Here is a 111,348-nt window from a genome sequence, read left to right as displayed (position 1 = left end):
GGCAAGTGCACACAACCTAATTGAGAAGCAAATTTAAGTGAAGAAACAAAGCCAGGACACACCAGATCCTCAAGACTTGCCTTATTTTTACACGGCAGAAACAGCAGGACTCTGTACTAATTTTCATATCTTTATTCATTCAACAATGGAGAGGGGGAAAGGCAGAAGACTAAACACATAAGACATGAAGATGAACTGAAACAATTTAGAAGCACAGTTTGAGAAGTTAACAAAACAGCAATTTTTAAAAGAAAAATATTCACGGGCATCAGTAGTAAGACACGGGCATGAGGTGGGAGAAAACTGTAAACTCAATTGCAAAGAACAAAAAACCATACCTGAAACTCATAAACCTGTAGGCCTATCCTAATGACACATGGAGGTTTCAATTCAAATTATCCAAGACGTTTATCTGTCAAAATAAACTGGAAATAAAAAGTGAATAAATAACCTCCAGAACCTCTCTCCCCCACCCACATCAATAACTAGACCTTATCACAGCAACGTTTTGTTCAGAGGTGCCATCATATACTTGTGTTCAGCTATGCTTGGAGCACCACTTACCAGAAAGACCCACATGAAACAATAGGAAGAAGTAATATTCAAAATTTAGTCCTTAGATGATGCCTTTTTTGTTTTATCAGCAGTCTTCAGCAAGCTGATACAGCCTGAATAGACACGGTGTAATGAGATTTCCCAAACACTCTTTAACCCCAACAGAAGGGTTGTATTTACAGGTTTATGACCCTTATGCCTCAGAAGGGAACTTGGCCAGGAAAGCTGCTTCCAGCAGAAATGTCAAAATAATCGAGAAGGGAAATAAGGGTTAGCTGCCACCTTGTGGAATGAAAGCACATCTGCACTGATAAAACCTTGTGTATTACACTCCGGGTAGAAATGGAAGATAAACAACGGGTCCTTCAAAACAGGAGAAAATAAACGAAGGTAGAACAGCAAGATATCAAGGGGAGAAATACACGAGTTTCTTTACTGTTCTTCACAAAAGACAATGTAAAAAGATACCTAGAAAGAGTCCGGGTATCAAAGCAAGCACAACATGAGATTTAGGTTTTCTACATTTAATTCATAGCAGCAACTGACCAAACTTTTAATGACCCTACAAAAAAACCCAGTGATAGAACTCAAATGACTCCCTCTGCCAGGAAAACTGCCCTAACCCAGGCATTCAGCACCACCATGGTTCAGTGCAGGGTGAAGAGGTGACTGTGTCATAAGGAGGCATTTTGCAGTTGTGTTTAATTCCAGACTGCCATCAAAGGGACTGAGCAGTATCAGAGGCAGGAGCCTGGACTGGCTGAACAATTCAGTCTGGGCTGGCCCCTTCTCTGCTTTCCCATTTCTGGGATAATAGACTTTGAGTGCTACAATGGCTCCATGCAGCAGGTGTTCCTGTGGTAAATACAGAATGGGCACAACAGCTGGCTTTTACAAAAATGAAGCTATTAAATGCAGTTTAGATTCTATTTAATTCGATATATTCGTTGCCCCAGCATAAGCAAGTGATAGCAGCAATGTTGCAATTTCTATTCAGTTCCCAGATTCCCCCAGTGGAGACTTGGAAAAAGAGAAAGCTTGGAAAATTCTGTGGTTTGGCTTTGGCTAAACTTATATCTGCACATTTCCCTATCAAACAGACGTTGTGTGCTGGGAGTAGAGAGCCTTTACATTACAGCTCTGTGCTGGCCCAACCAGCCATTCACTAAATACAAGGCTTAGTCATGAGAGCCCATTCCTACCCCTCAATACAATATGAATTTCTTACAACTCTCTAAATCATTTCTAAGTTTTTTATATAATGCAATACATGCTTTGGAGATGGAGCACGGCAGGACAATTCCACAACCTGAAGTTGAAATTTAGCTCCTGCCTGAAAGCACCGTGTTGGTTTGTCTAACTCCAATCACATGATGGAAAAATAGAAAAATATTGATTTCCTACCTGCTCCCCCCTGAAGTCTGACACTGAAGAATCCCCAGCCCTATTTCAAATTCCGTTTCTCTTCCCTACAGTAACTTCTTGACACATCCTGGATCCTTCTTCAGTCTGCAAGCCCCCATCTATGATGTTGCAAACACAAGATCTCCTCTTTCTCAGCACTGGGAAGGATCTCACGCTGTCTCATCGAGTTCCACATATTTTGAGAGCAAAGGTAAGATAACCCACATACCTCCTGCTGCTTCCTGCACGACCTTCTGGCCTATCAGCCATTCCTCCCAGTTTTGCATTGCCTGGGAACTCGCTGAGGGCACATTCTGCCCCATCCTCCAGGTCATTAATGAAGAAAAAAAGGCCTGGGATGTGGTGCTGGTCCCCAGTCAGACTTCCTGGGACTGATCTGACCCCCTGGACCTGCCCATTCAGCCAAGGTTTTTTTTCTCCACCACACTGTCTGCTCATTCAGCCCATTCTTCATCGACTTTTCTATGTAAGACAATGCCAAAGTCGCTGGACCCACACGATCTTGTACTATTAACAAAAAAAGTCAGGCTCTCTTCCTGAAATGCTTGCACCATTAATTAGGTCGACAACTGGAAAACAAAAACCCCCCACAAAACAACAACAAAAACAAACAACCCCCAAAACAAACAAACCACACTCCCCCAAACCAAACAAATCCCCAAAACAAAACAAAATGAAACAACCTCACCAACCAACCAACCAACCAAACCTGTCTGTTTTTCAGGATGCTAACACTCTGTTGCCATGGCCACAAATTGCCATAGTGACATTAGATACATCTGTATTTCTAGATTAAAATTGCTTCTATTTTCACAGAAAATAAATCCAACTGAAAGAAACTACTCATCCATCCTTACCAGGAAATACTACTAAAATTAGGGCAACACACAGCAATTGGTTGATTGCAAAAAGGGAGGAATAAATCACAAACATTTTTCCATTTACAGAGCTGCTTCCTGCAGCTAGAAAATGGTTCAAAAGTACAACAAAAGAATCTGAGGACAGTTATTCTCTAATGCTGTTGTCTCAGCAAGACTCATTGGATAAGGGCTCAATTAGAAAGCCCAGAAAGCTTAAATAGCCTTTTTAGTCAGAGGTTAACTGCAGTATTATTTTAAATTTCTCTGTTAGAGCCCCAGATTGTTCTCCCCCCACCCCCAAGGAGGACCTTCACTCTCATAGAGGGGAAATACTGCTGTTCAACCTGTCTTAACGGAACTAACTGGTATCAGACAAGTCTTTGCTCTCCCATTTCCAGTGATTTTATGTTATGCTTATACCCTCTAGTGGACAAAAGGAAATTCACAACCCTCCTCGTGCCAAAGTGCCTTTAGATCAGCACTGTGCTAACAGGAGCTCTGACATGAAAACGCTGGATCAAAACAACTCTCTAATTTCTGCACTTCCAGGAACATCCTTGAGTCACCTTTACCTGCCTACATCTGCCTTGGCTCCCCCATTTTCTTACTGGGCTGTACAAAGCTCACCATGCCCGAATTTAGACATGAATTCAATGTCAAAATAAAAAACTCATTTATCTCTACGTGACATTCACAACATTTGAGAAATGATCTAACAGGGGAGTCAAAAGTGAGGGGTGAACACAGAAGGTTTGTATTCAATATCAGGTTTGACAACTGGGATAATTTCTCTACGTATTTTAGTCACCAAAGATTTTCAACTTCCTTTCTTCTTGGTAAGTTACTAAGCATTACTTGTGATAAAAACATAGTTCCCTCATATGCATAATTTTATATGCTTGCCATCCAGACTGATTTTCCTCCCAAACCTGCTGCAAAGAACACGAATGAATTCCCCATCTATGTAAGCCACTAAAAAATTTATGGCAGCAGAGGAAATGCATTGCTGTACTGACTTACAAAGATAGGGAAGTTATATATTACAGAAGACTTCAGCTTTTGCTCCTTTGGTGTTCACTGATTTCTACAGCATTCCCACAAATGTTATTTCTAACCTTATTTGTCTAAATATGCAGACAGAATCCTCTTGTCAAAGGGTCTGCATCAGACTCGTTTCAGCCAGAATCCACTGCAAGAAAAGGGAAATACATCAAACTCTGCTACTGGCAATCATGCTGATTCCACCTGGGAATCCAGTCTTAGGCCTTCCTGTACATGTATGAATCTAGGTCACAGGATTAAATAATGGAAAAAGGCTAAATTTCAGCTCTAATACACTATATTTCATGTCTCCACAGCCAGCAGAGTGGAAACAGCCCTTTGCCTAATAAGAGTAAAGATAAGAAATACAACCGGTTCACAGAACAGTTGGAGCTCAGAAACAGAGCAAGAAAGTAACAGTTTTCTTGCAAGGGGTTTAGGCAAAGAATTTAGGTATCCAAACAGCAGTGACCTCAATTTACGTGCAAAGTTGCAGAAAAAAACCCCTCACTGTTTCTTTTCGCTTCATATTATTTTCATTCCAGCTCTCATCACAAATAGAGCACTGGAAATTCGGACACTGAATTTCGGGATTCTACATACAGCTGTGAGCATGAGCATAGCAAAGTCCAGCATTTGGTTCACCAAAAACGCAGCCTTTGGCAGGGGGAAGGTATAATTTCCCAGATGAATGTATCCTCTGGAGCTCCCTGCTGGTGCTTCTCCAGCACAACACATCTATCACAAAGCGATGAGAGATACTTGATACTCATCTGGTCCTCCCTGCAGATCAGCTGCCTGCTGAGGTAAAAGTCAAACTTCATTGTTCTGAAGTGGTGAAGGGCTCAAGAATCTCAATCCATGTAGCTCAAGCCCAGTTTAGAAAGGTACAACACAGAGAGAGAGAAGTGTTCTAAGAGAGAAATCAGCCTCTAATCTGTAGAATGCAGTTTAGTGTTGCTTGGGGCTCTGGAAGTCAGCAGCATTTACAGGACAACTGTACTGCACACAGCTCATTTCCCACTCTAATTCTACCTCTCAGGACATTGTCTCCACTTACTGATGAAACCAACTGTTCACACCTCTGAAGGCCTCTCCTGGAGCCTCCAGGCTTTTTAACAACACTTATAAAGAACATAACACTGACTTTCACTTACAGTGTCTTGCAGTAACACCAAATTCCAGACAAAAGGTGATCAGGAAACCTTTCTCTTCAGTAACACTCAAGCACATTCCCATCCAGCATATGCATTTCTGCACTTGTCAGCTCTTAAACACTAAATTCAGTAGGCTCCAGACCACAGACAGCACACAGGAACTCCTGGGCAACTGGCTCTAGGTGGCTTTGATTGAGCAGGGAGGTTGAACCAGATGACCTCCAGAGGTGCCCTCCAACAGGGATAGCTCTCTGATTCTATGAGCTCGTGCAGCTTCAGAATACTCTGCGGGTTTTTCACATATCTGACTTTGCAGGACAAAACTCAGAAAGCAGCACCACGAGATGCCTCAGCCAGGTGGACACTACAAATTCCAAGTGGGTAAAGCAGGAAAAGCTGTGGTACAGAGCAGTTCCACAGAGATGGGATTTGGCATCTCCCCAGGAAGCAGTAACGTGACAATGCAGTGTCCCAGTTAGAATGAAGGATAAGAATACAATTTTTTTCCTCTACATTTCTCCCTTAGCGAATAAGCCACACTTTCCAGCATTATATGGAACTTTGGAAGACAGACAGGAAAACTCAGCTCAATCCAACAGCTGCTCCCAAGCACACAATGACACTTCACAGTTAACCTGTGAGACTCCTTAATACAATGCTATGTGTAGATCAGAGAACCAGCAGAATTCTCCACAGCTATCCTACTTTCCTCCTAAGGCACTGTGTTTCCTGCTGATTAAGATGGCACAGAATAAATAACAATTGGTTCTCTAGAAATCTTGCTTTTCAAGGCTGTGTATTGTGAGGGAGCAACACTTCCAAGAGGGATGCATAAGGGAAAGCCCAGCATTGCAAAAACACAACGAATGGAACTCAATTCACTAAGATGAGGGAAGGTGAAGCTTCCCCAGAACAAACTTTGCAATTTTAAGAATACCAGCATCCCTCTCTCTATTACACCCTCTACCTACCAAGGAAGTTAATCTTGTCTAAAAGAAATCAGTCTCAGAGACGTGAAAGTGGAGAATCAGAAACTCAAGGAAGAATAGCAAGTAATAAAGATGTTTAGCTGAAGTGCAAAGGTTTAAAACCTGACAGTAGTCTCCCCTATATTTTCATATCTCTTACCCACCATGGAGGGTACTGCCAAGCAAGAAAACATTTTTCCCTTTTATGCCACAAATCATTTAAGTTTCTCACATGAGAAACCACATTTCACTATTTTCTTTACCAACATCAGAACACTGACTCGTAGTACTATAAAGCAAGAAGGTAAAAACATTTTTCAAAAGGCAGTCATGGCTTCAACTTTGAATCTCATGGTACAGGTATTTTAGGATAATTTTTAGGCACACAAAGTTCGACACACACACACCACCCCCTCCCCACCCCCTCCCTTCAGGTATCATTTTCTCTCACTGCATTTCTCTCTGTGCCCAGGCATATTGGGAAAAGGTTATAAACACTTAGTGAACACAACAGGTTCTACTGCTAGGTGAAGATTTAACCATTTGCTTAATTGCACAATGAAGCCCACAGATGATACTGAAGAGAAACTACATTCCAGCATTTCCTGCTGAAAACACTGAACAGCAGCTGATAAAAGCATTTTATCAAAGCAGCACATTCAGCGTTCCCATTAACAAGAGAATTTCTATGCAAGACAGTGCCATCCAATGCAGGACAATATCTAGAAACTCACTAAGAGGTCACGTGGGTGGTGGTAGATCTGCAGAGGCTTTGATCAAGCAAAGCACAGTCTAGCAGTCAGATTTGTACTAGAATAAAATAGTATCCATGCTAAGACATTGTTCTTGCTCTGGGTAAGTTCTGCTGCTTGGCATCATCAGCTTCGTTTCACACACACTAGATAACAGTCCCTGACTCTACTCCTGACTCACTCCTGCAACCAAAAGTCATTTAAATCCCCTGTATAAACAAAAGCCAGAGTAAAACTAACCCATACTTACCCACGAGCTAATGACATCAAGCACCAACGCTAAGTAAAAGCTACTTAGCACAGGACCAAGCTCAGGAAGACAAAAATAAATCCAAATGCCAAAACAATCTTCAGAAAATTCTTCCTGTGCTTCAAAGCAGAAGAGCCACTACCAATGAACTGATTCTGGAGAACATTCTGGAAAGTCACTCTATGGAAACCTGGTAATCATAGACTGTCACAACACAGGCACAAGGAAAGGGCATGAAGATCAACATAAGGGGAGACTCGGCTTCCAAATCAAGTCCCTCACAAGGGCTTACATAAATACTTTGCTATGGAAAATTTTTGCTAAAGAAAAAGAAATAAATCAAGAAACAAGGTCATAGAGATACTTGGTATATAGAGAATAATGGTTCTCTCTTGCTCAGTATAGTAAAGTGTAGGACAGCATTTCCTCACAACTGAATCTTCCACATAATCATGGAAGATTTTTATCCCTTGGCTGGAGAGAGGAATTTCCTTTGGAAACAGAAAGTATTCCTGCTTCAGGACATGCATTTGCACATGCTAGTGAGACAAGAATACAAAGTTTGCTAATAAACTAAAAAAAAATAAAATAAGTGTTGGGGTTTTTTTGTGAAACTCAAAGCCAAATCAAAGATTTTCTACTGGCTTCTGGATAAGGCCTTGTGGATAACTTGGGACAAATATTTCTGACAAGATGCAAGTTTCTGACATGGTCTGTCAAAATCTCAACTTTTAAAAGCTATAAATAAAAGTAATAATGACTTCATTGGTTTCCTAAAATTACTGGTCAATTCAACAGCAAACAATTTGCCACCAAGACAATGGGAAACAAGAAAAAAAATTCAGTCCTAATCTTCAACTTTGTAAACTTTTGAAGGGTTATTCTCTAGGACAGAAATACTTGTGGAACTTCAGTTGCAGAAGTGCTTCTACACCTTGTCAACAGCAAAACACTGGGCTCTGTGAATTCACTGTAATTTCAGAAAAGGGACAGCAAGAGATGTGGGCAGACAAACACCTGCACCTAGAGCTGGGAATGGTCTTCAGTGGGGAATTAGGAGACAGGTTCCTTGGATAACTAGTTTCAGTAAAAATTAAGACCGTCAAGCATTCATTCAGACAACCATATCTGTAATTACCGATCTCAGCAACAGAAACCCGACTCATCTCATAAATTCCGACTGACTCAGTTGGCAAGTGTGCAGGGGATCTCCCCTCAACAATGTTCGAGGGATTAGTATGGCTTGGCATGATGTGAATTTTCTCTGCAGCACTGCAATTTCACTCCCACAATACATATTCTACATTCAGTGTAGTTTTCTGTCCCAAGTGTTACATATTGCTCAGGTCTCAGGACATTTGATAAACATGGCACGTGGTCTGACAGAAAACGTGTGCAAGGGCTGCAGTAGGATCAAGCAAGAGGACTGATTAATCGCAGCATTGTGCCCTACTCCCTGCTTTTTATCCCCCATAAATGAAATCCTGGAGTTAGCAAAATTCATCCATCAACTGTTTATCAGTTCTCATGCCCTGAGGATTGAATCTCCTACAGCTGAGAGAGGTAAGGGCTTCTGAAATTCTCAAGTATGCCCACAGACTATTTTGAGACAGACTTTCCCCAGTCATCTGCTAGAATAAAAGAACTTGTCTGCAGTAACAAAATCAGGATGCCATGGAGTTCAACCTCTAAATGGCAAAGCAAGTACCCTTGCCACGGAACTGCATGGGACTTGCCTCATTCTGATGCTCCCACAGGAGTCAAAGTGGGCACCAGAACCCGAAATAAAATTTAAGCAGCTTCAAAAAGAGCCAAAAATCTTACAGATGCCAAACTTTCCTTCTCAACAGTTAACTCTTACAGATACCTGCACCGACTCCATCATATAATGTGCGTGGTAACAGCACATTTTCTTCATTACTCAGTTTTTCAATTATTTCCCTTCGCCTTCCAGAAAAAAATAAAATAAAACCCAATCTCTTCATCTTCCAGTACGAGTAACGGGAATCTAGCATATTCCTCCCATGAGCTAGTCCTTTGTGTTCAAAAGCACCCAGAATACATCATTTCAGTCAGCTTCTCAGAGGGGATGGACATGTCAGGTATGGTCCATTCTTAAGGAATATGACTCATGGTGGGCACTTCTTAACAACACACAGCTGCAGAAGGATACCCAGAGCAAGATAAGACATTTTTGGGAGCCACCCACCCCTGTGGAACTCCAGTGTCTAGTATTTTTCCAGTTTCTGTGCAATGGATGTCTCTAACCCTAGTCAGTTCTTCCAGCAAAGATTCTCAACTAGGGTTATACAGTGGGAATTCCAAAGCAACTGGCTATGTACAGACATATCAGCATTCCCTCCAACAGAGGGATGAAAAGGAGAAAATTCCTGAGGATGTGTATCCTCTACTCCGTTTTCTGAATCCCAGCCTCCCCCTTGCCTTGGAATGAGCTCTACAAAGCAGTATCTGTTATGTACAAGAATCTCAGCTCCCTTCCTTTGGAGAGTTTCCCCTCAAAAGCGAAAATCCCGGGACAGAGACAGGTGCTGGGGAGGGGGAGGTCGCCTTAGGATGACTCGCCAGAGGCAAGAGAGCCAGCAGCTTTCTTCTTGGGTCGGGCTTTTGCACTCCTTACTGGAAGCTGGGGAGAAAGAAGAAGAGGCATCTTAGACCAGTTTACTTTAACATCTAGATGTCTGACAGAAAGGTGAAAGAATGAGGAATGAAAACAGGACAAAACAGCTACAACACGACGACCCTGTTCATGTCTTCTGTTGTCTCAGAAGGCTACTTAAACATTCTTTTTTTTTTTTTTCTTGGTTATTAAACAAATCACTCAACACATCCATCAAATAGCAACCAGGTGAAAACATTCTAAAACAGGATAAGTACAGGAATTAAAGTTGTCCCAACAGAAGGTTGGACACAGCGATATTTCTAACTGGCAACATTCACGTAACACTTCACTGCTACAACTTTTCTGCTTCTTGACTTCCATCACCACCAATGCAGGTCTCTGAAAGCTGCAGAAACATCTTGAGCTACCTTGCATGCTTTACTCCTGCGTCTGTCATTCTGGATATTGGCTAGGAGAGCACGTTTTTTTCATCTGTGATGCATTCAGCCCTGACAGACAAGATCAGAGGTCTCAGTCAAAGGCCTCCTACAAATGCTGCATCTGAACCAAAGATCCAACAGTCTGAGCATAAAAACCCACATGCCTGGAAAGGGCTTTATCAGTATTTCTGTATTCACAATAAACAGCATAAAAGACATGGTTTTGTCTTCTCATAGTATCACTTTAAAAATTCCTCACTAGGAAGCTTGGAATTGAATTCTGATTCTCGTTTCCCTGCTCCTGACTAATATGCTAGAGAAGAAAGCAGAGGGGTCACCTCAGAAATAAGCCATAGGAACCTGAAAAAGATCCAGGCTAATTTAAAATGCATCTTTAGACAAAGATGTCCATCCTGGGAGATAATCAAAAGCCAAATGGACCTGATCCTGGGAACTGGCTCTAGATGGCCTTGCCTGAGCAGTGGGGTTGGACCAGATGAATTCAGAGATCCCCTCCAACCTCAATTATGCTGTGATTCTGTTACAAGGAGTACTTAAGCACATGCAAAGCTGTCCTGTACACTGCAAAATCAGGTTAATAGCATGACCTAAAATGATGCTCTAAGCAATTACCTTCCTCCAAATTATTTAATATTTAGCCCAAATAGCTCAACAATGTGAGGCAGTTATATAGCACTCTTTATCTTAGATAAAAATAATAAAAGTAGAAGACCAAGTTGAATCAAGCAACTCCACAAAAAGGGAGAGGCATTTTTATCAAGTGCAAATCAAACCATAAGAAATGTTTGAGTCAAAGCCTGGAAAGCAGCACCTCAAAAAGCATACCCTAAAAAACACACCAACAGCTTGGAAAAAAAGATTCTTAAGTTGAAATGACTCTTGGACACAACTGTGGGGGGACAGGAGGAGTGGGGCAGGTGGGGAGTGATGTGATTTCCCCAGATCTAATATGTGAAATCAAAGGAGGCCTTAGAGGGCACGACTGCTGCATTTCAGGTTAAGGGAAAGTGGCTGCCCCAGGGATAAATGCCACAGTACCATTACACCATCAGACTGTAACAGATAGCAGGGAGGATACAGTCAACAAAACATGTTAAAAATGTTTCATGCTCCACCCTTCAACACAAAACCCCAATGAAAGAGAAGCTGGGTCCTGGCTTATGACGGAGGCCTCCAGGCATGATAAAAATGCAAAAGCTAAAGACAGTATGGCAAGTAGACAACGAGTCCTCTGATTCAACTAGCAAAGACAGTCCAACAAAATTCATATATACAGCTTTTAAATGTGCTGAGACTATCAAGCTAGAGTCCTCCAACAAAGCTCACAAATCAATGTCTGTGCTGGAAATAATCTATACATCAGCTCACCTCAGTTTTCGTCACCTTTTTAGGAGCTTTGAGACTCTGGGTACGTTTAGGAAGTTTGTCTCCTGCATCTTCATCTGATGGGTCTGTTCTGGGATCTGATGGGGTTCCATTAGACCTGTGTGTCACACTGCTCTCCTCTCCTGAGGAGTAACAGGAAGCTAAGGAACAAGAGAGAAACTTTTAGCAAAGCCTAAAATGGTCCACCCTGAAGGACAAAATGGAAGTGCCAACAATCTTGAAGGATAATCCAAATGTACGGAGATGCACAGTAAAGAGAAGGCTCTAGGGAAGAAAATGCATCTTCTCTCAGACAGCAGCTATCCTGTATTCCTTCTGAGACCCAAGGCATGGCAAGTGCAGGGAACCCCTCCTGGCTCATGATATGAGGCCAGCAGGGCTCTGTACCTGAGTCCTCGATGGTTTCCAGCAGACTCCCACCAGAGGAGTGCAGCTGTGGGTCGCGGCTCCGCATGTGCACGGTGTCCTCGTCCCGGATCAGAGTGAGGTCCTGCATGCTGAAACTTCGAAGCTTCTCAGACAAAACTCCCTGGCCCTAAGGGGACATAAAAATCAGGGTGAAGGGCTCTTCCCCAGGGTCATCTCACATGGGATCATTCATTCAGAAGAGGAGGAAAGGCGCCCTATTCCCCACTAGGGTACTCTGAAGAAAACAGAGAAGGAAAAAGAAAAGCATCCTCCCAACCCCAACAACAAAGAGGTTAAAGCAAAACCCATTCCACTCCCCCTCCTCTTTTCATAAGTCAAAGGGTGGGATTAACTGCAAGGCAAACTGGAGGAAAGGAAAAGTAGACTGGTGCCAAACAAGTAGGAGTATCCCTAACACAGCAGACAAAACTAAATCATTCAGGAATTCCAGAATGCCACAGAAGGTGCTGGATTACCTTTGCAGCTGCTGTAACTGCTGCATTGGCAGCAAGGTTTAACCCTCTCTTGCCAACTCGCATCATGGTTTCATAGCTCTTGTCACAAGCCTGAGTAATGTATTCATCGATTTCCTAGGAAGGCAATGTGGAACATGGCATTTAGTTCCTCATTATAAACATGATCAAAGTCTCCCCATCAACACCCTTAAAAAATGCAAAGCTCAGCTGGACACTTTTTTCCCAGGCTACCACCATCAGCTGTCATTGATCACATAACAGGAGTTTCTCTGCTACTTACAGAAAGCTTGTAAATGCAACTTTTAATTACATGTGTTATTTCCAAATTGTCACAACCAAAACTAAGCAGTCGCTTACACTGACAATGAAAAAACAGATGGGCTACAGAACATGCTGCTCCTATCACGATTCAAAAAAGCTTAACTACTGACAGTGACTGTGAGAGCTCATGACACTGGGTTAGCCAAACATGCTTGCTAAGCTTTAGGCAAACTACTGGCTACGTTACAATCTCCAGTAAGCTACAGTGTGACACTGTTGCCAGAGACAGAATCATTCTACATCCACTAGTGTCAGCACAAGCATGATTCACACATTTCAGTTCTTATTGTGGCATAACTGAATCAGAAGCCACTCAGCTCCCAGACAGGTCAGCATCTTCTAACAACAAGCAAGTACCTTCTCCTTATTGGAGAGCGTTGGGTGCACAAACTTCCTGTAGAGGACACTGGAGCCCTTGGTGTAAGGGGAGAGCAGCCAAATCACAAATGCGATTTTCAGCTCGAAATAAAAGGGAAACCTGAGAGAGAGAGGAAAGAAAAAAAAAAAAAAAAAAGAAGGAGAGAGAGAAAGATGGAGAACTGGAATCAAGATCAGCACAGAGACAGATGGAGATAACTGGTAGAGAGCAGCGCAGGCAGAAAGAGTGCAGGCAAGATAAAGGCTCAGAAACAAGAGAACTGATTAATCAGGTCAGAAAAGCAGAGCCCTCTTTAGAATCCTAGGACATACCTTCTTCGAGTCTCATTTAGTCTTTCATCCATAGCCATGAAAACTCCATAAACAGGGCATCTCTCAGCCCTGCAAACACACCAAATTACAATCTGATAGCTACTCTCATCATTCTGAAGTTTGTTCAGAGAACATCCAGTGGATGTTAATATCACATTAGTTTCCCTTCTCATTTTCCAAAAATTTTCAACTACATATCTTAATAATGTCACGTTCCTGCTAAGGCTGATGGCTGTTTCTGAAAATTCCTGTAGGTACTCCTCAGATAAGACACAAGGGACAGTGTAAATGAAAAAGGGCAGGCAGGTTGTAAGTCTTCTATCTCTAACCCTTACCCAAAAAACACTCTGGGAAGATACAATAGCAGAGATTGAAACAAGTGAATGCAAACCCTCTACTGACTCTACCAGTTCAAGAAACTTCTGCTTTCAGAGGTTCATTTTAAGTATGTGAACAAGATAAAGCTCTTGTACTTTTTAGATCTGTGTCTGCTTTTCAAAGTTTATGCAGGAAGAAGCAAAACCGCTGAGCACTTCTGAAAGGCAAGTGTAGGCATTTCACAATTCTTTAAAAGATGAAACTCTTGACTAATATTGTTTCAGAGATGTATGCAAAGCCCAAGCAATGAAGAAACTGAAGGCATCCTGTTCCAAAGGTTCAGCTGAAGCCCTGTAACAATTACTTGTCATTTTTGGAGGCCTCCATACTGCCAAGCATGACACAGAGGCACTGGAAGAAGCAGGAACCTCCTTCACGCAATCCACTCATGCATGTGATCTGCTCCTCCACACAACAGGCTGTCAGAGCAAAATAGGTCCCTTCCTTCTAACAAACATCTTGTTGGATTTCTTTTAAAGTGTCTTTCAGACCACCATTTTTCAAACTTCACCAGTTCACATTAACAGCTTCTCAAAAATATTTCATGTCATGAATGCGTAAAGATCCTCTTACAGATATTGTGCATTTACCCAACTGTGCAAGGATAGGAGATGAAACAGCTAAGGCAGCAGCTACTATCCACAATATCTACACACCTGCTGACTCTTCATAGGGATTGAAAACTCCTAAAGGAGAGACAGCTTATGCATAGCATCCTAGCACTTCTCTCTCCTTAGAAAAAGCCAACAAAACAAAACAAAACCACCACCACAACAACAGAAAAAGATCCCAACAAGGAACTCACCAAGAAAGAACAATGTCTGTGAGTGTTTCTGCAGTGGTGAAAAAGGCAAACACAATCCAGTACATCATCCACTTCACCTGCAAAAGAGCAGTCACTCAATAGACATCCATCAGACCCAGAAAAAAAGTGACATGCCTTCTCAGCATAAATGACTCATCAACTCCACACATTAAGATGAATTCAATAAGAAGGAGGATATACAATCAATAATGGAGAGGGTCATATCCTAAATGGTACTTTATAGTCTGGGAAAACATGTAGGATTAATGTGCTTTAAAAAGATAAATGCATACAGATATAATGTTGTTCATCAGTGTGATGCAACAGTGTCAAGGTCCCAAATGAGCCAGAAAGACTAATCAGTTCACTTTAAGAAGTTACACTCTTTTATATATCATGAATATTGTAATAAATATATATATATACACATACATATATGCAAAAGTTTAAGTTTCAGCTGTAGCCCCATATTTTCCTGATGTAAAGTTTTTCCTTGGGAAAAAGAAGAAAAACTACAAACCAAACAAATATATTATTTTGCTCTAATCCATCAGAGCAATTCTTTGCCTTAATCATTACTCCCAGAAACTATACAAGCAATCCTTTCTTTGTAAATAAAGACTCACTGAGACAGGCAAAAGGGCAAAGAACATGCCCCATCAACCTCCTCTTCTTGTTTAAAGTTTTGAGTATCTATACATAATAAAAAGTACTTTGTGCTATTATGGCACATCTGCACATTCCTATTGTCTGTCTCCCTCTTTCCTCACACTTTTATCTGGAGCAGTATTTGTTTCAAAGCATAAAATAATTTCCTGCTAACAAACACCTGTTCTAGTAACAGGTTTCTCTGTTACAGGCCAATTATTCCTAAGGAAGAATCAGCTGAATTATAAAAACTGCCCTCTTGTAAGAGAAATTGCCAGTTTTCTATGCTGTTGAGAATTAGAAATGAATGTAAGTAGGGGATAAATGCAAAGGGCACCTTTACTAAAAGCAATTTAACACTCTTAATGTCATCAAGAATGGGAAAGAAAAACTAAACTGAATCAGGGAAATTCCTCATATTAAAACCACACATTAATCCATATATTAAAATTACATGAACAGTCACGTTCATGTAATAATGACACGTTGAGAATCTTTGTTACAGCAAACGATATAAAAGCAGGTATTTCCCCAAACTTGCATGTGTTGGAAAATTCGGTGATTTGATCTTGAAAGACCCCCCCCCAAAACTTTCACAAAAAAATAAAATCAATCTGCCTCCAGCCCCTCTAACATAGCGGACAACTCAGAAGATAGTGGTTAGTAATCCAAATTATTTCAACTTTATTGTGATCTTTTTTTCACAACAGAAGGTAACAAAACTTGTATTGTATGGTTCTCTCCTGCCTTTTTTTTTTCCCTTATATCATCAGAAGGACCAGGTGTCATTCAGTTGATCTAAAGCAACTCTATGAAATGAATGGTTAATTCTTCAGCACAGCAACATAAATCAGCTCTTGTATGAAAAAGTGTGTGATTAATGATAAACCAAAGTTTGCAAAAAGGGATCCCAAAGGGTGAGAGATTTCAGTGAAGCTACATACCAGTAAATTTTACTTCAGCATTAGGCAAAATGAAGGCAATATTAATAATAATAAAAGCAATTAGCAGATATAATATATATACACATAAAAAAATAAGGAATATGTTTGGGGTTTTTTTAAATAAATTCACAACTGTGTAGCAGAATTCTTAGGTTTCTATAAACTCTTGCTGTAGTGCCTCCCTTACAGGCAGGGTGTATGGAGTTTCCAATTAGTTTCTAACAGGTCTAAATAAACACTTAAAGAAACAAAACTGTCAAGGATAAAAAGGAAGGGACTCTTGAGGATTAACAGTTGGTTAAAAGAGAGGAAACAAAGGATAAAAATAAATGGCCACTTTTCACAATGAGGAGAGTTACCAGTGGAATCCCACAGGAATCAGTGTTGAGATCTGTGGTGCTCATCTTCATGAAAGATCTGGAAAAGGTTGCGAACAATAAGATGATAAACTGAGCAGGAGATACTTTTCTACCCAAGAGATTAAGGTATCAATTGATTAAAGAATTCAGAAAAGGATCTTGACTGATCTCCAGTTGATATTTTGTCTCTAAATGTGTTTAAATACAAAGCAATGAACTTCCAGCATCTGCTTTTTCTTAGTGAAAACTACTGCAGTTACATAAATTAGCTGATGTCACTCAGGAGGGGTCACTGTAGGCAGCCAGATGAAACCAAAAGCTCAGTGCTCATTAGACTTTTTCACTCTGCTAACAGAATACTCTGGAGTATTAGATGATGAACTGAGAACAGAAAACATTGCTTTGTACTGCTTAAATAAACTGCATGTTTGCATCTTTGATACTGGACACAGGTCTCTTGCCTTCTGTTCCCTCCTCTTCACCCTATGCTCTACAGCCAAAGACAAAAAGAAATACAGCCCTTGAATAAACTAGAAGGATATAACTTCTAGTTCTAGAAGTCCCTGAAGTGCAGATGACCAGAAACTAGAAGAGCAGAAAGCAGAGGGAAAGAATCAGTTATTTTTTCTTATGACAAACACCTTCCAAAACTGAAGCTTAAACCAGGCTATTTTTTTTTAAGTCACTAAAAAGAGTCAGATCTCTGCTGCTCAAGCTGATGGTCACTAACTTCAGCTAACTGCACATACACTGTCTCCCCAGCTTGCACCAAGAACCTAAATAAATTCAGCAAATGCAAAAGCACAATCCCAGTGTAGATCTGACCAAAGCTGAAGACGACATGACAGAAATCTGAGCTACAAGAAACAGTTTGCCACAGCTGCTTAAGGGCTTAGCATAAATTTGTATCACGGTGGTGGAGAACACTAAGTTTGCACTGTACTCTGATGCCACTGAAGGACTGCTGGTGGTAGCCTGGTCTGTGCCAACTCAAGTTTCAGTGCCCCACTACAGCACAGATCCCCCTGGGAGACCTTTCTCCACCACCAAACCCCCGGCCAATGATGGTTCTCAAGCACTAAGAGCAAGCAGCTGTACATGGGAACAGCTGGCTTTGAAAATGGGCTGCACAGCATTCAAGTTTTTGGCTGACTTTTCCCATGAAGAACAGCTTGAATAGACAGTGACCCCTTTTCCCATGTTTAACATAAATGTTTTTCCCCCATCTTTCTGCTTATGTGGAGAAGGAAGAAGCCCTTCAAAGGTAAGTAAATTAAGCAGATGGCAACAACATCTAAATGCCTACTTCTGATGTAGTCCTCTCAAGGAGAAATAACTCATATACAAAATAAGTTTCAGCAGTTTAAATACATGTTCTTGAACCAACTCCAGTATCTCCACTGAAACTAGAAAAATAAGAAAATTTTCTGCTGCAGGAATCCGGAACTATCTACTTCAGGAAAGCTATACCAATGAATCACCAAACAAAATCCAAAAATGAATGCCATGCTCTTCCACATCTGCCCTAGAGGGGCTTACAACCAAGTGATCAGTTGATATTATTGTTAAGACAACCTCATGATGCTCGAGTACTTCCTCTCATTTCTGTTTGTGGATGCTTCATCCCTCTAAGTGCTCAAGGCCAGGTTGGACAGGCTTTGGAACAACTGGTCTGATGGAAGGTGTCCCTGCCATGGCAGGGGGTTGGAATAGATGAGCTTTAAGGTCCCTTCCAACCCAAACCATTCTGTGATGCCGTGACTTTTCACTATCAGATTAAGGCAGTCTTGCGGCTGCTCAGGTAACACCAAAAGAAAATGGGATCAATACAACATTCACATTCTGCAAAGAATCAGAGCATTTATGTACCTCAACAGCACCTACCCACAGAAAATAATCAGGGTTTTGCTGTAAAGAATGCCAGTTGCTTAAAAAAAAATTAGGGTTTTAGGGTTTTTTCCCATCAAGTTCTCAATAAGATGATTTAAAACTCTCAAATCTGAGTGTGTGTTCAGATTCTGTAAATGGAATACAATCATTCCGTTACAGACATTCATGAGTCAGAATAAAACTCCAGGTAAAAAATACACATTTCATGCAACAAATGAAGGTCACTGGCAACTGGAAGGAAGGAGGCGAGGAGTGCCAGAGAAGACAATAGTAATATGATACTACTTAATATGTAACCTCAAAGGTAACTATGAAGTCACAGGATCACACCATTATTCACTGAGTTTCTCTGTTTCCCATTTCTAATGCTACTACTACTAAACTTTGAAGTTTAGTAAGCTCATCATATTACTGACTGTATCTCTGATACTGTGTCTCTAATACTCTAAACACAATTTATCAGTTATCAGTGCCTCCCGAACATTCACATTTCAACTCTTCTGCTGAGATCAGTATTAAAACAAAAAACCAAGGCCAAACACCTCAGCCAGCTGTAGTTTGTAAAGCTGCCCACTGTGAGTGAGATTCTCAGCTCAGTCGGTATCTACTTAAAAACCTCTGGGCTGAATTTTAAGCCAATGCCCAGGAAAGGTCTAGTCAGTTCCAGAGGGCTGGAGCAGCATGAGCCAAAACAGGGCTACATCCTGCAATATTTATTGCTGACATCTCATTCTGTAAGGAGCAAACAGAGACTGCTGGATGAAGTCTCAGACTGTACCACAAAGCAATACTGACAAATTATATCCTATTCACTCATGTTACTTCTTCTTCACATTATTCCTTGGACTAGATGAACGGAAACTCATCCCACCCATGAGACAAATAGCTCGTCTCTGGTGACCAACTTAAAACCCCCCTTCTGTAAGAGGATGACATACCACATCACAAAAAAACTCTTAGTGTTTAAAATCTGGTAATTGTAATGATGCTAGACAGAGAGAGGGAAGCAACTCCAGAAGGGAAAGAGGATGAAATCTTGACCAACAGAAAACACCGATCACAACCAGAGTTCATAGGAAGACACAAACCAAGCAAGATTACTCAGCCCTTTGGAAGAAAACTAAAGTAGCACTTAAGTGTTGAAAAAAAAAAAAAAAAAAGCTGAAAAGGAGACAGAGTAAGGATAAAGTTACAGGAAAAAACTCGTCCTGGACTTTCATATGCTTCCAGACTGCAGTGTTTGCCCCGCTTTCCCTTCCTCACTCAGCATCTCCTGAGAAAAAGCATCCCAGGTATATGGTTTGGAGCCTCCCATTTTAGTGAGCGACCTTTCCTCGGCAGCATCTGCAGAGCCGGCCGGGGCCGGGGCTGAGCCGAGCCGAGCCGAGCCCAGCGCGGCCGGGGCTGAGCCGAGCCCAGCAGGGTCAGCCCGGGGGGGGCTTTGCGGGGCGGCCGCGGGGGACGGGGCGGGCGCTGCGCCGGCACGGCCAGCCCGTACTCACATATTCCTTCACATTTTTCGTCTTCACGGCCTTGTAGGACGAGTACGCGGGGTAGAGGGTGCCGAAGATGAGCCTGCGGGCAGAACACACCGCTCAGCGCCCCGCCCCGCCCGCCCCCCCCGGGCCGGCGCTGCCCGCGGGATGAGCCGCTCCCGGCGGGATGAGCCGCTCCCGGAGCGGGGCCGTGGCTGGAGCCGGCCTCAGCCCCCTCCCGGCCGCAGCTGCCCCCCACCCATCCCCGGCCCCGCGGGGGGCACCGGCGGCCCCGCTCCGGGCCGGGCCCTTCCCGGCCGCACTCACACCACGAGGCGGGAGATGATCCAGGAGACCATGGCGGCGGCGCCGGGCGCGGCTCGGGATCGGCAGCGGCGGCAGGAGGAGGAGGAGGAGGAGGAGGCTCTTCCAGGGCAGGTTCCTGCAGCAAGCGCAGCCCCGCCCCGAGTGCTCGGAGGGAGGAGCCGAGCGGCGCAGGGAGAGGCCGCAGCGCCCCGAGCATCCCTCGCTGCGGGGCGCGGAGCGGGCAGGGCGGGCGGGACCCAGAGCAGGACACACCCGCAGCTCCCGGCAGGGACGGGGCGTGCTGGAACGGTGGTGGCAGGGGAGAATTACAGAGGAAGATCGCTGACGTGAGATCACGGGCACTTGGGAAGGCAGAAGAGGCAGAAGGAGCCATTTTCCGTGCAGTGGCCTCCCCCAGGGAGGTCGAGGCAGCAGCTGTTAAGTGCTGCGAACAGCGAGTTAAGGGTAAAAGCCTTTTTAGAGCCCCACGGCTCCCCGTGTCACCCAGAACCGGATGCAAACCAAAACCTGACTGGCCGATACTGAGGTTTGAGTTATCAAACCAGAAGGATGAAGGCTGTTACTTGTAGTTTCCAAGGTAATTCAGTGTTGCCATTCAATGTCTCCATGAAATTTCAATTGAGATGCCGAGGATTACTTAGCTGAGTACACAAACAAGGCTGAACAGTGTGTGTGTGGGGCGAATATCCATGGTGCAGGGTGGGAATGTGTATGGTTAAGCATACTGGAATCCCAGGAATTGTTGTATTTTAACAGCTCACCAAGGAATACTGTTAGGAGAATCCTCCTCAGTCAGTGCCAGAGTTCATTACTGGGCCCCCGGGGAGCCTGTATGAACATTACAGTCAAGGATTGATTAGTACATAGATCTGTGAATTACACTGAAATGACCATTACATAAGCGGCGTTTTAATTTAAAAAGGAAAAAAAAATGCTAGAAATCCACTGTGTTTCCTCAGCTAACCAAAAAAAAAAACCAAGCCTGAAGCAAGGCACTGTGGCAAAGTCTCATTACTTGCCCAAATAGCCTTTATGAAAATGAATGAAACCAAAGAGAGCAAAAACAAAGAGCTCCCAGGGAAGAATTTTCTCACGAATGCATGAACTTTAGTATAATGAGCAATGATGACAAACACAAAACAGTAGCAACTTTCCATTACATGCAAGTGTTGTGAACACAAGTATCTTTACAGGCAGTCACAAAGAACATTTTGTCAGTTCCTGCTTTTGGATATGAATGGGCCACAAAACGATTGCATAAGTGACTGCACAATTCACACCACTCATGGGATAACTGACCTACTAACAGGATAAAAGGAATCTGCTTTCAGACATCCAAGTAACACCAACACGCAAAACCTTCAACAAAATAATTATGTTCTTAAATGCAGCAATTTCATCTCAGTGACCAGCATGGCAACAGCTCTGGTACTTGAATAACATGTACATTGAGTGAGTGAAAGATGCAAACAGAAGAGAGAAAATGCAGAGATCTGGTGAGTACAACGTGTGAACAGTGTGGGAGCACTGAATAACTGCAGCACGGGTAAGTGGCACCTAAATAAAATGTGCCTTAGTGTTTAATGTGCCGAGGAGCCACATGAAAATTTACAGTGCATTAGACATAAATGGTGATAAGAACAACCATCTCAACATCAGCAGAGCAGGTGGCCTTGCAAATGTTGTAGGTGGTAGCTCACTGTTAAGTAGCTTTAGAACAAGTTCAGCAAAAGTATTTTAAGCTAGCAATTTACATTTAGAAAAAAGTAGCTCAATTTCTTTCCACATCACAGAGAAGAACGAAAAATTAATTCTTTAACTTACCTTTTCACAAGGAGAAACTACTGGTTTTTAAAGGCTACTTTTGGAACTAAAGTCAGCTGCAAGTCCCATGAAAATAGAATGATTTATTAGTAGTAGTTTTAATAATTTATTAGTAATATTGTATAATGCTGTGTAGTTAAGCTCTTAAGAGCTACGCAGGAAAGCAATTTATCAGTTGTTTTCAAATCAAGGCTGTTATGTTTTTTTAGCAGATATGCTACTGCCAGAATAACTCACGATGAATTTGTGTCCTACACATGATCCAAACAGGTGACCAAATATCTATCAATCTGTTATGGCTAAACAATAAGGCCAAAACCCCCTACTGATTATACATCGTAAGTCAATCTTATAATCACTTTGGCTGGGTACTTGTGGTATAAGCTGTATATGAAATATGTCAGAAGTGGTTTGTGGTGGGTACTGGAGGGAGAGTGCTCGTACTGACCCTTCATGCAAACCCTGGTAAGAGAAAATTGTAACACATGCCTGTGAATGGGTGTGTGAGAGGCCCCAGATTAGCTGTCACTACTCAGGAAAGACAGTAAAGTCATGACTACTGGAAATCTTAATGCTTAGCATTATTAACAAATGCAGCAACTGTATTGGAAATTGCTGATCCTTCTGCATTACACATTGCCAAGGCTCTGCCTTTTTGGTCTTTATCCAATTTTAATGCTGATACACACACACACACACACACACACACACAAATGAGGGAAACAGCTATAATTACTCTGCACGCACAGAGTACAACAGAATTTCACAAGAAATTCTACACAACAGAATATGGTGGGGTTGAATGGTTCATGGGTCTGGAATAACCCATTTTATCTCTAGCAGACTGAATTAGCCCACAGTCACAGGAGAGCTGCAAGGGTATGAGGCAGCAAAAGCCTGTGAGTGGACTTTGCAGCCAGTAACCAACCTGAGAAGCTGCCAGCAATGCCACATGTCAGTGACCAGAACTGCTGCTGCCATCACAACCTCCTAGGTCAGAAACCAGGGGACCTTTACCACCCCATCCGTATCTCCAGTGGAGAGGGCAGCTCTGGACCCCAACCTGTTAGGAAGGTACTGAGAGGTGGGGAGCACAGCACAAGAGATGTTTTTATGACCAGACAGATCCTCTACCCAAACCACCTCCGAGAACCAAGGATCTGCAAGGCAGCTGGGTGTGCTCCCAGCAGGTACTTGGGATGCCAGGCTAAACCACCCGAGCCCTCTGGTCAGACACAGGGCACGGAATTAGCAGGCAGCCCACACTGCCAGGGGCTGAGAAGACCTCAAAGCAGGAAGATCAGTGCACAAGTATGAAAGAAACTGCCCAGGCTGTTACAGTAAATGACTTTTATTTTTTAAAAAATGAAATAACCGTGAACATATTAACAGGCCTGCAAGTGGCACTACAGTACAGCTGGAGATAAGGTCGATACATTTCCCCATGTACCCAGACAATGAAATCCATTGCATCAATGCTGACATTAGTAAATTCTGAATACAGTTCTATCAAGCAGGAACATTTTTACTTAAAATAGTTCTGGACAAAGTTGACACTGAAAGTTAACTTTTCCTTCACTTTGGAAAGGATAGATATTTTCAGCTAGCACTGGTATTGGGTGAACTATTGCCTGCAGTCACCAGTGCAGGGAGAGATGTACAACATCTCCACATGAGAACAGAGTTTATACTCCTTTTTACTTCTCATTCTGAGGAAGCAGGGTGGCAGAGAGAGAAGGGGGAAGATAGGTGAGGTAATATGGGCAAGGGAGGTGGGATGTCAATTTCTATTTGATTCTCCTTTGGCTGTTTTTGTGCTATTTGGGACTGCTTTCTAAAAATCACTTCTTGATTTTATTGAAAGGAAGACTAAATGTAATGCGCCTTTCCTTGAAAATCCAGGAACAATTGTGGTACTTCAAAAATACTAAAAATATCTACTTTCATGAAATATTAACTGTTTCACTACAAACCTATTTTTTCACTAAATACACAATTCTCTTATCTCTGGAGTCTCCCGGGGGAAAAAAAAGTGGGTTCTCCCTTTAGTTCTGCAACTCTACAGTGTATAGAGAAACGGCTACAAGAAGGGGAGTGCAGAGAATAGCTTTATCCTTTTCCTTGGCCTGTATCTCACATGGGAAGTTTGCTTGAATTTCTGCAGTTGGGCTGCTGTTGGTCACACTCTTTCAGCAGCTAAACTAAGTTTGCAGCAGGACAACCCACCTCCAGCACGTTCCGTCTAACTTTGTGGAGACTAACTAGGCATGAGGGAAAAAACATCCACACTCTTTATACCATTTCTAATCATAATATGCAGGAACACCCAAGTGGTTTCCACGTTCTTCCAATTTGCAAAAGGCCACAGGAAAGGGACATGGCACCTTTTAGAATCCGGAATTCTGCATGTTAACAGTGCGACCTTCCATTAGACCTTCAGTGTTGAGGCAGCGTAGGAAACAGTGGCTGAAGAGTGTGTGTAATACTGACCACTCCAGCTCCCAGTGAGAAGCCCCTGCTCCTGCAGAGGCAGTCGTGTGCAGTCCCTGTAGATACCGTGAGCAAAAGGCTTACTTTGACAGGGCATTTGGAATTAGCAATTCCTACGATCTAGCTAGTTTGGATTCATGAGCTTTCAGTGTGCCAACAGCATCTTTCACTGCATGGTAGATAATGTTCTTCACCTGCAACAGGAAAAAAGAAAACAAATCAGCTTCTCCAGACTTAACAAGGAGAGGCTTACACACCTATGCAATCAACTTTGACAGCTGAATTTGTAATAGTTGGCAACTATACACAAAGTATATGCTCTTCCTGCTTCAGGATATCAGCAGCACAAATTTTAACTGTCACAGATGACAAGTATTTTCTGATTTATTACCTCATTTTCTGGTCACCCATCAACATATATTTACTCATGTTATTTTAAGGTAAATTCTCTCTTTTGTGAGAGCGAGGAGAAAGTGCACTATGAAGTGATGTACATGAGTTTATTTTGAAAAAGTCTGTGTGATCCAAGTCACTTACAGATTCTCATGAATCAAACCTAAAAGGTGAAAGAAAATCATTTGGTTTAATCCTATGAAAATTAAGATGATGCAACGAATCATCCTGTTGTCTTTGTATGGAGGTTAGAAATTCTTCTAATCTGTGAATCTTCCAGAAAGGCAAGTGAGATCAGAGATGAGAAATCCACCAGTACTCACAGCAATCCGTTTCACAGGTAGCTATTTAACAATCAAAGCTCAGTCTTATTTCTGATTTTTTTTCTATTTGAATTTTGCTTCTAGGTATTGAACAGAAGTTTCACCTCTAAGTGAGCAGCTCAGTTGCACTTGCAAATTTACAGCAATGTTTCACTGAACTGGTTGGAGAGAATTAACATGGTAAGTTCTGACATCCCTGGAGTGCTCACTTTTACAAGGACAGCCATCCTGCAGATCTCTGCCCTGCTTCATTTTACATGAGTGTGATTCCCGATACACAAAAACTGCTGACAACAAAATCTGCCAACTGAGCAGATACTAATGCTTCAGAAGCAGCAGGAAAAATCCAAAAAGGCCTCCTACAGTCTTCTCTCTGCAGAACTTACTGTCTTATACACAATGTTCTGTGCATAGTTATTAGTTTAAGCAGTCACACTTTTTCAAACCAAAACACATTTAATTTTAGGACTACCTTAGGTTAGATAGGACTTTTAAGATCATTGAATCCAATCACAAATTTAACACTGCCAGCTCTACCACTGAACCTATCCCTGATTTAAATAAGCAAGCCTTCACTTTCAGAGCAATTTTTCTTTAGGCAATAAAGAAACAAATACAAGTGTACTTGAGCAAATAAACATCTCTCTTCAAAACAAAGCACTGCTCTTTCCTTTGTAATAGTGGGGTTTTTTTCTTCTGCTATGCTTTGCTGTCATTAGGATTCAGTCATTAAAAAACTTATTAATACCAACACATTCATTAGTCCAATGGGGGGGGAAGTTCTCTGGAAATCCAGATGTCTAATACTAATTTTTACTTGCATAATACTGTAGATGTAAGTATTTAAAAATTAATTGATGTACCTATCAAATAAGAACCTCCACATCTGCGGAAAGTTATTACTCTTTCCTTAAATCACAAGCCACACGTTTTTAATACTGAACAAAGCTGGCAAAATGCAGGATATATTTAGTGACCACTGACATAAAATGGTTACCTGCAGTTTATCCTCATGGTTTGTATGAGTATTAGACAGGTGCCTGAACTCCTGGGTCAGACGGAAGCAGTGCTTCACGTGTTCCGGAGATACAAAATCTTCTGCCACTTTAATGCAGCTGTACAAATTATGGACCTAAAAACCCATAGGAAAGGACTGACACATCAAGACTGAATGAACCACACAAAACCACAAAAACCCCAACATCCCTCCATATATTTAGGTTCTTTCACATTTACTTATCAGAAACAGGAACTGACAGAATGGTGTCTAAACAGTAAACCCATAACAAAATACATGACCTCTAACAGGTTCCCTGTTCTCCCACACACATTAGTGTTCCCTAAAGTAAGATCTTTCTCCAGGCTTTTATTGAATTTTGTTTCCCTGGCTGAGTTTGACTACAAAGAAATGTTTTCCCACCACTCACCCCAGCTTCCCCCTACCCTCCTTAATTTCATCACAGTAACGTGCACATAATTCAGATATTCACATAATTTTTCCTAATACAATTATCAAGTTCCAATCCAAATAGTTCCTGTAAGAACTGCGTATTTAGAAAAAGGAATTTAAGTGAGCAATTTTGATTAACAGTTATTTTGAAGCTGCAGTTCTGTTGTGCCTCTAATTCAATCCTGTTGGTCCCTACGGCCCAGAGGTGCCATCCTTACCTGGTGGGGAGCACCTGCAGGAATGAACACGGCATCGCCAAGGAACTGCACGATCGCCCAGCCTTGCACTCCATACTCATCGTACAGTCGCTTCCGTAAGGTCTGGTCCAAGTACCAACTTTGGTCATGAATGGGGTCATGATCTGGAGGATTTTCTTGGCCTTGTTCTTCTCCAACCTAGGGCCAAGATATGGGGTGGGGGGAAACCATGACACAGCACCTTGACATTGCTGGCTCACAAAATGGTCTGTACCAAAAAACATAACAGACAAACTATTTCAAGGTAGAACATTATTTTCATTATGGTCATTTAGGTCTTAAATAGTGACATGCACATTAGTATGAAGATTCCAGACCAGGCCGAAAACCTGGGAACGTAGCAACTACAAAGACAGCACTGGAATGTCTATGCATTTGATGTTGATAGCAACTTGTATCACTCAGCTGCTATAAGCAAGCCTTGTCAAGTCACCCTGCAGGCTCAAAAGCCTTCTCTGTAACCAACATACCTTCCGGAGAAGTTCCCGTATCTTTTCAGCATCCTTGGCAGCGTAGATGTGCCACAATGCTCCGGGTTTCTCTCTTCCTTCATGGATTCGCTGCTTTGTTACATCGTCAGCGTCTCCCTCGTCGATTGTTTTCAGAACCTCTGGAAGAGGAATCCAGGTGAAAGCACTATGGTTACAAAGCTGCTCATTTTTGACACACAGAAGACTAAAGAGTGTTTTGAGCTCCTAAATCCAGTCATCCAGTCACACTGCAACTGCTCCATCACACAGTGCCCCTTCTGAGCACATCAAGCTTCATCTTATAAAAACTCAGGGAATGTGTCAACTGACAGTGAATCAGAAAGCTCAGTCATGAATTCAAACTGATCTACAATTATTCAAATACAAGGAAAAGAAAGAGTAACTTATTACCCTTTCTCCTCCTTTCTTCAGGAACGCACCTAATTTCTAGCAAAACTCTGCTGCTTCCACAGTTGGACTAATGAAGCATTACTGTCCTTTTAAATTTGTGCTGCAAATGTAGCAAACTGCATTGTATATTTGCATTATATATCATGACAAGCTTAAACAACCAAAGAGAGTCTTCTTTCTCACACAGGCAATTGATTTTTAATGTACAGAAAACAGCTCTCCTTAAGCATTACCATCATCATGGGTTCCTTCCCCAATGGGAATCCCAACATACACCATGACGTTAACAGCATCAGACACATCCAAGTGCAGGTTTGTGGTACCAACTCGTCTGTCTTCTGCAGTAATTAAACCTGTAATAGAGTGTAAAATAAATTTGATGATTAACCTCTTACAGAAATAACCTTTGGTGTACAGACTCCTTAACTCAACTTGCATGTCTAGTAATACATAAACCAAAGCACTGAATACCATTAAATACTGAATAAGCTCAAGTTGTCTAAGCTGCAACCCCCTTTTTTAAACTTTTATTTCTGATGTCATACTGCTAAAAAAAATCCTAGAAAACCCCCCACATCTCTTTCACAGAACTGCAATATGTTGGTTTACAGCTTAAGTCTAATCCACATTTGGTTACTGAGTTAAAACATTTTTTAAATGATGAAACAATGAAAAAATCTTTCATGTCCTTGGGTGAGTTGTTACTGTAGGTGCATCAGTGTTTGGAATGCACAACCTAACAAAACACTGCACCCCTGTCTCACCAATATCCAAAGAAACTACATTAGATAGGTTTGCTTCCACACACTTGCTTTGAAAGATGACTGCAACTTTTTACTTATCAGCATTGCTTGACATTTTTCAGTATATAAAAAAACCTAACTACTTTAAATGTCATTTATCTTACACCAAACCTGCAAAAGTATGTATTTTCAAATCAATCAGTTACATTTGTTTTAAATTTGGAGTCTATAAAGCCTGCTTTTGACCTCAAAGTCAGTACATTCGGAACTAAAATAATCCAAGTTGCTATGATATGCATTAATTGTTCAAGTATCCTCCACAGTGCTATATTACAATCATTTAAAAGTTTAATGCTTCACAGTCCCATGCAGGGTATGTATTCAGATAAAAGTTTCCTCTATTTGTATGCTATTTATCTGCTATACAATTAATCTTAAGAGGACAAAACTATCCAATTCAGGTGGCTGAGCGTGGGGACAGTTTTGCTTGGCATGTTGTCTGTGGTCTGTGCTATGAGACATGGATTAAGAACATTACAACCTCGACTGGAGACATGAATGCACAGGTCAAAGTGCCCATGAGAGGGGTAATTTTCCTCTTAAACAAATCAGCTGGTCTCAAAAAGATACTAACTATTCCTTGAACCCTCTGTTGGTGTTATGCTTGTTATATGTATTCATATTTGTTCGCAAACTTAACTTACCACATGTACATCTCTTGGATGTGCAAGGCAGAATGGGGCACATCTGACAGACAGAGGACTAACATAAGAACAGATTGCACGACTAAACGAAAAGGACAGCAGGCTCTAGGATAAGCACTGAGGTTTGACTAATGCCACAGCCTTGTATTTGCCCTAAGTAAAATAAAGTATCACAAAACCCAATATCTGCAGAACTGTACTCACATACCGTAGGCATTGTACATTTTGGGACCCAAGTCGGGACGGACAAAGTAGCTTGGCAGCCTAGAAGCCAAATTCAGTCTGCCATCTCTCTTGGTATATTCAGGAAGAGGAAGATTTTCCATCAAGTCCTCAAACCTGGAGAGCAAAGGGAGACAACGGCAGGTTTTCCCCTGTAGCACCTACAGCAGAGTCCTGTCAGTGATCTTAAGGGCAACTTACCTCGTAGGCATCATATCTCTGAAGTCCTCCCCTGGAGGCCAATCCTTTAACTTTAGTACCATTGGCTGCCCATCCTCTGACCTGAGCCGTTCTGCAAGAAACAAATCAGGATTTCTTCATGTAATATCTTTTTACCACAGCCCATTACCTTGTTTAAGCTGTCAGGCTTTTTGTACCCCCTACAATGCACAGCAAAATGAATCCTGGTTTTATTTTGGGCTTCCAAGCATTATCATAGCATGACCAAACAACAGTTTAACAATTATGTATATATTTATACATCTCGTTACCTACAACAGAAGTTTGACAGATCTGGCACAGCTGCTAAGTTCTAGAATACTTTTTTATTCAACTTCAAAAATAAGCCTTTCCAAAGCATTCTTCCTTACTTCTTTTACCAAAGTCTAAGGGAGTGTTATCTTTAATTTCAAGAGGAGTAGTACTTCTATAAAATTAAAGTTCTTAGTTCACGCTCTGAAATTATCCCTAACCTCAGTGTAAGGCAAGAAACAATGGTACAGCACACTCAAGAAAGCTAAAGGGCAAGTGGTCACAGAGGAAGGCAGACTTTAGGTTTTTTTAATTCTTCTTTGCTGGAGGCACTCAAATTAGCAGGGTGCCAAAACCAAACATTTGTTCTTCACTTTGAGAGTTTTACCCTGCCTGGTAAAAGAGAAAGCTGGCAGCACAGAAAGACGGCCTTACACGTGCAAGTGATGTGTGCTAGGACAGCACTGACCATATCAACTGCTGCTTTGCCTCAGATCCTGCAAGGGCTAAGAGAGTCTGGAAGTGGTAAAGGAGCAGCCAGAATCAGTGCAACATTCAGAGAGAAACAAAGGTGTTTCTGACAAATCTTCTACCGGATTTGTCACAACTCCACACAAAGCCATCAGCTGGGACACAGGGTGTGCAGCAGTGTAACACCTTCACATCCCCCTTTCCTCAGAAAGTAACATCCTTCAGTGCTTCCTGCCTTCCCAAGGACTGCCAGCCAAACAAAAAGCAACTGCTCTTACCCAGATCTAGCAGATCTCTGCTGACAGCAGAGAAAGCATACCTAAGAGATTAGGACCTGGAGACCTGGGAATCACATCTGTGTTACACATCAACAGCCTACAGAAGACAGCCTTAGTTTGCAATATAAACATTTTTATTGAAATTAAAAGGAATTAAGAACCGTAGATATGTAAACCAAAGTGACTGATTTAAAGATAAATTCTGACGAGCTACAGAGAGGCAAGCAAAATGAAAAGATCAAGGACCTGATTTTAATGTTTTACAACTTCTCATATTCAAGATTTTGAACTCATCAAGGATATTTGTTCTAAAACAGAAGCAGCTTGTAGGAAGGCTATTCAGAAAGGACATACGTGGATGAAAACATACAGATCTGACAAATTACACTAAACTGGACAAATCCCAGAAAACATCTAATCAGCAAAGAAAAGCAGGTCTAAGAAGGATCAAAACAAAAAAGTTAGATCTTCCAAAAATCCACTTTGAACTCAAAAGTATTAAAAGAAACAGCACAAGATTAAAATTAAGAATAAAGTGTCATATAGAATAATCTCAATAACACCTCCAAAGTCAATGGCTGTTCTACAGTAACTTAAAGCGAGGGTGGGGCAGCCACATATTTTGCAAATCTAAGATTCATGTAATGCAGAGAAGTCAGAGTCATTATATAATCTGCAAACAATTTTCATATGAGATACTGTGTGAAATCTCTGGACTAATAGCAAATAATACTCCTCTATATTAGGGATCCCATGGCTGAAAAACACTAAATAAAATGCATGTAAAAGAAACTAGTAAGAGTGATAAGGTTTTCCAACCTAGATCACTGATATTTCTCACATAAAGTGTAGTAAAGGTCTAAAAGAAAGGCAGAAGCTGATTTTGCTAGAAGGAGTGTATCTGTCTGGAGACAAACTACAAATAACATTTCTCAAAAACTCAATCCATACAAATTTACTATTTTCATGAGTGACCCCATCAGAAAAGTGAAGAGTTGTGAAATTTCTCAATTACCACCAATACACAAAAGACCACACCATTTTATCCTTCTAGACCATTTATTTCTGATTAAGAACAGAAATGGTACGAAATTTAATGGTACAAAATACAATACTCTGTACCTGGAACCATATAAAAAACAAGTCAAAAGCTGGAAGTTCTTTGAATGGAAAATGGCTAGGGAAGGGAATATTTTGTCTGCAAATCTCTCATTTCATTGACTGTTGAACAAACATTCCTTTAAGTCATCCAACAGTTAACCATTTCTGCTCTCTGCACATAGCAATAAATACAGAAAACATTTTATACACAACATTAAATAAGCAACATTGCAATGTACTGTTACAGCTTCAGCATCTGTAAGATTACTCTGATCTAGGTATATACAACCTAAAATGGAGCACTCTGCTTTTCAGAAGCTTTTTAATCTGCCCAGTTATATCCCCCAAAATTTTAAGTGGTTAGCTTCCCCATCCAAACTTGACAGGTTTTCTTAAAGAACTCAATAATTAAGTAAAGTGTTACCACGTGAGACATTCATACAGCGTTGCTATTCATAACAAATAGAAACTTGTATTTGTACTCACAGATGACCTACTATAAAAATAATTGGCAATGTCAAGTTTATTTAGCTGATGTATTCCCCCAAGTCCAAGTTTTAGTACCAAAAGCCTCAGTCTGTTTTGGCTCTGCAGGTTCCCTCTGGTTTGACAATAAAAGTTGAGGTTGGAAGGACAGTAAGAGCAGACAAATTACTTACTGTCTTAATAACGGTAACTGATGATTAATTTCACTCAGAAAAGTTTTTTAAAAAGTAGTTTTCCGTGAAATGGATCATTTTTTGACACATGAAAGTAACAAAACCATAGTACAGACAGTTCTCTCGGGCAGTCCTGTCCTGTCTTCACCAAAAAGTATTTTCTAGAGTGTGCTACGTCTAAGGAACAATGGCTTCTTTGGATGAGACTGATAGGTATTTGGATTTGTTTTAGTTATTATTTTTTTATTTTTAAAGAAAGTAAGTGGAAAAGGAGGAGTTGAAATGGCAAGACAGACTGCTCAGTTAAACTAGTCAGCCATAAATATTACTTACTAGATATTATCTCAAAGCCATCCCAGAAGTCACGCACTTTCACGTCTGAAATTATGGCACAGTTCCTGCAGTTCACCAAATCTACATCTTGATCTCCAAATTCCAGGCTGAAAGCTTCTGGTTTCCAAAGCTCTGACTTCAACTTCTTATGGACACCAGATACCAGCACGGGCTGAGAATACAAAGATGAATGCTTACTCCACCATAACCAAATTTCTTACACATGCAGCCAAAACTTTCCTAACAGCAGAGACTCCTGGCTACCACCATTCAAGACACCACAAACCTACTTTCATCCTGCACAGTGGTCCAGCACAGTGCCCTTCCACTAGCTGGCTCCTCGGTCAGCTGTCCACCCCTCTGCCCCTCACTGCCAGGATTAAGAAAACCACCAGGGTTCCATGGCCTTGCCCACTGTCCCAGAGCCACAGAGTCACTCTTGATACTGTCGCGATAATTTGTGTTCCAATACGGAAGAGCAGCAGAGGGCAAATGTCTGAGGGACAAACAAGCTTGGGCAGTCTTTCCACTTGTCCCAATTGTGAGGCCCTGACAAGCAGCAAAACTCTCTAAAATGACAGAGTAAATACACTGATCTCAAGTTTAAATGTACTCCCTGATCCCAGCAGAAACTGCAACATTAAGGCAATGAAAAGGTTTCAAGCATATTCTGCAAATAAACCTAGGGATCATGTACAAGGAGTAAAATAAAAGTACCTTTCATAGGATGGGTGGAAAGCATTGCCAGGGAGTCTTTAAGCTGATGGATAAGACAATTGTCCTCAGCACAGGAAAATAACGATAGATTTTGATCTCTGCTGTATTGAGTTGACCACTTGTAAACAGCAATTATAAAAGATAACCAAACTACTAACTTAGTAGAACCCTTCCAGCTATTAAGCAGTGAATTTCTCATGGAAGAAAGAAAATATTCTCTCTAGTGAAGAACACAGCTAGGGTTGCAAGGTAAAATGATAGCAGGCTTGCCTGGTAGACATTTCCTGCCAAATGTGCTCTCAGACTACAGGGAGAGAACAAACAAAAAGAAAGCTCTAGTACCCTCACAAATTTTCAGTGTCTCGGAAAAGAGAAAGCCTAGCATGAAAATTCAGAAAAGAACAGGCTGCTATGGGATGAGAATCTTGACAGTTTCCCCAGATAAGCAACAACCACTTTCAGGGGAGTAAAATGCTCTTGAAGAACAGGTTCATAAAAAATTAGTCTTATGGTCTCTCAGTGAATTCTGGGATAAGACATACTTATTTCTGACAATTTCTGAGAAAAAGGAGTCAAAAAGTGTTGCTCTTTCTGCACAACACTGAAAGACTACCACTTATTACCCAAACATTAAGGGAAAAGAAATTTTCTCTTTTAACAATTTGGTATGTCATCATAACCAAGACCTTCATATGGCTCAGATCTAGTGCCCAGTGCATTTATTGTGATGGGGAGGGTAGCTAAGAAGTTGTGGGGGTTTTTTTCAAAGTAACAAAATAGGAAGATGATTTAGGAATGGTGATGGAATTAATGTTCTTTCACTTCACTTTTAAAGGTACAGCTGGGATGTATAGGAGTATGTAAGTCAAGGGAGAACTGTGACTGAGCAGTTTCTTGAGAGAGTCTCTGCTTGAAGAAATTCTGTTTAAAGTAGCCTAATTGACACTGATGCCAGCCTGAGTCACATCTCTCTCTTGTGCAGGAACGAGGGAGGTTCACTTAGGTTCCTTTCCACATTTCAACAGGAAACTCAAGTGAGTGCAACACCACTAGAGGATCCCTGAATGAGCCCGTCTATTCTCATTCAAGGGGTTCTCTGAATGATAAAATTCACTCAAAAGAATCAATTGCACACCTTGGGGCAAAGCCTAAAATACATGGACACAAAGAGTCCATGAGCATGACACTTGTAGCCAGAGCCTCAGAGTGTGCACTGCCTTGGAAGGTGATGCACCCTGCAAGCTACACATGGGAGAGAAGATCTGCCATCACATCTCGAGACTCCATAAGGAGTCTCTCAGGATTCCTTAACAGCCAAGAACCCCAGGGCCACAAGCAACATCTTGCACCTGGTGATAAACAAGTCTCACTGGCAGACAAACCGACATGTACATTTTTTGTAAGCATTCCCAAAACAGTCAGGATCCTCCTAAGAGAGACAGCAGTATTTGCTGACAGACAGTGCTGACAAAATTATCAGAGTATACTAACCAGGAACTGAGGAGCTCTTTATAAAGTTAGGCAGATGATGGACACCACAGCACTGCCAAAGTCTGAATAGACCTGTCAATGACCACGGTACAGACTAAAATCACAGCAAGGGTTGGATACCTGTCATCACCCACCTGGCCTTGTTTCCAGCATTCCCTGAAGATCTTCCAGTTGTTTTTGTTGCTGGGGTCATGAAGGCAAAGGAGTCTACCGTCGCACAGCCAGGAGTGGGAAGTGTGTGGATCCAGCACATTTAACCCCATTACCATTTCCTTCACCTCTCTCTGGGTGTCAACGAGATTACTGGCTCGCTTTGCAGCATCAGATGTCTTCTTATTTTCCACCACAGAAGCAATGATATGGTCTAAGAAGTTAGGCAGGCTGGCTTTACCTTTGGCCCCCTAGAAGATGTGAACCCAGAGGTAAGTTTAGTCTTACAACACTAAAAGTATTAATGAATATCTGCTCTCCTTCAGATTTTAGTCACGGACACCTTGCTACCAGAAGAGCATGAATCAGTGAACAAACTGGCTCAGAGGCATTCAGGTATCCAGGAACAGAAACTTTTGCACTGAAATTTAAAGTGAGTCTGTACAGGGATGCTGATTATCAGTTCAACAATTTAAAGGCTGTACTTAACTCACTTTCTTGGTCCCTTGAAAACAAAGGCCTCTCCATGGCAGCAGTAAACTAAAACTAAAAATTGGCATGAAAATTCTCTACAACTTTGTAACATAGTGAGTTTTGGTGAGATATTACATTTGTTTCAACATTCAAGAGTGAAATACTACAAAAACATTTAGAGAAAAATTGTTAGATCATCATGAAATTCTTCCCTAGAACAGTTATCACTGAGGAATACAAAATTGTTTACCGTAGAAGCTGCAGAAAAGACTGGAGGAAAGGGGATTCCTGTGTCTGATGGGACCTGAGGAAGCTTTCCTGGCCCTGTGTGGAGCAGATCTCTGAGGCTGGAGCCTTCAGTTTTGTTGCTAGATGTCACTGGGCCCAACAAGAGGCTATTAAACAGCTTTGGGGTTAGAGGGGAAACCTTTGTACTGGAGTTGAAGGAATCCAATCCAAAGGGTGAATGGGATTCTTTACTAAGCACTGATCTCAGTGATCCTGATTCTGCAAGATAAATATAAACACTGGTTGGGGGGGAAGAAAAAACAAGAGGCAAAGTCCAAATGATCACAAAGTTTTCTGAAATTATTTGCTCTTGCATTAAATAGGACATTGACAGAATCTTGTGGTAAAGGTAAATTATCACTGTAATAGTGAATGAGGCACCTCAGTGAGAATCAAAGACATCAGATCCTTCAGACAGATTTTACCCTTCATATGTTGTTAAGGTTTTGAACAGCACAATACATCTGATCTGCAAGGGTCTGACACACACAAACCCACAACCTTGTAATAGATTCAATTAAAAAATATTTCCCTGAAATTCTGAATTGATGTTTTGATATTAAATATTTCAAATTTTAATGGTAGTCAAAATATTACAGTGACTGAGCCCAGCAAAACTAGTGAATGATTCATGAGCATTTAACATCAACATTTAAAGTACTTTCTGCCAGAAATATGGATAGGAATAAATCCTGTGCTAGTCATGCTACCTCTGACATCCAGGAAGTGTAGTCACTCAAACTACCAAGTATTCAAGATGCTCTAAGCTTTCATCTGATCCTCCAACTCGATTCTACTCTCTCAGTTCTCTGGAAGTGCACTCTTCCCATAGCACACAGAAGAGCTTCAACAGTTACAAAGTGACAAAGCTGCATCTGAAATTAATTACTATCATTTTACATCAGCATACCAGCTTCTGAGAAAACAAATACACAAATTGGTACTGAAATAAACTATGAGTGACAAGACAGTATTATCTTCAGCTGTATCATCTTTCCAGCTTTGCATATTCCTAAGCCTCTAAATCAAAACTGGTTCTAAGAGGCAAAGGAAGAAAAATGACCTTGTTCTTTCCAGTTTAGGGCTAGGCACTGTCACAAAGTACAGCAACCAAGCAGTACATTATCATATATCTTTTAATTTCAACCCCACAGGACATGTCTTCTGCTCACCTTTTGTTTCCTCTTTTGCTTTTTGTGTTGCTAAATCTGCAAGCCAGTGTAAAGCTGACGATGGAGCTGTTTCTGGGCAAAGTGGTCTGTTAGTCTTTATTTCACCAGTGTTATTGGTTGGTAATGTCTCTGTTTTTGTAGATTCTTCTATCCTACTATCAATTGCTTCAGATTTTGGTACAGTGTCCATTTCTAGCTGCCCCACTCCTGCTGTCCCTGCTCCAGTGGAAAAGGTGCTTTCGTTTCCAGAGGCTGATGCACTAGGATTTACAGTCGGAAGCTAAAACAAAAACAATAAACAATTGCTAAATGTTGAATAAAGGGAAGAGTTCAACTTGAGACACAGTTATCCAATGCATTTGGGTTTGTCTGTTTTCTTTCTCCATTTGCTTTAAGCGCACAGTGAAGCTCATTTATGCTTAGCAGCAGAGTACTGGAGCTTCCTATCTGTGTGTGTTAGACCTTGCACTGTGGTGTGAATTCTTCCCCTGTCATCTGTTAACACAAGCACAGGATTTTTGATTTCTTTTCTTTCTTTTTTCTTTCTTTTATTCTCCAATTACAGGAGGATTTTTTTGTATCAACAGTAACAGAACTGCTCTTGATTCCTTCAGGAATCATAACGAAATAAAAGCACTTGTTGCAAGCTACTAATAGTGGCTTGTTTTAAAATACAGCATCAGTATGAATGGCTTCCTACTCAACTTCTACATAAGAGTATTAGCTCAAATACCCACTTGGTAAGTAACAGATGCAGTTCACATCCCCAAAAAGTGTCCCAAAAGACTTCTGCTAAGCTAAAACACTCAAAGAGTACATATGGAGAAAATAAAGCTTCTGTTTCACAACAGATTATCCTAAAGGATCTAACATCTTAATAGATCTCAGAGATGTAAATGCCAAAGAAGGTAGTTTCAGCCTCAAACGACGTACCTGTGATATTCCATTGGTGACAGCTGGTCTCAGCACCGATTTGTTCTGCCGGTTAATACACGGACAGTTGGCTTTAATGCCCCACTTGCCTCGTGCTGCGTGGACCATGTCTCCAATGTTGTAAAGCGCTGTGAAGAAAGTCGAGTCTTTAACATCACATGTAAAGAAATCTAAAAGAAAGGCCTTAACTATAATGTATCTTCAGAGGGGTGGGGAGTTTTTAGCATTACTGCCAAGTATCTTTAAGATCACACGTTATCACAAGACACTCGTCTCTGAACGGTGTGGCCAATGGTGCTGACACTACTTTCACAGTGGCACTGCGAGGCTGTCAAACCTGGCAAACGCTACAGATCATCATCTGCTCCTACTATTCCCTACATCACTAAGAGCATCATCCCAACACTCTTTGAACTCTGACAGGTTTAGTGCCCTGACCACTTCCCTGGGGAGTGGTTCCAGTGCCCAACCACCCTCTCAGAGAAGCAGCTTTTCCTGCTCTCCAATGTGAACCTCCCCTCATGCAGCTTCATTCCATTTTCTTGTGTCCTATTGCTGGTCACTGGAGAGAGGAGATCAGCAAGTGAAAGTCTCTTCTAAATCCATGTACCAGCTAGAACATCATTCATCTTTATATTTTTTCCACTTCCTTGCTCAGAACTGAGACAAAATTTGCTATTTTTCTTTTCATGTTTCAATCATTACCTGTACCAGGGATGATCTGTGTTGGCATAAGATTCTCTGGTTCATGAGACTGACCCTTTGCACACTTCAGCCACGAGAAAACTTCCTCATCACCAATCTCCTCTGTCTCTGGAATAAAGAAGAAAAATTAGATTTTGTACTAAAACTTTAAATACAGAATACTTCTGCATTAATATTGTTTCTTTAGATTCTTTACAGTGCAGGAGATTAACCTGGTGATCTCAAAAATCAGCTATAAATACAGACCATTAGAACAGGATCTACAGCAACTTTTGCCTCTTCAGATCATAAAACTACCACAGTCATTTTCCCTTCATCTATAGCAGTTTGCTGTTTTCAATCACCTAAAACTCTAGGTTTCTAGCCTAAGCTTTTTTAAATATGATACTTTTGTTCTCGTTATGCTTTCTTAAGTTATCCTTATTAACATCCAGTGTTTTATACATGTGCTCCATATAATAATGTAACTGTCACTTATACCTTTACTCTTACTGACTGCCAATTGACAGCTCCCACACTAACAAAGTGGGTTCAATACAGTAAAGTACACAAAAAACCCCAACCAGATATCTACTTTTGTAAATGTGTTGTGCCTCTATTTGTCAAAATTGAACTTACTGAACTTTTTGCTGAATTACAAGCCTGGTATGTCAAGGAATCAAAAAAAGAAGAAAACTTTACAATCTCCCTCCTGTTAGAGACAGCAGTTCTCTGCAGTGTCTGCTTACTAGTTCACCTTGTGACAGTTCTGGACTGTTAAGATATTACTTATATTTCTCTTTTATACTTTCGGAGGAAAAGACAGAACTATCCAGTCATCTGTCTCAGCACACAGTCTATGCCTGCTGATGCTGTAATTTTAGTAATCACATCCTAAGCAAACAGATAAAACACATGTTCATAAGGAAATGAAGGAAGGACCAGCAGCACAAAGTCAGTAGTGCCCAAGTTCCAAACATGCAGCCTTCCAAGCTGACGCTCACTAAGTCTCCCACAAAACCTTCAGCAACTTCCCAGAAACTATCCCCACTGAAAGCCAGTCAGCTCAAAGGTTACAGTGGGGTAGAACAGCCCAGTACTCACCGCTGCGTGGACGGTTCTTCCTCAGCCGGTAACAGTCGAGACAGACCCCGAACCCACACTTGCGACATACCCAGTGGATGTTGAAGAGGGTTGTCTCACACACGTCACACATCTCCCTCACACCTCGCACCGCTCGCTTCCATGCCACCTTCTCTATAAAGAGAAGGAACACTGCGAATTATTGCCTTGACATTTTGCATTTCTCCCGCCTAATTTGAGGGTATCACAGTAACACTGATAAAGAAACAGTTCACAGAAACATGACCTGAAGGCAGAGCACAGAAACATGAACTTTTTACATTCAGAGACACATTCTTTGACTTGCTAGTCTTGTGACACTATTAAAATTCCCCTTTGTAAGAGTGGGGAGGGTCAGGTCCCAAAATGGGCATTACAGGGTAACACACCACCTTACAGTGTTCTGTAATAACTGAATTTCTAGGAGCACTTATGGAATTTATAGTAAAATTATAAAAATTCTGCTAGTTTTACGAACAATAATGTCACTTTCTAAAACAAAAAAATTGCATTTTTAGTTTTACTAATCAGATGCCAGTCAACCATTCAGATTCTGTACATATTGGCTGAGGAAGGGGAAGTCCTCTCCAAAAGGATGCCCTTGTACATTCCAGAAACTAAAGGGAAAAAATCAGATAGTCAGTTACCCATGTGATAGGCTAAGCTGGCCACCTTCTTATTTTTTATTAAAACTATTCCTTTTGAAGTGGAAAGCTGGCAACTACTTGTTCAATTGAGTCCTTGCAGGCTGAATGCACGTACTGCTCCTTTCCTAGAAAACCCTGAGCTTTTACGTGATGTCCCTGGAGCATAAAAGGATAGGAATATATGAGGAAAGCTGATTAAAGCATAGCTGGTCAGTGTGTAAGTGTTCTCAATTTATTTCTGTTTTCTTAGGTCACGAGTCAGCTGATTTCTGCATTTATTTCACATCTGGGAAAGTTACCATCAGCTTCCTTGGCAGTAATGTTGCACTGATCCAAAAGAAAAGTCCCAAATGCTGATCCCACAATTACACACACCCCAAAGAAGTGAATACAGCCCTCAGTGAATACAGGGGAAGCATTTTAACAAGATATTACACGACATTTTCAACTCTATTCCACTGCATTGTACACACATTACACAGAGAGGATGGACAAAAAACATGTCAAAAGCCCAGCTTACGATGTGGCTCCACCATCATCATTGCCTCCTTCTCTGACATAACAAGTTGGCAGAACTGGTCCCCAACATTGGCCAGGATATATTTGGAAGTTTCCAGATCAATGCCTTCTGCAGGGGAGGAGGAAGGAATCCACAGGCTCATGGCATCAGGGTCACTTTGCTGTGGGTTCAAGAAACCCTCGACTCTTAGGATACCTTTCCGGGTAAATACCAGCCTGCAGGAAAGAGAAAATGATCAACCACCTTTAATAAACTTATAATGCCATCTATGTCAAAACATAAACCCATGAAAAGGGGGAAAAAAAGGCTTCAGCTAAGAGTGCTATATTCTACAGACAGTACATTTATATTGCAAATCCCAGTAACAAGAGAGTAAAATATACAAAGCTACGGCTGCGAAACCCACTGGAACGAATCCACAGATCCTGGTAAGCATTGCTGGGAAATTCCACATACAAGAAATTTCTACAGCTTGCTAATTCTCACATGTCTATACTATTAATACAAAGAGACGACAACATTCAGTTTATTTGGGTTGTTGCATGATGCTGCTTGCAAAATTCTGAATGGTTCTCGTTTTCAGTTTTAACTCCTGAGAAAGCTTTTCCCAACTTTTCAGTTCTGGCCAGGGCTGCCACCACTTGTTCTAAGGGCTCACATTACAAGACATGCAAAAATCCTCCTTGTACTGCTCTCCACAGAGACGAATCACAACTGTTTTTACCAATACCTTTGACCCTCCTTGTCTTTGTGTGGGTTAAAGGTGTAGCAACATATTACAGAACCCTAAATGTCTCCTGCCAGTATTAAAAGGCAACTGCATTTTTGAGCAGAAACCATCTTGTCTTTAACCTCAAAGCTAGATTAATTTTTAACAAGCTTAGGAAGAGAAGCAGCATGATTACTGGGTGGGTGGCGCATACTAAAAATTCATTTCATCCTTTATATGCTAGAAAGTCAACAAATGTTTTTGGAAGAAGATGCAGAGCACTTGCTAGAACAGGCAGTTAAGGAAGATGAAGAGAAGCATAACAGGTCTGTAAGAACTGTTAAAAGCATGTACAGAGAGAACACAGATGCAGCGTTTTCCTAAAAATCAGTCCTGTACTCAACAGAACCTAGTCAAACATTAGCCCCACACTGGCAATGTTTACTTACCTATTGAGCAGATTAAAATTTTATCTTTGTTCTGAATGCCTTATGAAGGAGGGAGAGAACAGTTATTGTATATAAATTGCTACCCAGCAGTAAAAGTCTACCCAGTAACGCAAATTCAATCTCCTGAGCTGGACCTTGAGACTGACTCAGTATCATACAGCTTTATCTTTGAACAGCAGCTCTTCCCAGTCTAGTGAGGGAATTCCAGTCAAGTGATGCAGAGAAATGCAAGACACTCAAAACCTTCATCATTGTACCCAAGCATATTAAATAAGTAAAACATAATTACTTTGTGCTTGGACATGGTCCAAGCTCTGCACACAGACTACACATGAAGGAAGGAAGAATTTGGGCACCTCCGGAAATGGAAGAAGCGACAGGCCACAGTTGAGTCATCCTGCTCTTGCTCCTTAAATTTGCGGTACCGCTCCAGACGGCACTCCCGACACTTGTGCAGATGTGGAGCTACATTGATGCAAGAGCCATCCTGGAGAAAAGGCTCCCCTGACTGCTTCAGCTTCCTCACCTTACTCATATCTTTCAGCACAGACTGGCCAACTGGGTGAGGCAAAGTAAAAGTAAAAATCTATTAGTTAACTGCAACAGCAAAAGGACACTGGCTCCAGTAATCATCTTTTCAGAGATCTGTATGTTCATACTCATGTAAAACCAGTAAGACTCTTTAAATCTGCAGCACACCACACCTCTGTCCTGACAAATACATGTTTAAACATTTCTCAAAGTGAACATCTAATTCACATACAAGAAGCATTAAACCTTAACCTTGCAAGCATCCCATTTGCTGCCTACTGAGCATAAATGAGGTTTACAATCGTGGTTAGTTCACGGAGTTCACACAGGAGATAACCCAGTATCCCACCTCCTTGTGCTTCCAAGACATCACCTGCATTCAAGTCATCACCTTTTAGGGGAGCTGTGCGGGGTCGGCCCTTTGGGGCTTGTTTCCCCTTTCCTTTACACAGCAGCAGTTCTGCATTGTGCTCCGCATGGGGGCCCAGCTTTGCCATCAAGTGGTCTGGGATACCCTTCATACAAGCTTTGACCTGCAACTGGTCTTCAGAGTCACTCAAATCTGACAGGTCGCTATTTGTACTGGAGTCAGAGTCCTGTTTGGATGTTAAGCTCCGCTCATCTAGCGAGAACCTTTTCACAGCCTCAAAAGGAGCTTTGTTCTCCTGTGGAAACTCTGCCTGTGAAGAGAAAAAGCTAGATGGATGTCTGCCAAACACATTAGAAAAAGTTTTCAGAAGAGGATTGTCCTGCTGCCCAGGTCCAATGGCTGGTTTTTCTTCCGTTGGGCTGGAGGAAAGTGTGGGCATCTCGATGGGCTGTGTCAGGTTGCTGGTCGGTGAGCTGGAACGGCCATTCCCTACAGTGGAAGGGCTCTGAACACCAGCAGCTACTGTTGAACCAGGAGCACTGGAGAGCATCTTTGAGGAGTCAGTTGTTATAAACAAGTTTTTCTTCTTAGCTAAAGAGTCTGTAGAGGCGAGCGATTCCGGCCAGCCAGAAGTGGCCTTGTGACCCACGGGTGTCGAGGGAGTAGAAACTCCCGTCTGAGATGAAGATGCAAAGCTACTGAAAGGACTGAGTTCTGCTTTCTCAGCAAATGCCAGGAAAGGGTTTGAGGGTTCCTCTCGTGACAGCTTTGGGGGCTGTAAAAATAGGTTCTCGTGACTATCTGGGGGACGAGTATTCAACAGACTTCGTGAAAAGGCTGGAGTAAGGGTAGGCATGGATTCCATAGGCAGCTTCCGCTCCGCAGAACCACCAGACTGGGCTCCTGGTTTAGTGTCCACTGAGAGAACTTTACCTTTACAGATCCCAGAACCCACACTGTCTGTACACTGCTTGAATGAGTCCCGACTAGACACATCTTCAGTCAAGCTCTCTGAAATGACCGTGAAATAGTTACTGGAAGGAAGATTTTGGGACATGCACTGAAAAAACAAGTTCTTGGATGGATCAGAATCTTTCTGAGCCTCTTGTCCAGTACTACAACCAAAAGGAAATCCAGAAGATTTGCTTTCTGGAGTCATCACTCCATTTGATTGGCTCCTTCCAGCCCCAAATACCAAGGACTGGGAAGAACTTGGAAGAGACACTCCAAATCCAGAAGCCAAAAGTGAATTTCGGGAACTCTGAAACAAAATTAATAAGCATTAGCCTATTAAAGGATTGTTGATTCAAGAATACTGTTAATTCAAGAATTTAACTCATCTATTCGTACAATTAGCATTCTACATATATGGAATAGAAACTTCCAGCAGACTTATTTACAATGAAGAAACTTCTTTAAAGATTCCTATCCACTACTGAAACTAAAGACACAGGGAAAAAAAAATAACACTTTATATCTTATCATGCTTTAGAACAAGGGTGAGACACAAGACAAGGTGAGCTAATTCACCAAAAAGCAAATTATTAAAGCTGCCGCTCATTTAAATTCAAATCAACAAGAGGGCAATCCCAGTTGAAACTGCTTTTGAATAACCTCCCATCTTTCATCCTCCCCCAAGATCATCCTGATAAGCTTCTCCTACTTAAGTAGCACTCTTGAAATAAGTAACTAAGTTTGAAAGTTAATTAAACAAAGCAAGCCCTCTAGCAGTTAGAACAAACTATTCCTGGTCCCAGCGAGCCTCATCTGCTGACAGGTAGATAAAGGCCTTTGCCATGATGCTCTCAGGGGATTACTCAGCAGGGGTTAACCACAAAGGTCTTTATTTCTGTGATCACTAAATACTGGAAAGTTTCCTGACTGGCAGATTTCTACTAAAACCTTAACTGTGATATGGAATATTCACTTCCTCTCTTCTCAACTGATACTTGTTCAGATTTTCCAATTCTGATAGTCCTACTGTAACTGATTACATGCTGTGACTAACTCCTCATAGAATCATTTCAATCAGTTCTACTCCTTTTCTTTGAGTTTCCACTTAGAAATCTGCTCATGATTAACACACTTTTATTGCAAGGTCACGTTAAATACAACCACAGACTCTATGCAACACATCCTACTGGTCAATGAACACCTACCACACTGCACACACTGGTTTAGCTCGTTCCTCGTTACCAACTTCCAGCTGTAGTTTAATAACATTAACAGTTCTTCCACATATTAGAATTTCAGCAATTTCTTTTTAGAGACAAAAGTAATTTTAAAAAAACTGAGTTCTAAGAGTTTTAAAAAGAGTATGAATGCAAACCAAGCTTGTTAAGTAATCTCAAGGATCAAATGACACTACGATAAAGTGGACAGTCTGAAGCAATAACATGTGAACTATATAACACTCTTGATGGTTTATGTCATGTTCCCTCCCTCAAGAAAAACACAGTTTAAAATGGACTAGTGGTCTGCCTGCAAACTCTGAAGCCAGGTTATTAATGTTTTAAAACAAGTGATTTGAGGTTGGAGAGAGGGAAAGAAGGAGAGGTGATACCAAAATTTCTCAGTACAATTAAAGTTGCTCCTTAATACCACTGACAATAGAACAATTTCTTATCATTAACCTATACAATGTGTAGTTGCTCCCAACTCTGAATTTTTTTCTTTTTTTTGGGGGGATGGGGGATAGAAGAGACAGGAGGTTATGTTATATTATGCTCATTATGTTACACCCCTGCCTTCAGCAATACTGTTTCTCCTTTATACCTTACAATTTAGGAATCCCAATGTAAACATCTAACCTTTACAACCATTCCATTAGCTAATACACAAGACAGGGATGACAATAATCCATTTATCCTCCTGGCAATCACATTGGACTCTTTAACGTATCTCCCATTTTCTTCACTTTTTTTTTATACAGTAGACTGCAAGATTCCCAATTTTTGTTGTACTTACTGAGTGGGGTTTTGGTTTGGTTTTGGTTTTATAACCCTTCCTTTGATTCTTAAAAAGCCTTCTGTTTTGTTTCTAACAGGGTTTCCCTTCTCTTTTTCCACTCCTTCCCTTGAAAACAAAGACACAACTAAAAGGTTTTCAAGCTGCTTCCAGACTAAGCTCTTCATTATAATTTATTCTAAAGGTACTAATCTCAAATATTCTAATTATTTGTTTGGGTTTAGTCCTAGATAGCATATAATGCAACTGGTTCATTTTTCTCCTATATAGATAACACAGCTGTAACAAAAAAGCTGGGCATCTACAAAGAGGTCCTCTAAATGTATCCTCATAATTTTTCTGGTTCTAAGGCTTCTTTTTGTAAGTAACTTGAATGTTCAACTCAGTGCACATTATCATGCAGATTTGTTAGCATAAAGGTAAGAGGTTTTAAGTAGGTTATCTTCCATATGACACAACAAAATCAAGTGCAGTGCTTAATGTGACTTTAAAACTGCATTTCTCGGGTAAAGGTTGAATAAACACACATATACAGAGTTGTCTCTTACTACTGTCCTTCACCAAATAATTTTCTTCTGAGTCATTTCTTAGGTCAGATAACAGGTTTTCTTTGTGAGGAGAGGGACTAATCAGGGAAAAAGTAGTTTTCTCAATTCCATGGCCACCCATTGTAACAGGAGTGTGTTGCTGAACATCTGTTGAAAATATGCAAATTCTTCTGGGACACGCTGGATCAGGAGTTACTCACCTCTCCCTGGGCTTGTGATCGGACTGTTTTCAGTTTGTCCTGCCCAGTAACAGCTGGCAAACTGGTGTCAGAGATTCTCACCGTTGTCGGTGTCAAAGCAGTTGTAGTAACGGTGGCTGCAGAAGTCACCGTGCCTTGGCCAACCTGCTCCAGTGATTTTCCTGCCTCTTTACATCCAGATCCAACGAGCAATGTTTGTCCAGCCACAGAGGAAAACGGAGTGAAGGGCAATGGTGTGTCACCACCAACCGGCTCATCCTGCACTACCAGCGTTCGGCCGTTCTCTTTGGTGTAAGTAGCAAAGCGAATATTGCGATTAATCTGAGGAATGAACGAAGGCAACTGCTTGGCCCTGGGATCCAGTCCTGTTTCGCTACTGGAGACTCCTTTCCAAGGACCTCTGCTTGCCTCACCTCCATCACTACCATTGCTATCCACCTCACCCCTCTCCTTTAGCTTCTTTGTTGCAGAATCGCATCCAGAATCTGATGCATTTTTCCTCCTCCTTCCATCCTTTCCCTCCAGGCTTTCTTTCTTCTTTTTCCCTTTAGATGATGATTTAGCTGCTTTTAGGCCCCCTCCCTATAACAGACAAAGCCATGCAATCACTAAACAGAACAATCAGGATACCCATTCAAAAACCATTTTTCTGTTAGAACACAACACATTACACTGCTCTGAAGCTTAGGAACATTTTACCACAAATTGAGGCATCTAAAGAGAGATGCCACGTGAGCACAGAACACAAGCACGAGTGCAGTCTTGTCTTTTTTGTACTAGAATAGGATCTGCACAAGAAAACTTTTAGCTGAGCTACTTTGCTGTAGTATGTACCAAATCATGGCAAATTTTGAGAAACATCCAATACTACAACACAATTCTTCACAATGCATGAACACTGTTTGCACATTCATTTTTGCTCCAAGTGTAATCCCTACAGGTCTTCTGAAGGGCACACCTCCTGGGCACTACACAAAGCCTACAATATTTAACTACAGGAGACAGCTTGCCCTTTAGCCTAGGGTAAAACTACAGGTTCAAATGTTATCGTGAAATCTCTCCACTGAAGCAGTGGAATGCTTACAAGGCATACAAGACAGATGGCAATTTCTAGAAATGCCCAAAAAGGTCTGCGATGCAGCACAGTGAGCCCATTAGAAAAAGGCAGCAAGTACAGACAATCTTTATACACCTTAAAATGGAGCACACCCACCATGGTTGCTGACCCCCTTCCAAGACCCATACTAAACTTAGTAAAACAGGCCTAACAAAAGGAGAAGATTGTTTAAAGAAAGCTATGACCATCCTCAAAGTAGCAAACAAAATTTTCCCATTCCAACTTTTAAGCGGAAAATTATTAAAATTATCAAAAATCCACAGTGAAAACTGCATCATGTTTTAGTTGTTTCCATGTTCTAGATGTTTCACATCTAAATTTTTATGAAGTTTTACACTGTATATACAAGACCTGAACTGCTGGACTACCTCGCTTGGAGAAGTGTTGTCCATCACCACATGAATCAGTCGAGGATCCACCGACTTTATCTCACCACTCTAATTTTTTATGCAGATGGATAATGAGGAGGTAGGAGAAAGAAAAGAGGAGGTTAATTATTAATTCAGAGTATATAGTACATAAAAGACCTAAACACACAGTTACTGTGCAGCCCCTCTCCCACTACCTTTCCTATCCCACTTCCTTAGGAGCACTACAGGCTTCCAGTTTACCTTCATCCTTCTGCTCCTCGATTTCAAAAACCTGCAGATTTGATTCCTACTGCTGTTGCCTTGTATATTCATTCTGTTGAGCATTTCTAGAGGCATTCATTGCATTAAACACAGCTCTTCTTAAATATGATTTAGTATTGTGCTAGCCTTCTACACTTCACTCTGCCAGATGCAGAAAAGACAACTCCAAGAGGAACATCAATTCATCCAAACTATCCTCAGCAGTGGGCTCCCCAGAAGGAGCAATGAATACCCAGTCTCTAATTGTGCTCGGAGGCTACCATTTATTTCACAGTAAATACACAAGAAGTTGGGTGCTTCTGAGCAGGTATCAGCTGAAAGCACAGGAGCAGGCCACGGGTAATACTGAACTACCTGTCAGATCACACAGAAGCATTGGAATAAACACCAGGTAACTCTAGCAGTGCACTGATCCTCTGTGCTGTTCACAGGTTTACTGACAGGAACAGGGCAAAAGCAAATAATCTAGGCTAAATTGCATAAATCAAATTTATTTAGGCTAAGACTTCATCTGCTATGCCTGTACTTGTTTCAAACTACTTGTACAGGGTGTCAGATGGAAATCAAGAGAAGGCACAGGAAGACCACAACATAAGAGATCCAGAGGGCAGCTTTCTGTGCATCAGCACACTCTCCCATCCAGAGAATCACTTCCAATATTTTTTCATACAGCACTCATTCTCAAAGAAATTCTTACAGCTTTTTTTTTTATAGAAATGGCCTGTGTAACATCATTTATTCTGGAAAGTCATCATAACAGGAAAAAAATATTAGAAAAATTCTATGAATCACAACATGAGTAATGACTCATCTTTTAAAACAAGTAACAAAGAACCAGAAGAACAACTTTTGGTGAAGCTGTCATTCTCCACATACAGATATTGAAGAGTGGTATTTTAGGAACACCAAAAGTGCTTCATATTTTTACCTCAGTTACAGACACCTCCATGAGACGAGTTATTGGGTCTTGATGGCTCACAACACCACAGAGCCAGCTATTTTCATCCTCTGGTTGGTAAACCTTAACTCTTTGGCCTTGGACACTGTAAGGACCTGCAAAAGGAGGACTCTGAGTATATTTTCCAGACATGCTTTATGTCATACTAGTTAAGTCATGCAATAAAATAGTTCTGTACACTTAATTAGGGCTTGAAGTATCATCTTTCAGATGGAAAGAAATTAAAGCACTAGGGCTAATGCTGAAAATGCTGTGTAAGCAGGTATTCTGTCCTAGAAAGTCAATAGGCCCTCAATGCTGTAACTCAAAGCTATTGTAAAGACAAAACAAACACAGTTTACAAGAAAAAAAAAAAAAGTGAAAGATCAAAACAAACTCAATCCTTTGACAAAAATCAAGCTAGACGGAGGCTCCTTGCTAACTAAACTCTTTGGCTTTTCTAACCTATGGGTTAATAATTATGTAGCATCAATCCAGTGGACAGTCCTGGCATTCTGACTCGGTCCAGATCCCAGCAGAAATGCTGTGCAGTTTGGAGTAGAAACAGGTATTTGCATATCCAACATCTCCAAAGTAGCTGGTCTCAGTTCTCTCACAGGAGTGATGGATCATCTACAGAAAGGTTTCCTCTGACCCTGCCCTTACTCTCCACATCAGCATGCAGAGCTTTCCTCCTACCCCAAGTACAAAAAAAACCCACAAAAAACCACACTGCTAATATTAGATCATCAAAATCCACATGATCCAACAACCTGTATGTGATACAGCCAGAATTAGGCAGAAGAGGGCTCCAAACCGAACAATTTTAAAGCTACTTGCTCATGTAAGAAGTCTTGTCCTCAGAAATTCTAGGAATACACCAAATTCCTGTAAGGAAGTACATCTCCCTTCAAATGTAAAACAGGGGCCTATCTCTAGGGTGGCCCCTGGCACATGAACTCGGGATAGAACATTGTTTTAGCACTTGACCAAGACTACCCAGATCTACAACAAAAGCCACCATCAGGCTTAACCCTAGTACAGGATCCAGATAACAGATAAGGTATTAACTCTGTGCTGACCAGCTGTGTCCACACCACATATTCAACTTGAACAATTCCTATATTAATTAGCAAAATGCTAAGACTTGAACTCACACTGCAAAAGACAGTTTCTGAGGATCAACAACTTCAAACTTAAATTTCTAAAACCACAGATCAGAATCACAAAAAGGACCAAAACTTTAAAAATTCAAAACAAAAACTTAAAGCAAGGGAAGCTGTAAATGCAAGGAAATTGTCCTACTTTAACTAGCGAGCATTCCCAGCAGGTATTTCTGGTTGTATCTCAGCAATTGCTTACCTGTATCTATGACAAAATAATGCTTCTTTGTAAAGAAACTGCAAAATACAGAAAATTTACCTTCCAAATCAAACAGTAACAGATACAATTACTATCCTCCTTCACAAATCCCACATAGTCTAACTGTTCCACAACAAAGTAGGTCAGATAGAAAACACATTTCTCACCTCTACTAAAAATCTCCTGGAGCTTCTGGTCGCTGATCAGCGCATTGACAGATTCTCTTAGTGAAGGCTGTTCCTGAAGAATCTGATTTTGACTCTCTGTTCCCATCTACCAACAACAAACAGTTTTAACACAAAAGTATAGTCTTTTAAAGTAACAGAATCGTTAGTTCTTAAGGGACAGCTCTTCTTGGACTGCTGTCAGAGGCTGACAAACCAAAAAAGAAAGTAAAATCAAGGACAACATTACTGAGCATGTCAGGAGGAATAAAAGGATTAGCTATGCAAAAGCTGTTGCAAAACTTGCATTGCAATTATCAGCTACACAATGTTTGACAACTAGCTCTCCACATGAACAATGAAGAGAGTAATTGGGACTTTTCGGATGCAAATGGAGGGTAGTGTAATAACTTGGAAGTGCGGGGAAAGAAACACAAACACATGACAGGACAGCAAAAGGAAAAAGACAAGAATATGTTGGTGGAACAGTAAGGAAAAAATTAAATTAATCTGACAAGCACTGGACAAAGTTAAAACATAAATTTAACTGAACACACTTCAAATACCTGAAATAAACGTAATCCGCTGGCATCCGACAGGAAACGTAAATGTCTGTCCAGAAGAAACTCTACTGGGACCACAGTGCCCAAGCCCAGCTTATCTACCAGAGGAGTGAAAGTCTGTGAGGAACAAGCAAAAAAAAATGTTATCAAAATGGCTGAGCACACGTACAGTGGATTTTACATGCTATTTACATTCAGAAATAATAAAAAGTTTAATTTCTCAACTTGTACTGCCCAGTGCCTGAGTTTTAATGCAAAATATCAGTCCTTATGTCTAAGCTACTAATTCTTAAATATTACAAGCAGGAATTACAGACAATTGCCTCCACTTCATTAGATCTTAAAGCAGAAATGAAAACATCTGCCATGGTATTCGATTTTTCATAGGTAAGCACCTTCTGATGCTCAGGTTAAAAAAAAAAAGCTTTGGTTAATAGTTCAAACTATTTTATATTTTCAGATATAGCCTCTTGAAAGGAGTGTTTTTATTCCTGTACAGAAGTCAACTGTAAGTAATTTATAGGCCTATTTTTAAAGGGGGACTTTTTTGCTAGTGTTTTGTGCCAAACTGAAGTTCATAGTTAAGTGTAGTATTGATGTTCAAGATGCAGAACAAATTACTAAAAATACTGAGCAGATTCACAATGACCTTATAACATAACTTGCTGATAGCAGAGGAATTTGCCAACCATTGGAGTCTCTGAAAAGCATTTTTAACACGATTTTAACACACAAGTATTTTTCCCTTAACAAGACATTTTTCCCTTAACAGCTCTCATCAAGTTTCTTTACACTCCATCCTCCTGTACACAGCAGCATAAATATAAACTTTTTTTTTTCAGTTTATGTAAAACTATTTCCCAGAAGTGAACAGAACTACAAGAAAGAGACAATGAACCATGAATACACATTCTTAAGTGATGTATCTAAAAAACAAACAAACAAACAAAAGAACCCCTAAACAAATCAACATACCATCCCCTTTGTAATGCTAAGTAGCTGACTTCCCACTGCATATGTGTACCCTGATGCTTTGGTTAACTCCAGTCTGCATTCCCAGGCAGTTATCTAGGTCGGCCTTTGCTTAGAGAAAGCTTCAGTGCTCCCGTGGCTGTCCAGAGCACTGAGGATAGAAACACTTTTGTAACTATCCTACAGATAAAGCTTGAGTTGTAGTGGAAATGCTCTGGGATCGTCACACAGTCAGTGTGCAGACTGTGGCAACATCCCCAGACTCGGGAATCATCTGAAAGAAACCCATCCTGCATAAAAACAAGTTTCCCAGATGAAACCAACTGGAGTTCACTTGGAGACAAGCTGGAAATATAATGACAGGAAAACTCTGCCTGTGGAAAAAGCACTATCTACAGAAACTCGGCTGTAAAAGCCTGGTTTTCTTCTGCCTTAAGCCAAATGCAATAAAGGAATTTTCAGAGAAAGATGCAGTGCTGAACTTGCTGCTTTGAGCCCAACTGTCCATTTAAAACACTACATTCAAATTCTATCAAGGCACAAGATCCTTGACTGGAAAAAACATTTCAATGTATCCATGCACAAAATGTATTAAAAAGCAGACAGTAGGATCCCAAGCAGTTCAAGGACTGCAAGAGAAGAAAAGCAACAAAAGAAGGGCCAAATAATAACAGTTAAACAGAATGAAAATGAGGGAAGGATTCTCACATATTTTGGTCAAATACTCACCAGTGCAGGCCACTGTGCCAGCGAGACTCGAGTCCCCTGAAGCATAACTGGGTCATTTCGAGGTGCCCAAACCAATGATCCCTCCAGCAGCAACACTATAACTTCTTCAGCATGGACTTTCACCCAGGCGTGTTGGTTCCAGTTACAGCCATCGAATTCCACAAAGATCTGATTTAAAAAAAAAAAAATTTAGAAGGCATTTCATCTCTTTTCAGACATTGAATAGAAAATAATATTCCCACAATCCCTATGGAAAAGGAGACAGCAGCTTTAGTCAGAAAAATCAGGATAAGTATTGTAATCTTAACTGAGAACACCACATCTACATAGCTATCAAATGTTACAAAAGAAATGAGAATCAAATTCATAGCAATTGCCATCCTATGAAACATTATTTATCCTGGCTCCAAACACTGCGTTTTCCCGTACAAAATTAAACATATGAAAATTGTTCATCCCAAAATACAGCTGATGACCCAATGGAAGCCTCTTTCACAGTAGGATTTTTTAGAGAATTTCTACACTCTTACATAGCACTTCCAAGAGCCCTTCAATCAGCATGGTTAACTGACATTCATAGAATTAAATGCTTCAGTATGGAAAGTTTGTGTTTATGGAATCCACTCTACATTACATTTTTGTGTTGTCTTGTACATTATTAAACTCCCTGAACAAATGCAAATATTTTGGTTGGCACGAGATTACCCAGAATTAACTACTCACTAGATTTTTCATGACCTTATTTACAAGTGTAACAATATAAACCACGCTACACACACTACAATTCTAAATCCTTATTCCGTCATCCTTTTTTTTCCCTATAACAAAGGACAAATGTTAAAACCATATGAAATTACATGGCAAGAGTGCTAAGAACACAGGTTTCAAATCCTATTCCATGTGCTTACAACTGGAGCTATTAAATGATAAAACACAGTTGCATTCCAGTCTTTCATCTCCAGAACTCACATACTCAACAAATACAATCAAATATGTCAGATGGACAGCAACACATTCCTAATCAGCTAAGAAACACGTTAAGCTGGACAGTCAAAACGGTTTTGCAACCATCACAAGATCACTGAGGGGTAACAGGGCACTAACCAGAGACAGCTCTCTGCTTTACCAATAAACCTTATCAAAAGAAATATTACACTTACACATTCCTCTTCCCCACTCCTCCCCTCAAACCCAAAAGCTCAAACTCCAGGGGGAGTGGGAACGAAGATGAAACAACTCTCCTGATGAATTCCTGAACTCCATTATTGCTTAAGCTGCCCTGCAGGTAAACAGTACTGGACCTTTCAAGATATCCTTCCTCCAATTCAACAAATTTCAGCAATATAGTGGAAACAGAACTTTTTTTTAGGACACTGAAACCTTTCCAGTTGCAGTGAGCCTATAGATTTGATTTTTAATTTTAATTTAGTATTACAGTTGTGCTGCTTTGGCAGTAGCATGTGATGTAATGAGAGGAATATCACGTAAGGGTAACAAAGTGGAATCATTTGTTTACAACATATACAGTACTTGTGAGGGAATCATCTTGTTATGATTCACTTATCATAAAGGTTATATGAAAAAAGGTTGCCATAAAGAACTATCAGAATAATGCTGACTTTGGAATATATGGTTTTTTTGCAAGATATTTAAGAATTTTGATTAAAAGAGGGGGAGATTTTATAAGTAACTACAAAGAGAGGATCTCTCAATAGCATGTCCCCCTCAACTACATGGCAAGGATCACTAAAAGCAGACAAATCCAAACAAGCAATGAAGTGCAGCTTACCACCCTGCCCCAAATAAATAAGGATACCTTTCTGAAACCTCAGACCAACAAACTGTGTTAAATGGAGAGAAAATACAACATTATCAACGTTATCATATTCAGATCATTTCTCTCCCCTGCAAAACAGAGAAGTCAGGGCAAGTTTGTTTTACACAATTTACATTCAATATTCACTTCTCTTTCCTCTTGGTGTAATCAAATAAGCGATGCAGTCCCACAAACTTTGCCTTACAACCACTACAAGAGTTGTTACTAATTCTGAGTCAATACCCAGCAGAGTATTTTCCTACACATGGATATGCAGGGCAGCTGTTCCAGATCCACCCAACACCACACAGGATATTGTCAGTAGTTTCAAACCGATCACACAGCAACAAAAAGGATGAAAACTTCAATATGTACACTCAGTTTCTGCTTCCAGAATCTGCAACAGAAATCACTTTGCGTAATGGGTATGCAGGAGACACAAGGTGACTTGCAGGGCACACCCAGCGTTTGTGCAAATACCACTCTGTATTGCTACAGAAAACAGCTACAGCACATTCATGAACCGATGCCAAATGTGCTTAGATTCTTTAAGAAAAACACTATGGGAATCCTGAAAGAGATGCCTACAGAAGGAAAGTAAGAAGCGATGAGACAAATGTGAGAGTGAATGAACACATTGCCTCTTGATATATAAAGTGGTAAAGAGGAATATTCTACCTTTGCTTGAGGCTTCCAGGTTTTACAGCAAAGCAACTTCATTATAACTGAGAATTTCTCATCTTAATTTGAAAATTGCGTCCTTCTCAGTCAAGAGGGAATCATTTCTGTGCTAAAGTCTTGGCTACATCAGAATAAATTACCTCTCCCATGTATCAATGGACCAACAATTCACAGGGTCACATCTACTGACAATAAATATCTTCTGCTGACCTTCCTGACTCTGCACACAATCATTTAAGACAAGTCACAGATAATAATACTAATGTTTTAAACAGTGGCATAGATTGCAACTATATATTTTTTTATATATTTTATATTTTATAAAATATATATTTTATATATATATTTTATATTTTATTTTATTACTGCAGATATTTTATATTTTATTACTGCAGATATGTCGGTATCACATTAAAAAAATGATGCTGCTTAGACAAAAATACATCTGCAGGATTTCCCAAGTTCTCCTATAGGGAAGAACCCTTTCCCCAAGCAATATCTAATTGCAAACAACAAAGATTTTGGTTCTGGTCGTTTGCCTTTTTTTTTTTTTAATCTACAAAACCGGGCTTTTTTTCCAACACAAAAAAAACAAGAGAGCACATACACACCTGTAATTTTCCCCCTTCCCTTTCTTTTTTTTTTTTTTTTTTTCCTGGCCCACTAAAAAGTGACACTGGAAAGCTGAGCTGTTGCTCTGTTTTTCTTCATATACAAAGACAGCCTGAAGCATTTTTTTCCAGAAGACACATTCTTGTCTAGCTGCTACCCTAAAATTCAGACCTTAACTGTAGTGAGAGAGCTACAGTCTGACTCAAATGGAATTTCTCCTCGAGTTTTCCAGCATCAGTTCTGCTATAAAAGCAGCAATGACAGGAAGACCATAGTGTAGATAAGACAGATATTTTGGTCTTTTTCATCACGTGACACACAAGCTCTAAACATGATTTACAACAGAAAAAATACTGCAGCTTACTGCATTAGAAATTGCAGTAGATGTCATCTATAAAAAAACCATAAAATCTTTACATTTTAGGGGGTTATACATCATAAAAAGCAGAAGATGGCCAAAAAAAAAAAAAAAACCAACCAAAACCTTCAAGAGCAAAAACATCCCTTAAAATGGTCTTAAATTTTACCTAGTTTTGAAAGGAAGGATGGTCCATCAGTTGCTAGAGAGTAGCCAGAGACCCAGGTTCAATTCCCTGCTTCATCAGAGGCTTCCTGCATGACCTTGGTCAAGCCATTTAGTCTCACTGGCTGAGTTTCCCCATCTGTAAATTGGAATAATAGTACTTATGCCCAGAAAGGAGGCACTGGTGGGAATCTGTTGCAGACTAACCAAGTAAAACTAGATAACAAGTTGGTCCATGACCTCTTACTTGTGATGTAGAAAGACCTACATTGTCAACATCTGGAAAAGGAAGGAAGGGAAGGCAGAAACTGAGATTTCAATGTGGCAAACACATCCAAGGCCTCATGCAGCTGGTATGAGATAAGATTAAAACAACTGAACTACAATAGTTTTCTACTACTTTTCTGATGCAAAAAGTATTATTTTGGAATCCATTATGTGAGACAGGCGATGTATACACCAATACTTAAAAAGCTTTCAGCTTCCAATTCAGTAAGCATGTTTCAAACTATTTCTTACAAGCAAAGGCAAAAAAATCTGATCTGAAATATTTATCTACAGACACAGTGTTTTACTGCAGCTAATTCACAAACATGCAAGGCAACAAGCCTCAGCTTTGGAATACCTACCCCTTGCTGTACCAACCTCAGTTCAGAGTCACTTTAGAGCACATTGCACTTGACACACTCCTGTTGTAACAGGGCAGCTCTCAGAGCCCTGCAGGTGCCTCTGTGACCAAGCAAGAGGCTGAAACTTTAATTGTCACTGGTAGGAATGCCAGAGCAATCCAGCTGGCCTCCAGCCATGCTACCTCTGTAACAAGACACTACTCAAAACTGATGTACCATTTTGTTTACAAAACAAGGCGGAGTACAAGCAGATTTACATTGTGCCTGCAAGTCCAAAGACTCCACTTAATCCAATCCAAATACCAAAGGCAGACTGCAGGTAGTATCAACATTTCTGCCCCCTCCCTGCGAGATTTGGCCACCATGCAAACCAGATCAGCAGTTGTCCAAAATTCAGAATTGGAAAGGAAGAAATTTATCATTCTGTATGCCAAGTTCTTTATAAGTTACTCGTAAAACAGCACATTGAGAAAATTATGGAGGTTCTTTGCAGTCACTTTAAGTAGTTAATATGTTTAGGAATTTAGATGGGTAAAACCCCTTAGATGGGCTGGGATGAAGATCAGCAGCTTGCTGTTACTGCAAGCACCAGGACATTTCCTCTCCACTGTCACTGCAGGGCCCCATTGCTTCCCCTCGAACACTCCCCCCAGATGACCCCACTGTGGCTACAGTGAGGGAACAGTGGCAATGAGCACACACAAGGAATTGCTAATTTCCTGCAATCTTCCTCTGTTCTGTTTATTTAAGGGTCCAGTGAAGCATCAGGCACAGGAGATAGGAAGGGCAATTACTTTCCTTTTTTTATAGCAGCTAGCTACTATATTGACTTAATCATAACAACATCAGGCCAAACTCTTCCGCTCTAGTCTTCATCAACAAGCTCCTTCTTAAACACTAAGAGCAGGAACATGAAGTACTGGTCTATTGTCTCTCCTGCACTGCAGAATCCCTCTGCTGTGGTACTTTTTCCACTTTAGCAGCTGAACACTTGAGAGGGATGAGCTGCTTCAGATGAGTTTGGTTTATGTGAAAGAGGAAAATGATTGTGCTCGGTATCTCTCTCTCAGATAACAAACATTTCCCAAGTCAAATTTGGGATCTAACAGTAATCTGTGCCTGCAGAGCCAACATGGGTGTACCAAAGGAACCAGACCCAAATCAGCATCAGGCACCAGAGGCACTTCATGCAAGCCCCACCTCGAGGCAGTCGTGTAACACCCCTCGCACTTTGAAACAAATCCAGTCACTGCAGTGTATTTTACACCAGGCAGAGCCAAATATGTTAATCATCACGCTTTGCTTCTTAAGAGGAACTTTATTTCAGAAAATGTTTGCATTCCTACGGAAACTTCCTGGCATATGACACCTCCTTGCTCACAGCCAGAGACAGACTGCCTTTTGAGGCAGCACCAGCCTATTCTGTACACTGAGAACTCATTCACCACTCCCCAGGCCTATCCTTAAAAAGTGACCCCTTTTTTCTTTAATTTATACTAAAATTAACATTTCTGAATTTTCCCTGCTATTAGTAATGTGAAATACTTGGCTATTGGAGCTATTGGAAAGTGTGAGTTTCACAGAACAAATTTGTTTTGGAAACACATATATACACTTCTGCTAAATACTGTGCTTTCTGGTGCCACTCCTAAAATGCACCTTTGCCGAGGGTCTCTCTGCATCCCAAAGTATCAAAAACGACCTCAGGAAAGTAACAGCAAGGCAATCTTTTTTGACTATTGTTTCATTCTGCAGCTATTTGGACTGCAGAGATAATGTTCTTAACCCCAAGTATTCTGCCACTCAATTAGCAGCAAAAAAATGCATGAGGATCTCCAGAACTCTGAAGGAAAAGAAACATCTCAGATCATGGTTTTGGATACCCAGACTTTGAAAACAATTTAAAATTGGTGCCTTATAACTGGTAAGTGGCAAATACAACACTGGTATTTAAATAAGGAAGAAGGAACCTGATAACCATTAGTGCGTTATGACAATACCAGCTGTTTACCAAACCTTAGAATAAGTTTCAGGTGAGGGATGGGTTAGAGGGCTGCAAAGAAAAAAGAATGGCAATAAATGGAAGGAGTTAAAAGAAAGTTTTAACTACATATTTTACACATGACACAAAGAACTTCCTCTAACTCCTTCTAAAATGAACTTGAGTATTCAAAGCATTAAATGGTGCTGCACTAAAATGAAGAAGGCTGGGATTTACAAAAGTCTAAAGGGAATGGTGAAAGCAGGATGAAAATTACAATGGCAAATACTGGAGCAGCAGAATTATTACTGCAACAGAATTAATAATGTCAGTGATAAAGCTGGCATAAAAAGTACCAAATTTCTTTATACTCATTCCTGGTCTCAAGCCTGGCAGCACCTTATGCAGATCAGAGAAGAACCTGAGGAGCTTTTTTAAGTTCTTACAATCACAGCCACTGAAAATTTGCTATTCCAATTGCTAATTCTGGTTTGACTCACTCTTTTTCCTTTGCTTTCCAAGTCTGGCATGTTCCTTGAAAAACATTACTGGTAAAGTAATAATACATCTCTTTTTGGCCAAGTTTTACAGATTAAATCAGATAAACTGAAGAATTTATTTTAGGTTACTGGATGATAGACCACAGGACTATAGTTAAAAGAATTCCAGTCTCAAAGAAAAGCTTTAACCTGGAGCTTAATGCCACATTCTCAAAAATCCAAAAATAAGAAACCAAAGATGTTCTTTGCAAGCAGTAAATTATGCTGTTCTTTAGAAGAATGTCTCAAAAACTGTCAGTCTCTCTCCAGACTCACCCACTTCCATGTCATTTATCAAATTAAGCAACTCTACCAAATGGAATTCATATCTGAAATACAATCATTAATGTCAAAATGAACAAGGTGGACACCCAACACGAGCATGACTTTTTGGAAGAAATTCGGAAGGACAGTATTGTGGTCTGCTAAGCAAAAACTGCAAGGCAAACTTGACAAGAAAACCTCCCATTTCCCTTGTGTTTTGCAAATGGAACATCAGCATCCAGTGCAGGTGAGATACTCCAAAGGGCCAGTGCTGGCAGCAAGGCAGCAGCGCTACCTCAGAACAGCATGATCAACAGTGTCCCTAAATAAAACATACCTAAAAACTACAGAAGAAAATAAATCTGCCACTGATTGAAAAGTTGGGTTTGATCTTGATTAGATAGAGCATCTAACCAAAAGGGGGTGGCACAGATTATTAGATGCAGATACCAATGGCTTCCCAGGGAAAGCATGAGGCACCACCCAAGTAACCAGGGTCACCAATAGAGCAACCTCAGGACAATAACTACGTGGGGATAAAACTGAGTTTTGTTGTTGTTCTGCAGTCAGCAACTGAAACTGGAAACGACTTTAAGAGCACTCTAACACTACTGAGAGAAGTTACCATATGAGCACATGTATTTTATGACCACATTAAAAAGCTATTCAGCGACCAAAGGCGAACGTGATAAAACTTCCTGCAAGCAGACTTTGCCAGGACACAGTAACTTTGCAGCCTTCACTTCCAAGAGCTGGATCTGAATACTCCCCTTAATTTAACATACAAGAACATGATTTGTCATGTCAGTATAAATAGACCTTGATGTAATTACCACTAAATATAAAGAACATGGGTAACTCTAGTAAGAGATTCCTCGAAAATACTTTTTAAGCAGTAAGCCTATACGAGCTGCGCTTTTCCAAAGTCAAATAACCATGGTTCACTGTCTGAAATGGGGAATCTGAAATCTTTGCTTCTGCTGCAACAAACACCACAGAGAAGGAGAGAAAAAGGGAGAGACAAAGCCAATCCAACACTTACAAGCCAATGAGCTTTACAGATCATCCACTACCAGACAAGCAAAGACTTATTTTACAGCCCTTCACTGATGCAAACAGACCAGCAGCCATGCTGTGTGTGATTTTACAGCTAAGCATCATTTCACAAAACTCTCACCTGGCAGCATACTGACAGAAGGCTCAACAATTTTCACCCTTCCACAGTTGCCTAAAGACATCCACATCTGACCAGTGCAAGGCTGGACAGGGCAGAGGTGGGGAGTAGGTGGATCTCTGACCTTGCCCAGTGCACCTGCTCTTTCATTGACATAAATGTAGAACACCGTGGTTTGACACTCACTGGACACCAGGTACCCAAAGGTGCTCTATCACTCCCCTCCTCAAGTGGACGGAGAAGGGGAAATGTACCGAAAGGCTGCTGAGTTAAGGGCAGGACGAGATTCTCACCGATTACCATCAGGGGCAAAGCAGACTCAACTTGGGGAAATTAACTGAATGTATTACCAATCAAAACCAGAGCAGGATAATGACAAGTAAACCCAAATCTTAAAAATACCTTTCTCTCACCCTTCCAGCAGCACAGGGAGATGGGAGGTGGAGTGTCTCAGAGGTTAACAGAAACACGGACAACAGCAGGGTCCAGTGCTGCACACGGACAACTCTGCAAGGGGTTTAGCCAAATATGTCAGGCTAATAAGCCTCTTTCAACCACTTCCACACAAATTTTGTTACCCCTCCATTACCTGCATTTTGGAGGAACAGCCCTTCACCTCCCAGTCCTACTGCCAGCCTTGGTAACACCACTGCTGAGTTGTCCCACCAGTCCCTCCCACAGTCACCATCTGCCCTCCCTCACTATTCAGTGAGCACAACACTGGACACCTGAGATGGCACAGGGCTGGGAAGGCTCCTTAGTTTGAGCCTCCACCCCCCTCCTATACCTTGATAACCACATCAAATCTGCTAAGATCCTTCTGAGCATGTTGCAAGTCACAGTGAGTTTCCTCTGCTGCAGTTATACTGCCAAAGAAGTGAAGACCTTTTTTTTTTTTTTTTGTAAATCACGTAAACTTACACAAGTTACAAATGCAGAGGTATTCCATTCCCCTCATATCATCCCTGCTCCTTCCATTTCAGTACCACAGCTGGTCAGAGAATATCTCATGACCCTATCAAGCTCTGAGAGAAGTTATCAGTGGAATTACAGAAGACATTCCTTACCAATTGAATGCATATTTTTCAGTGTGGATGTCTATCTTGCACACATGGGAAGACAGAAAGGTCTTCAGAAAAGAAAAAAACAAACCCTGTGGCATAACAAGGATTCAGAGTACTGTGTATTTAGGCCACCAATAAAGTATCACAGAGTGAGCAGAGAAAATGTACAGCCACTACTTTGGCAGTCAGTTCCCTTCACAGAATTGTATTTTAATTGCAAAGCGAGTAAAGATGTATTCGAAAAAACATTCAACATTCTGTTTGTTCTTAAAATCTCTTTTACAACAAGAAGCATTAAATATATTCCTACTGGTCTTACCAACACCCACCCAGCCCAGTGTTCTGCTTTCAACAGCAGCAATATGAGACATTACTTAGGGAGTGAGACAAAGCCTACACCACTGCCTGGGGTCCCTTCTCATGTACTCTTTCAGTACCCAAAGACATGCAAGTGGAGGGAGAATGATCCAGGAACATGATCACCTCTGCAGAATGGAAGGAAATTAGGAGGAGAGTGGCACAGAAAACAATCTGAATATCCCAGACTCACAACCCCAGCTTGCTGTGAACCTTCCCACCACTTCCACAGAGTCCCAGCCTAAAAACTCCTCTTTCCATACAGTTTGAAGGCCTCTACAAGTTCCCCATTCAGTCTCAGAAAGAACTGAAACTCTTCAGCAGACACATAGGCACAAGAGGCAAGAACCTCCACACACCTGCCCAACAGACAGGACAGGCACATTTCTCCCACGCGCTTCCCTACCGTCAGATGACTGTCAGATAGCATTCAAAACCTGCTCAAGGGCACATAAACCTAAATCCAGTCTTGCAGGGTTCCACTATCCCTCATCTACTCCATATAGCCTCTAGACAGGAAGATATTCTTTCTCAACGTGATCTAGTTAGAAAAACTAGTTGAAATACCCTGATATTTACAATTAACTACGAGTTCTGATATTTCAGAAATAAATTAAGCTTATTCCACAATCCAGGTAATTTCTAAAATTTCCAGATAAATCTAAATTTCTAAATAAAATTTCTAAACTTCATTCTATTAAATCCCTTACGAATAAAACACTTTAGATTACATGTTTTTGTTAGACTGTATAATCTACATATCATGTACAAGGAAAAATGTCTTTAGAATACATTCAATTATGTGCAGATTACTGTAAGAAATAGATAAAAACTCAAGACATAAAAAAACCTTGGATAAAAAATTTAAAACCCTTGGATAAGACATAAAAGAACCTTGGATAAAACATAAAAACAACCTTGGATAAGACATAAAAAAAACCTTGGATAAGACATAAAAAACCCTTGTTTACTCCTGAATTTTCTGCCTTAGAAATGTGCAAATATTCAGATGCAGTTTTGTATTTCTAAAAGCCCTACATCAGATTACAGGTAAGTGAAACCATCCTTTCAGGATACTATGAGAAAGTGCAGACTTAAGTATGTCAAAGAGTAGCAAAGACGTTTTTCCTAGCCTTTTTCTCACCTAATCCACATTATTACTTTTCCTTAAGCAAGTATTTCCTAAGCAGTGGTTGACTGCTTGGTGCCAACTCATCACTTCTGACAGAATGAGTTTAAAAAGGACTTTTTTTCTGATGGTGCATCATTACCATTGTCACAGCAGCGTTCATTGCGCACGGAAGGGTCCATGAAAACACTAACTGTTCCATGTTACTGTGAATTCTGCCTCAAGTATTTTACACGGTTCACATTTTAGAGTTCTTGCACAGATTTCGAGACTATAGAGACAACTGCACCACTGGAACTGTGCTAAGTGGGAGGTTACTGATGAAAGGAGCTGAAGAGAGAACTGCAGTTCTCAATGAAGGTAATGCATTCACACACCAAAAAAATCCTATTCTTCCCATGCTACCTATCAAACACACAAGTTCATTTTTGCTTTGTGAGGGTAGTCTAACAGGTGTCACATGGCTGGACAGCAACGACTAACCAGGAAACAGGTGCCTACCTTTTACAAAACCAAACCAAACAAATAAATAAACAAAAAAAAAAGGCAACACTTCACCAGTCCTTCCACCAAAATAGTAGTTAAGATCAGGCACATGGAAAATTCATTCCATCACAGTCATATTTGCAGTGGATGACCCCATAATGCAAGAGCACTGATGGCACACATGTCCAATGCAGTCTGCTACAAGAGCAGCTCTCCAGCTGGGTCTTAGCCCCAGTACATTTTCACAGTTCAGACAGTCTCAAACACTTGTCACATTTTCAAGAACCACCTTCTGCACGGGTTTTCTTTTTCTCCTCCATAAACAGGTACAGCAGCAGCTGGAGCACATCACCCCCTTTGCAAAGCCAAACCCAGCACTGCTTCCTGCTGACAGCCCCGGGTGCAGCTCTGGAGCAAGGCCAAACAAAACAGCATCAAGACTGTAGGATGTCAAGGAAACTTCTCAAAGTTGGAAGTCTGCAAAGAAGCCCAGAGAACTTGTCCTGGCAACTAATTTCTGATTTTTCAGAAAAGCTAATCATAAAGAGAACTAAAGCTCTTCATAAACACAGAACCTCGTTTTCCCTACCAGGGGTCATAGCAACAGACATAGCTCTCCAAAGGACACCATCACTCACAGAACTCACACGTGCAAAAGGAAACAGTACATTTCAAAATACCAATACCTTTTAAGAGTTCTTTTTAGGATCTCCACCCAAGCCTTTCACTGAGCCATACTAGAGATACACCAAAGAAATGCTAAAGAGTGTTTAAACACACTATACAAAGCCCAAATTCCCACAGCCGAAAACAAAACCTGAGACAGAATTAAGGTGGTGATCCTCAACCAAAATTACGCCCTCAATGTATATTTTCATACACCATTTAGCCTTATCAAGAATATTTAACATCTTCCCGGGGCAGGGGGGAGAAAAAAACAAACCAAGCCAAGCAAACCCAAACCCCAACACTTGGGAGGTGACGCACAGCTCAGCATTCCTGTCCCGGACGCGCCTGTCTCCCGTGTAAGTTTCACCTCCCGGCCCGGCGCTGCCGGACCCCTCGCACACCTGCCGGGCCGCTCTCGCCGCAGGCCCTGCCCGGCGCTGCACGGAGGGTTCGGGCCGCCGGCACCGCCCGCCCCCGGCCCGGCCCGGCCCCCGCGGGAGCCCCGACCCGCGCCCTCCCCCGCCCCGCCCGGGCCTCACCGCCAGGTCCTGCGGCACCGCTCCGCTCATGGCCCGCACGGTGCCGCTCCGCCAGGCCCGCGCGGGCAGCGCAGGCCCCGGCTCCGGTCCCGCCGCCTCGCCCTCGCCCGGCCCCGCCGCCAGCAGCAGCAGGAGCCGCTTCCCCACGGGGGAGGCCGCCGCGTCCGCCATCCCCGCCGGGCAGAGCCGCCGCCGCCCGAGCGCTCCGGCCGCCGCCGCCCGACACACCGAGAGGCTCCTGCCCCGCGCTGGGCCCGAGCGCCGCCCGCCGCCGTCCCGGCGTGCACCGCGCCGGCCGCCCGGCCCCACAGCGCCCCGCGAGGGACGGGCGGGACCGGCGGCGGCAGAGGAGCGGGGCAGGGACCGGGACCGGCAGTGTGAGGGGAGCGGGACAGGGAACGGGACAAGGACCGGGACCGGCGGTGTGAGGGGAACGGGCGGGGGAACGGGAGAGGGGCCGGGGCGGTGTGAGGTGGCACGGGGACGGGGAACCGGGACAGAGAACCGGAACGGTCTGAGGGGACACCGGGACGGGAACCCGGGCGGTGTGAGGGGCTGCTGGGACGGGGAACCCCAGAGGGCCGGACATCGGGCAGGAGCCTTCCCGCGGCAGGGCCTCTCACGAACGCCAAGTTCAAAACCTGGACTTCTCACAGAAATTAAGGAGCTTCAGTGCCCGCGTCTGAGGCTGGATCCCACGGCTGGCATGAGGAACCGCACGGCGCCAGCTGCGTTGCTTTCCCGTGAGGCAGATTTTGGAAAGGCATGTATTTAGGGAGTGACTGAGATACAAAGTCTTTATGTTAATGAATTCAGCTGTCACGAGGAACTGGTAAATTTGAACAGTTCTCATGCAGCATAGTGCAGTGCCCTAAACCTGCCCCTTTTCAACATGAACCACCACAAAATACCTCAGAATCCCACCGTTGTAAAAATGACGTGATTTTACATCTGTTTCTGCTTGTGCAGAAACCGTACCATCCTGTGAAAGATTCCAAGTGGTCCTATGTCCCCTTCCCGTTCCACCAACTCAGACCCACATTGCCATGATTAAGCAGGCCAGCATTTCCCATCTCTGGAGCATGGTGGTGGGTATTCCAAAGGCACACAGTGTCAGTTAGACCAACAGTGACAAAATCCACCAAACCAGGGGGTTCTTAACTGTCATTAATGATCGACCCAGGGAGCGTAGGCCATAAACATGGATTAAACTTAAACTTCAACTTATAAAATACTTAACAACTTTTCTATGCTAATTGTTAATTCTGTTGCACCAACTTCTATTACAGTTAGAAAACTGAAGTTTCACGGGTTAATTCTGTGTGTTAATTTCAAATACTGTTTTACTGTAAAAGGGTGAAGATAGCTACTGCTGTTAAACTGCACACTTCAATGGCTGCTAAACTAGATACAATTCCAACTCGTAGGAAGTCAGGTAAGTAACCATCAGGTGCCATCCAAAGGTGTCCCTTAAGCACTGGACATGGCTGCTTCTCCAGTCTGCCACCTTCATGGCCTTGACTGATGGTCAGTGCTCCAGAATCCAAAGAAAGGAATTAGCCCGAGTGGCTGATCCAGGGACCGACTGAGCGGTTTGCCTAATTCGGGAAAAGCAGGACTGATGCAGACACTCACCTGTACAGGTTTTCCACCCTCCCCTTCAATAATGTACCTAAGGCCACCCCCTCCATAGACAGCAGCCGTGTTCTTTGGAGAATTTTATTAAAATATATCCAAGAAGTAATCAAACATTTTCTTATGAGTCAGGAGAGAACTGAAGTGAGAAAAACATCTGTACAGAGGACAGTGCTGTAAGTTTTTCTTTACATGCTTTATTTCAATGTTTCACAGTTTAGTCATTGTCTACAAAAATATATTTCTGAAACTCTGAGTCCTCTATAAAAAAAGCTGGTCAGCAGCAGTGACCCTGACAAACAGAATGTACCTTGGGACAGTGTGAGCACCTCCTGTAAGCAGATTAGTGCAGCTAGGGCACTCCTGCCTCACCCTGGGAGACTTCTGTTCTTTGGGATTAAAGCTCTGCACTAGTTCTGAAGGAAGGCATTAAAAAAAAAAAAAATCATTCCACTTCTGTATACTGCACTAAGCTTGGGAGGGGGAGCTGCAAGTCAGTGTATCACACAGCAGAAAGTGCTAACAAAGCACTTGGCATTCAGGGAAAGGAGAAGACCTCGGGGTGCTTTAGTACTGGTAAATTTTTCTTTGAGCTCTCCGTTCAGAACAGCCTTTGTCTGGTGATAATAGGTTCAGGCTGTCAGCAGAGGTACAAATGGCAAACAGGCAGAGTAATCCTATAAGCGCAAAGAGAGTCCTTTTTTGAGGACAGGATAAGAGTTCTGTTCATTTTTACCTCAATGTTTTCTGCTGTGGCTTTAATCAAGGGGAAAATTGCCTTCACAACCAATCACAAGTTGTTGGATAGAACAGAGCCACTATCAGTGCTGTCAGCTTCAACTCCTTAGTACCCACAACTGGAAATATTCCTTATAACATCAATTATTTAATTCCTACGCTTACTAGTCACCAGTGTATCTAGCCACCACAAATAAGAACTGAGAAACTCAAGCGTCCCCCAAATGAGATCTTTCTACTCTTCCTCTGCTCAGTTATTTGACTGGTCTACAGAGATACCTGCAGTTAAGAAAAAAAAATAAATTGCCTCTTTTAAAAAAATAAATCTATCTTGCATTGTGCTCTAGAAAAGACAAGGTCAACGTACTCTGATCATCAAAGCTCATCATTAGAAGCCCCTTACCACAAAATAATCTCAGACCTGAACCCCTAAGCAGGGCAGGAATTTTCAGCAGCAAGTAGGAGTACTTATTGACAGACTGCTTCCCTAATGTGGTAATAGACAGAAGATGAGCTCTCTGAAAACTCTTCCACACCAGCCTGTCAGTTTCCTGAGCCAGCAGCTTGTGAAACCTAGATTTCCTTGAGATTAGAGAATTCAGGAAAGTGCTGCTGGTTATTTTAGGTACATCTGCAATCAATGGGCTTCTGAGCTTTAGGCTTTTGTTCAGAAAAAGTTCTCCTGTAACTCATGCCTACCACCAGTCCCAGTCTGATCTGCTAAACCTGAGCAGCCAAGGAGGTATATGAATTTTAAGTAGAATCAGCATCATCCACGAAAACACAGAAGCCATGAACCTTCACTGAGACAAATACCTTATCAAAAAAAGACACTCAGCACTAGAAAACTATTATCATTTCACTAATGCTAAACAGTTAAAGTGTAAAATCTGTAAGAAAACACCTGAAGTTTACTTCTTGACTATTTTCCTTTCTTGAATTGGTGGAGGGGGGTGGAGGAGAAAGGAAAGAATCACTTCACTGTATTAGTAGTAAGCCATTATGTAGAAGGCAGTGTTGGAGAAAAATTTAAAACCAGGAAAAAAAATCTGAAAACTTACTGATTCCGAAAGCTTTCCTCAGCTTCCCAAACTCAACAGCCTAAACAGAGGATTTTGTCCATACTTCAAGTTGTTTTTCCAGTCTGTTCCCATCTGTTCAGCTTCCAGTCATAGACACACAACATAGAGAAGAATCAAGGGAAGCTGAGAAACCCACACATAGGGTTTTACCTCCCATATAGCACCTACTTTATATATCAACATGAACAAATCAATCAGAAATTGTTACGTCTTGTGCACAGAAAGGCTGTAACTAAAATGTAACAAGATGAAATTAAAGGAAGACTTGGAATTACAGAAAAAATTTGTCCTGTGGAACCTCTTTTTCTGAGGACTCCACACCCCACAAAGAAGCAGTTCATATTCAATCATTTGTGAACTGGAAAGGACTTGTCAGCAACAATCCTGCCTTGGCTTCAGGTGAAAAGCTGAGCGTTCGTTCTCCTTTAGTATCACAAAGCCTATTCATGTAAAACAAACCGCTGTCTGGCCTTGCCCTGCCCTGCCATAGAGGTGCAGGATATCAGAGAATCATAGAATACACTGAGTTGGAGGGGACCCATCAGGATCAGAGTCCAACTCCTGGTGGTGTGCAGGAGACCACAAGAATCCCACCAAGTGCCTGCAGCACTGTCCGAACGCTTCTTGAACTCAGACAGGCTTGGTGCTGCAACCACTTTCCCGGGGAACCTTTTCCAGTGCTCAATCACCTTCTGGGTGAAAAATCTTTTCCTGACTGTCCAAAGCCTTCTCCATCAGCACAGACAAGTGCGATGTCACTTCTAGCTGATGCAGTTACGCAAAAAGAAAAAAAAAAATCTGTAGCATAAAGTTTAGAATCTCAGCATGATGGATACCTTGTGGATAAACACTGCCACAGACTGAGGTACTTGTATGTGAGGAACCAGCAACTGCAGCTGCACGTTATTGCTACTTGCTGTCTCTCAGGGCAAGCTTTTCCCATTTCTGCATTCTCTTACCTTCTCCAAGTTACAGACTCCAGGGTGAGCTATTCTGAAGCCTCACTAACACGGTGGCCACCAGAACACATTTGATGACATTTTAATCCCTTCCAAATTATTTACAAGGCTGGCTTTGAGACTGTTACTTTTAACTTCAGGCCTAGAACTGCATAGAGAAAATTCTGTATGGTCAAGAACTAGCAGTGCCTGCGCTACGTCTCTTCTCACAGGAAGCATTAATTAAAACAAGCAAAGTAACACACAGAGCTTAGCCTAGGCTGCATTCTATCAAGGGCATAATGAAGACAATAGTCACAATTTCTCCAATTCACTAGTATTTTTTCTAATATTCCAATGGCTACACTTAAGAGAGGGTCAGCCAAATTAAATTTAAGCTACAAGTCACAACTGAAAAGTGTGCACTGAAGTCTGGTGTTAGGAACACTGAGGACCATCCCTGATCAGGCGGCTTCACTTCTATTTTTGAGTGCACAAGGACAGCTCCCTGTCACGGACAACTGAAGCAGATACATGGGAAAACTCATTCATTAAGCCAAGGGGAGGCAAGGTCACTGCTGCCATGCCCCAGAGAAGGAGAAAGATTCATTGAGAGATTATAACTAAAGGGTTACAAAACAAAGGCAAGAACTAAAGTTTGTCGGTAATGAAATGCATTCTCCCGTCCCACATGAACAGGAAACAGTCTCTGTAGGGTGTTAAAGAAAGTCCTAGGAGGAGATATCCTCCTACTTTTTTCTGCTGCCAAAGGAGAGGAGAAAAAGACGCTGCTATTGGTCAGCAGGAATCTCTCTGTCTGCATCCAGTTTGCTCGTCTCTCCTGGGGAAGGGGTACGTGGTGCAGAGTGAGAAACTGGAGGAATCCCATGAGCTACAATCCCTTCCACTACTGGTGGTTCTGGTAGCCCAGGGGTGGCTACTCCCACTACTCCTGGAGGAAACCTAAAACCAATAGAAACATAGAAGTTACAAGCTTGTCCAACAGTTATTCAAGGAGAAAGGAGCTGTGCCCTCAGACAACTGCTGAATACAGATCCCTCTTTCTAACAGAAATGCTCTGAGATAGAACACAGGAAAAGTGTCCAGAGCTGAAGAGTAGCAGTGATATCCTAATGCCAAATGACACCTGTTCACAGACAGAGATAGTCTAAGGTCACACACTAAGCATTTGGATAAAGGTACAAAGTTTATCTCCAGTGGCAAACAGCATAAGGCACTGTATGAAAGCACCTGGAATTCCCTCCCCATCAGCAGGAGGAATATAAACTGCAGTTCTCCTTCACTGGGCTCCAAGACAGAAAAAGTAAGGAGCTGAACTAATAAAACAGGTAGATGCAAGATGAAAAACAAGAGAGCAACACTCATGAATTGCTAATGAACTATTTTTCCATTACATCCATTCTGCCTCCCTGTGCTGCCTTCATAAATATATCTGAACCTCTGTAGATCTCTCATAGAAGGGAAGTATATATTACCTACTTTGCAGACGGGAGAAAAACAGGGGAAGCAGCCTGCCCACAACCACTTGGCAGGTCTCTAACACGTAAATAAACTGAAATACACTATTTAGACCACTGAACAAAATCCACTGGACAGTATCTCAATAATAGGCCACATTTGGGCTACGGGCAAGAACTGTCCCTTGTTTATATAGCCCTAATGATATCACAACTTCTAAATGTTAAGTTCCACACCCTTTTTGGGGGCATCCAGCAGGCTTTCTTATATTAAGATATCTCTTGGGCAGGTATTGCAAGGATTTGCAAAAACTGAACTCGTATTCTAGCAGCTGGAACTAAATATGACCAAGTATGTGTTAAATCCTAGAACAGCTTTAGAAGAGCTGCTGTTAAGTTTTGTGGAAGAGCTCATGCAGAGAGTATACAGGAACACAGACATACCTGCTTGCAGGTACAAGTACTTCTCAAACCGACAGAGGGATGTTGGCCTACTTCAGCAGGAAGGTATGCCTGGCCAACCTACAGATCTCACCTGTAAGCTGCAGCTCCGTTGAGTTCTGGGTGGACAGTTGCAGGATCAATACTGGACCACTGAGCTGCTAACAGCAAGTACTCCTTATTAACACAGTTCCTCAAAGCATCAGGTATGTGACCTGCAAGAGCACCAAGAATGACAAAGAAAACCAGGACACAGGTAGGGGGGGAGCTTGTTCCCTGCAGCATTTACAAAGGAAATGTGCAACATCTTTTTCATCTACCTCCACAGGATAAGACTGGGCAGGGGAGACTCTCCTTTGAGCACCTGGTCTCTGGAGAAGACAAGAAATTGATCCTTCCTTCCCACTGATGTGATCTTGGGAAAGTTATTGACCACAACCTGCAATTGCTAAGCCTCGACCTTTTCAAGAGACAACACATAACTACTTCAGGAAAAACACACCAGGTAACTGTCAAAGGAATTACTGCAAAGGATTTGGAAGATGTAGGTAAAAGGCTTCCCCAGGGATAGAAAAAGCCACTCCAGCATTAGGTGCAAGATTCTCAGAAGGCAAAGATACAATTATGAACTTACACTCCAGTTCCAGAAACCAGTTACTGAGTCCAAGTTTTCAGAACAAGCAGCATAATCCTTGCAGGGAACTAAAAGAACACTAATTCAGCAGCAGCTGCAGAGCACACAATCTCCTTCATTACCTGTAATAGCTCTGCGGATCTCTTTAGCTGCATCTTCTCTGGATTCAATGGAAGCCTGTTCACTGTACCAGGCAGTGTGAGGGGTGCAGATAACATTGGGTGCATCTTTTAAGGGCCCCTGAGCAAAACTGAGGGAGGAAACAAACAAAAAAAAGTGTTTTCTCTCCAGAAGTGATAACCCCATCCCCAAAGAATCATCCAGCTTAGGTGATGTGAGTCACCAGACAGCAGCAGGCATGCAGGTACAGTGTTACCTGAAAGGCTCAGACTCATGCACATCCAGTGCTGTTCCTCTGATTCTCCCTTCTTTCAAGGCTTGTGCTAAGGCTTTCTCATCTACAAGCCCTCCCCGGGCCGTGTTCACTAAGAAGCAGCCCTGACGCATCTGGAAGAAGAAAAATATTAAGTGCATTGAGAATGAGACTTTTCATGGAAGCTAAGTGAATCTTGGGAAGTCTACTGGAAATGAGCAGGAGTCTGCAGTGATTAGATGAGGCCTGCAGGAATTAGGAGTGCTCTCACTGCAAAGCTAACCACAGGGGAAATGCCTGCAAGCAATGCTCGAGAAATTTGCTTTAAAAATGAACAAACAAAACCACAAGACACCAAGGGCAAAAGTGGAACTCTCAAATTCTGCACTCCATATTCATCCTACTACATTAAAAAAGAAAGAGGACATGAATCAATTATCCAGCTATACAAAACTGGACTACAACATCCAGATGTCTCTCATAAAAGCACTGGAAAGCATTCATATACTAGTGGAGTATAGCCCGAGACTGACTTTGCAGTGGGCTTGGGCAGAGAAGCTTTGGCAGAGTTGTGTAAAAAAAGGTACACGGTCCCAGCCACACCACTTCTGGCTCTAACCAGCACAGTAAATTACACATTTTAAAGATAGTCTGAAATTACTGAATCACCCAAAATATTCTTTATAAATGATATTACTTGGCAAGAAGAGCCAGTCCTATTCCTCTCTTAACATGGAATTCTACACAGCACAAAGCACAGGCACCCGGATCCACACGCTCCCAGCCTCCCAAGGCAGCAGGAGGCACACAACAGAGGCAGCAGGATTCACACGCTCTCAGCCTCTGTGAAAGCAGCAGTTTCTGTTTGCATTCATTTCCACAGCGCTCTGTGGGGGAAATCAAGCTCCTGCTGCACCTGTTTAATAGTGAAGTCATTGATGAGGTGATGGTTATGTTCATTCAGGCTGCAGTGCAATGTGATGCAATCGCTGTGCATTAGTAGATCCTGCAGGGTTCCTACTCGTTGTAAACCCAAGGATCGCTCCACTCCATCCGGCAGATAGGGATCATAGAAAATCACGTTGAAGCCAAAGGACTTGGCTCGCAGAGCCACTGCCTGTCCAACTCGGCCTTCACAAAAGAAAACCCACAATCATCAAGGAAAGGTAAAACAAACTTTAAAGACAAGATACTAAGGTAGACTGGGAGCCTACACTGGAGTTAACTGCCAGGGCCCAAGCTACTGCAGCCCTGGAAACCCCCAGGATTGCCACAGGGATCCAGAGGAGGCTATTCAGTCCTGATCCTATGTGGCTAATTCCAGTCTTTCCCCATGCAATAGCCAGAGCTTAGTCTAGAAGGAGCTCTGTTTCCAAACCAAATCTGGACCCTGAGTAGTAGTAGTAATAATCTGACTACAAGAACTTGGAGAAGGAATTGGTAGCTTTCAGAAGGCATTGTACTGATACAAAGCCCAACACACGGGGAAATAGTCATCAAGAAGAGCTGTATGAATGTTCCAGTTCTAACCACTTGAAATCAAAAAAAGAATCCCCAATCCCATGCCATACACCCAACTCTTGAAGATATTCCAGCATGACAGAATAGGGCACTAGCATTCCTTAGGAGTCAGCGTGTTTCACAAAGCTGAAAATTATGGCTTTTTTCAGTATGTGACTCTTAGGTTCCCAAAAACTTCCAGAGTTCTCTTTTCAGTGTAACAATGGCTGTCACTTACCCAGTCCAATGATGCCCAAAGTCTCCCCACGGATACGCACAGCGCCTCCAGCCACCTCTCGAATCTGTTCCACACTCGTGGCTCGGTTCCCTTCCCGCAGAGCCTGGTGGAGCCAAGTGACTCGGCGATAGAGGTTCAAGATGTGGCAGAGGGTGGAGTCAGCAGTCTCCTCGACTGAGGAGGAAGGGATGTTGCAAACTGCAATGCCTACAAAGCCACAGAGGTCATATAAGATTTTTAGCCTCGCAATACTAAACCAACATAAAGCTCTTTAGGCACAAATCCTGAAAGATAATTCAGTTCTCCGGAACTACTGCTGAGAAGCACGGATTCATTTCAGAAGCTCATTTTACAACAACACAGATGTGACCAACCAGCTCTTCAATCCCCCAGGAAACACCATTCCTTCCTTATAAATATCCACTTGATTTACACACTCACCAGAAAAAAAAGACCAAACAGGCCAAAATGAGAAAACTGGGTCATACAAGTGATGCAAGAAACTGACTTTTAGGAGATCTGCATTCAAAAAGATGCACTCCTTCCACAGATACCCCTGACAGATTAACTGGCAGACTGAAGAATTAAGACAGATGGCTGAGCTCCTTCATGCATCACAGTCCAGATGCTCACTGCAAGCATCAGCCACCCCAGGAGCAACAATAAGTAACTAACTCATTAAATGCAGAGAGAAGCCACAGGAGCCTCTCTATTCACTTGAAGTTATGCTTAAAAATAACAATACAATACTACTCTAGAATAACATACAACCACAAGGACCATAAAACCCATGGCTAGAACTATCAGGGAAATTAGTAATGCAAATGAGCTGAAGTCCTAGAAGCATAAATCAGTGTTAGAAAAGGGAAAGATGGAACACTGTATCAAAATCTGGTCATTCCTGAGCAGTCTGTTTACTTAAAAAAAAAAAAAAAAAAAAAAAAAAGAGGGAAGGGGGAGGGCTGGCAAAATATCAGGCATCTCTTCTGCCTCAAAAGACCACCGCCCAGCTAAAAACTAGGAGTAAAAACAAGGCAGGAGTTGAAGGCATCACTGTTTAGTAAGCCTGTTCAGAGGAGACATTTCACTTAACCCAGACCATGCTTTCCCATAAGAACTGCAAGAGCAATGGCCACAGACAGTCTCAGATATCTGACTCCTCTATCAAATCATTTCCAATTGTGCCATAATGCCACACAGACAACTTGGAGAACGTGGGGAGGGGTGATAGGAACCCCCAAGTTCTCTTAATCTCACTGGTTACCATCTCAGTCAATTCTAGACAAGCCTCATGCATCCATCTGTCACACTGCTAGACACAAATTTGTCTTAACGTGCAATATTATGCTTAAATGTAAGAAAACGCAAACAACAGCCCTTTGGTCTGAAGATTCAGAACACACAAGGAACAGTATCTTACCTCAGAATGAATTAAAGGGCCTGGCTAAGCTTGAAAATAACCGTTAATTGTCCATGAAAGGCAAATCTGGCCATGCACAAGGGTCATCATACTATTGCTCCAAAGCAAAAGTGGCAAGGAATGGCCTGATGGTGAAAGAACTTTGACTAATTTCAGCTTGGGTTAATGAGCGTTAGAAAGCTCTGAATCTGAACGAATCCAAGATATGGATGGTGACTTTATAAGCAGAGAAACCTGAGACTAGATCAGGTTCCAAACTCAGCCCAAATATGTAAAGGCTGGATGAAAGCCAGGGACCTTGCCAGGAACTCTTGACACTATTCCCTCGAATCATCCAGATGAGAAGGCTCTTTAGACTCAATTCAAGCACTGGCCAAAAACACACTTTTCATTTATTTGCAATTCATCTGTTCTTACAGATCTGAACACTGTAATGTCTATCTCCATTTTATATACAAACACCTATACTTGATTTAAGCTTAACCTGATCTGCATTACATTAAGGAACTTTGAAAAAACATTGACAAAAGGGGCAGGGTAGTTCAGTGATCCATCTCACCTTGGAGACTACAAGGTCCAGAAGTCTCACTACCATGTGTTTAAGATATAGCAGCTTTTTGTCACCTGGTCTGGAGGTTCTTCACATGCCTAGGGCTCTCCAGGGATCACTAATAAAGTTGTGAATCAGAACCTATCTGTGTATACAAAATTAACAGGAAAACTCATCAAGCATTTACAGTGAGTTTATCCTGTATCAGGATTTGCAAGCAGCTTTCAGACAGCAGTTTGCTAAATGCTCACAAAAAACCCAGGGTTGCCTCACCAAAAGTTACTTAGACCACATATTCAGGTTTCTGAATCCCTCACAACAACAAAGACACCAACATCTATAGTAGAGCAAGCTGAGAATCTTTCTTCCAAGGCCCAGTATTGATCAGCTTCCTCAAGACGCCTGATACTGAGCAACACCAAATATTCACAGAGAACTTTTTAATGCACTCAGCTATAAAGCACAAAACCACATGCAGTGATCCACCCCACGTTCAGTTCTGATTGCAACACAGCTAGTGGTGCCATCATACCTAATTCTGCAGCAGATTTGATGTCAACATTGTCATAGCCACTGCCAATACGCACAATGACCCTGAGGGCTTTGAATTTCTCCAGATCCTGACGAGAAAGGGTAATGGTGTGATACATCAGAGCTCCTACTGCCTCATTCAGCACCTATAACAAAAACCAGTCCAAATCAATATCTGCTTTGGTTACCCAGGAGGCAGAGCTCTGCTTCTGAATGCTTGCACACTTTGTTGCCCACCTTTTCATGGATTTCCTGAGTTGACTGAGCATCACAAAATGCCACTGTAGCTACATCCTTCAAGATGGGCATCTCCACAGTGCAGTCTCGTCCATCGAGGAGTGCAACCAGTGGCCGTGCTGGCATTGGACCATTCACAATAGGAGGCCGTATGCCTATTCGGAAAGTCAGCAGGAGTGATTACATGAAAGACAAGAATTCAGGAACCCTCCTTTGCTAGTCCATAAAGTCACTAACAGTATTTAGAAACACATTAGGCAAAGCAAAAGACATATAGGAAACAAACACAGGGAAAAGAAGCTGGAAAAAAATACAACCACCCCTGCCACCACTAAATAAAAGAAAATAAAGTATGTTTTATCAATAATGAGATAATAGAGGTGCTCTACTCAGAAAAGCATCATCTTACTCCAGGCTCCTGAAACGAGTTACAGAGTCGGTTCAGGCCTCTCCATTACCGTGCCCAACCCTCCATCGCAGCCCAGACACTGCTTCCTACTTGAAGGAGAAAAACTTGTATATTCTCGGACCCTCCGACGCTCACTGGCAGCCACCCCTTTCTCCCAGGCCGCAGCTGCCCCCGCAGGCGGCGGGGCCCGGGCAGGGCCGGTGCCGCCCCCGCCGCTGCCCGGGCCCGCCCGCCCCGCCTCACCTTCGCAGATCCGGTCCAGCCGCTGCCGCTTCACTTTGTGCCGGTCCATGGGCCGGGCGGGACGCGCCGCCCTGGGCGCCGCAGGGACCGGGACCGGGACCCGTCACCGCCGCCCGCGCCGCGCCGGGGGGAAGCGGAAAGGCCGAGCCGGCCCCGCCGGCAGCGCCGCAGCCGCTTCCGCTTCCGCACCGCGGGGCGGGACCGGCCGATGGGTGCCCGGCATTCGGGGGGCACGGCCGGGCCGGGGCTGTGCGGAGCGAGCGGGCCGGGGAGGGCGGTTCGAGAGCCTGGGAGGATCCTGGGATCAGCCTCAGGGGTTCCCGGGAAGCTCCCTACGGGGAGCCGTTCCAAGCAGCCCTGCCGCTGTGCGGCCGCGTCAGCCGTGTGTCCTGCTCCTGCCGCGCCCCCGGGGCTGGGGCTGGGCCAGGCCGCGGTACCCGCTCAGGGAACCCGCTGCACGAATCGGCACAAGGACAGGGGGAGGGACAGCGCCAAGCAGGTGCTGAGCAGTTTATTGAAAAACAAATTGAAGCTGTTTATTACACAAGCACTCCTGGTACGTGATTTGATGTCCATACAATCGATCTACTCTCACGCAGCCCTTATTTCCATACGCCCCACATGCCGTTCAGATATGCCATAGCATGTTTTAGCAAACCTGTGTGCCTTCCTCCCGCTCTACCCCGGGGTTTGGTGGGCACAAGGCAACACGGTGAAAATGGGAACTGCCCACTGGTGACGAGGTGTTGGGAGGAATGGGTTAAAAGTGGAAGACTCTGGAGGAAGATTATAAACTTGCAGCTGTGAATCGCCCTTCATAACCCGTGTGAACAGCAGCCCGTGATTCCCCTGGCACGGGCAAAGAACATTTCAGTGTAATGCAGCAACTATTACTTGCTTGTGACAATTAAAAAAAAAAAAAAAAAAGGCATGAAGTGGGGGTGATGAGTAGAGCTTAAAAAGAAAATACTGCTTTTCTGTTCGAATCCTGCTAGGTGCCAGAGGAAAATGAATTGCAGTCTACATTTGTGTATGTTTTACGCTTCTCCCGCCCTACGGAGCAATTCTGTAGGCTGCGATTCTAGGAGGCGTCCGTAGTCATTTATCAGCTGGGAAAAGTGTCACCGTATCTGCTCGTCCTCTGGGGATGGCAGAGCCCAACCCGTGTGTTTCCAACCCCGCGTGTGCGGGGACCGCGCCCGGTCTGCGGGGATCGGCCCCGGCCGGACCGACAGAGAGCGCTCTGCGGCAACGCGGCCCGAGGGCGGCGGGACCCCATGGGACAGGGGGGAGAGATCCCCGGGACAGGGAGGAGAGATCCCCGGGACAGGGGGGAGAGGTGCCCGGGACAGGGAGGAGAGATCCCCGGGACAGAGGGGAGAGTCCCCCGGGACAGGGGTGAGAGATCCTTGGGAGAGTGGTCAGAGCTTTCCTGGGACACGGTCAGAGTCCCCTCGGGACAGGGGGCAGAGCCCTCCCAGGAGAGGCATCGGAGCCCTCTATGGGACAGACGTCAGAGCCCACAGAGGACAATGGTCAGAGATCCCTGGGACAGGGGCTGAAGTCCTCCCAGGAATATCGAATATTCTTGAGCCTCCCCAGACCTGCACAGGCGGTTGTTCACCCCGGGGCAGCCGCTGTGCCACAGACTGCAGCACAGCAGCCCCTGTGTGTGTTTGCTCCAGAACAGATGGTGCTGTACAGCTCTGTGTCACTCCCAGCTCTCCTGCCTCTCTGGCCGTGCCACTGACCAGGGCCCCGGGGATCTGACTAGGACATCTTCCATTTTATTGCAAATTATCTAGATCATTGGTGTAAAAGAGGTGCATGAGCATAGCTGTGATGGTGCCTCATCTATTGGCACAGCTTCCCTTCAGCGTGAGTTAGTAAAAAATAAAACAGACCAAAACCACCACAACAGTGTCTATAAATAGCTACTAAAAAAATTGGGCAGCTTTACCCTTTTGGTTTGCACGCAAAACCTTAGAGACAGGCCTTCTCACACATTAGCCAAAGAGCCTCAGTGTTCTGGAGCACAATTGCCTACAGCCCACGGAGTCTCCCTTTACATTTGTTCTGGCTGACCTTTGTGTCAGTATAAAAACCTCAGTTAAAATCTGAGTGCAGTGAGGTATCCTCCTCGACTGTCAACACTCTTGCTGATAGCTCTTAAGGCAAGTACTTTGTTGGCTGCTTAAAGAGAACAGAAGGGGTAAGAAAGGATTTTTCTAAGGACAGACAAAGAAATTGGAAATCCTAGAAACCTTGTTGCTGGGGCAGAACTAGTAAAGAAAGCCTCGTCCATCTGGACAGAGCAGCTCTGTGCTGTGGTCCAAAGTTCTGCCATGTATCATAGAATCACAGAAGCAGAGAGTGAGCTGAGTTGGAAGGGACCCATCAGGATCATCAAGTCCAGCTCCTGGCCCTGCACAGGACACCCCAACAAGCTCGCCCTGTGCCTGAGAGTTGTCCAAAGGTTTCTTGAACTCAGACAGGCTTGGTGCCATGACCACTTCCCTGGGGAGCCTGTTCCAGTGCTCAGCCACCTTCTAGGTGAAAATTCTTCTCCTGATACCCAACCTAAACCTCCCCCGACTCAGCTCCAGCCATTTCCTCCAATCCTGTCACTGGTCACAAGAGTGAAGAGATCAGTACCTGCCCCTCCACTGCCCCTCAGGAGGATGTTGAAGACCCCAATGAGGTCTCCCCTCAGTCTCCTCCAGGCTGAACAAACCAAGTGTCTTCAGCTGCTCCTCATAGGGCTTCCCCTCCAGACCCTTCACCTTCCTCATGGCCCTTCGTTGGACACCCTCTAATACCTAATGTCTTTTTTACATTGTGGGGTCACAAACTCCTCCAAAAACTTGAGCTGAGGCCACCCCAGTGCAGAGCAGAGTGGGACAATCCCCTCCCTTGCCCAGCTGGTGATGCTGCCCCTGATGCCTCCAAGGACAGGGCTGGCTCTCCTGGCTGCCAGGGAACACTGTTGACTTAGTAGGAGCGGCTCAGTACCTGCGTCTTTCCTGGTAGCCTCTAAAGCACCTAATGTGGCTGATAAGATGTAAAGTAAACAGCCCCCTGGCTGCTGCTCTGCCATGTGCCCATCTCTTTTACAAGCAAAGAGGAGAAAATTGTCCTGCAAGCCAATTCAGCTTCACTTGAGACAAGGAGAATATACATCATGGACATACCAGGATCAGAACACGATCACAGTGCATCACTTAAGTGTCTTTGAATCAAAATACAGTGTAATGCATTATTAAAGCTACTTACTTTTTCTATGTTCTCACCTCTGAAAAGGCTCAGACTTAAAGTAGTAGGGCAGCACTGTTCTAAGGTGCTCCTCCTTTTTCTCTTGAAGAAATATTTTTGCTTTTCTTTTACAGATCATTTTTCTTCTGAGCTGCTCACACCTTGGACTGGTTCTGTCATCCAAGCATGTTCACACTAAACACTGCTTTAACTAGTTGGTGGGAGGGGACTTACAGAGTCTCTAATTCAACACCTCTGTGCTAGGCAGTACTACCACCAGCACAAGAGCAAATCAGCTCTGGCTTTTTCTACCAGTTTGGATACAGACTCCAATATATCTCTACATAACCTACCCTTGCACTGCACCAAATTCTTAGTGAAAAAATTTCTCGCACCATCCAGCCTGAACAACCCAAGCTAGAACCTGTGGCCATCATCACTTCTTATATCACCTGCCATCTGGATTTGCTGGCTTTGCAGCTCATCTTCAAGTAGCTATAGGCTGGTAGTAGATCATCTGTGAAATTCCCTTTTGCCAAGCAAACAAGCCCAGCTCTGTTAATCTCTTTGTAGGTCCCATACTACCACATTTGTAGCCCTCCACTGGACCATCTTTAGTTCCTTCACATCCCCCTTGAACTTCAGGGGCAGGAAACTGTGCACGGCAGTCCAGGTGTGGCCACACGAATAACTTCCTTCAGTCTCTGGCCATGTTCTTCCTAACACAGCGTGGTGTGTGGGTTTGCAATCAGAGCTTGCTGGTATCCATGGCAACTGCCAGGTCCTTCCAGTGGGGCTGCTCCTCAGCGACTCAGTACTCAGCCAGCAAAGATCTATGGGGTCACTCTGCCCTGCTACAGAACTCTACTCTCCTTCCTAAACATCAGAAGGCACCTGTTGACCCAGTCCTTTCATTTCTCAAAGTCCCTCTGGAGTGAAGCTCTTGTTCAGCATGTCAATTTCTTACCCTGAATTTTTATCATCATAAATTTCCTAGTTCCTTTTTCCTGTAGGATGACTTACAGTTATTCTCCACCAAAGACAGACTACCCATTGAGCTGTATGATTGTAGCTATCCAGACAGACACTTAAATGTCTTGACCTTCCTACTGTGAACCACACTGAGGCTAAAATATAAGAGCAGCTTTGAATGCTTTATTCACAGGAACAAAAGAATGAAATTATCTGAGCCAGAAGTGGCCAAGTACCCCAGGTACCGAAGCAGAAAACTATGGCTAGCTGCTATGGATGTGAAACTGCTGAACTTTCTTTGGCAATGAGCAGCCAAGGCTGTTTGGGGCACTAGCACTCATACTAGGAAATGGAGGAGGTTTTTATTTGGTTTTCTATAAATATAGACATGAACTTCTGCCAGTTTGTTTGCATTAGGTTAATATTTCTGTAGTGTACAGGTGTTGCTATAAGCTGTGAATGTCTGCTGCCTGTCTCTAGCCCTGCAAAGAACGGAGTGTGGTGCTGTAAATATTAGCCCAGGCAGAGAGTGTTTGCTCAGCCCTCCTCTGTGCTGCCTCCCCCAGCAGTACTCTGATAGTGCTCCTGACAAACGGCCCAGGCTCAGCATCTCCTGCACAGCAACGTGCTCTGGTCTTGACTCAAGGAGGGTTATAGTGATCAAAGCCTGGCAAAAGCAGCAGAAGCACCAGTGTGCTACAGTCTTCATCAGATTAGTGCTACATAGAATAAGGTATGACTGAGTAACCCAGCACAGACTGCAAACAAAATACTTCTGTGGTAAAACCCCTTCTTTACTGGCTGTGGCAGTTGTGGATGTGGAGAAGAAATGTCTCACACATCACCGGGACTGCTGCCTGCTTTAATGCAGTGATATACAGTGATTTCAGAGGAAAACTCATGATTTTTGCTCTCAAAAGGGCAATAATGGAAAGGACTGCCCTTTCCATTAATGGAAAGTCCTCCCCAATAATGGAAAGGACTGTCCATTGCTGTTGATTTGAACAGAAGAAGGAACTATCCTGCAGATACTGCAGGGCTCTTCCTGCTGCCAAAGACAGGAACAACAAATGAGCAAACAGCACCAGCATGGTGAGTGGGTTTCCTGTTTCACAGAGGACCCCTTTATGCACCTTAGACAGAGTATTTTTTTCATAAAACAAAATACCGGCAAAGACCTGACAAAAATTTACTTACTATGAGCCTTAGTCACATATCTGTTTCATAGAATTATAGAATCATGTAATTGTTGAGGTCAGAAAAGACCTTTATAAGATCATGGAGCCCAGTCATTAACTCCAAGCCACTGCCAAGACCACCAAGTGCCCCATTTACATGTCTTTTAAATCCCTCCAGGGGTGGGGACTCCACCACTGCCCTGGGCAGCTATGCAAGGGCTGGACAGTCCTTTCTGTGAAAAAATTCTTCCTGATGTCCAGCCTGAATCTCCCCTGGCACAGCTTGAGGTCATTTCCTTTTGTCCCATCCCTCATTCCCTGAGAGAGTGAGAAGGTCCCCCCTGAGCCTCCTTTTCTCCAGGCTGAGCCCTCCCAGCTCCCTCAGCTGTTCCTGGAGCATTCCCTGGGGTTGTTGTGACCTAAGGGCAGGATCCAGCACTTGGCCTTTTTGAACCTCATGCAATTGGCCTCAGCCCACAGACCCAGCCTGTCCAGACCCCTCTGTAGAACCTTCCTACCCTACTACTGCCATCCAGCTTGGCGTCATCTGTCATCACAGGACCTTACATGAACCTGCAAAGAGCAACAAATACAACATAAAGCACAGAACTGGGGCTAAAAGCAAAGGAAATCAGATCAGAGTTGATCACTGTTTATGTAGCTGTTTGAGAAGGTCATAGGCCTGGACCTTGCATGGAATTAGAGAAACTGATTCCTGACATATTTTACATTACACTGGTAGGTGACCCTCACAGGTCAGAGCTGGCCTATACAATTTCAGATGGAAAGAATGATGAAAGCCTCAGTCGTGAGAGACTGGTAATTATCCAACTCTCTGAGATGTGTAATGAGGTTACAGTGCTGGTAACCTCAGTGTGGGGAGGGAGGAGTAACCAAATAACCCTGTATGTCATGGGTCCTAGGCAGAGATACATAGAGGTCTGCAAAATCAAGAAAGGGACCCTTCCAATGCAGTCATAGGCTGTGCTGGCTATTGAAGAGTAGTGAATTGGCCAACCTTTTGCCAGACATCAAGTTAGAGCTCCTCTACTTGGCCATTTGCCAAGGCACCATGAAAACACAGTTACACATTCAGTGGGGAAAGGAGAATTTTTCCTTTCCTTTTATATCTGCTGCAGAGCATAATTCAAAGGTAAGTTAGTGAATCATTTCAGAGGGCTTTGGGTGAAGATTTATAATCACAGAATCAGAAAAACAATCTGGAAAGGAACTTGAAAGATCCTCTACGCTGTTCTCTTATACCAAGCTGGACTTACCTGTCTACAACTGTTCTTAAAGGTCCTGAGCACATACAATCTCTTATTTTATTTCCCTCTCTTATTCTTCCCTCCCCACGAAAGTTGTTATCCTATTGTAGAAAAAAATGTATTAGTCCTTGACAAATCCATCTGGGAGACAAATAGCAAGTCTGTTATTTTCCTAGAGCTTGAAAATTAATCGTTTGTATCCTTGCCTTTATTGAGGTACACACACTGTTTTCTCTTCCCCAGGCTTTTCTCCTGTGAAATGCTGGCTACCAATTCACTGAGTTTACTGAAATCTACCTTTGCTTAGGAGAAGCATAAAAAGAGCAAAATAGAAACAACATACAAAGGATCACAGACTGACAATCACTACCCTCCCAATTGCCCTTTACAGTAATATTCCTGAAAGGCTACACCTGTCACCTACATCAGGTCTAGCAGAGCTTCCTCTCCTGAGGTTGTCATCATCTTCTATATCCAGAAAGTTGGTAACATGTTTCACAAAATCCCTGTACCACTGGTACTCCCGTAATGAGGGATGTCTGGGGAGCTCTTATCTCTCTCTGCTGTGCAATGGATGATTCTGCATGGTTTTGCTGCCAAGCAGCCTGGAACACAAATGGCAGTGCCCAATTTTCTTTCCTTTTAGCCATCATTCAAATCGTGTAGGAAAGACGCTGCTAAGGTGTCAAAGTACACAAATCCATGACGTAGAATGCACAATCTCTTCTTTTTCTCCTGCCTGTTACTCCTCACAAGTTGCACACTAGTCTACTAATCTTCCAGCCATATTAGTAATCCAAACAGCTCTCCACTGTGTGATTAAAAGCTTTCAGATCTACTTGTTTATTCTTACCACGTCTCACAACAACATAAAGTTCACATCAAGCCAGTTCTTGTTTTTTAATACTGCCATTACAAATAAATCTCTTTGCTCCTAGTTTTTCTTCAGTCTAACTCCTCTGTTTCCTCCTCCTGAATGGTAACTTCAAACAATTCATTTGAAAGTTACAAAGGCTCTGTCCCATGCACCATTTTCCTTAAGCTCCTCCAACTATTAAACTTTGATTGAACTTCAAGCCATGGTGAGAGTGGTTTTCCTCTCCTCCTTAAGCTTGAAGTACAGCCTCCAGCGTTTGTGGACGGAGTGACTTTTTTGCACTGGTTAATGCGATCTTGGGGTGCAAACTAAAAGGAAGGATCTGTTCAAAAGAAGTACAGCTGCCTAAATGCCAGGTGGGCTCTCGGAAATGCCTAGGTGCACACAGGCAGCTCCACCAAGGCGGAGCCAGCAACAGGTGAGAAACTTAACACAACACCCTTCACAACAAAGCCAAGAAGCACCAGGGGAATCTAGTCAAAAGCCAGTCAGCATCTCTCCTCTGCAAGAACACTCCCTCTGGCTGAGACTTAACCATCCTTTACCCAGGTACGCCCCCGAAGGTGCGCAGTCACAGCTCTGCCCTCGGCACCGGGATGCGCTGAAAATCAACAAACAAACGCCCCTTTCGGAGCAACCCCGGGGTGGGCAGGGCCGGACCGGGCCGGGGGCGGTGCTCGCCGCCCGCACCTCGACGGGGCGGGCCGGGCCCGGCAGAGCCGAGGCGGGGCCGTGGGCTGCGGGGGGAGCGGCGGCCCCGGCGCTCGGAGACACCGACGGCGGGCATGGGGCTGGCGCTGCTGCTGGGGCTGCTCCTCTCCAGAGCCGGTAACGGGGCGCGGGCGGGCAGGGCAGGGCAGGGCAGGGCAGGGCAGGCAGCGCGTCCCCGTCCCTCTCCCGGCGGGCGGACGGCGAGACCGCCCGCACCCCGGTCCCGCTGCGGGGCGGCTGCAGGCGGCGCCGGGATCGCGGCCGTTCGGGTGACCGATGCTCCCCACGGTGGTCCCCACGGTGGTCCCCGCGGTGTTCTGCACGGCGCTCCCCACGGTGCTCCCCGGCGGCGGGTCGGAATTCGTGTTTCCAACCGGGAAAGGCGGCTGCTGCTCTGCCCGGAGCGGGGAGTCGCCAGTGTGGCTGTGGCCAAACTGGAGGGACGCTCTGGGGAGGGGAAGGTCTGCCCTGGCGGCGAGGGGTGAGGAGCGAGGGCCGATGCCGGAGCCGATCCCTGAGGAGCGAGGGCCGATGCCGGAGCCGATCCCTGAGGAGCGAGGGGAGATGCCGGAGCCGATCCCAGACCGCAGCCGGACGGGTACAACGCGAGGATGTGCCTGAGGGGGTCCCGGCTGTGCCGCACTCTCGCTGGCTTCGCCCAGAGCAGTTTCTGATACCTACCCCCCACCCATTCTCCCTCGAGAGTGCTCCGGACCCATAGTTTTTCGAGGAGAGGCTCAGTCTGCCGAGACAAATCCAAGGAGCTCCTGCAGAGATGCAGCTGATGCCTTTTATTACTGCCAAATCATAAGAGCCGAGGGTTGAAATTATTCCTCTTTTTCCAGTTAATCTCTTGTGCAGCCTTCGTGGCTGATGTGACTGGGAACACAGAACCTCCAAACGGCTCTGAAGCATTCCTAGACCCTGGCTTATGGGATGTCAGTGCTTTACACTCAGGAAAAGCTGCAGCTGCTGAATATCACAATGACTGTTGAAAAATGGGCTGTTGCACCTAAATCTCAGTAGTGCTGTCAGCCACAGGGTTACGATAGATTTCTCACACTTTTCCATGTTCAAATGCCAGTTCTTCTTTGTAACTGTTTACAGAAAGGTTTCCCTTCTGTAATCGTCCTCTCTGTCAATACCATGGTGCACCATAGGCAACTGGATATACATATCTATATTGAGGGAAAAGGGAGAAAAAAGATACATTGTACTACCTACCCATTTTTTCTAAGGTATAGATAATAGTAGTCTCTTAACTGGTTATCACCTTTTACCTTTTTTTTAGCTATGGAAGGGATTCCCATACCCATGTGTCTGTAGAGGAGGACTGTTTTAGGTTTGAGGTTTACAGCAGCTTTACTTGAACCCACTGTGCTAGGTACAAAGCATTTCTAACAAGAGGCTTTTTGGGGAGCTTAGAAAATCATCGAGTTTCTATGTAAGAGCCAGATGAACTACAAAGTGCAGCAAACTGATAGAAAAATAAAGAAATTTGTACAGATGAGACAAAGGTACCTGTATACAGTCTTACTGCGCTGTAGGAAAAGTAGAAAGTCTGAGAAGCAGACTGGCGTAGAATTATGCAGACTACTGCCTACAGCAAATAAACTGATGAAGCCAGCAAAAGGGAAGGGAGTGAGAAAACAAATTAGGTGGTGAAGATGATATGTCAGGCAATATGAGCTTACCAAGATTTTTTCCTAATCTGTAGTGAAGGCAGACTGAAATAGTACTACTGCACCTGCTGAACAAAGAGTGATAGGTAAGATGATGTACCCAAAGAACATTAAAGGGGTGTATATATATATATATATATATATATATATATATGTTTTTAGCAAACTGTCTTGTTCCAAGACTTCATTGTACTTGTACTGTAAACACAGGTTCATAAACTGCAGACATGAAGAACGATTCAGACTGAATTCACCTACCTGTGACAACATAATAATAGAATCATAGAAAGACTTGGATTGGAAGGGACCTTAAAGCTCATCTTTCCACTCCCTGCCAGGGGCAGGGACACATTTCACTAGACCAGGTTGCTCCAAGCCCTGTCCAACCTGGTCTGGAACACTTCCAGGGATGGGGCAACCACAGCTTCTCTGGGCAACCTGAGCCAGGGCCTCACCACCTTCTGAGTAAAGAACTTTTTCCTAATGTCTAATTTAAATCTCATCTCTATTTTAAAGTTGTTTTCCCTTGTTCTATCACTATCTGCCTGTATAAAAAGTTGCTTTCCCTCTTTTTTTTAGAAGTACCCTTCAGGCACTGGAAGGGGCTTTAAGGTCTCCCCAGAGCCTTCTCTTCTCTGGGCTAAAAACCTCCTGCTCTCTGAGCCTGTCTTTAAAGCAGAGGGGCTACTGCCCTTGAAGCATCTGTGTGGCCTTCTCTGGACCTGCTCTAACAGGTCCACAACTTTCTTGTGCTGAGGGCCCCAGAGCTGGATGCAGCACTGCAGGTGGGGTCTCACAAGGGCAGAGCAGAGAGACAGAATCTCCTCCCACAGTCTGCTGGCCAGTCTGATTTTGATGCAGCCCAGGACATGTTTGGCTTTCTGGGCTGCAAGTGCATGTGGCTAGCTCATCCACAAGAATCTCCAAGTCTTTCTCTGCAGGGCTGCTCTCAGTGTGTTCATCTTCCAGTCCAGATTCATGTCTGGGATTGCCCTGATCATGTGCAGCACCTGCGCTTGGACTTGTTGAACTTCATGAGGTTTTTGTGGGCCCACTTGTCAAGTTTTTCCAGGTCCCTGTGTTAGGTGTCACTCCTTAGGAGACAACAGTCCATATAAAAAAATAAAAACTGAGAAAAAAACCTGGTTTTAAAGATTCTATTGTTTAATCCAAGATTATTTAATACTTCCACATAAGGTAGCACGTGTGTATATATGTATAATCAGTGCGTGTGTCACAGAAACATATGTACACACAGAGATATAGGCAAGGGTTTACAATCAGTCAACAGGTGAAAGCTGGCAGGCTAAGCCTTCATCTGCATTTTTGGCAGGGATTTCAGGGACTGGGTTTTATATACTTAAAATGACTGCATATCAGCACTTCTAGATGAAGCTCCTTGCATCTTATGTTAAGGATTTGTTTTATTATGCAAAAAAATACACGTCCTTATGTTTTCAAGCTCAGTAAAGTGGTTGTTTTTACACCCTATAAATGGCTTTCTCAGTACATCTCTTAATGACCAGCATATACTTTAGTAATTGCAGCAGCACTGACTCACAGCACACAGTATGGTGTTACTATGTGCTTATTGCACTGCGGTTTTCACTGCTCAGATAGAAGAGCTTCTTCAAAGCAGGCCTCAGCAATCTCGAGGTTTCACGAGGATCTACTGCTCCATAAAATACAGAGCCGAGTTGAAAGAGTTAAGGGTGATTAAAAAAAGGTTGTATTAAACAAAATTTATTTTGAGAATTTTATTTGACCTTTTGTTCCCTCTTTCATAAATACTCATCCTTTTGTGTCTGACTGGAGACAGCTCTTGTTCCTTCCTACTCCATGTGATAGACCCCAACGGGTTCTGCCTCTCACGTGGAGTCCTTGCTGCAGACAGGATGCCTGCAGAACAATGACAAGGTGCTTGTGTGGCATTCATCCTGACTGGGGTCCTAACAATCTTTTCTCCTCTCGACCAGGAGACCTCCTGGCTCTGCCCAGGAGTGACTGTGTCGTGGCAGAGCAGCTGTGCCTCTCGGACTCCACCTGCAATGCCACGTACAGGATCCTGGAAAACTGTGCCCTGGCCAAGACTCGCCTCCTTCCACTGGATCACGATAGCAGGGTCAGATGTCTGAATGCAGAGCTGGACCTTGGGAACAGCTCTTTGCTGCACTGCAAGTGTCACCGGCGCATGAAGAGACAGGAGCACTGCTTACGTGTCTACTGGACCGTTCACTCCAGCGTGACAGATGGTGAGATGAAATAATAGGAATTTACAGGGTAGTAGTAAGGCTTACCCCTGCCCCCCATCTGAAAACAACTGTGAAAGGCCACTTTCCCACGCTGCAGGTATTGCTTTTGGAACCACATCTCTTGGTTAAGAGAATTCATTACTGCTGTGTTTGATAAGCCGAGAAAACTGGTCTGGTCTGGGACCAGCCCTTCAAATGCACCAGGGACTCCAAGATACAAAGACAGCTACTCTGAGGCAGTTAAATTTAGCGCTGTAAAAAATACCTCAAAATGGTCCTATCTGTCCAGCACTGAAAAGGCACTGGTGATTATGACACACATGGTCAGGGCATCCCTGAACGTGCTGCTGCCTTTTTTAGTGGGATGCTCCTACCTGACCTCTCACTAAAGCCTGTCTGTGGTGCTCAGCTTCTCACTTGTACTGAGGCTGGAAATGCCAGATGACTTAGACCAAATTCCAGCCAGACAAAATGTAATGCTGGGTTTACACACTAGCACCTTTGCATTTCCAGCAGAATCATTCTTGGCATTTGGATTTGAGCAAGACAGAGGACCTCTGAACTCCAGCCTGAGGAAAGAGCCAGGCATAAATAAGAAAAATACCCATTTAAGAATAAGCAAACAAACAAATAAGCAAGTTGGTCACAAAGCATTTCCTCCACTGAATGAAATATCTTGTATCTTGCCTAGGTTATTTCAATTTGGAGACCTCTCCCTATGAGAACCCAGCAAATGAAGAACACTGGAAGACAGATTACAATAAACTGGCAGCTCTGGTATCAGGTAAGAATTGTAATGGTTACATGATATAGTGCTACCCTCTTACCTTTTTAGGGGCTGAAGATTATTAGGAGTAATTTGGGATAATGGCCCCTTTAATCAGAGGAATACCTGCTCTGTCAAGTGCAGGTATCAAGTGTAAATACAGCCACAGATCCAGGCTTATAAAACCGGGAATAATCCACAATGATTAATTTTAGGAAACAAGCACCCTGACATGAACTAATTAAAAAAATCCTCTTTTGTAACTAATATAACTACAGTGTCACACTGCAGGCACATGCAAGGACTGAATTGCTTTGTTCTCTGATGTTCCAAATCTGGCCATCAAGAAAGGGCTATTCCTTCTTCCACACAGGATCTCTTCTTGGGGCTTGGTTCATGGTTCATGGTTTCTGTCTTTCTTTTGGCTTTATAGGCTCGCAGTTAGCGGGAGATGCAACAAATCCGTGCCTGAAAGAAACTCATGTCTGCAATCTGAGCAAGAAGTGTGTTCGTCTGCGCACAGACTACGCCTCCATCTGCACCAGGACAGCGGGGAGCGAGGACGTGTGTGACCGGCGCAAGTGCCTCAGGGGGCTGAGGAACTTCTTTGAGAAAGTCCCTGAGGATTTCACCAAAAGGATCCTGTTCTGCCCATGTCAAGATGAATTTTGTGGAGAAAGACGCCGGAAAACTATTGTTCCTGATTGTTCCTTCCAATCTAACACCAAACCCAGTTGCCTCTGGCTGCTGGACTTGTGCTTGGAGGACCCTTTCTGCAAGTAGGTCTGGCAGCAGCAGATGTTGGCCAAGAGAGGAAAACAACATAGACACTGATGGTCTCGTTTTCCTTCCTACAGATCCCGACTGGCTGACTTCCAACAAAACTGTCAACCTGCAGACACGTCTCCAGATGGCTGCTCTCTGCACAACCACGCTGCATGCCTGCAGGCATACATGGGGATGATTGGTAAGTGATATCCACAGGAGCATACAGGGTGGATGCTTTCAGGCCACAAACTTGCAGGCACACTCTGATGCTGTAAAGGACCATCCTGCTCTCCTGCAGGAGGTGGTGCTCAGTGTACCAGTGAATATGCCTTACTAATTGATGCCAGTGCTACCCCTTGCCTCTGAGGCAGAAGCAGCCCAAAGAGAGCTCTTCCATGGCATTTATTCTGTACCTTGTCCCATCCTCTGTTGTCAAATCAGCAGCACTTGTCTGAGATTTCTCAACAGCTGTTTGCATCACCAACTGGTGCAAAGTGCTCTAAGGGCCTCATCAACAGGGCTCTTTGGGCTTATGTGAACTAAGTCATTCCTGATGCAGGAGTTACATCCCATCACAGCAGGGATTAAACACTGCATTCCATCACTGCCCAACTTCTATATGCCTGATGGTTTGTTAGTGTTGTTCACACTGTGTTCTCAGGGCCAGCCAGAACATGGCACTACCAGCTGTATGAAGGCAGGTCGTTTTTGGTTTCAGTTATTTACTGCCAACCAAACTGCCAGCACTTTCTCAGAGTGGCTCAAAAGAGGAGCTGTGAAGAGCAGCAGTATCTCAGAAGCTATAAATCTAGACTATACCTTCCATTTTTCCAGATATCCCTGCTGGTTTTGTGCTAAATGAACATGGCTGACTGGCACACTATGGGTGTGCAGTATTTGCCTGGCAAAGGCATCTGGCCACACAGTGTTATCAGCTGCTCAAAGAGCAGGAGCACCTTTTGCTGCCATATGGCAGTACTGGCTTCAGTACCCAGTACATCTCACCATCAGAGTGCCTGAGTCAGGGGTACCAATCTCCACACCCTCTCGCAGCCCAGCAGACTCCAGGTTGGTCCATCAGGCCTGGGTCACCTGGCTGGGAGTCCTGACCTGGCCTGGGTAACAACACACTTATCACAGTGCAAGGCTTCTGCCTCCAGGGCAGCATTCCCTTTAGTATAAAATGATTCATGATGCTTCTTTCATCCCGGGGTTTGGGACAGGCACACCCATGACACCCAACTATGTCAGTAACTCCAGTGTGGAGGTCTCCCTGTGGTGCACCTGCGAGAGCAGCGGCAACCAGAAGGAGAAGTGTGACCAGATACTCGGCATGTTTGAGAGCAACAAATGCCTTGGTAAGCATCAATCGCATCACAGACAAACAGCTCAGCATGGGAGAATTCAAGTCCTGTGGTTTCAAGATCCCACTTTGCACTGCTCTTGTGTATAGTTCTGTCTTTTTCTGCAATGTCTCCATAATCTCCTCTGCAACATATGGGACCAGCCTGGGTCTGCTCTCAGAAGTGTTTCTGTATCTTTTGGAAACACTTCTGTTCATCTCAAACACTATGAAGCTGTTTCCAAACACCATTCAAATGAAGGGCACTGCAGAAACTTCACTAAGGGAGGTCAGATGTGCTGTATCCATAGGTTGCTGAGTAAGGACATTTGTGAGGATTATGGGTTGGGATTCCCCTCCTGTCCTGGTTCCTCTACTCTCCTTTGGCCCTCACTTACTTGATCAAGATAAGCAGCTCCTGAGGCAGCCTCTTATTAGATTCAGCAGCATAGCAGATACAAAAAATCCTGTTACATGCAACTGTGTAATCCTAAGTCTGTATTTTTTTTATCTCCCTAACATTTTAGCAACATACCTTAATGAGATTTAAATATTTAATGTTTGTAAAAGCTTCCAAAGGTTATAAAAGAAACCAGCATCATTATGCAAAGGATTAATATTTAAACCTGCCTCCTGCAGTATAGAAGATCCTTACACCCAGCACTATAGATAAATTACAACCTAAACGTCCCCTCTGAGGTACTACAAATCAGCCCCTTACAAAGTACACAGTTGGGAAAGTCACAGAAGGACCCAAAAGTCCTCAAGTACAGTGCAAACACTTCTGCAGTCTGCTCAACCTCACAAGCAAACCCACAAACTGACAGGCCATTCACTGAACAGAGAATACGTATTTTCTAAATCAAGGCACACAGCCTGTGAGTGCATTTCCTAAAATAGCTTCCCTAGATTTCTGTTCACTAGACTCCAAGACTGCGCAAGAAAAGCACAATAAGACTCCTACTTTCCTTCTGTTTGCAGAAAATGCCATTTGGTCTCAAATGCACCTGAAGCAGACAGCTCTAGAAAGACAGGAAGACTTGCCTTTCTCATCTTCCTTAAGCTTCCAAGGAGACAGTGCCAGCACATCTCTTGCTTCAGAAATGTCCCAGGTACGTGTTGCTTTGAGTGAGTCAAGTAGCTTAGAGACAGTGGTTGAAAAACCTTGGACCTGGATGTGTGTGAGTGGACATCAAAGCGAGGGATGTCACGTGCATGTGGAACACTGGACCACTCTACCTAAAGCTACTTCTTTCACAGACAAGCAGAAATAGGAGGCCACGTGCCTGGCCACGGGAGTTTCAATAGCCTCACGTTAGTGCTCAGAACTGGAGGCTCCACAGCCAGAAGTTTGAGCACAAATGTGTCAAACTGGGACTCATCCCTCCTTTTCATTTCCTAGGTGGCTGAAAGGAAGATGCAGCGAGACAGCTCTGAACACAGCAGTATGCCTTTGGCCTCCTCTGAGCATTCTGGAGCTGCTGCTTCTTGGCCTTCTCTGGCTCTGTTCCTCCTGCCCCTGTTGCTGAGCATTAACTTGGCATAAATGGAATCTTCCCTTCCCATATTATTAATCTTATTCCATATCCAGGCACGTCCCACTACAGATTTACCTTTGGGAAACAGAAGGCTTTGAGACAAGAGGAATGGAACAGCCTTAACCCAGAATGGCAGTCTCTGGAAACCCCCCACCTACTTGCACCCCACTTTCCCCCCCGCCAGTTTGCACTGAGCTCTGCAGATGTGGCTCTCACCATTGCTTCTGCCATGTATGCATTGTGAGTAACAGTCAGGCTCATGTTCCAGTTTGAAACAAAGGTCTGAGCTCTGTCAGAACTTGTGCAGGGTTTGGTTTCTGACTGCGGGGATGACCTGACACAGGATGTCTGCCCACTCCACCTGCTGGAGCTCCTCCTCAGGCCTGCAATCACTGAATGGTTTCTGTTGGAAGGGACCTTAAAGATTATCTTGTTCCACCCCCCTGCATGGGTAAGGACACCTTCTACTAGACCAGGTTTCTCTAAGCCCCATCCAACCTGTCCTTGAACACGGCCAGGGATGGGGCAGCCACAGCTTCTCTGGGCAACCTGTGCCAGGGCCTCACGACCCTCACAGGGAAGTTTTTCCTAACATCTGATTGAAACATATGTTCTTACATATGTTTAAAGTCATTGCCCCATGTCCTGTCACCACAGGCCCTGGTGTATCTGCCCTTATCACCCTCCTTTATGTATTGAAAGAAGATCTACAACAGGGTCTCTACAGAGCCTTCTTCTCTCCAGGCCAAACCAACTCAACTATCTCAGCCTTCCCTCGTAGGAGAGGTGTTCCAGCCCCCTCCTTTTCATGGCCTCTTCTGGGACTGCTTGAGCAGGTCTATGCCTGTCACATAGTGGGTACCCAGAGCTGGATGCTGAACTCCAGGTGGGGGGGTGGGGTGGGGTGGAATGGAGGAGAAGAATCACCTCTCAGCCTGCTGGCCATGCTGCTTTTTATGCAGCCCTGGCTGCAAGATGGTTTTCTGGGCTGCAAGTGCCCGCTACCGACTCACATCCAATTTTCCATCTACCCATATCCCCAAGTCCTTTTCTTCAGGGCTGCTCTCAATCCATTCACCCCCCACTCTGTTGATCTTGAAGGCTGTCCCAAACCAGGTGTGGGATCTTGCACTTGAACTTGTTGAACTTAATGAGGTTTGTGTGGATCTACTTCCCAAGTCTGTGAAGGGTAAGCATATCGTCATAAAGACTGGCAGTCTGTGCTCCAGGGTGGGTTGCAAATAAAGCTCAATAAACAGACACATTAAGTCCTTGGTAAACACCATTTCTGGATTACTTTCAGTTCCCTTTTCAAATCCATTTTTTAAGTATATGAAAAATAGCATTGCAGATCAATGACACTATACTAGAGTTTATATTCTTGCTCCATTCTGTTTTACCCCTTGCAACATATATATAATCCATTATCACAGCTTGCAACACACTTGGGTTTTGTTGTTCAAGATAAACTTCTGTGCTCAGCTCCAGAAAATTTAGTTTTACCTAGCAAAAGATGATCTTGCCTGGCTTCAGGACAAACCTCCTCAGTAATCCCCAGGGAATGCATATAGCTCATTGAAGATGTATTGTCCACAAAACCCCTGGGACACTCAGTTGCAAAAATCTCCTTGTACCTGTGCACATACTCGAGTTGCCGTTGCCCCTTCCAGCTGCCTGCCCCATCTCCTGCTCCTCTGCCAAGTGCTGCTTCATGACCTGTTTATTCCGAGTGTAAATGTGTGCACTGTGTAACTGCTGTTAGTTTGTACTGCATTTGCCTGTTAAAATGTGGTGTTAAGTGAATATTGATTTCTAAGCATAGGTTAACAGTCTGCAATCAATTGTGTTCAAGAGTTGCCTCATCAGCCAGCCTACACTTTCGAATAGCCAGAAACTCGGCTCTAAACAGCTCCTCCACGCACACACACAGTGCCCACTGCTCTTCCTGAGAGGCAGCAGATCTGAACAGCACTATACACACCCAAACAAGATTACAGTCCTGAACAGAGGCAGAACAGGTGAGTATTCTTTTTATCCCGTGCTTTGTCTGTTGCCAGGGAAGCACCAGCTAGGTAATATGCTGTGGTTCCCAGTCACTGTCAGACGCCTTATTACAGAATCTTACATCGTCACATGTATCAGAGTAATTATCCTGCTGCAGGGGTAACATTTCCATTTCCACTTCCACTCTTCTGTTTACTTCCTGGGCAGGGAGAACAAGGAAACCACTGCATGGAGCAGAATGATCTCCTCTGCTACACAGAGAAGCAGTATCTTATTTCCGTGCAGTAGAACAAATACCATATCTTTTTAATAAATAGGAGTACTAATGCTGGTATTTCCCAATACCTACTGAAATATGGCTATTTGGAGCAAGAGACAGCACTAGAATGTTTGCTAGCATTCTTTAATAAAATCAGAATCCATATAACCATAATATAATACCTACATTAGACCATCCTCTATGTGGTGGGACTAGAAATGTGTCAACTCTTGACTGTAATGTAATAGCATCTGTCATCTCCAGAATTTAATGGAGAGTGACACTGAGGAAGAAAATGTTGTTCTTTGCACTATTCCACACATCAGAGAGAATATTTGTGAGTATAATGGAGTAGATTTCCCTGAGCTGTCTGTACCACACACACTGCTACACAATGTACTGCATTGATCATCTCCTCATCTGCACTGTGATCTTTCCTCTTTCCCAGCTTTGGTATTCTAAGACAGGCTGATGGTGAAGAAGGAATGAGCATTTTGTTCATGTTTAGGGCACTGTGGACCTTTAGCTCTTTACCCCTACTAAGAAGGTTATTGATGGCAATTGCAGTCTCCTGTCATGTCCTGGATTACACCACAGGAAAATAACTTGACACTGAGGCAAATCCTGCTCTGGACTGAAATTAAAGCAAAAAGTGTCAGTTTGGGGTTTTTTTCTGAGTGTCCTGCATCCCTTTCACATGCATGTTTATAAACCCAGCTGCCTCGAGAGGCTTGTTCATCAATAACTGCAAGCAAAATTCACCACTAACTACACCTGCATTCACAGGTACTCACACTGCGGGGAGTACAACCCCATTTTCACTTAGACTTTTCTAACACCTGATCTCCAGATATCACAGTTTTTCAACTACACAACATATATGCATGCACAAGTATAACTGCTGCTAGAAATGTCATGCCAGTATCAGTATCAAGAACAGTTCTGTCAGCACCACCAATGTTCCAAGGCTGGCAGAGTTACCCAAACCCATTCAGAACAGTTCTTACTGACCATACTACAGGGCAGTTTACAACCCCCTCTCAGCTTCTGTTCCCAGAAATTGGAATACAGCATCCTGTGAGCACATGTGGTCTCACAAAATATAATCCACAAAATACAAAAATAATCCAATAAAGATTCTCTATCCAGACAGTCTTAATATTGAGCTCTCAGCAACCATATATGAAGAGGGAACCTTCTAATTGTTGTAATGTAGATTATTTTTTAAAGAGTAAAATAATGCGAAGTCTCACTAATAAAATTTATCTTGCAACTCTAGAAGTCTCCTGCCTTCCTTTGCATTTAATAGAAGCTACACTCATTGTCTCCACTGCTGGAGGCATTATGGGAAAGAAATTCAAAGAACAGAGTTAGAATCTCTTACACAAAGCAATCTTAACAACTTTTACAGAGGGTACCCTGTCAGGTACTTCAGATGTGGCTTCTAGAACTCTAGCAGAGCTTTAGATCCCTCAACACGGTCTAATGTAGCATTTACAAAGGGCATTCAAACAGTCCTCCAGCAGGGAGCTCAGGCAACTGTTAGGTGAGTGGTTTCTTGTGACAAGTGGGAGAAGCAATGCACATTTCTTGCCCGAGGTCATAAGCAAGGTGATGACAGAGATAAGCCTTGAATTTGGAAGTCCAAAGTTATGGTGTCCTTCCCCCACTAAAATTATTCCCAGTGCCTTCAAGAAGTGCCTATGTTTCAATAAGAACCAAGTGCCTGCAGTTTTCCTTTTAGAAGGGGGAGCAATATGTTGTTGCAGATGAGGAAAAGCTAAGCCTTGCTTCAAACTGATTCCCTGGCACACCTCTCCATATCTGTTGACAATAAAAGGTAACTTTAATTTGACAGGAAGAAGCTACAAGTTCAGCATCTTTAAAGAATAAAGTGTCTTTTTCAATATATCCTAAAACCCACATCACTATTTGCCAAAATGGCAGGCAGTTTTACACAAGAATAAAAAGGAGAGTTGTCAAAATAATCTTTGAGGTGTCCATGAACCAGACAAAGCTTTTGGGAACAACACTGGAGAAAGAGGAAGCCAACCAGCACTGCTGAGCTCCACAGGATCGCTCAGCACTGCTATGGAATCACAATCCACAGCTATTCCACAGCTGCTTCCCCCATCGAGACAGGTCCTGGTAAATACGATCAGAGGCTAATCACTTCTACCCCGGGGACTTCGTGGCTGAACCTTTCTTCATTTGAGGGAGGGTGGGTTGAGGCTGAGCTTGGTTAGTCTCTAATGGAAGCTCTTCTGATAGGTGATTAGCTCTCCTCCAGGAAGTGACTTGGTGTTTGGGTTTCTTGCAAACCCCAGGGTTAGCAGAGGTCAGGGGATGCTGCACTTTCTCCAAGTGCCTTCATGAAAATAGCCCCACATACTTTCCATTTACAGCTGATCACCTCCATTATCCCCAAGCTAGGAGGAGATGATCAGCAATTGTTAAGTGCTTGAATCAGACTAATAGCTCACTGCTAATTCCCCCAGTAATGGGAATCTAAATTCCTGGTAAACAAACTGACTGCTTTTCACACACAGGGACGAATGCCAAAAGCCTAATATTAGAGCTCTGGAACTAAAGCTTTTAGAGCAATCCTGTCCACTCAAAGATGTTTAATGACATTATGTACTAAATAATTAGAAAATGAAGGCCCGCTTGGAATCAATGGGTTACTGTCTAATTAAGATGACAAAAGGGCTCTACCCTTTTTTAAACAAGTTTATACTAAAATGGTGTACCTGATAAATGGTGCTGATAACTATGTCTTTACCTTTGGGCAGAACAAGCAGACATTAAGCTAGCACAAAATAATTGTGTGATTTTTGGCTCATCTTTCTTCCCCTTGGTCTCTCCTGTTTTCCTGTAAGGCATGTGATTCAGCTGTTCCTCCCCCCATCAAATGACAGAATTTATTAAGCAACATTCAAATCACTTATCCTGATGGAGATAAAACCATCTTTGCCTTTGCAACAGAGTTCACACCCACAAGATGCTTGAAGAGCTGAGAGGTGTGGACTGGAGCTTCTAGAAGCACTTTGCAAGAAGAACTGCTAGTGAGCTTCTGAACACAGGAGAAGATTATCTACGCACAGAGAGAACTGTAAGAAGACTGAGAAATGTTCTACTGATAATATGGCTGAATTAAAATTAATTAGCAAATCACGTGGCATCCTTATCTCCAAACTGGAGAGACATGGGTTTGAAGGGTGGACTAATCAGTGGATAAGGAATTGGCAGCCAGAGAGTTGTGGTCAATGGCTCTGTGTCCGGGCAGGGCGAACAAAGTGCCACTGTACTCTCCTCCCATTCACTTTTCCCCCCCACCAGTCTAGCACTTAAATTGCCTTTTCTTCTATTTAAGTTTGCCCATTAGATACTGTCATTATAGGTCACTGAGCCCCACTGCAAGAAGCTGGAATTTCTTTAACCATCTGCACGCAGTTACTTGTTCTCCAGCTTTCCAAACCATCAGCTTTTTCTTTTTTTTCCCTCTCCCTGAAGAATCTTTTGATTAACTGAAGTCAATTTTGCTAAGTGCTAGTGGCTCTAAGAAGCTTGTTTTGTCAGTGATCCCCAGGGCTCCATTATGTTTTCAGGGCTGCAAAACAGGAATTGCTCTGTCTTTCTGTAGAAATGTGAGATTAGCAGCTAATTCTTCCAACCCCAAGTTCTTTGGATTTCACACCCATAATTCCAAATCAGGGTATGTGCATTTGTTATGACAGTTCTAGCAGAAATTAGCTAAGAGATTTCCCATCTTTTTCTCAATTTCCATCCGTTCTTGTGCAAAATTTTTAAGGCACAAGGAATCCAGATCTACAAATACATTACACAGCTGATTGCTATTCTAGTCCCAACTGGGAGCTGCAGTGGTATCACAACAGAAGGACTGGTGTGCACTGAACATTCTGAATATGCAAACACAAATCACAGTGTAAAGGGAATAATACAGAACTACAGATCACGGAGCAAATGCCAGTTTTATGGACATTTTCAACACAGGAAGGCCCTTAGACAGAGAAAGATCATGACTTGTCATGAAACAAGTTACTAAAACGCTGGGAATAATATCTGAGCAATTTTATTCATACTATGTAGGACGTAACATCCCCCCCATGGGGTTGAAATGCTAACATTAGGAGCTCAAGGCTGGCCTGTCTTCTCAAGCATCATCAAGTAACATCTTCCAGCTGGTAAATCAGATACAATAAAATGGTAACGACATGGAAAGATGATGAGCTGATCAATTTACTAAATTGTTTTTCATTTGTTTTTGACTGACCTCAGTTAGAAGATGTCACCCTGAGCCCTACTATTACTCATGATAGCATAGTATTGCTCAGGTATCCACCTGAGTCTGTATTTTAATTTAGGTTTTCAAGCACAAAATTTTTCAATTCAGATTCCAGTTGACTGTGTTAAGGTATTTCCAGTACTGAGTCTAATACACTTTTATTTTTTCTTCTTGAGATATCTTCTGTGGTTTAGTTCTGACTATATCTTCAATCAGCAATGCCACATAGACACAAGTAAAAATGATCTGCACACTTGCTAACCTAATAATTCACTTCTGCTTTTGGGTTAAAAGTTCACATAATCTCTCTGACAGGAGACTGAAGAAATTCTCCACGAGATTTTTTTTCCCTCCCAACTGCTCAGTGCCAACCACTGCAATTCAGGACTCAGAGAATCACAAAATTGATCAGGTTGGAAGGGACTGCAGTGGGTCATCTGGTCCCACCTCCCTGCTCAAGCAGGGTCATCCCAGAGCACACAGCACAGCGTTGTGTCCAGATGGAATATTTCCAGCGAGGGAAACTCAAATAGTACTCAGTGAAAAAACCCAACAACATTTTAAACACAGAGCAAGAGAAAGCAGCTTCCTCCACCACCTGTCACTGAAGCTTCCACAGAGGTAAAACCAGAACAGAATCCTGACTTCCCGTAGTTTTCCCTGAGACTCACAATCTTCTCCCAAAGAAAATGGGCAAACACATAGCTGGCAACAGCCCCATAATGAACCCAAACAGCTGCTCATGATGAGCTTCTGCAAACTAGTGTCTTTAACTTGTTACATGATGTAAAAAAAAACCATTTTATTTTGCAGATGTTGAAATCAGTATTTCCCTGTCTGAGAATTGGTGTTTGTAATTCTGGCAAATTGGAAAGGGCAACAAGCAGATTGTCTCTTCAGAATCTAGCAATAGTTTTGGTTTGATTTAAGTCCTTTATATGTGATGACCTAAAATTTCTGATTTCATGACCTAAAACATACAAAATGACCCATTTGTCCTCAGGTCTTCATAGCCCATCTTTATCTCCATTTACACTTTTTTTTGACAGCCACAAATCAGTCAAAAGAACTAATAATCCATGGGGAAGGAATGCACAGAAAAGCATCCAGTCAGTGAACCAGCTCTGGACAGGCTTCCCAGCAACATAACTCCTGGACACACAGGCAGAAATGTAGACAGTGGGAAGATGAACCTGCTTTGCAAGGTATTTGAAAGCAAAGTCGATCCTTTACATGGTCTGTTTTGCACAGACTGAGCTAATCCGGACAAAATCTGAAATAAAAGGACACATTTCATAACACAAACAAGTGGATGGCTTCAAGCAGGGGGCTCTTTTTCAGCCTAATGCAGATGTCAGTTAATTAGAGTAGAAGGTTATATCATTAGCAGCCAAATCGATATAAAAGGAATTAAGAGCTTGAATAGCAAGCTCCCCTGCTTTCCAGCACAGCACCCGGGGCTGTATTTAGCCAAGATTCAATACACATTAGCGGACAATCACTGTAGTCTTGTATGGGGATGTCTTCTTGAAATACTTTAATTGGACTCTCTAGTGTTATCAGTGCTAAACAAGATGTCAGATTAACGTAGAAGCCCTTCCCAAATGGGACCAGCAGCCCACAGGCTGGAGAAGCCACATTTACTTCTATTAAAACCTCACTGGTTTTCCAACATGTATTAATAATATTATTTTCACAGTTACCTTAAGAAAGAGTGACTGAAAAGCATCTTTACATACAGCTGCTCCATCCTGTAAAACTCACCCACCCCCATACTGGCAACGCCAAGATCCCCTTTTGCCATTTCAGTCCCAGGTTTCATTACTCAAGAGCCCATCAGTCACACCAGACCCACAGTTTTGACCCTGAATTTAACACCTCTGCAGAGAATACAAATGTATATTGAATTAGGCAAATATAAAATACTCAACTGACAACTCCTGTAGCTGGTGAGATTTGATATGACAGCATTTCACAAAGCACACCCTTGTTGTGACAAAAATTTAACCCCCCTCCTGTTCTGTGTGTTCCCTAAATAAAACTGCAACACTGCCTTGGTCCCCTGACCAGGGAGTTGAACTTCACCTTTAAAGGTAGCACACAGCAGCTGCACTACAAATTTCCTGCACAGCAGAGTGGATGTTGCAAAACAAAACCAAATCTTTCCACTGAAATGTTTTATCTTACAAGATCAGGAACAGGTAGATCTACAGGAGGACAGTACTGAAAGAAATAAGGCTCGTGTTCACATTACAGAGATGTGTACAACCTAGGACTTTGACATTTCAAGCAGAATAGGGGGTAAAATTAGCTCTATCTAAAATGCCACAGAATATTTAGTTTAAATATTCTCTGAGAGAAATTTAAATTCCATAACTGACTTGGAACAGACAGCACTGCAGCTAGTACTGACTGGCACTATAATCTGATAAGAGTGGTTACAACATCCATGTGCTAAGGGAGACTGGAATCTGTAAGACAAACAACCGCAGTGACAGGGAATTTTCATTATTCCTGTTTAGATGGACAAGCAGGACACCATGGAACATTACAGCAGACTGAGAAACACATTAACTTTTTATTGTTTAAAGGCTGTTTCAAGACTTATATTCTTAAAATGCATGCATCTCTACCTCTCCTATAACCCCCCATTCCCAGGAGTTAATTGTAGGACCTTATTATATAATTTATTTTCCCACATTTCACTTTAGCACAAAAAGGAGAGTGATAATTGACAGCTCTTCCCTCCCCTTTTCTCATACCAAATCTCCATTCTTTCATGCTTAAAACAGGACACCAAGTTTATCTCTAGATTTCAGTGTCTTCAACTAAAAACCTTTTCAAAACTGATAACTGCTTATGCAAAAGTATTCACACTACAGCACAACTTATAATTTTGGATTACAACTACCACTGCTACTACACACTTTCAGTTGGTTTAATATCCTGTACACAAAATTTTTGGATACTGCAGACTATCTAGACTTTTAAAAAATCTGTTCCATTGTCCCACCTTGTACAATTCTTAATGACTTTATTTCTAATAGACTGTCATCTCAAAATACATGCTCTTTCACAAAGTATCTTTCACCAGCCTTAACTTTATCTGTGGGGTTAACAGAGTAAATGAAAAGAGTGACTTCATGGTCAAAACTATCAGAAAGATTTCACAAGGAAAGCTGGGAAACAAAAACCATGAAGAGTCATTCGAGGTCTGGGGAGAATATATGAATTACTATGTAATATAAAGCAGAAAGAGCTGTTTACCACTGGACTTTTTGAAGTCAGTGTACAGAACTCTGAATAAGCAAAATGTTCCAAAATTAAAGGATCAGCAGTGCTCACTGCACAATGTGACTGTCAGGAAAAAAATTACAGCGTAGTCTAGGAAGAAAACTGACATTCACTCACTGCATGGCACCTTCTTGCTGAAGGTATTGCTCAATTAACCCCCAGCTACTACTGGTTTTTAAAACTATGCCCCTGAAAAATGCATTGCAAAGATCAGCTGCCCCTTATGCAACTTCTACAGAACACAAAGTGCACAATTGCCCAACAACATAAACATGTAGCACTGTCAATCTCCCGCTGACAAGCAGCATGTTCACCCAAATTTTCTCCATTCAAAAAACCCCCAAACCCAAACCCAAACCAAACAAACAAACAAACAAGCAAAAACCCAAACCAAACCAAACAAAATCACAAAGGGGAAAAAAGAAAAGAAGAAAAAATGACAAGTCCTTCTAGGGAATCATAGAAGCATTTTAATAGAGATGATACAATAAATTACATCAAGGAAGTGTCATGACTATCAATAACTGCCTATCAATTCACAAAATACATGGACACAAGGAATCAAATTACAGACTATGGCTCCATTACTGACTTCTGTAGAGTTTGTTAAAAGAGCTTTTTAAATAACAGTACCTTCAGATTCTTCACACAGACCACCAGAATTTATTGCTTTTGAATGTACAGTCCAAAAAAACAACTCAACTCAGTAAAAATTCTGAAGGTTATATCAGTGCAATCTGTGTAGCTTTCAAATGTTATATCACTTTCATACCATGTCCTGGAAAAAACATGAAGCCGTTATTTCTCCCCAGTAATAAATCATCTAAGCAACGTAGTACTTTCTGTAATGGAAGAGCTACACACTGTATCTTCCATTACCTTCTGGTTTAATTAAATGTTCCTTGAATAAATCTTGTGCTTACACTCTCGTGACATTCTACCAGGGCCGACTTCTCCATTTATAAACTGGCTGGATTCAGTCCAATCACCCCTGCTTATTGTACCTGTCACTCACAGAAAACTCCAGGCTCTCAGGCTCAGTCCTCCTTGAAGCCTTCCTTGCTAGTTATTAATTCTATATGTCTGGAGAAGTGAATTAATCATGTGAGCTACGTACCAACAAACCTCTTTTAGCTTGCTCCTTTGGAGTGGCCAAGAGGTTGAAGGAGGAGAGGACACCCAAACTTCTTGAAGTGAAACGACTAGAATAAATTCAGTTTATTAAGCAGGAACACAGGCACTTGATTTAGGTTCAGTTTTCAATTAGGCAGAAAGCACGAAAAGCCTCCTCTTTGCCTTTGAATGCATGGGAAGATGACTTCAGACAGGCTAGAGCCATTTTAAACCCCGAGAATCCTTCAAATGACTATACATTTCCAGCCCACTGAAACACCACGGTGATTTAAGCTTTGCTTTTACTGTTAACAGACAAGGGCAGAATGTATGTTCAGCTGCCCTCCTTCAGGAGATGAAGGGATATCTTTCCGAGAGGATGCTGTAGCAGTTTAAATCACTATTAATGATTTCAGTCATCTGACCAAATGCCACTATGCAGCCTTGCAAGAGAAGGCATCAAGTGCCACAAGAGCTCTTCCAGATCATGTCAGCACAGAGTGAGAATAAGCAGTAAAGCCAATGCCACTGGCAGCAAACTTAAAGTGGTATTTTTCTTTCCTGAAGCAACGCAGTTACCAGGAATTTCTGTAATGCTGTATTTTAATATGCACTCCACAATGATGGGGAATCATCTTAACTTTTCATGATGATAAGAAAACTAAAGGAATCCACTTTTATTGAAAACATCCCTACAAATTCCCTTATATTGCATATCCATTATATTAATCCAGTGGGGTTTGTGGGGATTTTATATTTCCTGCTCTTAAAAGGGAGGAAAAGAGGCATAATCCATGCACATGTTTAAAATACTTTCACAAATCAGGCACCAAGGCAAAATTCACAAAACTCTCTCAGAAACAGTTTAAAAGCATGGATTATGGAAATTAGGTACTTCAATGGCTAGAAATAACACTCAACATATCAGTGTTGGAGTTAAACTGAAGGTTCTTATTACCTCAATTTCTGTTGACCTGTGGAAAATTCCCAGGAAACAAGCTGTCACAGATTGGGGTTTTTGGACTTTCTAATCCATCATAATGCAGCTAGCACCAGACAATTTAGATACACTAAATTCTATTTCAGGACAGCATCACTCTCAAATAAAGAAAATAAAGTCAATTATGTGCAGAACATACTTTAGTAATATTTAACTTAATTTTCCTCGGGATGTCTAATAGGATACACTGATACATCAAGGAAATAAATTTTGCATTTGTAACAGATCCAGTGACAGCAGAAAACACTTTTGCAGCAATTCATCAACTCCTGTAGGAGTAAAAGACAACACACAACCCAAGAGTTCTGCTTTACATCCTCCTTATATCCTCCATTGTCTTACCTGCTGAACTTTTACTTATTCTGGCTATTAAAAACAAACAAACAAACCCAAACCAACCAAAAATAACCAAACCAACCAAAGGAAAAACAAAATCAAACCCAAATCCAATCCAAACCTAGATGACTCTCTTCATTCTATCGTCTTGCTCAGACATTACAGTTAGGATTTCTGCTCTTGAGCACTGATGATGATGCTCTTCAACTCTCACAAACTGTCCACAACTGCCAAGATAAGCTGCTTTTCAAGGTAAATTCTACACGGGAATCCAGAATACCAGCATCTTTAGCATGTTCAGAAGATGCTGATCACACCATTTTGACTACTACCCACCTCTGTTTCGTCTTGTTCTCCAGTACATACAATTCTACTTTGCACTATGCCTCGACAGGAACTGTTATGCAGAAAACATTCTTTTGCTGGAGAGACAGTGGTTTTTAGCAGCTATTTAAAGAACTGTCTTTTCCTTGATGCAGTTTAATCAACAGTAAGGTTCGAAAGAACATTAAAGAAATACAAAAGAACATTAAAGAAATATTGTGTTTTATTTGAAAAGGTCAAGTTGATGGTGACATCCTTCCAATGAAATACATCCTCTCAGTAACATGGATGCAAAACGGAAATGCTACCAAGCATTCTGATTTTGAGAAACACTGAGCAACCATAAGTCTCTCTTACAGTCAGGAGGAGCTGTGGATACCGGTCATTTAGTTATTTTGTAAGGTGAAAATTACTGCTCCAATTTGTATAAAATGCTGCTGCCTTAAAACATAATAATGGATTGTTGGCCACTGTAAAACATCCTCCTTTGTTCTCAAATGGAGAATACGTATAATGGAAAAGGAGAAAGAAGTGTCTGGACAGACCAAATATAAATAAGGATTTGCAGAAAGAATTTTTAGGTTTCCTGACATTAGAAATCTGTTCTGACTTGCTTAGTAACAAAGCTCACACATAAGGAAACTGCCAGCAGCTTCGACCACTATTTAACTTCCATGCTCAGTTCTTAGAGGGAGAGGAGAAAAAAAGTCCTTGCATATCAATAACTTCTACTTATTCCATCATAAAGTTTCACCAATAACGAAAGGGGCAGTTCTGCCTTCCCAAATTCAGTTCTCTTGCTCCCAACTCCAGTGGCCCCGGGAAAAAACAGCAACAGATTTGCAGCCCAATTAGTTTTTCATTATTGCCTTGGTATACAATCATCAGCACTGAAGGGAGGATGAAAGGTGTAGGACTGACATTCTCGGCACATATCACACATCTGGGCTGTCAGACAGTGGGACCTCTGCACTGCTGGGGCCTCCAGCCAGCCCAGATTCCTGCTGCCACCGGGAGACAAGGAGCACCAGTGCCTGTGTTGTCTCCAGACCCTTCTCTCCTCCACGACTCCCAGGACAGACAGCACCACATAAATGTGACCCAGTCGAACTAGTCTAATTCCTACAATTCAGTCTAACCATAATTTTTGCCCACTGGATAAAACAGTTGTCTTGGTCTCTTGAAAGGGGAGCAAGTCCATTCTCCATTAAGTCGGGAACTGCAGTTTAGCAGCAATCTGAGGGCTCTTCAATAACAGAATCCTAAGCATCTGCATGGTTCTTTACAATCTCACTGTGATATCAAGGGGTCTTAGTGGGCATTATGCTTGCTGGTTTCCTCAGAGCACATGGGCTGGGTATGCATGCATTACTGCTACTACTTTACAGCTCATCAGAAGCTGCAATTAAATAAAATCTCTCAAAATCAGAAAATACACAGCATGAGTCAATGAATTTCTCAGATATAAAGAAGTGATTTAGGCACAGTAAACACTTTTGCTGCATTACTCCAGCCTCCTAAGAGGCATTTTATGTCACTTCATCTCAATTAACCTCCCAAGAAAACAATTCACCTCTAAACAAGAGAGAGGCGAAAAAGACATTACTGACAATACACAAAAGCCTACTCTGATGTCATAATGCTGCATTAATTGAGTCATAGGCAGATTTCCTGGAATTCAGGTTTGAAGCAGGAAAGCAGGAGATATAGACAGAAGAAGAGCTATGTGCTGAATCACAGGAGAAGTTATTTCTTATGTCAGTGAAGTTTATTACTGCTAAAAGTTAAGATTTCCCAACTGCACTGTAACACATTATTCAGCTTCAAAATGTTCCCCATCTCTCAATTTTGCACATAATGTAAATGTAAATGAATACTACAGTAATTCTAACTGTCTCATAGTATCTTTTGTCACAATATGCTTTTCTATCTCCTTACTTCCAGACAACTTAGTGTATACTCCTACCTGCAACTACCTGTTCTGACATTGTTGTTCCGGCACCACCTTTTCATAGCAGCACAGCCAGAAATAACCATCAGTATTTGCTACATTAATTTAAGACACTCTTTTCATTATGCTACACTGTATTCCACACAAGAAATGTATATCAAACCCTACCTCCTACCCCTCTCCCCAGGCTGCAGTCCCCATCAGAGCTGTGTGGGTCCCTCTAGTCCCATTGTCTAATGCTATCTGTAAACCTGGAGTTGTTTAAACGTTTCTATACCCTCTGTGCTTTTCACTCCTCTTCTGAATTTTAACATTCATTCTGAAGAAAAGATTGGTGTGGTGAGGAGAATTGTGAAGAGGTTATTGAAACCACAAATGCTCTGGAAGTATCCAACCAGGACAAGTGTACTGGTAGCCTTGGCACACCCTTTCCCCTACAGCTCTAGTGTTCCTCTCTGTGCTCTCCCTCCTTTACAGGGACCATCTACTGGGATCCAAACAATCCCACTCCTATTTCCTGGTGCTGCTCTATCAGCCTTCTCATATATTCTCCCAATTCCCTATCAGCTTTCCTCCTGTTGCCAGTCTTCTCTCTCCCATTCCAAGAATGGCTCTTCCCCTTCTCTCCAGTACTGGACTCTCTCTAAGCACCACACCGGGAGTTCAAGGATTGGCAGTACCAACCAGGGGGACTAGACATGGGCTAATGTTTCCACTGTCTACACGGACTATTGATGACTTCCAGCCTACACCAGGTCACTTAGAGAGCTCTAACATAGCATACAATACAGCCTAGGTACAAATATAACTCTATTTTTATTAGAAATAACTCATTAACTCCTAGAAAGAAGAAATATAAACTATATTGGAAAGAAAAACTTGTCTGCGTGGCATTTGACAAGAATCCCCTTAAACAAATAAAAGGAAGTCCACATGACCTGTGTCACAGAGCTGATGCAAATCTCAGGGGAACCTTTTGCACTTCTGACAACCAATCTCCTACCTTTTGAAACTATCCACAGTTGGTGACAATTTATTCTTTGGTCTCGATGTAAATCAAGTATAAATGGTTTTCCTCACACCCAAGGGTCACATGGTTTCCAAGTTTTAATGTTAATGATGTCTCAGCAGACTACAAAAGCAGGAGTGGGAGTTGCATTAACTCGTAAGAGAATACCACCAGCAGTAGAAAAGATGTTCTTACTACATCAAATTTTTCAGTGTAAAATTATACAGCAAAGTTTAACCATAGCTGATTTTAAAACAAGTTAAAAAGCACAGTTTTATAACATCATAATAAAAAGTTGAATTCAGATAATGCAGAATTTTCTCTAATTGTCAACAGATGAAATTCACTGTATTGGCAAGAACACCTCACTTGGCAAAGGCCACTTACATTGGATTTCATTGAGCATCAGTTGTACCCTTGAAGATTTTAATCTTGGAAAAAAAAATTCCTTTTAAAGCACTTGCACAACTCACTGGTATGATGGACACAATTCCCGCCCTCCCATTACCAACCTTCACTGGTTTTGTCACTGGGCTTCTGTGAGGGACTAGAGACAGTCTCATCCAGGTGGCTGTGCAATAACATGAGGAACAAATTCCTGCTCCTCCAAGAGCACCCAGTTAATACTGCTCAGTTAATCTGTATCTCCCCAAGATTTTATCTGTTTTCATGCACAGAGGATTTAATTAGTCTCCCGCTCTAAAAGCTATCCCCGTGTGTCACTTCAAAGACCCATCTATTACAGAACGGAATGACAAGAAGAATTACGAGTTCTCGTTATGAAGCACTTCGTGAGCAATTGAATTATCGAACTCTTAGCCCACATGAACTCTCCTTTCACCTGCTTCTTGTTGCTTCGAGAGCCCAAAGCGCCATCTCCTGCTGAGCGTCTGGAACCACAAATACCGATTTCGGCAGCCCGTGAACTGCTGCAGGGACAGCGATTCGCACAGTCAAACCCCTCTGGTTGGGTACCAGCAAACAAACAGGTT

The 111,348-nt window shown here is 42.7% G+C and overlaps 4 protein-coding genes and 2 long non-coding RNA genes across 9 annotated transcripts; 3 read left to right on the top strand and 3 right to left on the bottom strand.

Moving 5' to 3' along the window:
• Positions 1-7,619: 7,619 nt before the first annotated feature.
• On the bottom strand, positions 7,620-20,263 carry REEP2 (receptor accessory protein 2). Of its 2 annotated transcripts, XM_027902499.1 has the most exons (9): positions 20,197-20,263; positions 19,897-19,969; positions 14,554-14,630; positions 13,371-13,439; positions 13,038-13,158; positions 12,360-12,473; positions 11,863-12,010; positions 11,458-11,615; positions 7,620-9,652 (listed from the first exon to the last, which is right to left on the bottom strand). In XM_027902499.1, the coding sequence occupies exons 1-9, from the start codon at positions 20,226-20,228 to the stop codon at positions 9,578-9,580; spliced, it is 867 nt and encodes a 288-aa protein (XP_027758300.1). In that variant the 5' UTR covers positions 20,229-20,263; the 3' UTR covers positions 7,620-9,577. The 2 variants fall into 2 exon arrangements, with proteins under 2 accessions (XP_027758300.1, XP_027758308.1); XM_027902507.1 differs by lacking the exon at positions 13,371-13,439.
• Positions 20,264-23,353: 3,090 nt separating this feature from the next.
• Positions 23,354-65,882, bottom strand: KDM3B (lysine demethylase 3B). Of its 2 annotated transcripts, XM_027902473.1 has the most exons (24): positions 65,708-65,882; positions 53,245-53,412; positions 51,547-51,660; positions 50,984-51,089; positions 49,446-49,570; positions 48,254-48,322; positions 46,769-47,350; positions 43,075-44,314; positions 42,509-42,710; positions 40,995-41,209; positions 39,810-39,962; positions 38,727-38,834; positions 38,022-38,149; positions 37,089-37,368; positions 35,879-36,135; positions 35,139-35,405; positions 32,797-32,968; positions 29,685-29,775; positions 29,470-29,600; positions 28,048-28,167; positions 27,404-27,543; positions 26,895-27,071; positions 26,224-26,358; positions 23,354-24,704 (listed from the first exon to the last, which is right to left on the bottom strand). In XM_027902473.1, exons 1-24 carry the CDS (start codon positions 65,876-65,878, stop codon positions 24,624-24,626), a joined length of 5,232 nt encoding a protein of 1,743 aa, XP_027758274.1. In that variant the 5' UTR covers positions 65,879-65,882; the 3' UTR covers positions 23,354-24,623. The 2 variants fall into 2 exon arrangements, with proteins under 2 accessions (XP_027758274.1, XP_027758281.1); XM_027902480.1 differs by lacking the exons at positions 49,446-49,570; positions 50,984-51,089; positions 51,547-51,660; positions 53,245-53,412; positions 65,708-65,882 and adding an exon at positions 48,451-48,644.
• On the top strand, positions 46,962-52,520 carry LOC114067201. Its single transcript, XR_003573344.1, has 3 exons — positions 46,962-47,059; positions 52,004-52,051; positions 52,386-52,520. It is a non-coding gene; the product is annotated as an uncharacterized LOC114067201 (long non-coding RNA).
• Positions 65,883-66,377: 495 nt separating the features above from the next.
• Positions 66,378-67,598, top strand: LOC114067184. Its single transcript, XR_003573341.1, has 2 exons — positions 66,378-66,439; positions 67,063-67,598. It is a non-coding gene; the product is annotated as an uncharacterized LOC114067184 (long non-coding RNA).
• Positions 67,599-67,759: 161 nt separating this feature from the next.
• LOC114067175 (C-terminal-binding protein 2) lies at positions 67,760-78,268 on the bottom strand. Its single transcript, XM_027902456.1, has 9 exons — positions 78,155-78,268; positions 77,503-77,657; positions 77,267-77,411; positions 74,765-74,971; positions 73,943-74,157; positions 73,030-73,160; positions 72,776-72,903; positions 72,114-72,234; positions 67,760-71,063 (listed from the first exon to the last, which is right to left on the bottom strand). Exons 1-9 carry the CDS (start codon positions 78,201-78,203, stop codon positions 70,892-70,894), a joined length of 1,323 nt encoding a protein of 440 aa, XP_027758257.1. The 5' UTR covers positions 78,204-78,268; the 3' UTR covers positions 67,760-70,891.
• An 8,142-nt stretch (positions 78,269-86,410) lies between these two features.
• Positions 86,411-98,301, top strand: GFRA3 (GDNF family receptor alpha 3). 2 transcript variants are annotated; one of them, XM_027902443.1, is made up of 8 exons: positions 86,411-86,529; positions 90,071-90,346; positions 91,038-91,130; positions 91,546-91,891; positions 91,970-92,079; positions 93,104-93,238; positions 94,204-94,334; positions 94,625-98,301. In XM_027902443.1, exons 1-8 carry the CDS (start codon positions 86,487-86,489, stop codon positions 94,766-94,768), a joined length of 1,278 nt encoding a protein of 425 aa, XP_027758244.1. In that variant the 5' UTR covers positions 86,411-86,486; the 3' UTR covers positions 94,769-98,301. The 2 variants fall into 2 exon arrangements, with proteins under 2 accessions (XP_027758244.1, XP_027758235.1); XM_027902434.1 differs by lacking the exon at positions 86,411-86,529 and having other exon boundaries at positions 89,966-90,346.
• Positions 98,302-111,348: the final 13,047 nt, after the last annotated feature.

Source organism: Empidonax traillii, unplaced genomic scaffold (genome assembly GCF_003031625.1).
Source record: "Empidonax traillii isolate 1590-97213 ecotype Southwest subspecies unplaced genomic scaffold, ASM303162v1 scaffold22:size5013007, whole genome shotgun sequence".
Classification (NCBI taxonomy): Eukaryota; Metazoa; Chordata; class Aves; order Passeriformes; family Tyrannidae; genus Empidonax; species Empidonax traillii.
The sequence above is the reverse complement of the archived record's forward strand: the minus strand, read 5'-3'. Positions and strand labels throughout refer to the sequence as shown.

Bases quoted from the DNA above. Each gene is read 5' to 3' on its own strand.
- REEP2 (XM_027902499.1), bottom strand. From the start codon at position 20,228: ATGGTCTCCTGGATCATCTCCCGCCTCGTGGT. The intron at 19,970-20,196 runs GTGAGTGCGGCC...TTCTGCCCGCAG, and splicing joins ATCATCTCCCGCCTCGTGGT to GCTCATCTTCGGCACCCTCT. The intron at 13,440-14,553 runs GTGAGTTCCTTG...GTGTGTTTGCAG, and splicing joins ACAGACATTGTTCTTTCTTG to GGCTGAGAGATGCCCTGTTT.
- KDM3B (XM_027902473.1), bottom strand. From the start codon at position 65,878: ATGGCGGACGCGGCGGCCTCCCCCGTGGGGAAGCGGCTCCTGCTGCTG. The intron at 47,351-48,253 runs GTAGTCCAGCAG...TGTCTGTTATAG, and splicing joins ACAACACTTCTCCAAGCGAG to GGAGGGGGCCTAAAAGCAGC. The intron at 39,963-40,994 runs GTAAGCTGGGCT...TTCTCTTTATAG, and splicing joins GATGATGGTGGAGCCACATC to AGAAGGTGGCATGGAAGCGA.
- LOC114067175 (XM_027902456.1), bottom strand. From the start codon at position 78,203: ATGGACCGGCACAAAGTGAAGCGGCAGCGGCTGGACCGGATCTGCGAA. The intron at 77,412-77,502 runs GTGGGCAACAAA...TTTTTGTTATAG, and splicing joins CTCAGGAAATCCATGAAAAG to GTGCTGAATGAGGCAGTAGG. The intron at 71,064-72,113 runs GTGAGATCTGTA...TATTGGTTTTAG, and splicing joins AACGGAGCTGCAGCTTACAG to GTTTCCTCCAGGAGTAGTGG.
- GFRA3 (XM_027902434.1), top strand. From the start codon at position 90,004: ATGACAAGGTGCTTGTGTGGCATTCATCCTGACTGGGGTCCTAACAAT. The intron at 91,131-91,545 runs GTAAGAATTGTA...TTGGCTTTATAG, and splicing joins ACTGGCAGCTCTGGTATCAG to GCTCGCAGTTAGCGGGAGAT. The intron at 92,080-93,103 runs GTAAGTGATATC...GGTTTGGGACAG, and splicing joins GGCATACATGGGGATGATTG to GCACACCCATGACACCCAAC.